Source organism: Microchirus variegatus (genome assembly GCF_963457635.1).
Source record: "Microchirus variegatus genome assembly, chromosome: 18".
In the NCBI taxonomy this organism is placed as follows: Eukaryota; Metazoa; Chordata; class Actinopteri; order Pleuronectiformes; family Soleidae; genus Microchirus; species Microchirus variegatus.
The window spans coordinates 19,902,557-20,046,735 of record NC_139819.1 but is presented as its reverse complement, the minus strand read 5'-3'; the positions used below and the strand labels follow the sequence as shown (position 1 = coordinate 20,046,735).

The 144,179-nt window shown below is 41.0% G+C and overlaps 2 protein-coding genes across 2 annotated transcripts in view; both read left to right on the top strand.

Moving 5' to 3' along the window:
• Positions 1-61,818: 61,818 nt before the first annotated feature.
• Positions 61,819-131,649, top strand: srrm4 (serine/arginine repetitive matrix 4; the record flags this gene model as incomplete). Its single annotated transcript, XM_083904654.1, has 13 exons — positions 61,819-62,012; positions 105,403-105,537; positions 118,262-118,345; positions 120,430-120,510; positions 120,600-120,626; positions 120,765-120,815; positions 122,459-122,542; positions 124,117-124,285; positions 127,400-127,722; positions 127,820-128,002; positions 129,452-129,547; positions 129,655-129,810; positions 131,334-131,649. 13 exons carry the CDS (start codon positions 61,819-61,821, stop codon positions 131,647-131,649), a joined length of 1,899 nt encoding a protein of 632 aa, XP_083760780.1.
• Positions 131,650-135,360: 3,711 nt separating this feature from the next.
• Positions 135,361-144,179, top strand: part of hspb8 (heat shock protein b8) — a 13,424-nt gene continuing 4,605 nt past the window's right edge. Inside the window, exons 1-2 of the mRNA XM_083904864.1 lie at positions 135,361-135,985; positions 139,243-139,306. Of these exons, the coding sequence (XP_083760990.1) occupies positions 135,529-135,985; positions 139,243-139,306 (521 nt within the window). The 5' untranslated portion in view covers positions 135,361-135,528. The remainder of the gene's footprint in view (positions 135,986-139,242; positions 139,307-144,179) is intronic.

The following is a 144,179-nucleotide window of genomic DNA, read 5'->3' as shown; positions in this document are numbered from 1 at the left end:
ACTTCTGGCTGATGCACATGTGGTCATCTGATTTTCTGTGATGTGGTCGGGCGATCTCCATGTGGCTTTGTGGATTTGTTTCACTGCATGAAAACCCAGATTATCGGCGCCGCGAACGCCCGATAAATGTTGATAACGAGCGGGGGGGGGGGGGGGGTCGCGAACCCCAGCTAGGTGCGAACGGCTCAAATTAGCGTTTCAATAGTCAGACCTGCCCTGACTGACACAAACAACCATTGGATGAAACCATAGACAGTTCAAAGTAAAATCCTCTATGACTGGACAGCAAATCCCTCACTCATTGGTCACCTTTGGAACATATGGCTATTTGCCCCTCCCATTTTTAATAATGATTATAATAATACAAATATTAATAATAACATTATTATTAATGATACTACTACTAATTACTTATTGCTATTATTATTTAGTGATAACTCCATGTCACAAAAGGGGATAAGAGACAAAGGAAAGTACATACAGAAAGTGAAGCTTTATTTACAAAACAAACCACAAATAACAAACATGCTTTATGAAAAAGCAGCTCTTGGCTTCTGTGGTGGGTTGCTCGGTACTCTGGGTCCCTCTCTAGTCTCTCTTGTAGTACAGAACACAGTTCTGACAGCTCCTGGCTCCTGAAGGATGGAGGCTGAACTATCCACCCAGCTTCTCCATCAGCTGAGCCATCAAATCAAATCAGATTTTATTTATATAGCCCACAATTACAAAACACACGTTGTCCTCCATCCTCCTCATCAGACATCAGGTCAATTGTGATGCACCTACAGAAGTCCTTGGCTAAAACAGCCCTGGAAACACAAGTAGTACAATTAGTGCTGCTCCATGTGTGTATATATACACACACGTATGTATGTATGTATGTGTTTGTCTAATTAACCATTGAGTTTAGTAAAATGTCACACTTTGTCACCAATTGACAGTTGAGTGGCACAGTTTTAATGTCTGTTTGAGTGGCTGTGTGGATAAAATGACCTTGGAATGGAAAATAGTAAAGATTAAAATAATATTACGGATCATACAAAAAAGACTGGCATTACCTTACTTGAATCTTCTTCATCATATTTACAGTAAGTTGTTCTCTACTCGAACAATACACGTCTTTAGCTTTAGCTGCATATCTCAAGTGTTTCAACATATGTAGGATAATAAACACACATTTCCTGCACGGCCTGCAATCAGCTCGTAGACTGAAGAACGTTATGCTTACCGGCGTAAGAGACACACATAGACGCAAATGAAACACGGGCAAACACGTCTAGCTTAGCACTTAGCCGCCTATCGCTAATGCTACACGACAGAACATATACACAAAGACAGTTTCATTGTTGGAAATACTTACAACTTGAGCTGCAGGTAATCCACCAGTTATTGTTGACACTGCTCCTTCGTTTAGATGAAGACATCTGCTAAGTCCAGCATGGTACTGCCCGAAGTTTGAATAACACTTCTCTGTGAAGCGGTTAGCACACACACAGTTTTTTGGGAATGTAGCAGTGGCATTCCCATCAAAAATAAAAGATGTCCTTTCTGCTTTTCTGTCCTCATCGACAGGAAGAATGTGGAGTGTCTGATGTTGGTTATTACAACCAAATACAGAGCAAACACTCGCTAATTTATTATGAGCCATGTTCTCAATCGATAAGCTCAGAAGCTCCAAAACCACTGCATTCAAACATGTCCTTGCTAAAGTTTCTTGGCTTCATCTCCATCCAGACAGTCATTTTTAATTACTGCCAGTAGAAGTTTGGAGTTTGCAGGGAACAGACACATCACACCCAGAATGGTTTCTCTCTGTAGAACACATTGCTGGAAGATGTGTTGTAAACAAATCCACTGTGCAGTTAAGCTGGAACTCTCTGGAAACCGCTGTAGTGTAGTGTAAGTGTAAACATTTAATTTTTTCATATGTAGAACCTTCTCTTCTTTTTTGAGGGCAGTTTATATAGATATTGTTACACAATATAAAACAATTCTTTTAAAGTAATTTTCTTGTGTTTTATCATCTTTCATAGTAAAGTTACCATGAACAGTTGAGAATCTATAGACAATGTTGATACATGGCATTGCTAAGTTTAAAGGTGTGGCGGTATAATCCAGTTTTTAACCACATAATACAATTAAATAATACTCCAATTGTCCAAAGAAATAATGGCTCTTCAAAATGTAAACTGAAATTCCTTCTACAGGGAAACAAACTAAGAACAAAACTTACATCCATTGAGCAAAACTCAATGGCTCCTGAGACTTGTCTATCTTTTCCGTGGAGACACACACTCTGGATTTGCATTTGAACAGATCAGAGCATGGTCATTTACATGTGAAAACCTTACCTCCTCCTAGGAGCTTGGGGGGGGGTGACTTTCTCACCTAGACTGCAAGTTTACGGCAATTCCTGGCAGTTATCGGCAACTGACTGAAACACCCAGTTGACTGGGAGTTTCACAGCAGTTCTCAGGGACGATAACTGCAGCAAATCCCACTTTTCATGCAGTGTTTGTGCATGAAGATGCTACCTCCTATCACCAGTTGGTTGAGTGAACACAGGTCTGTAAACCTTTCACCATTGTCGTTCATCTTACCTAGTGCTTCCCTTCCCATTACCTCCTTGTGGCCTGTGTTATCTGAACCTATCTTGGCATTGAGGTCGCCCATTAGTACAGTGATGTCCTTGTTTCTGCTCTTGTCCAAGACTGCTTGAAGAAGTCATCCTTCTTCTCTTCCTCAGCATCATTGGTAGGAGCATAGCACTGTATGACATTCAGGTTGATGTTACTTTTCTTTGTAGCAAACTTGGCAGTAATGATGCGTGAGCTGACTGGCTCCCACCCGATGAGTGCCCTCTGTGCTTCCTGTGTCAGCATCAAGGCGACTCCTTCTGTGTGGGGAGCTCCATCTTCTGTGTGCCCTGAATACAATAACATCTCTCCTGTTGCTAATCTAAGCTGTAGCCATCTTATTTCACTCAGCCCTAGTAAGGAGATTTTATAGTTCCTAATTTTCTTAGCTACCTGTGCAGTCCTCCCTGTTTCATACATTGTTCTCACATTCCATGGACCTATCTTTATGGTTGTCTTTGGTGTCAGAAGGGGAGTCGGCCTTGCAGCTTCCTTTCGGCTTTCACTGCCCTGCGTCATAAGCCTTCTGTGTGGAGGCCCTTCCTTTCCCATGACGGGTTTTTCTCGGATCATTATCATTGGTGCTTCTGAAACTGCTCTTTTTTTTCTAGGTAGGGTAGTTGACCCTACGCAAACCCTTTTTTCCTCCTCTTGGGTGATGTTGTCCACATTTTGTTTGGTCTCTACCCCTTGACCTGTCCAGCATGGGTGGCCCTACCAGGAGTGCTGAGGATGCTATGCACTCCCGCTGACATAGCTCTTGGGGTCATTGAGACACACAACCCCTCACACCACTACAAGGCGTGGACATTATGAGAGCAAGCAATGCATTCTAGTTTTGGCGCCTCCTCTGAGCCTTATTATCTTACTGCAGTTAGACATGTCTTTTCGGACATGAAATTTACAACAAAGACCTGCTGCTCTGCTCACCCCCTCCCTTCCCTGAGTGCTACGGTATCCGCAGCTGGTCAAATGTCGTCCTCGTCGTCTTTCTCCGTGTCAGCAGATGAGGATCGTGAGGTGAGGGAGAGGGCGAGCTACCGCGGCCGTAGCAGACGAAGCGGAGAGAGTGGAGGCGGGACTTCAGCTACAAGTAAAGAGACGCTTGATTTGTTCTCTCGCGTTTGTCCTTACAGGCTCCAGCAGAAACATGGCGTCTCACTGCTAACAGTGGCTATGCGACCGCGGCCCTAGACCATGTTATTTTAAATGACTTTTTGAAACACTACGAAAATGAAACAAAGAATATTATACAACGACTAGACAATGCAGGAGCACATAATATGTATACAAAAGTGGATTTTGGGTAATATAAACCCATAAATACTACATATTGTCCCTTTAAGTATGGCGATTCCTCAACTTGGAAAGCCAAGCCAATGAATCCCTGTGTTTTACCACTGGCCTTTTCATGCTTTCCTTATTTTCACTTCTCAGACTTGATGGCATTTCCGCATGTTTCCCTACAACAGGTGAGAATAAGGCAGGAAGATTAGCTAACACAAAAGGAAAGGAAGTCACAAACAGCCCAGTGACAACACGATTCACAAAGTAATAACTTGACGTGTTTTCCGTGTCACAAAGAGGAATATCCTGCCTGAGGCTTTTTGTTTTGTGTTTAGATTTGATGGCTGGCAGGCAACAAGCAACCCTAACTTTATACAGTGTATGTGTGTGTGTGTGTGTGTGTGTGTGTGTGTGTGTGTGTGAAAGAGAGAAAACAACAAAGGATTTTGTTTTTTTTATTTCCTGGGAGACTGCTCGATGAGTGAAAAAATATCCTTGCTGGCACCATGAAGGAGCAGATGCCTCTGATTAGCTGCCATTGCTATTGTGTGGTGTGTGTACAATGTCCTGTCTGTATGTTGAGTAACGTCAAAGAAGATTTTCTGTTACGACAGACAATAAAGTTTTTCTGATTCTGATTCTGATTCCTGCTTCCCCCCATGGGTGATTGGGTCCAACGCTATCTTCTCTGTGTGTGTGTGTGTGTGTGTGTGTGTGTGTGTGTGTGCGTGTGTGTGATAAACAGGGAGATGACAAGCAATATGTAACAATGAGATTGAGGAAGCATGGCAGAAAAGGAGGGAAAGAAGTATGTGCAAGGAAAGAGTGAAGAGGAATCCAAGCACAGGTCTTACACAGATTCAGGTTGGATGACATCATCAGATCCAGTCACTCAGACAGGATCTTCTCAACACCAGATTGAAGGCAGACAGTTAGTTGCTGTTGCTGGTTCTGATCTGTGGAGACTGGGTTGGAATGGGATGGAGAGCTGGAAGTCAAGCTTCTTCTCCCTGGATGTGTAAACTTTCAGTGGTTTGGACTGATAAGCAGCACTCATGCCCCTCAGAGCCTGATATCTTCTGCTACTGACCTGAACTCTGTTGTGGAAATTTTCTGCTGCTGGTGAAGAATGAAATAGAGAACTTCTGCCGACCGACAAGTTTTTATTTTCGTTGCAAGGAATCGTTGCAGTCAATATTCACATGAGTGATACTTGCTGGAGAAAGACCCTGAGCAAAGTGAGCCCTCCACATTTATACCTGTGGAGGAATGCAAATGAGCAACTCCCATTTTGCATTCCTCCAATAGGCAAGGAATCTACCTTTTCAGGGCATAGCTATGCAACTTCCCTTTTGCAATCCTCCAATAGACAAAGAGTCTACCTTTTCAGGGCATAGCTATGCAACTTCCCTTTTGCAATCCTCCAATAGACAAAGAGTCTGCCAGTTAAGGCGGCGTTTTCACACCTATTTGTCTACTGGAGGTATTGGGGAGCAGACTCCCTGCGGATGTTGTAGGAAGGTGTCAGTTCAGGCTAGACTCAATATACAATACACTATACACAGAGAATCTGGTATTCTGTACTATTAACACTAAGGTGCTAGTAACATAAATGGTTCTCAGATGAGGATGTGTCTGTGCTTCTAAAATATCAGTTGTTACATTTAGAAATGAGTCACCATGACTGACATGAATATATGACCCTATAAATCTCACTACAATGCGTCTTTATGTAGTCATACTTTAATTAAATCAGCATATTTCACTGCTGCTAACAAGGTTAAAGAATGCCTTCAAAGACAACATGCAGTGAAGGTCATCGACTGGATTTTATAGAATAGTGTATAGAAAATGTTTGCCCTATCATACTGAATCACCAGGACATCAATGAAGCGCACTATAGCCAGCAGAATCAATCAGTCTTTCTTTGTTAGCAGTGTTTGTTTGTGTGCTTCATCTCCTCACTGCTGATGATCTTGAGGGGTATTCAAGTCTGAGAAAATTAAGGCCATCAGCGCATGTGTCATGTAGAGTGGCTGATTGCAAATTCCCACATCAGGAAGCAAAGTCCATTATCATTAGTTTTTCTCAGCTACGTGCTTCTGAAAGTCGAGGATGATAGAATGAGGGGACGGTAAGGAAGGAGGAAGGAGACAGAGGGAGAGGAGAGGCAGCAAGGGAGGAAAGAATGCTGAGGGGAGAAAGTGAGAACAAGAGGGAGCTATTGATTTTTGCTTTTGCACCTGCCATAGTGAAAGAAAAAGCACCACACAAAATCAAATGTCATTATTTGGGAGGAGACTGCCAGGTTCCCTGACTCATCTCTGCGAAAGGCCACTCTGGCTGTCACCTGACATTCCCCCATACTTTCATCAGCATTCATCACCACTGCCCACAGTGAGATTCATGTGGAGAAAACACTGGACTGGAATGTGCAGGCATCAGAGGACTGTGTGTGTGTATATATATATATATATATATATATATATATATATATATATATATATATATATATATATATATATATATATATATATATATATATATATATATATATGACCTTCAAATGACCTTTGGTTGTTGATGGTGTTTTTGATGACGGGGTTTTCATTTCTGACAGTATTTTAACTGTAATTTAACCTGCAAAGCACAATTAAAGTCAGCCTAAATCTTAATATTGAGTCATATAATTATGTTGTTATTATAAAACAACAGTTTGATGAAGACTAAGTGATTCTCACAGGTAATGAAGCACATGAGACTCGATCCTCAAACTTTTAGTTTATTTAACAACCTGAGTTTAAGACTAAATCAATTGTTTGTCATCTTACCGATTTAAAAGTACTTATGGAGTGGTAAGATTTCAGTATTCAAGAACATCCTCTGCATAACACACAGCTTTTCATACTTCAACGTATGAACTAAAATGGTCGTCAACACATTTTTCAGATTAGACAAACATTTCTCATGCTACCTCTGCAGTTTATTAATCACATATTGTTTGTTCTGACAGTCCTATGTTTCTCACTCTTCTCCACGTGAAAAGATCTTTGGCTGGATTTCAAACTTTCCACTATTACTTTCAAGTGCCTCACAAAGATATTGAGAAGAAAACTGTCTTCATTTTCAGAACCAGTTCAAATGTCAATGTGTTTTCTCTGTAGGAAATCCAGTTTACATCTCCTACTGTTTTCTGGCTCCTATCATTGATAGGATTGAAGTGGTAACATTAGCATCATAGTTAATTTAATGAGGTGGAAAACAACTTGAAAAATCCAAATTTGCAATCTTCAGTTGTACATCAGGTATTAGACTGTGTCAATAGCTGGTCGATAAGAAAGAATAACCCCAAGTCCTGGCTCTTTCTTTATGAAGTGTTTGATCATCCAAGGTTCATCTCTGATTGTATCATCTCTTCTTCCTCCTCCATCATCACAGTATCATTTTATGCAAGATTTGGCTGAGAAAACTGGCTACATTTGGAATTCAAATGTTTCTTCAGACTTCCCTCCGAAGCTATATCTCCAGATTATAGGAACGCGCAACGAACACGGCAACAAATACGTTAAAAAGATCACAAATACATAAATTTAACATACCTGCCCACTTCTTTGCGATCATTTGTCACCGCCGTTTAAATGCAGCACTGATGTTGACTCTAGTCTTGATCGCTCTGCATCAGCCTTTTTATAGTCACTTTCCCAAAAACATCTTTCTTTTGCGAGCAACACCTGTTGTTAGCACCTTTTCTGCTCTAAACCAAGCGGGAACAAGTCGGCAAAGCGCAAAACGAGAAAAAACAGGAAAAACATTTTTTTTTTCAAAATTAGGGATTTACGTTGTATTCAAAATTACACAAGTTGAAGTTTTGAAGAAGCCACTACATGCTTCAAAACACAGTATTGTGGGTCTTAAAACTATAAACTTTGTGTTTGAATTAAGGTTGTTTTATCGCTGTGAATCACTCCTAGTTTGGGTGTGGCGATCTCACATTCCAGAGCCTTTGTTGCTTTTTCAGCCAATCAGCTGACGATCACGGAGAATACACATGGCTAATTAATATGCACGCACACACAGAGAGAGAGAGGGAGGGGAGGGGGAGAGATAGAGTGCCTGGGCTGCGCATATGTGTGCAGTGTGTGTGTGAGTGTGTGCAGTGCGAAATTAAAGCGTGATTGTCATCAAAGCAGTCATCATCAAAGCTTTGTTGAACAAAGTGGATTGGTTTTAGCGTGGAAGCAGACGGAGACGGTAAGTACTATTTCAAAACAAATATATTTATTTACAAAAATGATAAACAAAAAGCGACTTCCCGAAAACGAGGGAAGCGGTAGGGGATAGTGAAAGAGACAGGATGGCAGTGTTCCCGTGTGGAACGAACTCACAGTCGTGGCAGTAAAGATCCCAGGAGCATAGGGAAGCAGGAACAACCAAGGAGTTCGTGGAACAGCAGGAGACGTGACGACCTGGAGCGAAGACAGGCAGGTGAGTATCTCGAACAGGTAAGTACAGCGACCAGACTTGAGCATGACGTTACCAGTGTACGATAGAGAACGATCTGACGCCGGTGAGGAGAAATGACTCCGCCTTTATGCCCCGCTGATTGTTTATCCGGAGCAGGTGAGGCGGAGCCGCGCAGGTGTAGTGATCACCGGCGTCATGGAGGGAACTGGGTCAGCCACGCCCCCTGCAGAGTCAGAGTGGGGAAAGGAGAGCAGCAGCAACAAAACCAAAACACTAATAATAAAATTGAGGAGAAGGTGCAGGTGAAATCGTAACAGTACCTCCCCCTCAAGGAGCGCCTCCTGGCGCTAGTACAGGCTTCTCATGGTGGTCCCGGTGGAAATCCCGCAGCAGGCTCTTGTCCAGGATGAAGTGACGAGGAACCCACGACCTCTCCTCCGGACCATACCCCTCCCACGGTACTGGTGTCCCCGACCCCTGCGTCGACTGTCCAAAATACGCCTGGCGGTGTAGGCCTCCCCCCCGTCGATGAACCTGGGTGGAGGAGGAGGGTTGGAGGGAGGGACCAGATCTGATTCCTCCACCGGTTTCAGGAGAGACGTGGAATGTGGGATGAACCTTTAAGGACCTGGGAAGCTTCAGACGGGCGGCAGCAGGATTGACCATCCGGTCAATGACGAATGGTCCGATGTACCGGGGAGCCAACTTCCGGGACTCGACCTGTAGAGGGAGGTCTTTAGACGACAGCCATACCTTCTGGCCAGGCTGGTAGTCAGGAGCCGGGGTGCGGTGACGATTGGCCTGTCTCTGGCTCTGGAGGGATGATCGTTGCAGGGACGACCGGACCTGCCTCCACACTGCGTGGCACCGGCGTAGGTTTGCCTGGACGGATGGGACGGCGACCTCCTCCTCCTGGAAGTCAAAGAGAGGTGGTTGGTATCCCAGAGTCGCCATGAATGGAGAGATGCCCGTCGAAGCGGAGACCAGGGAGTTGTGCGCATATTCCACCCAGGAAAGCATGGAGCTCCAGGAGGCAGGGTGACGTGCAGCAACGCAGTGGAGGGCACTCTCCATGCTTTGGTTCGCCCTCTCCGTCTGGCCTTTAGACTGGGGGTGGTAGCCGGATGTGAGGCTGACGGACGCCCCCAACGCCGAGCAGAACGCCTTCCACACCTGGGAAGAGAACTGAGGACCCCTGTCAGAGACGATGTCCTGGGGGAACCCGTGGAGCCGGAAGACGTGGTCGACCAGATCCCCAATCTCGGTGGCAGTCGGCAGCATGGGTATCGGGATGTAATGAACTGACTTCGAGAACCGGTCAACCACCGTCAGGACCGTGGTGTTGAGGCGAGACGGCGGAAGACCGGTCACGAAGTCAACCGCTATGTGGGACCAGGGACGGCGAGGGATGGAGAGTGGTTTCAGGAGGCCGGCTTGAGGACGGTTGGAGGTCTTACCCCGAGCGCAGACGGGACAGGCTTGGATGAACTCTGACGTGTCCTCTGGCACCAAACCGTTGGCGGAGGAATCGGAGAGTGCGGTTGTTGCCAGGGTGACAAGTGAGCTTGGATCCGTGAGCCCACTGCAGAACCTCCGACCGTGCCGCGCCGGGCACAAAGAGCCGATTAGGTGGACCGTTCCCAGGGTCCGGTTCCTCCTGTTGGGCCCGACGAACCGCCTCCTCCACCGGCCAGGTAGCAGCCCCCACGATGCAGGTTGGAGACACAATCGGCTCAGGAGAAGGAGGGTCAGGTGAAAATTGCCTAGATAAGACGTCAGGTTTAACATTACGGGATCCTGGTCGGAAGGTGAGTGTGAAATCAAAGCGGCCCAGGAAAAGGGCCCAACGTGCCTGTCTAGAATTTAGACGTTTAGCGTCCAGTAAATATGACAAGTTCTTGTGATCAGTCCAGATGATAAAAGGAAAAGACGCACCTTCCAACCAATGTCTCCACTCCTGTAATGCCAGAATTACCCCCAGCAGTTCCCTGTTCCCCACGTCGTAATTAACCTCCGCCGGAGACAGGCGTCGGCTAAAAAAGGCGCAGGGGTGTAGCTCCTGGTCGACCGCTGAGCGTTGGGATAACGCCGCTCCCACTCCTGTGTCGGAGGCGTCGACCTCCATGATGAACTGTAGGGAGGGGTTAGGGTGGGAGAGAATAGGTGCGGATGTAAAAAGTACCTTTAATCTCTTGAAGGCGGTGTCGGCGTCGTTGGACCAGGTGAAGGGTTGCTGAGGAGAGGTAAGTCGAGTGAGGGGACCCGCCACTTTGCTATAATCCCTGATGAATCGTCTGTAGAAATTTGCGAATCCAAGGAACCGTTGCAACTGCTTACGAGTGGAGGGAGTGGGCCAGTCTCTCACCGCGCTGATCTTAGCTGGATCCGGTGACAGCTTTCCTTGGTCCACGATGAACCCAAGGAATGGAACAGATGAGGCATGGAACGTGCACTTTTCGGCTTTGGCGTAGAGTTTGTTCTCCAGCAGTCTTTGCAGCACCATATGGACATGCTGGACGTGTTCCTCCTCGGACTCAGAAAAAATGAGTATGTCGTCCAGATAAACGAACAGGAATTTGTCCAGCATGTCGCGTAAGACATCGTTCACCAGGTGCTGAAAGACTGCTGGAGCATTCAAAATGTCCAACGGGGGTGTTGAATGCAGTCTTCCATTCGTCCCCCTCTCTGATACGAACCAAATGGTAAGTGTTGCGTAGGTCAAGCTTTGAAAATATCGTAGCCTTGCAGAGCGGGCTGAACGCAGCATCCATGAGTGGAAGAGCGTATTTATTATGTACTGTGATCTCGTTGAGCCCCCGGTAGTCGATGCAGGGTCTCAGTGTACCGTCTTTTTTTTGAACAAAAAAAAACCCTGCACCGACTGGAGACGACGAGGGATGAATGAGTCCGGCGGCCAACGATTGGTTAATGTATTCCTCCATGCAGGAACGTTCAGTCTGTGAGAGGTTGTACATACGCCGAGAAGGTAAGGAGGCCCCAGGAAGAAGGTCGATCCCACAGTCATACGGCCGGTGGGGAGGAAGGGAGAGAGCCAGGTCCTTAGAAAACACCTCCCCGATGTCGTGGTAAACCTGTCCCCCGACCGTCGACAGGTCAGGAGGCTTGGGTACAGGAACCGGGTCGGCCGAGGGTGCGGGCAAGGCGGAGCGGAGACAGCGGGAGTGGCAAGGAACGCTCCAGCCGGAAAGTTGCCCCGACGACCAGTCGAAACGAGGGTTATGTAGAGCCAACCAGGGAAGACCCAGCACGACCGGGGAAGAAGACAACGGGATCAGGAAGAGCTGCAGCAGTTCGTGGTGATTCCCAGACAGCACCAGGGTGATGGGTAGGGTACGGTGAGTCACGGTGGCCAGGATTCTGCCGTCCAGGTCGTGGATCTCCTTCGGCTCCTCGAGGGGAACCGTGGGGATCCCAGCTTGGTTCGCCGTCTGCAGGTCCAGGAAACAATCGTCCGCCCCCGAATCGACCAGGCAGGAGAGAGGGATCGATCGCTGCGCCCAACGAAGCTGACCAGGGAGGACCACTCGCTTGTGGGCCGGACAGGATACGGCACCGCCCGCCAACACTCCTGCGTGTGTTGGCGGGCTCAGTCTTTTGGGCGAACTGGACAGTTGGAACGTTGGTGGCCCAGTTCGCCACAGTACAGGCATGCCCCGTTCTTCATCCTCACCGTCCGCTCCGCGGAACTGAGCCGAGTCCGCCCCAGCTGCATCGGTTCAGGCGAACCAGACGAAGTAGGAAGAGGAGAAAGAGGAAGAGGAGTGTGAACCGAAGTGAGTGGCCTGTGTGAGGGTGACTGAAAGTGACTAGCTGTGCGACGAACGTTCGCCGTTCTCTCCCAATTCCTTTCCTGTATGCGGTTGTCAAGCTGAATGCATAGAGCGATAAGTGAATCGAGATTGAAAGAATCGTTCCGCGTGGCTAGCTAATCTCGAATCTCCTGCCTCAGGTTCCTAATAAACATGGCTCGGAGCGCCGAATCGTTCCAATTACTCTCTGCTGCATGAATGCGAAACAGAATAGAAAAATCGGCGACCGATGAATTACCCTGTTCGGTGTTTATAAGTTTGGTGGAAATGTCGGACTCCTGAGGTGAATGATCGAAAACCTTACGTATGTTGGATGTGAAGGAAGCGTAACTAACAGATGCGGGAGTGGCGTTAGATAGCGTCGCCGTTGCCCACTGAGCGGCTCGTCCGGACAACAGATTTACCACAAACGCGATTTTAGCATTGTCACTGGGGTATGTAAGTAGTTGTAAACTAAATACCAAAGGACACTGGAACAAGAAACTAGCACACTTTCCCAATTCGCCGGAGAACCGCTCAGGAATGGGGACGAACGGCTCTCGTGGGGAACTAGCGGAAGTGGCTAACCTACCGCTACTAGAAGCAATGTCCCGCTCCGGGTTAGCGAAAGCGGAAGCGGCTGTGGCTACGGAAGGATTAGCCGACCTAGCGGAGTTAGCTGCTAATTCGCGGAGGGAGTGAGTGATTTCAGCGAGCATTTGACTATGACGCCCGATGAGTGCGCCCTGGGCAGAAATAGCCTGTTTAAAGGCGTCAACATCCGCCGGGTCCATGTTGGTCAGATCGTTATGTTAGGATTGGTTTTAGCGTGGACCCGGAAGCAGACGGAGACGGTAAGTACTATTTCAAAACAAATATATTTATTTACAAAAATGATAAACAAAAAGCGACTTCCCGAAAACGAGGGAAGCGGTAGGGGATAGTGAAAGAGACAGGAGGAATATTGTCCTTGCAGCTACTGCGGGGGTGGCTCGGCATGGTGGCAGTGTTCCCGTGTGGAACGAACTCACAGTCGTGGCAATGAAGATCCCAGGTGCATAGGGAAGCAGGAACAACCAAGGAGTTCTTGGAACAGCAGGAGACGTGACGACCTGGAGCGAAGACAGGCAGGTGAGTATCTCGAACAGGTAAGTACAGCGACCAGACTTTGAGCATGACGTTACCAGTGTACGATAGAGAACGATCTGACGCCGGTGAGGAGAAATGACTCCGGAGCCGCGCAGGTCTAGTGATCACCGGCGTCATGGAGGGAACTGGGTCAGCCACGCCCCCTGCAGAGTCAGAGTGGGGAAAGGAGAGCAGCAGCAACAACACCAAAACACTAATAATAAAATTGAGGGGAAGGTGCAGGTGAAATCGTAACACAAAGGAAGGCAAGGAGAACAGGACAATATCTGAACTGTGGCTGAACGTCTTCACATGGACAGAGAAAGCACAGAGACTGCTGGTGTGTGGACTGTTAGCATTTTAAGCTAGCGATCTTTATGCTAACGTGTTAGCAGACTTCATCGTCACAAATACAACAAACAGATGGATTATTCAGCGGCTGAAAGAGAGCAGGACAGACACAGTAGTTGTCTGAGATGATGACGTGACGCCAGCACCGCGCTATAGTTTTATGGGTGAGTTTTTATATACGTAATGTTAGTGTTCAGTCACATACAGGGACGTTTTTTCTTGTTATTGTTTCACTAGCTCTAGCACAAACATGTGCTGAAGTGCTTGAATCATGTGTGAATGACACAGCTTTGTGTGTGAAGTATTGACTGTGATGCTAATGATTTGAGTTGTGAGTTAGGACATTATCAGCTCATTCAGTAACAGACCACATTACACCACAGAGCCACTTCAATGTATTTCATTAGTGTCTGATTTGCTATTAGAAATATGTGTCTGTCTTTGATCCTTCTCTATTAAGTATATATAGTATATTTTGTTTTCATGTCACAACAAAAACAGATGAGGGAAATACAGTGGTATGCGTGGTATGGTCGTGGCACCCCTGTAAATGTTCATGATTTTCCTTTATAAATCATACATTTTCTTTGAATAATCCTTGCACACTTTCTGTAAATCATATAAACTTTATTTCACGTCTCAATTATCACTGTGTTTGTCTCCTATATGATATATTTGACTGAAATGTCTTTTTCAAACAACCAATGATTTATAAAGGAAAATCATGAAGATTTACAGGGTTTTGCATACCACTGTATGACTACACAAATGATAACAGAATAAGCTACCCCCCCCCCATTTTTTTTAGGTTATTTCATTTCAAATCTTAAGAGGACATTATATCCAGTTTTTTCATGAATTGTGTATACATATGTTTCTGTGTAGCAGTGTAGCTCACAACAATAGTATCTGTGCTCATACAGAGCAGGGTCTGGTGTCACTGACAGCTTAGACCAGGAAGGGGTTGTGCTATGTAAATGTGATGATTCTGTCTTTTGGCTCTCAGAAGATTGATTTTGTTTTACCACTGAAGGGCAAGGAATCCAAATACGGTAACTTTGTTTACTTTGGTTTTCTGCAAGACAATGGAAATTTTTGAAAATGTTGAAAACAGAAAAAAAGGTTATGGCCCCCAATAACACTCTAAAGTTGATTTTTTGAATTTCATAGTATTTCAATGAGTGCCCTATAAAGGGTTAAATCATGCTCCAGAAAATGATCTCCCACCCTCCCTTCAAATGTTGTCTATTCTGCTTTAATTAGATATTTGTTTGATTCTGTTCTTTTGACTGAGTCAAATGTCTTGGTTGCTGCTGTATTTGCTTCCTGCCTTCCTGTTGCGCAGGCTGGGTCTTGATACCTGCACAACACCATTATAATGTTAGCTTCTGTGGATCAATTGCCTCTTGACCTTAGATGGTAAGATTCACAGTGCAGCTGGAAGTAAAGGTGTGAGGGAATGCACTCTCAGTAAAACTGCCTTGACATCAGTGCAGGAGGGGCAGCATCCTTATAAATACTGAAGTGTTTCCAATGAGGGTGTCACATAACTGTCCTCTTCTTAGATCCAAAGGAAAAGGAGAAGCAGGGCGACTTCACAGGGTTATGTTAAGCAATATCTATTTTTGAATGAATTCCACACATCTTTTAAGGCCTAAAAATAATACACAATATACACAATACAAATTGTCCAATGTTGTTATAAAATAAAGTAGTGAGGTGGTATGCTTTATTAAAAAAAGTGAAGTGTCAGTGAAACTATGTATTTCCATATATGTTTGTTATAGTTGCAGTGCTACAGGCTGTTTACCACACTACCACACATTACCTGCTGTAATGTGTCTCATCTAATGTGATGTTTTTAAGACCCTATAAGCGCACTATACCCTATAATGTCAATTTGCTTGTAGTTTTCTTCATCTGTTCTTGTGTCTGGGGAAGAATATTTCAGCACTATATACTGCAGATTAACTTTTCTATTGACTAATGTAACCATTGAAATATTATTGCCAAATACACATTTACATTACTGTCAAATACAATTTCCTTTTTTCTTTGTACAATTTTACAATTATTTTTTATTTTCACACATGCAAAGTTTTGAATATAATTGTGTTTATGCATTTTAGCATAAACAGTCACAACCTCTAAATACTGAAAACAGAAAATATTAGTATATACAGGCTGTATTGTGAAGCCTTTTCCAAAAATATAAATGTACATACAACTTAAATTGATGTGTCTGGAACCTTTCACACCCCCATTTGAGAACCACTGCCTTAAATAGATTGGGTATATGTGTATGACATGTTGAACCGTCTTTTTGCAGTGTGAATACAGTGTTTCACTGTCGTCCTCTCACAGCAGATGTGAGCTGTCAGTCAAAGAACCAGAGGCTGAATGAAGGATCAAAAGGTCAGCGCCGGAGGTGATGGAGCTGGCTGACGCATGTCGATTCTTACTGCTGAAATTCAAAGAGACATGTCTACACTGCTGCGGCACACACTTTGAACTCTAATGTGTAATGTACATTTTTTACATGTATACACACTTACACACAGCGAACACACACAAACACATATACTGCTGCTTGTCATTCCTTCCTTTCAGGCTCACTCTGCATTGACATTCTCCCTTTTCCTTTCAGAACCTTTCCCTCCATCCTTTTAAAATGGAGATTTCATTGCCATACCTTTGCATTAATGTCCTCCTGTACGAGCAGTGTATGAGCAAGGCCAGAAAAATGTGTGAGTGACTTTCAAATGGAACATTAATCTGAACGTTTCCTGCAAAACCAGTCGGCAGAAACCTGAGTTTGTAAAATCACAAAAATTAAAATTATTGTGAATAAAGGAGAAAGACTTTGGCATTTAGAACCCAAACCAAAAAAGTTGTTGAAGTTGTGACGTGCCATGAAGAGAATCTGGTGAGATGAATTAACCCTTAAAACACAGAGCATTTCAGCTGCTTTTCCATCACTATGTACAGTTTATACAGAGGCTATACGAATGTGCAATATAGAGTGTCTTATATCCTTTTTTCAGCACAGCCTATAGGCAATCTCTAAAACTAACTATATAAACACACCTGAGAAATACCTACTTGCAATGTTTAAATTTGGAAATACGTCACATTTCAAAGTTCACTAAGCTCATTTTGTATGTACAAAAAAATGTTGTGACTTCTGCATAATTATTGCTACATTATATCACCACAAAATATGGGATATACAATGAATCATAACTTTGACTCAGCAACACATAATAAACCTGAATATGTGACCTGCACACACACACACTCAGGATATACTCCATATAAGGAGTTGAGTATTATTCCCACAGCAATTTACCAAGGATGCACCTGTGGCAGGGGTTAAATGAAGGACCACCAGGTGTCATAAGTGGAGGTGGTGTGAGGGGAGAGGGTGATCAAAGCGCTGCAGAGAGAGAATGAGAAAGTTTAACAGCTGATGAGTGATTTGCAGATGATAAAGCAGGAGCTGTGTTTGTGACACTATCCTCTAATCTAATGAGAATAAAAGTCATAAATCATCTTCTTTTTCTTTCTTATACTCACATATCGTTCTTTGTATCTTTCAGAAATTATCGTAGCTGATGCAGAAAGCAAAAAATCTAAATAAATTATGGGGCACAGGTGAAGTTCGCTTGTTAGCAACGTGCCACATTTCAAACCTTTACCTGTTTCCCTGCAACATATTTGATTCAGAATATATGAAAATGATCTATAGAAAGTGGAGATGGTTCTATTTCTACAGTCACATTTCACTGATTGTTCAATATTTAATTATTCTCCTTGTTTTTAAAGTGCTTTCATTGTAAATTGCTTTATTTTTCTACCAATTAAATCTGTAATGGACAAAAACTCCAGTGCAAATTCCTTGTATGAGAAAACCTTGCCAATCAACATGAATAAACATTTGATTGTCATTATTTGTGTATACATTACATGCACTGTATACATGGCAGACATGTATATGGTGAGGTCTATTTGCTTTAATCTGCAGTGTACTGATGAGCTGAGCTGAGCTGTGTATAGTAATTACATCGCAACCTCTTTTGAGGGTTTTTGTCATACTTTAAAGGATGGAAATTCAATGAATGGAAATCGCTGGGCTGGCAAATGGGACAAAACATCACACCAACAACATCTCCCCATGCAGCACCATGTCGACCCTGAGCATAAAACCGTGGACAGTGCTCCCATCGTGGTGTTATCCTGAACAATATACTCACTCCCAAGGCCATGGAGTGTTCGGCGGGGTGGAGCTCTGGTCAGCCATTTGTGAGAAAGCTCAGTGGCACAAAGCATAATGCCACTTGAAGATAAAATAAAAGGACTAAAAAGAAAGTGGAGGCTATAAAAAGAACAGGGATTTTTTTTTTGTAACTGGGTGACTCAGTCTCAGCAAAATCAAGGTTACACTTTTACAGACACTCTAACAGGATTAGTTTCACCACAGAGGATAATGCTGTTCTCAATGTCCTACAGTGTGTGGGTGTGTGTGTGTGTGTGTTTGATTTCTCACAGAAGGATTCGTCCCACACCTCTGTGTCTCCTGTCAGTTGCTTGTGATCCAACATTGACTTAAGAGAGGTGTGATGCTCAACTCCGGAGACTGTTACCAGAAGCCTTTCACAATTGGTCAAAGATATTAATGCATTGGGCGATTCCAAGAGCACAGATGAAGGGCACAATGAGACAGTAGAAAGGTGCAAAAGCTGCAGCGATAAGGAACCACCAAAAGAAAATGACACTCGAGGCACATTCATTGTGATGACATAAAAGAGTGGCTCTGTTGTCACATCAGGACTCTGAAACATATATTTAAGTTAATGAAAAGAGATCAAATACAAAACATTTAGATGGACAGTGAACCAGGCCAGGCGATTCTTTTTCTTCCTTTTCAAAGGTGTCTCTAGGCAGCCAGCAGTGCTAATTGAGATTCCACTCCAGTGGTATGGACGTCCTATAGGGGACAATGTAGTGGGAAGCACAGGACGCCTTATCTCCTCCTGACAAATACCGTCTGAAGACTCACTCCCACACACACACACAAGCCCAAAATCATTTAAAAAAAAAAATAATCTTTGGTTTTTCACTCCTGGGGTGATTCTTCTGCTTGGAAAACATGGCAGTGGAATTATAAGAAAAAGAAGATTCTCTCCCTGTTTGCAATAGCTAAAAACAGCAGAGGACACAGAGCCATGCTGAGCTCAAAGCACAAAGAACCCAAAGAACAAATCTGTGTCTGAGAGAAGACAAAAACACTAAATGTTTACAGTGTCTGTAATTTCACTGCAAAGTACCTGAACTCTAAGCTCTAATGAACAACTCATCACTAACTGACGACACAAGTTATTTCTGAGAACAAAACACAGGTATGAAAAGGAGGACAAAATAAGCAGTAGTGCTTCTCCTGTTCCTTCTCAAACACTTGTGTTGTTTTGAATGAGGACGGAGATTGTATGCTTTTGATGTATTGATTACTGTTTTGGTTTTTTTTACCATTTCAAAGCAGCTACTGTTAGGATTCTTGGTGAATATTAAGAGCTGGGATTATCCATCCATCCATCCATTATCTACCGCTTTATCCTCCACCAGAGGGTCACGGGGGGTGCTGTGCCTATCTCAGCAGACATTGGGCGATAGGCGGGGTACACCCTGGACAGTTCGCCAGTCCATCACAGGGCCACATATAGACAAACAACCATTCACTCACACTCTCACACCTACGGTCAATTTAGAGTGATCAATTCACCTAATCCCCATATCGCATGTTTTTGGACTGTGGGAGGAAGCCGGAGAACCCGGAGAAAACCCACGCACACACGGGGAGAACATGCAAACTCCTTGCAGAAAGGCCCTTGTTCCGGAGTTGTTCCAAACGGGGCTCGAACCCAGGAACCCGGGTCTTCTTGCTGCAAAGGCAAGAGTGCTAACCACTACACCAACCGTGGGCCCCGAGCTGGGATTATATAAAGCAAAAAGCAAATGTGATGCTAGGAAAAGTAGCAGTGGGAGAGAGAGGCTGTTGGTATTGTGAATGCAAATACTCAACGAGTCTGACTTTAAAAAAGGAGAATGTTTTGTTGAAATTCCAACTCAAAGCAGTTGAAATGCTGAATGCCAACTTAGAGCCAGCTGAGTGTGTTCACTCTTCATCTGCATATTTATTACGGTTTAACGTTCTGTAAAAGTTGTAACTCTTATTTCTTTAAAAACAAAACGGTTGTATTCCTCAGGAACTGTTGAGCTGAATCATTATTTGTGCTTTTTCAGTCAATAAAAGCCAAAAACCTCTAAAATGGCAGGAGGTCACCAAAACAATATTGTTAGCTACAAACCTTTTAGTGCTGGACGCTACATTGGATTTTAAAGTCAAAGTTAAAACTAGCATCAATATAGTTCATGAAAATCTTTTTTTCCAGCTGCTGTTCTTCCTTGGACAAACATGTACATGAGGGGAGAAGTGCAAATGTTTGTGTTCCATTAACAGGGATTTACAGTTGGACAACAATAAACTGCCTCTGTTAATGAAACAGGCAGCGAGCCAAGGAACATGTGATGATGATACAAAACAAGATTCCTCTTCAGGAGTAAAAGGAATAACATGTGGCATAAATAAAATACTTCAGACTTTAAGTGTTAAACGACAGAGAGATAGAATAGAGGACTCGGAAGCAGACAGGACACAGAAGGTAAGTAAAGCGTGTTTATTAGCCTATGGTGTACAGCGAGCTAATAGCGAACATAAGTATGTACTGGATGAGTGAGAAACGAACTGCAGCCGAGCCGGGGTGAGACAGCAGCTCCACAGTGGCAAAAGTTTGTGCTGGTGTTCCAGAGGAGCGGACTCACTCGGGTTGGTCAAAGACGAGAAACTCCTCAAAATCACCGCCTTCAGAAATCTCTCCACTGTCAAAGTCCTCCATGTTTGTGAGAAGTAATTTCAAAACAATGTCGCGAGGAACCCTTATACCCCCCGAAAATTGATCTATCCGCTTTTATAAAACGCACAGCCGCTCTCTCGGCTCTAACGCTAGAAATGCACCAATGCTTTCCCGGCGTCAATGGGTTAAATGGTGTCACATGTGTAAGGCATTTGCATTTATGGACTGAGCATTGGATTGTGCCCATTGAAAACTTGCCAAGATTTCTCTGCCAATGCCCATAGTATAAGATTTATTGCCAAGAAGCATTGTTACAACAAAGAAATAATAATCCACCAAACACAAATGTCCTTACTTCTGTGCTAAGTTCAGCTTTATCTGATTTATCCAATTAAACTGAATATCAGAAAGAAATGTAGCCTTAAATGTATGATACAAGTAGGCTACGTTTGTCCATGTTGAAAATGAAATCTGTCAGTGCTTTACAGTCACTCAAACAAAACTTTAACTTGTAATTTTAATTTTAATTTTAATTTTAAAAATACAGAAGGACAGACACTAACCATTAAGAACCACTTTGAAATGATGTCTTAATTGCAAAAACCTTAATATGTGAAGTACTTTTTTGATTTAGTTCAACAGTATATTGTTTCACAAAACATAAGGACACACAAGTAAAAGGACTGACTCGTTATTTCTTTGCCTTGCAGTGCAGGGACTTACAGTGCCACAATCATACACAAGGTGTGTGATGAATAGCAGATTATAGCAAGAGTTTCTTTTCTCTCCTCTTCCAAGGTTTTCCTTTTGTATTTACGGCTGGACTCAAAGAAACGGCCCCTGGATCCAAGATATTTTTGTATTCAGTATCTTAAGACACCATTCAGGCGACAAATCCTTTGTCTTTTAAATGTTTGTTTTTCCTCTCTGTGTGAGGTGGGAACAATTACTCGAAACCTTTCCAAAGCCATTTTGTGCATCACAGTGGGAGCTGATTGCAGGTAAGCACTACATAGCTCTAGCCGTACTATGTATAATACAAACACCATTAAAGTTTCCAATAAAGGCTCTGCACATTCTTTCACTTCGCTAGCTCAGTTCTGTGGGAAGGTGGGAACACAGCAGCCCCCTGCTTCCTCCGCAATATTAAGTTAGAGTCTGTTTATCTTGCAGTTGTTGCCCCTCTTGTCTGTAAGTAGAAACTGCTGAATTTATTCTCCAATTAAATACATACTGTATGACCTGCTGGCATGACAAACAATTCCTTATAACACTATCATTAGTTGTAACTAACTCATTAATGCTTTATACAATATGCTTTATGTATTATGAATGCTAGTCGTAATGCTTTATACAATAATACAATAATAATACTGTAAATAATGTAGGCACACTGGGAGCTGGTGAATTCCATCCTGTGATCTTACAGACACAAGACTGCTTCCTAAATGCTGCTAATCTTAATTATCAGTAGTTCAAGTCGTAAACTGAAACTCACTTGTAGTCTGTGTCAGAAGAAGGTTTAACGTTTTCTATTGATGACCTCCTGATTTCGACTGCAGATTAGAAAGAGAATAAAAGATGTATGCTGTAATAATGGTGGTTGGTGTTTGGAATGTGGTTGGAACATCGGTGTCACTACACGACCCATCCCAGCAACTCTACACTGTCGAAAATATCCAAGCGTGTTCCAGGTATGGATCTGGCACTGACAACAGGCTGTCTTTTTCTGCAATTTTGGAAATCAGCTGTCGAATTAGTCAGGCTTCCTTCTTCTTGAGAACAACAGGTGATGAGATGATGATGCAGAATGAGACTCATGACACTTTTCACCAAACAAAGAGATCCTTATTCTGTTACAAGTCAAGTGTCAATTCCGAGCACTGCAGTTCGCTTAGGTACGGTGGCCCAGAGGTGTCAGGCCAAATATAAACGCCACAACACAAACACAAAAGCCACAACAAAAATACAAAAGCCACAACACAAACACAAAAGCCACAAACACAAAAGCCACAACACGAATACAAATTGTGTTGTGGCTTTTGTATTTGTGTTGTGGCTTGTTGCCTTTCGATAAAAGGCAACAAGGGGATAAAAGCCAATCGAAAGTCGACCACAGCTGCTAAAAGACCTCACCGGAGCGGGTGGATACAAACAGAGACTTAAACCAAATGCCTGTCCGACAATTCTCCCACATAAGGAGCCTAAACGCCCGCGTGAAGCGAGTGAAATTCGCGTTAAAAAGCGCCAGAGACGAGACGCTGGATGCTCTCCTTAGCAGACAACCCGCTTCTGCAGTCGCTGCTTCACTGTATATCCTAATTATCTATAAAGCACACGACAGCTCTGGATGCTAATAATTTCCAAAATGATTGATATTGGAATAAGTTTCACACAATAGCTTACCGTGAACATCTGCTGACAAAAATTGGAGCTCTTGACAACAAACACTCTCCCTCTCGGTTACCATGGAGACGCAGTTGCCGCACGTACACCACAGGTTTTGTCCCACTCTCGCCTCATCCCGTCTTTCTTGCTCTTCATTTTGATGCTCGTTTTGTGAAACATTGTCAGTGCTGTCCTCCTCCTGTATGTTTCGCTCGGGTTCAAATTGAAAAGGCTGAACAGATGACATGTTTATGCTGAACAGTCACAACCGGGTCCCGAAGCCCCCAGTACAACCTTTTGACGTCACTACCCAGAGTGCATTGCGACGTTAACAACAATGGCGACCTATGAGTTAAACTATTTTTACAAATTTTATAAAAACGACGACATCAAGAAGGTTTTTTATATCAATTTATTATAACTGATACTAACATTTATCTTTTAAGAACTACAAGTCTTATAGCCGGCGTTCCTTTTAAGCATATTCAAAATATAATTTTGCTGTGTTCCTCTAATATACTTCACAGCCAATCAGAGGTTACAAATGCTATATAAGCGATATAAATACAACCCATGATGTCTGGGATTGTGCTTCCGCGTTTGTCTTGTTTATATGTTGCTATGCCAGTTACTGGAGGCACAAGTGCTGCCTGGCAGCACACAGCTGCATTGAATCTTGTGATTAGACTGATAGACACAAGGTTAAAAACCAGGAAGTAGTGGCTTGTACGTTTGCTATTTAGATATCCAGCCATGGGTAACAGACGGGAATCCTGGCGAGGTGAGCTAGCCGGCGTTTGTCAGTTTTGAGTATGGACATGCAGCACAAGTTATTACTTCACTGATTTGTGTTGAATGCTTTTATCTTAACACTGACTTTGTTGTAGATTTCTGATGTGACAGAGTGCTACGGGGTTGTGTGTATGCCTGTGTGTGCGCCATACTGCAGGTATGAGGCATGAACATATAGTAATGACACAGCAAATGGCATAAATTGTGTGTGTATCATGGTTTATGTGTGTGATGCTAATTGTGTGTGAATATTTGCAGTATATTTTGCCATTGCTGTTTTGTCTAAACATTTATTATTCTTTTTTACTATTCATCTTATTTAGTTGATTATGTTGTCTTGCTTCATTTTATATTTCTGATTTCTTAACTGGTGTCAGTAAAGTGCTTGATTGGGCAATATTGGCTATGTGGTTAGGTTTTGACCGTTTATTAATCTTGCCCCCTGGGTACTGGCTGTCTCGTTAGTCTGGGCAGTAGGCCCAAATGTTAACCATTTGTCTCCTTCTTTTTCCCAAACAGTGAACATGGTGCCGGTGTTCTGTGGGTTTTGGGTTCTTCCTTCTACACTGCATGAGTTGAGACGGTGTAAGGTTAATGAGCACGTTTCACTGTTTTATAGTTGCTGTGGATGCTTGGGTGTTTTCTGCCATTTTAGATATTGAAGCACTTGAAGTGGTTGCTGCGGTGAACTCCTTTCCCTCACTGTACTAGGTAAACCCCCTGGCCTGCACTAATTTTACTTGTCTCCAGACAACCCTATAGGACATCTGGTACCCTGCATGGCTGCTATTTGTTATTTTAACCGTACTTCATTATAATAACGTGTTTTTTATTGAATGTTCTTTTGATTTAATTGATTATTAATAGGGCTGTCAAAATTAACGCGTTAACGCAGGATGATTAATTTGTGGAATTAACGCGCTAATTTTTTTAACGCATTAATGGACTTTCTCACTTCCATCGCGATACGAGTAGACGTGCAGTTTATGAACAGGCAAGACAGGCAACTGCATGGGGCCCCGAGCCGATAGGGGGGCTCCCGACGCTCGGAGCCTAAATTCCCCAGTGAGCAGCCGCATCCCCGTCCCCCTTAAACAACAATGGTTGATTTGCAATGACATCTCTGTCGGAAACCCCCCTAACGGGGCCCCACATCACCTCACGCTAACCTGTGTGAAGTTATCGTTCTGCAAGTTGTAAATGAAGCTGAAGGAAAATGAAGAGGAGTCAATCAGGTAGTTAGAAGAGGAAGAAAAAAGAAAGACACACAGCTGTAAGTGGCGCAGATAATGATATAATCATAACATTAACAGTCATTGTCTAACTAACGGGGACACAGACAGCAGCTAACGTTAGCCTCAGAATACTAGCTGACGCTAACGCTAACTAGTAGAAGCAGTGCTTCAAAGGTGCTGATGGAATTTCCTGCTGTGGGTTTAGTAAAAAAACTATTTAACTTCTATACTTTATATTTTGTTTATAATGTGAGTTATTTACAGTGCAATGTGTAGTTTTTTTAAAAGTTTTTTCAAAGTTATTTACAGTATTTATATTTTTTCTATTTATTTATCTTGTCTTATAATGTGGGTTCTTTACAATGTAATGTTTATTTTTTACTAAGTTTGTATAGGTTTTACAAGTATTTTATTGTTCTTGACGTTTATATTTACGCATACTTTATTTATCTCTCCGTTCCTACAACAATATAAAGAGAAAATTAGAATTTTTCAGGCATTAACAAATGGTAATTAATTGTGATTAATCGTGATTAATCCACAGCTACCCTGTGATAAATCTGATTAAAAATGTTAATCTTTTGACAGTCCTAATTATTAAATAAACATTGCCCAGTCAACTGGAATACCTGTTTCTGTCTCACCTTTATATTGTAACGGATTTACACTTTGAGAGTGCTGATGGAGAAGAATAGAGAAGACCAGAAGGAGCTTATGATCAGATGCCAAAAGAGGAACTGTGGTACCATATGAGTAAGTCAGGAGTGACTGTGGTGCAGGATCTGTATGAGGACAGTGAGACAGAGGTGAGGTGTGCAGTAAGAGTGATGGATGGGTTCAAGGGGAAGGTGGTATTACATCAGCCCCTTCCATCTTCCTTTATTTTAGCTATTGTGACAAATGAATACCTGCTATTTTCTATATTTTACATTTCTGTGATTTATGTTTCCACTCTTTGTAAAGTTGACACTGCACACGTGACACCTACTGCACACCTGTCCATCCTGGGAGAACCATCCCTCCCCTGTGTCTCTTCCATAGGTTTCTCCCATTTTTCCTCATCTGTTCTGAAGGTCAAAGGTCAGAGGTTGTCACTTGTTGTCCAGACTGTAAAGCCCTTTCAGGTAAACTGTGATGATGGACTATATCAATAAATGGACTTGACTTTCTCAGGATCATAGTTTGGGATACAAGATAATAAGACTTACATATGTCCAGAGAATTGATTAGATGGTTGATATTTGGTAAAGATATCTTTGAGTTGTGTAAGTCGTAGCCTTGGAAAAGTTGCTGCACACATTCTGCAGTCGTTCCTCCACTGATCTATGAAATCTGCCCTATCATTTTGTCATGGTGGATGGATCTAAATACAACAGCATGAGCCTTGGGCACGGTTAATATGGAGCAGAAGGAGTTTAGAGCACAAAGATCCACTTTGATGTTTTATTTTTCCAAAAAGCACAGCACTATATAACTGATCAATTTTTTTCCTATGCCTTAAGTCAGGATTGAACTGTTGAAAAATGTGTGCTCCCTGAATATTAAATTATCAGTAATAATAATCAGTAACCCAGCGAAAATAGAGTGAGGCAGTAGAAGGGGGAACATTGACAGAAGCTGCAGACCACTCGATGCCTTAATACATCCCCAGCAAAAACTTACTGTACACCACAGACTTTTTGTTGCAGAGACTAGTATAATGTAACAGACATCTTCTTTTCTATGCGTTTTATTATGCTTTCACGTGAGAATGCTCTCTGTTAAACGTGTTGAAATCCCAATATAACAATATTTATCTGCCCCTGTTATCCATGACCAGAAACAGGCACCATTTGAGCTTTCTTCTCTGTGTTTGGACATCAAGTAGTGCAATTATACATGTGGATCAGAACCCTGGTGGATAAATGACTTTGCCTTTGTTTACCAGCACTAATGAATTTATGCCATGACTTATTAGTAAGTTACAATACCTAAACCTTCAGAGAGTGGTATCAGTTTCCCCTCTGGCATTGACTTTTACTACTGTGCTGACTTGTAAAGACTTAAGTAACCATGCTAACACTACCTTTGAAAAATGAATTTAATCATTTGTATGTAATTATAATACATTAATCAACAACCCTTGCAGCTGCAGTTACATCTGCATATCAACAGCACTAGACAATCTCACAGAACCATTTTCCTGGCTGTCATTTCTCAAGCACCCATAGCTACTGGATCTACCAAGCTATAAAGGAGAAAGACATCCCCATTAATCCCAATAATCATAATTTTTTTTATCATATGAAAACAAATTGACATCGTCAGCATCTTGACGTGATGTCATCTTTCTCTGTCATTAAAAATCTGCCATTCCTTGCCCCATCCTTCAACTCCCATCGCCCCAGTTCATTACCCGATACTGTTATGTGCTCAAAGCATGATGGATAGCAATCTCCTGTTTTGAACACATTTTGCACCTCAGTGTTGCAACACACAAATACAGTATAATAATCTAGTTTGGTTATGTTGGCTGTGCCAGCCTGAGTCCATGTGTAGTAAGTGATCTCAGTGATTTATGCTAAATGTTTTCAACCAGAGAAAACAAGCAGTAACCATAGTAACAGTTATGTGTCATGACAGAGTAACAAAGTCAGCACAGCTAATGCACAATAATGACATTGGGTTTTGATCATAGAAGCAGAATGGTCAGTACTTCCTCAGGATTGGGTCAGGTTCTAATATGAAAACACTTGTCTAGTTTATATGTGACACATGTGCATTGTCTTTTCCCCATTTCAAATCTTCAAAAACCCACACAGGCTCAGGTTGGTAACAGATAACAAATGCGATGGATTGGGGGAATAGAGTCATCATGGAAATATGCTTTGACAAACAATAGCCCGCTCTCCATATTGTGCTGACTGTAATATGTTATAACAGCAAGAGACTCAGCGACTCTGACAGTGCAGCATATCAACTTCCATAGCCAGAAGTCTGTGAGGAGCAGACTGTGTATATTAATAATTTGTGATATTACTTTGCTTGAAAGAAAGTGGCTTCTGTGTCATTATGAATCAAGATACATTAGTGACAATGTAACCACTGTTTGTTGTGTTTGCTGCAATGCTTTGCTATAAATTATATTTAAGAAGTGAGGCTTTGAATTCTAATGGCATGAGAGGCAGTTAACAACAAAGTGATCCATCAATAAAGAAAAACTCAGAAGCTCAGAAACACTCCAATTCCTTCATGCCTTCAGAGAACACAGGCAATCTAAAGCTAATTATAATGAACAGCATGCCACAATAGCATTACAGTGAGAGTCCCAGCATATCATTAATCCCATGGCAACCGATGCAGTGTCAATGTAAGACACAGCAGGTCCCCACTTGCATTTCTGAACTCATCACCACATTAGTTGAACGCAGGTGAATCCATATGCAGAACAACCAGCATGTACCATTCAAGGGGCTACTGCTTCTTCAGGACATTAAAACACCAGAGTTCCTTTTCCACCTATGGTCCCAGTTTAAGTTGCCATTGTCCATTACAATATAGTACCTCCTCAACGTGGGTGGAGAAACTGCCCTGACTTTGTTTACACGTGAAAAGAGGTGAAGAAACGTGTTCAAGCTGGTTGGAACGGGTGGAGAAACGCGTCAGGGGTAATGTGTGATTGAAGAGTATCAGTCTTCTTGTGTCGGACGTCACGCTCATGCCTCTTCCTCCTACGATGGCTCTATGACCAATCAGTAGCAGACAGTTTGGCGACGTCACGCATAGTATCGCCTCAGTTCGCTTGGAACCAGGTAACACAAAATAACTGTGCCGTGCCGAGACAAAGCGGGTCAAGTTGCGCTAGTGGAAACATTCCATAAGTTTAATTCAAGAAGTCATATGTATGACAATTAAAGTGAACTCACCAAATTTGTCTTATTTGTCTCATACACTTGGTGCAGCTTTGATAGACAGAGCATCAAGCAGAGACCTCAAGACATCAATACTGTTCTATATATTTACAAAGGTTTTCTTGGAATCTTGTTAGGATGAATGTTGCATATTGTTCCTTTAAGTAAAAATGTAACCTCTACATTTGTCACGATTCACACACCACATTCCACACATTTTCTGTTATTATTATCATTGCTGCTGCTCCGCTGTTTCTTTCTCTCTCACCCTGCAGGAGGCGTGGTTGACCTACTTCTAACATGACGTCAGAGATCACTTCCACCTTCGCAGTTCCAGCCCAGCTGCTCCTGATCAGTGATCAACCAGGCTTATAAGGCGGTGCTTCGTGGATCTCTGGCGTCAGTTCCTCGTTTTCGCTCAGCTGGTACAGTCTTACTTACTTGATATTAGAAACATTGACTCAAACACGTTAACTTACCCGAGCTTCCGATCTCAGGTCGCCACGTCTCCTGCACCTGGGGAAAGAACACAGAGCCTCCAGCGGATCTCAACTTCCTCCGAGATCGCTTCCTCCTGTCGTTCTTCTGCTCTGCCATCTTCTCCACGCCAGCGCCACAGCCGTCCTCCTCCTCGACTTCCGTAGGCTCTCACACGCCAACACGTGTGAGTCCGTTCCTTGGGGAACTCTGTCACAAACTCTGTTGCCACGAAGAGTTGCTGTGGATCTGGTCCAGTAGCATTCCGTTCTCGTTTTTGTTTGTGCGCAACATCTTACCTGCTAGCCTGTTAACCTGGTAGGGAATAAAAACTTGTTTTTTATATACTTACCTTGTCCTGTGTCTGCATCCGGGTCCTCCTCTTTAAAGGTCTTGATTCCCGTTAAAGGGAATCATAACAACATTCAAAGCTTCTATTTTGGATTGACCTGGCAGATTGGCGAATGAATGAGATATTTTTTTTGATGTGCAATGTCCACTCTTTTCTTCTTCACCTCATCCAACCATCCATCCATCCATCTTCTACCTAGCTTATCCGGGGTCAGGTCGCGGGGGTAGCAGATTGAGCAGAGAAGCCCAGACTTCCCTCTCCCCGGCCACTTCTTCCAGCTCTTCTGGGGGAATACCGAGGTATTGGAGGTGCTGATTCTCATCTCAGCCACTTAACACCCAGCTGCGAACTGGAGATCACAGCGCGATGAAGCAAACAGGACTACATCATCTGCAAAAAGCAGAGACCCATCCTGAGATCACCAAACCGGACTCCCTCAACGACCTGGCTGCGTCTAGAAATTCTGTCCATAAAGTTACAGAATCGGTGACAAAGGGCAACCTTGGTGGAGTCTCTGGCACCGGTCGTACAGGGACCGAATGGCCCTTACCAAGAGTTCCGGAACACCATACTCCCGGAGCACTTCCCACAGGAGTCCCAGAGGGACACAATAAAACGCCTTCCCCAAATCCACAAAGCCCATGCACCCTTCAGGACCCTGCGTAGAGCTGATCCACCGTTCCACGACCAGGATGAAAACCACACTGTTCCTCCTGAATGTGAAGTTCGACTGTTACGTCTTTCCAGGACCTCTCCTCGGGACCATACTCCTCCCAGTCCACCAGATACTGGAAGCCCCTGCCTTGGCGACGGATGTTGAGGATGCGGCTTTACAGTGTATGTGGTTCCTCCATCGATGACCGTGGGCGGAGGAGGGGGATCGGCTGGTGGGACCAGATCAGACTCTACGACAGGCTTCAGGAGTGACACATAGAAGGTGGGGTGTGTGTTGAGAGACTTTGGAAGTTTCAGGCAGACGGAGGTGGGGTTGATGATGCGGTCAACCGTGAATGGACCGATGAAGCGAGGAGCCGGTTTTCGGGATTCCACCTGGAGCGGGAGGTCCTTGAACGAGAGCCACAGTTTTTGTCCAGGTTGGTAGTCAGGTGCGGGGATCCGATGTCGGTTAGCTTGCTTCTTTGATATCTGATCATTGTTTAACCTGAAATGGTGAGAGCTGGGTGGTGTGTCACAAGTCACAAATGGCCTTTTGGTATGATGGGGGTAGGATGTGCATTCTTGGACCTCGTAAAATCTGGAGTTTTAAATAGCCCTCTGATTGGAGGAATAGGATTTGGGTTTTTGCATGCTGAATGAAGTGGAAAAGTACTGAGACTGCTTGAGGAAGGGGGTTTGGAGGTATATATATTGGATAGATGCAGAGAAGAGTTAGACTCCTCTCGGCTTAGGTGGCGAGTAGACATTCGGTCAAGCTCCCAGAGAGGGTCTCCAGATATATCTGTTTTTTATTATAATAAAAGTGTTAAACTAAGGGAACGTCTCCTAATCATCTCTACTCATCAACAAACTCGGGGAAGTCGGCGTACTTCAACACTTCTGAGACTGCACCGAGGCTCGCTGAAGGGAGGCCCACACCTGACGCCAGACCTCCTGACAGCGGCTGAGGTTCGCCTGAACAGAAGGCACAGTGATCTCGTCCTCTTGGAAGTCGAAAAGTAGGTGTTGGTAGCCGAGGGAAGCCATAAACGGGGAAACTCCAGTGGAAGCAGAGGTGAGCGAGTTGTGTGCGTACTCCACCCAGGGAAGGAAAGGGCTCCATTCGGATGAAGGGTTCACTCTGGTTCACTCTTTCCGTCTGGCCGTTCGACTGTGGATGGTAGCAGGAGAATAGAACTGGGGGCCTCGGTAAGAAATAATGTCAGTAGGGGAACCATGGAGTGGGAAAACATGGCTCACCAATAGTTCACCGGTCTCTGCAGCAGATGGCAGTTTAGGAAGGGGGATGAGGTGGACTGCCTTCGAGAACCGGTCAACCATGGTGATGACGGTGGTGTTGCCATGCGATGAGGAGGTAGGGAGAGGGCACCGTGCTTAGAAAACACCTCAGCGAGGTCGTGGTATTCGCTGGGTATCTCAGCGATGTTCGGGGGAAGGCACAGGCGTAGGATGGGCAGAGTGGAGACAGCGTGAATGACAGGATTCACCCCAACCAATGTGATGCGCCTTGGGGGTGAACAGGAAATGGCTCTGCTCACCAGCACTCCTGCGTGTGCTGGTGAGCTTAGTCTTTTCGGCGAATTGGGCAGTTGATGAGGAGATGGCCAAGTTGTCCACAGTAGATGCATGACCCAGACTTCAGGGGGCGTTGCCTCTCGATGGGAGTGAGACGAGCCCAGCCCAGCTGCATGGGTTCAGAACTAGAACTAGGTGTGAACTATGGTGAGGTCAATAATTGAATCGAGATTGGGAGATTCGTCGCGAGTGGCCAGCTCGTCTTTTAAATCTTCATTCAGGTTATGAAGGAAGATAGCTTCAGCCACTTTCGTCGGCGTGTATGCGGAACTCAATGGAATAATTGGCCACAGAGGAGCTAGCTTGATTTAGACTGATGAGTTTATTAGCCGCATCGTTCACTAGTAAACGATTCAAATGTGACAGGAGAAGGGGGTGGGCTGCTGAGTACCGCGGTTGCCCATAACGGGGCTCTACCATACAGTAAATTTACCAGGAAAGCGATCTTTACATTATCGGTAGGGTAAGTGTTTAGTTGTAAATTGAAAACCAGGGATCACTGAACATTTTCCTATGTCGCCTGAGTAACGCTCAGGTATAGTAACAAAAGGTTCGTGTGGAGAAAAAGTAGGTAGGCTATGGGAGCAGAAGTAGCCACCAAGCTAGGTGTTGTGTTAGCTATCGGTTGTGGTGAAGGAGATTGTTGCAGGAAAGAAGCGAGGTGAGTAGTGAGATCACGAATGGAAGTAGCAACTTCAGATAATAATGTTTCATGTCGGCCGATTGTTACGCCCTGGGCCCGACGACTGGGTAATAGGGTTGGGAAGATTCACCGATTTGCATTGGTATATCGATATGAACATATACAATGAAGGGAGGAGGATCTGAATGAACTCGCGATGTATTGTATCTAAAACATCTGCATCGATATAAACCGAATAATATCTATTATTATAAATGTATATAAACTATAAAAAACTGGTCTATTTCTGGTTTGAGTTCTCTCCGCAGCCCAAGGCGGCGAGTCAGGTCAGAGATGGTAGAGACATGGAGGAACAACCTGATGTGATAAACTCGCTGGTTGGCGTCAAGTGTGTGGAAAAGTTTGGGCATTTACAAGTGTGGTGGAGAGCTGGATAAATCAAATGCGATATGTAAATTGTGCCGTGTCGCTGTTAAATACACCGGCAGCACAACAAACTTAACTCCTCACCGGGGGCCTGTTTCACAAAGCAGGTTTAGTGAAAACTCTGTTAACCCTGAAATGAGGGAAACTCTGGTTTTTCGGTTTCAAAAAGAGTTCAGCTTAACTCTGAGTCAGTTACCCTGGCAACATACGCTGTGAACCTAACCTGCTCGCTGGCAGGTTTTCTTCAACTAACCTTGAGTTTCTCTCCGTCTCCGCCCTCTTTCAGACACACACGGTATTTGACTTCCTCATTCGTTCAGTCAGCAGGCGAGTTTTGGCGTAGTTCTGCGTCTACATTAGAAGTTATATTATGTGGAGACTATTTTAACTACCATGTCCTTTTGACAGTGATCCCGTGGATGAAGGTGCAGCATTACTGCGCAGAGAATTAAATATTCCTCGGGAGATGATTATCAGGCCGCGCATAGATTTCCAGACTTATCTTTTTGAGCGGTACAGTTTCACGTCACAGTTCATCATTTACATTCACGACCTAATCCCTAAAACCTGATCAAAATGAGGTAATCCCATGAGATTATACCGAGGTCTTACCTGTTTGAACAATGTTTTTATGTTTCATCTTAAACTGCTGCCAACTGCGCTTCTCCCCCGCAGGATTACACCTAAATAAATATATTAATAGTCTACAACTCAAGCAGTTTCCCCCTGTAATATTATTGTGATTGTGCAAAGGACGACATTTAAATCTCCCTCTCTATTGCTGCTGTGTTACACTTCCTTCTAAAAAGTTTCTCAAACTCACCGTATGAGCGCATTAATATTTCCAACTCCAGTGGGTGAAGAACGTCGCCCTCCGCTTCCCCGTTGCCATGGTGACGCGTCGAAACGGGGCTCCATTCATGCTGTCTTTTTATACTTGTGGTGCACGCGCTTAACTCGAGGTGAAACTACTCCGAGTTGAACAAACTAACTCAAATCAGCTGTTCTGAAACCGAAAAAACTCAGAGTTTCCTTTCTCAGAGTAGATCAACTCAGAGTTCAGGGTTAGACTGAGAGTTTGTTGAACCTGCTTTGTGAAACAGGCCCCTGAAGCGGCGACATGACTTGAATATTTCTCAAACCCCATTGAGACAGAGTTGTTGTTATGTTGCTCCTGTTTACGTCAATATGTAAACACTTTTACACACAGAGCTACACTGACACATTCACTCACTTCTTCAGTGCTTCTTTTATTGTAAACAAGAACGTATGCACTAGTTGCTTAGTGCCATCTACTGGTAGCAAACGGTGTAACACATTTCGAAACGGTGTAACACATACATCGTACTGTATCGCACTGTATCGTAATAGGTGGGAGAATCGTATCGTATCGTATCGCTTCGATGATGAAGATTCCCAACCCTACTGGGTAAGTATACGAGTAGCAAAGGTTTTCTTCTTTCAGGAGAGTCAAGACTGTGTCTTCACCAACGAGTGTAGTACAAAAATCTGACGATGGTGAGCAGGCGGCTCCAGCTTAAGAAGGCTTCTGATTGCAGATCAGGAGCCGCACAGGTGGAGCTGATCACCAGCGTCTTCACAGAAAGTAGGTCAGCCACGCCTCCTGCAGAGAGAGAGGGAGAGAGAATAATAAATAACGATGGAAGGTGTGGTGAACGAATGGAATCGTGTCATCGACTATCCGACAGACCCTCCTCTCCAGGACCCCTGAAAAGATCTTACCCAGTAGGCTGAGGAGTGTGATACCCCTGTAGTTGGCACACACCCTCGGGTCCCCCATCTTGAAGAGAGGGACCACCACTCCGGTCTGCCAATCCAGAGGCACTGTCCCCAACGTCCACGCAATGTTGCAGGGACGCATAGACAGTCCTACAACATCCAGAGGAAATCCACACCCGGGGCCCTGCCACTGAGGAGCTTTTTTAACCACCTCGGCCCCAGAGATAGGACAGCCCACCCCCAAGTCCGCAGAGTCTGCTTCCTCGTAGGAAGGCGTGTCAGTGGGATAGAGGAGGTCTTCAAAGTAATCCCGCCACCGACCAACAACATCCCGGGTCGAGGTCAGCAGCACCCCATCTCCACTGAACACAGTGTTGATGGTGCACTGCTTCCCCCTCCTGAGCCGTCGGCTGACCAGAAGCTCCTCTAGGCCGTCCAGAAAACGTTTTCCATGGCCTCACCAAACTCCTCCCACGCCCTGAGTTTCTGCCTTTGCGACCACTGAAGCTACGTTGCATTTGGACTCCTTCTTCAGCTTGATGGCATCCCTTACCACCGTGTCCACCAAAGGGTTTGGGGGTTGCCGCCACGACAGGCACCAACCACCATACGGCCACAGCTCCGGTCAGCCGCCTCAACAATCCCTAGGGATGTGGTCGAAGTTCTGCCGGAGGTGGGAGTTGAAACTCTCTCTGACAGGGGATTCTGCCAGATGTTCCCAACAGACTCTCACTACATGTTTAGGTCTGCCAGGCCTGACTGATGACGTGACTACAAAGTCGATCATTAACTTACAGCCTGGTGCCAAGTGCACATATGGACACCCTTATGTTTGAACATGGTGTTCGTTATGGACAATCCGTGACGAGCACAGAGGTCCAATAACAAAGCACCACTCGGGTTCAGATCGGGGGGGACATTCCTCCCAATCACACCCCACCAGGTCTCACTGTCATTGCCCACATGAGCATTGAAGTCCCCCAGCAGAAGGAGGGAGTCCCCAGCAGGGGCAAGGGTGGTTATTCTGAACAGTTTTTCGGTGCATAGGCACAAACAATAGTCAGAACCCGTCCCCCTATCTGAAGGCGGAGAAATGCTACCTTCTCATCTACCGGGGTGAACCCCAATGTACAGGCCCCAAGCCGGGGTTGGCAATGAGTATGCCCACACCCGCTCGGCACCTCTCACCAGTGGAAGAGAGTCCAACCCCTCTTGAGGAGACTGGTTCCAGAACCCAAGCTGCGTGTCGAGGTGAGCCTGACTATATCTAGTCGGAACCTCTTACCTGTAAGAGAGGTGACATTCCACGTCCCTGCGGCCAGCTTCTGCAGCCGAGGGTCGATTTGCCAAGGTCCTCGCCTTCGGCTACCACCCAAGTCACATTGCACCAGACCTCCATGGCCCCTCCCACAGGTGGTGAGCCCATGTGAAGGGGGACCCACATTGCCTCTTCGGACTGTGCCCAGCCGGGCCCCATGGGTGCAGGCCCGACCACCAGATGCCCGCCATCGTGCCCCTCCCCCAGTCCTGGCTCCAGAGGGGGGCCCTGGTGACCCGCTTCCGGGCGAGGGAACGTGATCCAATTATATTTTCCCCCATAGAGGTTTTTGAACCGCTCTTTGTCCGGTCCCTCACCTAGGATCTGTTTGCCTTGGGTGACCCTACCAGGGGCACGAAGCCCCCAACAACTGAGCTCCTAGGATCATTGGGAAACGCAAACCCCTCCACCATGGTAAGGTGGCGGCTGCTCGGAGGGGATGCCACCTTTGTTGCATCATTACAGCCTTCAACCTCACAATACGTGTCTCAACTAGCTTCCAAATAAATATAAGTGTTTGTTTGTCTCCCATAGCAGGTGAAAATCTCAAGTAGGAAAGAGAATAAAGTTCTATTAACCTGAGCTGCTGAGTCCAATGCTTCATAATTTTGAAGCTGTGAGTTGTGGTGGTTTTTAATTTTATTATTCAGGCTTTGTGAGACTTTCAAAGTACAGTTTGTTGTTTCATTTCCAAAAGAGTAAATTGGAATTAGCTCCAGTGTAACATTAACAGCTTTCAATTTTGTTTTTTTTGTTCTCATAATATTCAATATCATCTTATTGCCTTCTGAGAGAGGGTAGTAACCTAAAATAAAATGATACGGCATGCATATGTGAGTTTCTATTAAAAATAATGTGCTGGAACTCCAGGTACATAGAAGGTCGATCTCAAATGGGATGCTTCATTTACTGATTGTAAGATTTTCATGTCAGAAGTGATAAAGAAATGTTTAGCCCATTTAAAAAAAGCTTTATAGTCACTCTCTGAACAAACACTTCTACTATTTATTAGTCATTTACTGATGAAAAGAGAGGAAAGACAAGGGACAAGCTTAATAATATATGTATATATATATATATATAATAATTTATAAAAACTTTAAGAACAGTAAGTGATGTTTTTTTTTACTTTATAGCTGCAGTTTAATACAAAACAACAAAATAGTGAAGCATGCTGCAAATGTGATGTGATGAGAGTGCATACAGCTCTGTATCAGCAGATTTGGACCTTTAGTTTTTGATCAACAAAGAAAAACATTGGACAATTAGGGGGATGAATAAAACTATTTATGTTTTTCTATTCCCATGCAAAAGGCGAAGTTTGGACAAGTCTAAGAATGCTTTTGTTCATACATATCAAATGATATGATCATAGACACAGAGAAACCAATTAATCTATTTAAAGTAAAGTTTCTATCTAGGATTACAGAAAACATATTTAATACATTTGTTTTCTTTTAATCTGATGTATAAGCCAAACTGGTGGATTGTCTGTAATCTTACTTCTCTGTGTGAAGTAAAATTATACACAGCGTAATAATTGTTTTTGAAGTGACAAATACATTTTCCTCTTTTAACTTTTCGAAAATCTAATTGTGTTGAACATAAGACCAAATTAACTTTTAAATCTTGTTAAATAGCAGTCCATTACTGATGACTACAGCCAGTGAAAGACCCTTTGAGCAGATAAGGACAAAGCCTCTGGTCATCAGTGCTGATTTCTGAAGAGAAACCCCATTGAAAAGTGCTTTGCCTCAATATTATTTTCCTTGTGGGGCTATCTCCTATACGTGTGCTCATCCAGTGACCACTTGAATGAGCCACTTGGAGATTAGTCTGCATGGAATGACCACTTGAATGATGGACACACACATTTACACACTCCTGCCTCAGGCCAGAGGGTCCATCAATTAGAGTGGTTTCAGTCAAGCCATCATCATTGTCCTCTTTTCCTTTTTACTCCCTCACTGCACAGAAGTGGCACAACGGACTCTCAAGGCCTCTGAGCTCCTTATATCTGGAGCACTTGCACAGGAGTCTGATTTCCAGGCACGCAAGCAAGAATACAGCTTAGATTCCTGCAACTTTGGAAATGGATCTTGTGTTGCATCAACGAGGAAAGGTGTGGAACTCAGGAGGATATTTTGGGGAATGGATATTGGCGGAATGAAGCTCTGATGTTCACTGTCATGGATACAAATGCTCATGAGTGGTGTGTGTGTGTGTGTGTGTGTGTGTGTGTGCAGTCTAACCCTAAATGTAATGAAACCAAATTTAAAATCTTCGCCCTGAATTTATCCAGTTCCTTACAAATAGGTTTCTGGCATATAACACTCTTTTATAAAGGTTCCACCTGGAACCCTTAGTGTTACCAAGAACCCTTGAAAACCCCTTTTTTCAGGAAAGGGTTTTTCAGAAGCAAATGGTTCCAGGTAGAACCTCAGTCCTTGTAGAAGAACACTTTTGGAACCCTTATTTCTAAGAGTGTAGGGCTCGGGCTGGGAATCAGTATCAGTCAGTATTGGTATCGGTATTGGTCCCATATTGGTCAAAATCAAGGACATATCGATATAAATCAGCAGAAGCATTTTAGCTGAGTCATGTTTGGGCTGTTTATTTCTTCTGTTTGGGAGAATAGTATTTGTTGAGAATAGTGATATTCTTGTAAACAGCAGAATTCTTGTCTATATACAGCCACAGATATGATGGGGGTGAAAACCCTATAAATTGGTGACCAGGAAGTAGGTATAAAGTGTGCACAAAATACAAATTAGATAATTGCCATGAATTACATTTAGAGCTGTGCAAGAGGGCTGAAGCTGCACTATACAGAGATAGTGTTATTGAATTGTACTCTAGAGTTCCAAATACAGCATATTCTCAAAAGCTTGGTATTGCAAATAATCTTTATGACCAAATTGGCACACAAATTGATGTGTGGTGCACGTTATACTTATTTGTTGGCCACATTTCCCCGATGCCATGTCTGGGGCTCCTTACCAATGCACTGAAATTAGTGTTTCTGCTCTAAAACCTTTATTTGACTTGCTCCATGCTGTGCCCTTCCTGGTCAACCTGTTTTGTAAATGGAATGCACTGATGGATTTCTCTAGCACAGGGGTCAGAGCAGTGGCCATATTGATTTTGCTGTTTAGAAAGACAGTGGAAAAGAAACTGAACCTGAACGCCTGAAGGTCTCAGGCTGCCTCTCTGTTTACCCTAAGTGGGTCTTTTGGCACCTGTGTTCTCACCATCACGGTCACAGTTCTGTCTGTCTCTCTCCTTTCTTTTATGTCTTTTCTCTCTCTAGCATCATATATGATCCACACATACGCCTCTATATGGATGGCAATTTTAAATAGGAAGAACGCAAATAATGACTGTCTGCAAGCAGCAGTTAGGAAACCGAGCAGTTAGGAAACCGAGCTCCCCCAACCCCCCGTCATGGATTTTCGTCTGACAAGTTGTGAAGTAATGCAAATTAAATTGGCTGCATGCTGTAAAAAGGGATTGTTTTTCACAGCTAAAGCTCATTAAATTATATTTGTGCTTTTGGTGCATGTTTCATACTGAGAGGTTTAGTTAGCACAGATAAAACACTGTTGTGCCAAAAAAGAAATGGAATAAAATCGGACAACAGTTTAGGGAGGGTGTCTCTCCGTAATGCACTGAAATTCAGCGGCAATTCAATTATTTGGTCATGTGTGCATTAAAATGGAGACGCTCAAGTATCAGGTCAGAATTGTACCTGAGGGCGACTCTGCTGGTGCAAAAAGAAGTTGGAAAATGTTTATTTTAAATATTATTTGAAATTCCCCACTCAATATAAAAACAAGCAGGTAGTGCCACGGGGAAATGTGTCCTAAATTGAACTAGAAAGTTCTCTGAGAGCATATTTTACCTGTTCAAACTTAATGTTGAAATTGTCTTCTATTGTTTAAAATAAAATAGAAAAAGATCCCCAAATCCAAGCCCATCATCAGATCTGCCTTTGGTGTCCTCAACAGACTCACTCAGTCATCATGAAAATGTAGCAGAATAATGAAAATCTGAGGTCTTATTATAAGTGGCCAAACATTTGCACACATATCAGTACAATGATAAGTCTCATAAAATGTATTCATTTCAGTACATCCAATTTTTTTAAATTGGATGTACGTGATTTTGGCATGTCCCACACACTGCTCTGCTAACAACAGTGTGTGTGTAATAAGTGGTTAAATGATACTTAATCAAATTTTTTTTTTACATGGTTTTATTGTCCACAATACGTTACTTGATATAACAAGTCATTTTGATCCTGTATATTCTATTTTCATAATCATATTGAACATTTTGCATGTGTCCCTGAAATTGATGTCCACCCTGTCATTATGGGGTAACTGCCCCTTTATAAAACTCATAGATTTTTTAACTGACATCACTATGAGCATGTTGTCTTTCTTCAATGGAGGCTAAAGCAGTGGCTAGTTGCAGAGTAAGTATTTACACTTATGTTTCGTTATTTTCATCATATTATCATATTATTATTGACGGTCAAGCTTAACATGTCCACTCTGTCAAAGTGAAATATCAATTCATAGAAAAACCTATCAGAACTTTGAAATATATTTGTAAAACAGTACACAGTCAGCTAGCTAACTGTTGCATGTTGCTAAGTGAAGGTCCACCATGTGCTCATTAAATGCTAACATTAGCCAAAAATGTCCACCCTGTCATTGTCCACCCTGTCAGCAAGCCTTCCATGACAGGGTGGACATGGTGCATGACAGGAAGTACATGCACATAGTTTAGGCTACATGCTGATAATGTTACACATATTACAACAGCTATTACACACAATTTATAGCAGTACATGCTATACATAGTAAGAATGTACAATATGGACATTTTTTTGTTGATATCGGTCTCAGCAAGCCTAGTTTGATAAGGCAAGCCTAGTTTACAGGGACTGCCAATTAAAGTTTGAATCGTCTTCAGTCTATCAGTCTGACACCCGGCCAAATGAAATACAGAGACATTTCATGTCTGTGTAAAAGAGAGGAAGGTGTTTTGGACTGCCCCTGGTTAAACCTTCAAGAGGTCACTCTAGCTAATGTTCCTGTTTCATCTGACAAGTCCCCAGCATGTGGAAAGACACCAGATAATCCTAGAAGTCGTTCGAAAGTACGAATCATTTAAGTGAACGAACTGACTGGGATCACTTCATGAACTGATTTGTTCCTTTCTTAGTTCAATTGAGCTCAGCAGTGATCGTGGCAGCCAGGAGTGGAACTGCCGTGTTCTGTCACAATCACACAAAGTCGTTCGCCGACGCCGTCATTCACTCGTGAATCTTCGGCAAACGACGCCAGCCAACGTGCGCCGAGTGGGGAGGGAGTGACTAGTAAGAAGAACTGTGTCTGCCGTGCTGCTGTGATTCGTTCATGCTGTCAGTCACTGACTCAGTTATGATTCGCGAACAAACTGACACAGTCAGTGACACAGAGAACTGGTGAACTGTGGCTGAGGACATGAATCTCGTCCGCGCTCTCACACACCCAAGGACTGGCGCGAACGTACTGCACTCAGGGAGGAGGTGAGCCACGTAGCAGGGCACTGGGCTCCTGCTAAGCACTGAACGATTCGATGAACGAATCTTTTGAACAAATCATTTTAATGAACTGATTCAAGTGATTCAGTATACTCAAATGAACTGCCAATCCCATCACTATTGGAGAGTGGTGCGTCATTAATTATGACAATGAACCATACCCAGGTGTCATCATGGATGCAGAAGGGAACAGTGTGAATGTCAAGTGTATGCAACGCGTTGGCCAAGTCTTCGGGACGACATCTGTTGGTACCATGACTTGCAGGTACTTTGCCTAATACCAGAACCACAGGCTCTGAACAAGCGTTCTACAGATTGATGCGTCTGCATAGAAGTATGTGGAACAGCAGCTGCAGAACTGAGCCATGTCTCTGCAGCAAGGGAGAGACTGTTTGGAGATGTGTCCAAGTGATCTTTCTGTAATATTCAGTTTTTTCAAATCAACTGTTCTACACTCCAAATGTTTCTGCTTGTTCTAAAGTTGAATGTTTGACTTTCACTGTGCAGAATGATGTGCAGAGTTTAATGCTAGAAGGCCACATTATCTCATTTTGGTCATCAGTAATTAGTGGCTGCATGCAGGTTGAGTGGATCAAAACCAGTCTGTTCAACTGATAATTTCCCCTACATGGGAAAAGGCATTTTTTTTACATAATGTTCTTGCATTGTTCCTCACATTTATGAGGCTATTCAATGATATTTCACAATGTCCACCCTGTCATGGCCAGGGTCCACCCTGTCATGTCACTGGCCACCCTGTTATTTTCATGTTCTATGAACAACATTATTTTCACAAGTTAGCAACATCTTTGTGTGATTTCTTTATAAACAAATGAGGGCCAAATAGTAAATTTGATTTGAAAGTTTGACCAGATATCTTTGTTAGATTTTATTTAGAAAAGAAAGTGCAATTCTCACAGATTTTATAGAGAAACAAATAGTTAGCCATCATTTCATTATTATCCAAATACTTTTCCCATGAACTAAAATATATTGTTGAGAAAGTGACTCAATACCTTTCTAAAAATGTAAATTTTATAATCACTATGTAATTACAATGTATTTACTCTGCTTTGAAATTGTCGATGACAGGGTGGACATATTTTGCTGTTTGCTTGTAAATTGCCTTCTTGCAGTTAATTTATAAAAAGTGTGGGAGCTTGACCAATATGCATTTCTAACAGCATAACATGCAATGAATATGAAGTTCAATGGAAAATCTCAGTTTTTTGGGGGGGAAATGGGGAAGTCTCAAAGGCACCTTATGGTGATATTGACCTAGGTAATGATAAGATAAAAATTACTCTGGAGCAGTTTTTGTTTAGGATTGTGACTGCAAATGCAAATTACTATGGCCCATCTCAAAATAGAAATGATTACATCCTTAAATTCTGAGGGAGCCTGACAACATGTGTGCTCTCCTGTCTTCATGAAGAACGTGAGTTCTATTGCCCTGCATAACACTCACGATGGATGAGCATTATTCTGTGTCCTTAGTTTCCAGGAGAAGCATGTTTGATCCACAGTGTCGTCCCCGAAGCCCGCAGTCAGTTTATGCTGATGTGGACTGAGCATAAGATGGGAGTGTCCTCTCAACCTTTGCCCTCATGCAATTCATTGCCCTCAATGCAATGCATTTTTTTAAAAAACTGTGATACTGGAGGATTTGATATCTGCCTTTTAAAAATCCTTGTTATTGGAGTTGATGTTGTTGTTTTTATAACAATATCTTATACCCGTGATTCCCAAACTTTAGAAATGTTGCAGCCAATTTTAAATGTCAAAAATCTTCTGCAACTCAACAGAAGCTCAAATTACACTCCTAGAAATGAGGGTTCCAAAAGGGTACTTCTTCAAGGGCTGAGGTTCTCCCTGGAATAGGGTGACCACCTGCAAATAAGCCCAAGGGGGGACAAGGGGTATGTTTCTGAGGGACAATGTGGGACACTGCCTGGCGCGCCGGTGCCCCCACCTCACAGGCAGATTCACTAATAGTGGTTTACTCATTTCTAGCACATACCAGCTTACATGGTATATTACCACTTCTTACCTGACCCTCTTTTTGGAGTCCCTTTTCGAAAATGACATGCCCAAACTAAATAGAGTAAATCTATGCAGTTACAAGCTCTATGTGGATAATTTTGGTATCAAAATGAAGATAACACTTGTGAGATTTTACCAGAGGTGTAAGTTTCACTGTAGATGCCACTGTGTCAGAGTAAATGTACATGGAACACAGCATAACTGAATGATTTTTTTCTCTCACCTAAAAAAAATTGCATTTTAAAGCAAATATTACCTTTAAAATATGCAGTAGGAGCTTAAAAACACACGGAGGTCATGTAACAACATGTGGACATGAGCTGTGCAAAGTCTGATGCTGTTGAAATGAAGCAGAGTGAAATTACAGATGTTGTATTAAAGAGATGTCTGGGCGTTCTCACTTTTGGCACAGCTTGGCAACATCTGTGCCATTTGAGATTTCTCTGGTGCCAAATATTAAAAACCAATTTAATTTTATTTATATGTCACTACAGATCTCAAAGGAACTTGTTTTGAAAAAAAAGTATGATAACTCGCTGTAAATCGATGCTTCCTGCGGTGCGTAATAACAACTCTGTGCGTCTTCAGTTACGCAGCGCCATATGTCTGGCTTACCTTGGTCAATTAGGGTGATTGACAGCTCGTTTTAAACCTCTAAACCGGTAGAACGAGACCCCGGTCTCCAAATGCATGAGAATCACTTCATTAGCGAGTCAAAAGGACATAAATGCATATGACGCATTTGTGCGGACATTCGCCCTTCTCTAATCAGAACGATCTAATGTCGCACTGTTATGATCAATCAGACCGGGATTTGTTCCCAAAGCATGCTGGGAAGTGTGGTTCTTCATTAGAAGTGGTTTTGTTCCGGTGGAAATAACTTGTTTTGATAAACAGCAAAGGTAAGACAACATATCTGTTTGTATTTCTTGAAAGTCAGTTGTTGTTTTGCTCTTATTTTGGGGCTGAATCCGTGAATCTTGGTCGTAGATTGATAAAAATGGTACCGTTGGAATCTGTAGATACTCCGCTGTCCAGTCGACATGTGTTTTATTTTTTTACATAAACAAGCTGACACTCCGGTGCCGCTTTTCAATGAGTGCGCTGTGACAGTATTTTTCCACTCCTGCTGTTTGATCCATCTGTGTTTTAACTCTGTTTCGTGAACATAAGAATGGTTTATATGAGCTTTTAGCTGAGTTTCTGACCTTTCTGTGGGTATGTAGCATGTCTGTGTTTGTTAAAGTTAGATATGGTTTTATGACGCTTTTGTCGCTGCGTCTGATGCTGCACTGAACTGTCAAGTAATGTTCGTTTGGCTGCCTCGGGCTCAAGGATATAGAGCGACCAACTTTTTTTTGAGCAAGCATTGATTATGCGTGACACAGTCTCAATTTGCGGGACGCATGAATTGGGCTTCAAGCGTTGGGGGTAAGGGATGGGCGGAGACGGTTGATGCTGTGGAGATGGTAATAGGCTCAATAAGACTATTCTGTAGTGTTATTGATGTGGGTTTGGAATGGGAGAGTACTGTCAAGGACGACACCCAGACTCTTAACTTGTTGGGAGGGTCAAACAGAGGAGTTATCAATGGCGATGGCAAAACTTTGAGTGTTGGTGAAAGTGGATTTGGAACCTTTCAGGAAATTGGAAGAGAACCAGGTTTTGATTTCTTTACAGTTACAGAGGGAGGAGGGCGGGAAGATGGAGTTGGGTTTGGAAGAAAGGTAGAGCTGGGTGTCGTCTGCATAACAGTGGAAGTAGATATTGAATTTGTGGAAGATCTGACCAAGGGGGAGGAGATAGATAATGAACAGGATGGGGCCAAATACAGAGCCTTGGGGAACACCAGAGTAGAGGGATCAACTGGATGAACTGAGTGCGGCCAGAGAGATAAGATTCAAACCACTCCAGGGGTGTGTCGGAGATGCCAATAGATGCTAGTCTGTCGAGGTGGGTGGTATGGGAGATTGTGTCGAAGGCCGCACTCAGATCGAGGAGGATGAGGATGGATTATAGTCCGGAGTCAGCTGCCAACAGGAGGTCATTAGTAATTTTAAGGAGGGCTGTTTCTGTCCTGTGACGTGGGCAGAATCCAGACTGGAACTGTTCATAGGTTCAAAGGTTATTGTTATAGAGATGTGCATGTACCTGTGAAGCCACTGCTTTTTCCAGAATCTTGGAGAGAAATGGTAGGTCGTAGGTTAGGGAAGTCACTGGGGTCTAAACCGGGTTTCTTGAGTATAGGTGTAACAGCAGCAGATTTAAGAGTGGAAGGTACAGAACCAGAGGTGAGGGAGGAGTGAATGATGGCAGAGGTTGGAGGGCGTAGTGTGTTGTTGAGGACTGAGGACAGGGCTCGAGTATTCCCATTACCAGCACTGATTAAACCTGCATAATATTGTATTTAACTGAGGCGAGGGTGTCTTTATAGAGTAGGATGTGCGTATGATACATTTGTTAGTGAACAGAGAATCCGGTTTTCTTGAAGAGCCGCTCTAGTTGATGTCCCTTGGCTTTGAGTTGTCGTAGATGCGGTGTGAACAAGGGGGCTGAGGTGGTGAATGGCACAGTCTGAGTCCGAGGAGCAAGTGAATTCAGCAGGGAATGGAGGCCATGATTGTAATGGGTAACCAGTTGATCAGTAGTGGATAAATATCTGACACTGGGGAGGCCTGTGGTGAGATCTGCTAGATTAATATTTTTGATGTTTCGAAAAGAAATGAGCCGAGACTGCTTAACTTCCGATAATGTTAAGGTAGCGTTGAAAGATATTAACAAGTGATCAGAAATGGGAAGGTCATCAGCAGAACAGTTAAAAGGAGTAATGCCAGAGCAACAAACAACTGTTTAAAATCAAAACTATCCAGGCAGGATGTAAAATCCTTGGAGAGGGTTTGGTTGAGATTGTCCATATGGATGTTATAATCACCAATCAGAATTATAATGGAGGAGAGTGAGGTAAGGTGGGTGAAAAGCGCAGCAATGTCATCAATGAAATCCTTATTTGGCTGAGGTGGACGATAGACAGTGACTAAAACAGTTGGAGTTGGACCAGTCAGTTGAAGAGCCATGGATTCAAATCAAAATATGAGTCATACTACTACTCATGCAGCAGATGTCCTTTGCTTGTAAGAGAACGGATGTTAAGTGAACCTACTTTGATGTCACAACGGTCATTGGATGAGTTAACGTTAACCGCCGCTCTGGGAATGCAAGCTAACACACTGTGGTCCACTTTGCGGGCAGGGATTCTCGGTCGACGTCGGTTCGTAGACCAAATGGAGTTTATGGCAGTGGAGTCATCAATGTGGAAGCTTTGTCTGGAACCACGGTGGATGTATTTCCGACATGGCAGGCGAGCGATGTCCGGACGGAAGCACAGTATCGGTGGGGGATCAGGTGGATGAAACTGAAGCTGGAGGAGCTCAGCAGCGGTGTATTGGAGTAAGGCTGACAATGGATTTAATATGATGGACAGAGGAGAACAAAACTCACAGTCAGGTAAATCCTCATGATGAGCGAGTGAGAGGCACCAGAAGATAGCAGTCGGGAGGAGTGGGAGCACCACAGTCAGGTAAATAACGTCCATAAAGACACACACACACGGTACAAACAGCCAGATCTTTTCTGAAGAACCAGTGTAGACTATAAAACCAACATTTTTGTCTGAGTCAGGACGAAAACAGTGCAAATAACAGTTAAAATCACCAAAGGGGGTGAGCAGCGGCATCCAACCGCGCCAGCGTACGCTCAACATAAAAAACTTGATAAACAGACAGAACACAACATTTGCAGTGACAATGTGATTCATCTCTCTCTTTTTTTGATAATCTGCAAGTGAATTCTTATTTTTTTCCTTCCTGACTCAACCCTCTTGGCTTAGGACCAGCACTGGGAGTTCACTGATGTGCCAATTCACTCAATTAACCCAATCAATGGGAAGCAAAGGGGATTGAGCACCTGTGCTCAGGGCTACTGTAACCTTTGACCTGTCAGGATTGGGATGAGAAACCCTCCTGTTACCACCTCTTCTACTCAGCCAGTAATAAGTCAAATAAATAAATCTATTAGTCTTAAGTTTTATATATATAATAATAATATAAATAATAAATAAATAATAATATTTAAATTATTTATTACAATCAAGTTTGTTTCAGTTTGTTTGTGTATCTCTGTACCTTTTTCATTAAAACTTCTCAGAACCTATGATTGTTTTGTATATTAAAAAGTAAATTGGAATATTTTGTTTCTATTTGCCATCATAAATAAAGACCAGTTTCTTTTCAGCCTCTATTTTCCACAACCTTTGTTAACGTTCAGATTAAAACCTTGTACATGAAAAAAGCTTTAACATACATGTTTCTGATAAAGTCACTGTAGCAGAGTCACGTCAAGCATGAGGAATTTTCTATCATTTATCTCTGCAACTAGAGAAAGATAAAAGAGTAACGAGCTGCAGAATGATTGGTAGTTACAGCCAGAGAGTGACTGCTGAGATGCTTTTCTGTACATGAATCCATCCTTCTCTCTGTGACAGCGCTGATAGGCAGATGGAAATCCATTTATATTCTGAATAATGTGCTCATTGAAATATCCAGCAAAGGCAAGACATCCCACAACATTTCCAGTCAATCTTGTTTCAATGATAGTGTTCACTTTCACAAACAACACAAAAAAACAAGTGTATTGTGTAGCAGTATGTGTATATATATGTATATATATATATGTATATGTATGTATGTATATGTATTTTTTCCTTGTCACAAACTGTGTGCACTTTATGATTTTATTATAAGGTCATTTATAGATAAAATGTAGGATTCTTTTTATTAATATGAATTATGATTTTGAGTGTGTCGTGTTAGAGGTCAGTTTATCAAGTATATTAGCTTCTCTCACAGCTACGTACAAAATGCCTGAATATATCAAACATCTAATCCAAACGCTCATATGAAAAGACAATGAAGTGTTCAGTGATATTACCCATTCAGAGGAGGTGAACATGTAAAGCAGGTGCAGCTTGAGCTGAGGTGAGTTTGTATAAAGACAGGGTCACCCTATGGCTAAGCAGAGGGATGTTTACGTACGACACCCACGTTAACTACATCTCACATGGTTGAGTTGCCCTGCTCTTCTTGAGAATTCTGTGCTAAATCCACAACTGTTACATGTTATGTGGGTTTCTACTTGCTCCTGAGGTGACACCATCCTTCTCAGCCAACTGCACAGTCGCCGTCTCTGAAATCATCAGGCAGGGCATTAAAACTTAAGGCTTTTTACCAACACATTAGGCTTGTGTTGGTAATTTATGATTTTGGTTGAGTTGTATTTTGTAGTTAATTGGCTTCTCTCCATTTTTGAAGCTCACTTTTGTTGCCTCTGGAAATACAGACTTTTATAAATTCAGCTTCTCTAATTAACACTATTAATGCACAACTCCCATCCTGGGGTGTGTGTACACATATTCAGGATTTAAAAAATGCAGTTTTTTTCCTCTTCTTTGTTGTTGAGTTAAAGTTACAACTAACTTTATATAAATTTTTAGTAGAAGTTTAGTAGTGATATACAGTAGCAATTGTCACAAAAGTCAGAAAGTAGACTGTTTCTTCTTTTCCTTTTGTTCAAAAAAACGAGCCAAGCAATCTTTGAACAGCGACGTATTTCCAAATCACTTTTAAAGGGGATATATTATGCAAAATCAACTTTTTAATAATTTTAATACTTATATTTGGGACTCTGGAGGACATACCAGTCCCCAAAGTGTGAAAAACTAAGACTCAGTCATGTTTTAGTGGTCCCCCTTAGTGTAAGCATAGGCGATAAAACACACAATGTTTAAACCCCGCGCCCTGGAGTCCCAAGACTATACCTGGCAGGCATGCACTTCAATGTAAATACAGACCGTCCACAGGTAACAAACTCTGATAGTGAGCCACTGTTCAAGTGGAAGAAAGGAGAATGCACAGTAAAGCCAGTGAAAGAGCAGCCAACGTTCAGTAAGTTTTTTTTATTTTTTTTTTAACCTTTTTATTGTACGGAGCCCCTAAAAAAAAACAAAAAAAAAAACGTTTCGCGTGCTCACGTGATGATTTTTGAAACACTACGAAAATGAAACACAAACAATTATACAGCGACTAGACAATGCAGGAGCACATAATATGTATAAAAATGGGGATTTTGGGTAATATAAACCCATAAATACTACACAGTGTCCCTTTAACCCTCAGATGCGCCTTTAAAAAAGTTATGTTAAAACACCCAGAGCACCAAATGGTGCGCATGAAAGTACACAGCTATAAAAATAGTATACATCATCTTTTTTTTTCTGTATTTTGGAATTGGATTTTTTTTTTTTTTAGGTTTTAGACCAACATCTCCTCTTTCCATCCATATCAAATATTAATATATATTTTTTATTTTTAACCCTTAAATTTCCAGGTTTATTCATGATGCCCCTTGATTTTATGATCTAAAAAACACAAAAAAATTATTATTTTCAATATACTTCATGGAAACTGTGATTTTTTTGGTTTGGATTATTGCAGCCTGGTATATGTGAAAGATTACATACATATGTATTTTTTGCATTATTATTCTTTTTGTAATGTCAGATGGCCTAAAATACTCACGTTAACACACCTAGCACTCCAAATGGTGCTCATAAAGTACACAGCTATAAAAATAGTATACATCTGTATTTCTTTATTTTGTGCTGTAATGAAGAACTTCCATCCTTGGTATCCTCTCCTTTGCAGAGGTTATAATCAGAATGATCTGGGGCTTCTGGGCCTCTTTTTTTCCCCGTTGCTGATCTCCTGCTCCCGGTGTTTGTTGCTGAGCAGGAGGACATTCTTTTCCTACTTCAGAGTGTAGGACAGCAGGGTGTGAGTAAATGGAGAGATGGAGGAGCCTCTGGAGCTGAGGGGGAAGCTCTGGTCAGTTTTTACGCATAGTGCCAAAGATGGTGATCTTTTGTCGCAGCAGCTCCTCTGCCAGCCCAAATGAGGAAAATAAATGCTCAATAGTCACAGTCACCCTCCCAGCCCCTCCGCCATGTCCAACACGACCCTCTCTGTCCTTGGTTTCATTTCTGCAGCGCACCAGCTGATCAATAGACGCCAACAGAAGGAGTCCAAACTAAGCCCGCACTGTCCTTCTCCCATGCTGTTTGGTTCATTCCATGATAAGTTTTGTGATCTCTGTGATGAAAAATAAATAAAAAGTGTCAATCAGCTCACTAACAATGGCCACGGCATAGCAGGGAGGTTCTGGAGTTAGTCCTGAGTCTGGAGGCTTGAACTGTGTCGGTGTCCAAAGCTGATGGAACTCATTGCGCTCCGTGCGCTCATCTTCAATGACCATGTTTAGCGCCTCCGCGGTGCCGCTGTGGTGCTTCATTTTGTGTGGTTTGACATGCAAGGTCCAGCTATGCTCCTTAGCTCTGCACAGACACCTCATCACCTGTACACCTGTGATCATTGCAGCGCAGAGCACAGGTGCACAGATCGGGATTGTTTTGGCTCTAATTTTTGCTGTACATTTCATGTGCTGGGAAATCGCCTGCGTTATGGATATTTCAAAAGCTGTGGGGACCCACAAAAAAAATTAGATGATTCATGTTTTTTACTTTATATTTGAGCAGGATCAAAAAATTGTGATTTGAATGGGTTTCAATGAGCACATTTTGGTACAAAGGTGTGTTAACGTGAGTATTTTTGTCACAGTTGTTTAGAATGGACTAAATAAAAAATTCACATGAACTTTTTTTAAAGCACCCAAAAATACACAACCTGGCAAATTTCGAACAATATGCATGAAAAAATGAAAAAGATATGCTAAAAAGAAAAAGTCAAAAACACAAAAAGGTTTCTAGGTGTGTTAAAGGGTTAACAAGACACACACCAAAAAAAAACGTGTTTTCTTTTCATACATTCAATACCCAAGTTTTATTTTGAAAACCAAAAGTTTCTACACGCTGTAGTAAGCAATACAACGCGCTGACTTTCCCAGTTGTCTAAAAGTATTTGCCATAGTGTTAGCAGAAAAGGCGCACTCGAAATGTTGGAGTGGCTGGCGTTTGTAACTGTTCATGAATGAAATTAACTACACGATCCAAAGTGATGTATCCCTTGAGCCGAAACAGACTCCAAAGGCTTCAAAACACGTTTTAAATGTATTTCAGACACAAAGGCCCATAGTCTGCTCTGTAAATGTGACCTGCCACGGACCAAGTGGGAACAAGTTGGCAAAGTGCAAACAAAACAGGAAAAAGATAACATAGCATAAGACAGAACGTGTGTATATGCGTGTGTATCTCGGCAGCCTGTTTGTTTTTGGCAGGTAACAGTTGCTGTGGTCAAAAAACAAAACAAACAACAACAACAAAAAACACTGTTCCTGAGATCCATGATTCAACCGTCCACTGCAGCCGTAGATGGCCCCGGAAGAGAGAATCGCTCCGCGTATTCTTCTGCTTTTTTAGGGTCTGTGAAGGATGACTTTGAACCATTGTGTGTGACCAGGAGTCTTGCGGGGTAAAGTAAGCCATACCAGACGCCGGTGTTGTGATTCAACTTAGGTAATTGGTGGGAAAAGATTAACACAAATGATTAATTATTTTTAATAATTTAGGTTACCAAAAGTTACGTCACGTGAAAATGGCGTCACTCGCTGTTACCGTGAGGCGACGAGAGATGGCGCTTGTGCTCTGATTTCTTCACTCCGCTCTTCCGTCTATCACCAGCGGAAGCGCTGAGTAAAAGAGGAGAGTTGAAGGAGGAAATGAGGTCAGCAGTGACGTGGAAAATTTAAAGATAATGGCGGCAGGAAGTGGAATAGACAAAGGAACGAGTCTGAACTTCTGTAATCACACAGTTTATCCGGCTTGTCCGACTTAAATGGTGGTTCTTACAGATCACGGAAGTTTCCTCTCAATGAATGATCGCGGGCTGTGTTGAGGACTCAGGATCGCGATACACGAGGACAAATCACAGTACAAAAGGGGAGACACGTGAGGAGAAATAGAAACCGAATTCGACCACACAGATTAGCGAGAGTTTATCTCGTGAGCCTGTCTACTTACCGGTCAAATTAAGCTTCTATTACGATCGCTGCTGGCGCTGCGCGCAGAGCGAAAGGCACGAAGAATAATAACAATTGATCAGCTGGGCGCACGGCGCCGTTCCTGCTAAACGGTCCGCTAGCTTAGTTCACAGGTATTATTCTACACAAGTTACAGCCGTGTGTGAGACACACACGGTGACGAAAGAAAATAAAAGGTAATGAACAATAAAAACACAATGAAACTACGGGGTGCACTCCCGTGTTTATAATAAGCTCTGAATAGCTATTTTGCCCAGACACAATCGCTTACTATGAGTTGCCTTCCAACGAGTAAGGAGGAGTCCTGTGTCACGACAGGGACAGCTGGTCAACAGGGATTTAGGAGCACGGTCTCCTATTCTGCAGGAATAACGGGAATAACTCGCAGGGGGTTATTCACGGGGTCCTTGGATCAAAAATAAAAATAAAAACAAAAAGGGAAAACCAAAAATGGGGTAGGAATGGACGAAGAAGAATCTTCAAAGCTTGGCCAGCAAGGATGTAGATTTTCTTGATGTTTTCCCCTTCTTAAACACATATGTCCTATCTCGCTGAAAGCTATGGTGAAGAGACCGAACTCTGGGGGTTCGCATAGTTTTGTTAACTTTGCCTCGGGGGCAGGGCATCCTGTGGTGTCCACCAATGGGTGAACGGCTGACTGCCGTGGACGTCATGTGCCGCAGTGGGTTGTGGGGGATGAGTGCCTCACAGCTGGACGCCTTGGGGAGATAGATTCCTTCTCTTTGTTCTCCCCCATGTGGCTCCTGGGGTCTTTCAGACCGCCATTTTAGGTCCAGGCTGCATTCAGGCTTTCCCAAAGAGAACAGTGAGGCCTCACAGTCATGCTGGGCCCAACACCGGGCTTGTCCCGCAATAATTCCCTGGCGCGATTGAATAGAGCCCTTCGCTTAGCCACGGCCGGAGGATAGTCGGGGAATATCTGAATCCTCTTGCCTCTGAAGTAAAGCTGCTTCGCCGCACTGGATTTCCGTAGAATGTCCTCAAGCACATGATAATGATGAAGCCTCAGAATGAAGGGCCTGGGAGGCTCTCGAGGGTCGGGGTTTCTCCGGAGAGTCCGATGTACCCGGTCAATAAGTGGCTTCTCATCCAGAGTTAGCACATATTTTAGCAGGTCAGCTACTAAGTCGCGCGGCCTGGGTCCTTCTACCCCCTCAAGAACTTTGATGATTCTAATGTTGTGTCTCCTAGATCTGCCTTCTAAATCTTCACATTTTTCAGCCAGTTTCCCCACTTCGGAGTTCAGTCGTGTTACCTGGCGTTGGATAGCAGTAACATCGTCGAAGTGGCGTGAGTCCGACTTCTCCAGCTCTGAAATAGTTTTCCCGTGCGAGGCCGTGGCTCCTTCAAGTGTTGAAATTAATGTTTAAATTTCTTTTTTAGTAGTAGCCAGCTCCTCTCTCAGCTCAGTACAGACAGTTTGTATACGTGAATCTATGGAGGCACATACAGTTAGGCCCATAAATATTTGGACATCGACACAGTTCTCTTTATTTTGGCTCTATACACCACTACAATGGATTTTAAATGAAAGGAATATATGTGCTTTAACTAAACAAACTAAACAATCATAAATCAAACTTTCATTGTTTAATACTTGGTTACAAATCCTTTGCAGTCAATTCCAGCCTGAAGTCTGGAAGGCATAGACATCACCAGACACTGGGTTTCATCCCTGGTGATGCTCTGTCAGGCCTCTACTGACACACTCTTCAGTTCCTGTTTGTTCTTGGGGCATTTTCCCTTCAGTTTGGTCTCCAGCAAGTGAAATGCATGCTCAATCAGATTCAGGTCAGGTGATTGACTGATAACATTCCATATTTGCCTTAAAAAACTCTTTGGTTGCTTTTGCAGTTTGCTTTGGGTCATTGTCCATTAGCACTGTGAAGCTCCGTCCAATGAGTTCTGAAGCATTTGGCTGAATATGAGCAGATAATATTGTTGGAAACACTTCAGAATTAATCCTGCTGCTTTTGTTAGCAGTTACATAATCAATAAACACAAGGGAACCAGTTCCATTGGCAGCCATACATGCCCACACCATGACACTATCACCACCATGCTTCACTGATTAGGTGGTATGTTGTGGATCATGAGCAGTTCCTTTCCTTCTCCACACTCTTCTCTTCCATCACTGTGGTACAAGTTGATCTTGGTCTCATCTGTCCATAGGATGTTCTTCCAGAATTGTAACAGCTTTTTTAGGCAAATTCTAATCTTGTCTTCCTGTTTTTGAGGCTCACCAATGGTTTCCATCTTGTGGTGAACCCTCTGTATTCACTCTGGTGAAGTCTTCTTTTGATTGTTGACTTTGAAACACATACACCTACCTCCTGGAGAGTGTTTTTGATCTGGCCAACTGTTGTGAAGGGGTTTTTCTTCACCAGGCAAAGAATTCTTCTGTCATCCACCACAGTGATTTTTTGTGGTCTTCCAGGTCCTTTGGTGTTGCTGAGCTCACTGGTGCGTTCTTTCTTTTTAAGAATGTTCCAAACAGTTGATTTGGCCACACCTAATGTTTTTGCTATTTCTCTGATGGGTTTGTTTTGATTTTCAGCCTAATGATGGCTTGCTTCACTGACAGTGACAGCTCCTTGGATCTCATATAGAAAGTTAACAGCAACATATTCAAAATGCAAATGTCACTACTGGAATCAACTCCAGAACTTTTACCTGTGTCATTGAAGATGAAATAATGAGGGAATAGCCCACAATTGTCCATGAAATAGCTTTTCAGTCAATTGTCCAATTACTTTTGGTCCCCTAAAAAGTGGGAGGCACATATAGAAAGTGTTGTAATTCCTACACCGTTCACTTGATTTGGATGTAAATACTCTCAAATTAAAGCTGAAAGTGTGCAGTTAAAGCACATCTTGTTCGCTTCATTTCAAATCCATTGTAGTGGTGTATAGAGCCAAAATAAAGAGAACTGTGCCGATGTCCAAATATTTATGGGCCTAACTGTATATCGTCCTTGATCTGAGTGACTTCATTTCGTAGGATAGCGATAGCAGCTAGTATTGCACGGTTAGGTGGGTCCGCCTCATCACTCATATCGCCAGGTAGAGGTGTGTTACTCGGGCCCAAGGGCTGGTCGGGGCCTATTTCCTGTTGATCGTTTTTCCTAGTTTTCACCTTTTTTGACATACTTTCCTTACATTGGCCTCTGTAATGCACTTGTGTGTGTCTTCTTGCGTCGTTCCGAGGATCATAAGAGCGGATTTCTAAAAGTTTAGTGTTTTAATAGAGATAAAGTTATCAGAGCTCGCGTGAACACGTCTTACTCCTCCATCGCTCAACAGCGCCCCCCCCCCCCCCCCCCCCGTCAAGTATTTATTAACTGACCAAATATCAAGTGGATCAAGAGCTTTCACAACCTTTACCAGATACATAAAACAAACATAATATGTAATATAATAATGATTTTGACTGCACTATCTTGTCATATTATGACAAGATAGTGCAGTCAAAATCATTATTTAGATGTGTTGCTAAACGCATCTAACGCATACTTTCTTACACAAAACAGTCCGATTGTCTGATTTGTGTGAAGTTTAACCTGCAGTTAAACCCTGAGCGATACAAACATCAACAATGTTAGCAAACAAGCTAACGAACGTCACCTCAAATGACTACTGTCCACTGCTATGAGCAATAAACAGCTAACGTTTATGAAAGCATGAACTCCGTGACGCTGGTAAAAATATGTGTACTTATCAGGTAGTGCTGGGACCGATTAAACCAGCACAATCCTGACAAATGACAGATAATATGTCTAGAACACTGATAAAAACTACCTTTGCTGGCAGAGACGGCTGAAAGGAATATTAGTACTAAGAATCTTTGGAACTGGTTAGGAAAAAAAATTATCTTTCTCCTCTTAGTTGTTAGGGCATCGCCCAAATCGTCCCTATACACCGTCCACCCCTGCTGGAGAGTTTGTTGTGACTTCAGCCTTTTGATTCATGTTTTCTGGGTCTCCTGGAAAATTCTGGTTTTGAGTCAGAGTTGTTGGGTTGAGTTGAGTATTGAGTTAATAATTTTAGTGCTTTATTTCATTAAGGAAGCCTGTAGTGGCTCTGTGCAATGTCGTTGTTTTTTTTTCCCCTTTCCAATCTATCGCTATTGGGATTTCCTGACACTTCTCTGCAGTTGTTGGTGTGATCTATAGATTTGTTGTTGACATGTTGTTTTGTTTTTAATGTAAACGTTTTGACCTGACAGTGTGAACGTTTGTATAATATTAAAGTTAGATTTATATTAAAGTCACACTGTCATTGTATATGTATTTAAATATAATGGACACTATAATATTTAAATACATATATACACACACATTTTATTTTATTCTACACTGCTCTAATTTATCTATTTTCCACATGTTACTGTATAGTTTAATAAACATGAATTAATACATTCAGTTAATATTATTTAAAATGTGATAATAACAACAATGCATTTCTTAAAAGTATTTTATATTTACATTTCTTTTAGTTTTCATTCCGAATTAGCTGAACTTTGAAGTTTAAAAACTTCACACTGAACAAATGTCATTACCATGAAAAGTAAGCTTAGCTGCCCTGGGGTCCGTTTCACAAAGCAGGTTTAGTGAAAACTCTGAGTCTGTTAACCCTGAAATGAGGGAAACTCTGCAGGACTTATTCTTCCATGTTCTTTTTAACTTCAACAAGCTGTTGAAGACGAAAACGAAGTCTACACAGATTACTCGGTGTGATACACTTCATGAAATGGTTTTCTCGCCATGGTTTAATTACTTTTTCTTTTGTTTTTGTCCTTCAGCTTTAAATCCACATAAAACCACTGCAAGCGGAAGCACTTCAAAAAAAATACTCAGCCTGGAAGAAGTCGAATTGCCCCGACACAGGCCTCCAATAAAACCTCCACTTCATCTTCGAGCAGGAACAGCTCTTTGACATTCTCCACCATGAATAAAACATATATATATATATATATATATACATATACGTGAGTGTATATATATATATACTGGGATTCTGCCAACGCGCTTTCGATAGGTAGCAGTCCTATTTTTGCTGTTGCCGCTGCTGAACCGCGTAAATTTCAACAGAGCAGATCACACCAGACAGGATGTCCGACACAGACTCAAAGTAAAACACTTCCACCCCCCTTTCAAAATAAAACACAATACGCAGATCATATAGCTTATCACAACTTCACATGAACATTACGTCGTGACCGGTGCCACCAGGTCAACAGTCAATTAATCAGAGCGTCTCGGAGAGTCATAATGTACGACAAGAGACTGAGTGGAGAAACATAAAACATAAAATAATTTATGACACCAGATCAACAGTTCTTCCACGTCGGAGAATGAAAGAAGCTGTGTTGTTGTTGTTTCCCTTATACACACAGTATATCGCAGGATCTCGGGAACTTGCGTCCGTTCGACATTATCGCGTGTTCTTCCGTGAATACCACTGGCTCCCAAGGCACTGTGAAGCTGCTGTAATGCGCCCGGTGGGGATTGATGCTGGGCAGAGGTCAAAGCAGAATCGTGCCACTGACGTGCCGTGGCTGAAATCCGGGTAATGTTACTGTGTTACGTGTCCTGTCAGAGCCGAGCAGAGAAAAGAGGAGAGAAGTATCTGACGACAGAGAAAATGTAAAGCCCTCAGGGCAGGTTTGTGTCAGCCACATGCTCCGGCGGGTCCTCACAGAGCAAGGCCTTTTGTTATGCTGATTTACTTGGCCTTTGGCCTGGAGTGTGTGTGTGTGTGTGAGAAAGAGAGAGAGAGAGAGAGAGAGAGAGAAGAGAGAACAAGAGCAAGACAAATAACATGTTGCAGCCTAAGAACATGTCGAGCAATAACAATAACAATAATCACATAATCAGGTACACCAGAGAACATCTTACTGTATTTAGACCGTCTACAATATGTCAGTAAACAAAACTCTTTCATGAAGAAGATTTCTTCGGTGCTATCTTTTTCAAGATGTTTTGTGATTATTTTGTGCATTATACAACATGCTGTTTGTAAAATTTGCAGTTCTCCATCAATCAAACCTTCAGTGCAGGTGTAGATATAGACCTACACCAACCTACACTTTTAGAGAACCCAAGAATAAGATACTAACTGAAGGGGAGGAAATCAGCTTCCTGTTTTAACCAGACCTGAATAGTTATGTCACATAAATTAATCAATCAATCAATCAATCTTCATTTGTATAGCCCACAGTTTACAAAACATAGTTTGTCTCACGGGACTTCACAGGGTTGGTAACATCCTCTGTCCTTAGACCTTCGACCAGGGTAAGGAAAAACTACCAGGGAAAAAACCCTTATAACAGGGAAAAAAGGTAGAAATCTTAGGGAGAACCACAGGTGAGGGATCCACTCCCTGGACGGACAGACGTGCAGTAGATGTTACCCAAAACATACAATACATAATTACAAAGAATAAAAAGTAAAAAGTCTTTAAATGCCAGGATCCACTGGGTTTCTCGCAGCCTGTAGCGAAGACTGTTGTGGTCAGAGATTTGGGGATAACAGAGTCCTCTTTCCTGTCCTGAATTCATGCTGTTCACTGATGGCAGCAGAACTGTAAGAGATTAAAAATCACAGGGTATCCGCGGGGTCTTAAAAAGTCTTAACATTTTTTAAATCCAATAAGTTGAATTTAAGGCCTTAAAATGTCTTAAATTCTCCTAAAATCTCATAAAAGGTCTTAAAAACAATTGTGAAAGGTCTTAAAAATCTGCATAAAACATGCATAAACTTCAGTCACACTGAAATGTTTCTATTTTTGAGGATGCGATAACATAACTACAACACGGAACTAAAGTAGGCCGCCTGTGCTGCCCGGTCAGAATTTATCGAGCACCACTATCTGATGTGCTATGCGCGCTCGCCGAATTGCAAGTTCAACAATTTGTGGCTCCAATTTTCCTTCATGTCTTTTGTACTTTTTTGCCAGTATGGATTTGAAATGGGTCTTAAATTGTATTCATTATGGTCTTAAAAAAGTCTTAAAAAGTCTTAAATTTGACTTGTTGCAACCTGCAAACGCTCGCATGTCTGCACCAGCCGGCTATTGACAAAAGATCGTAAAATAAAAATAAATGTTACGCAACAATGACGTCAGTAATCCATAATATGGGCCTAAACTAAACTAAACGTTTTCATAATTTTTATATCTATTAACAAAGAAAACACTTAATTTGTATCGTACTCGCTTTGCTGCTTTCGACGCCATCTTTCTTATGTGAAAACACGCAATGCATTCTGGGTAGCCCTTGCTCCCAAGGGTGGTCTCGGAAAATCTAAATACTGAGGGCGATACAGCCCTTAAACTTGCCCCTCAACTTAATTCTTCTGAGAATCGGGACAGCACTTGGACTAGAGGGAGAGCATTTTTGAAATTGAGGGTTAAGATTGAGGGTTAAGCAAGGAATTGGAATTCAGACTGTCTGACTGAAAGCGGGAGTTGGTTCCACAGGAGAGGAGCCTGGTAGCTAAATATTCTACCACCGATTCTTCTTTTATTTATTTTCGTAATAACCAGTATACCTGAGTTCAGGGAGCGGAGCGGTCTATTGGGTTGATATAAAGTGATTAAGTCACAAATATAAATATAAATATAAGAAGTGTGAGTAGATGTATTTTAAATCTATTCTACTTTTCACTGGGAGCCAGTGAAGAGAAAGCAAGACAGGAGTTATATGATCACTTCTTCTGGTTCCAGTCAGTATACGTGCTGCTGCATTCTGGACCAGCTGAAGGCTTCTCAGGGACTTACGAGGACATGCTGACGAGGAGTTACAGTAATCAAGCCTAGAGGTTATAAAGGCGTGGATTAGTTTCTCAGAGTCTTGTCGCGATATAATATTTCTAATATATTAGAATATTTCTAATATTTTCTAATTGTCTTAATGTTGCGAAGGTGGTAAATACCGACCCCTTTCGAACACCATTGTTTTTTTTGTTCCACTACATCCAGTCAAGCATTGTTTTTGAAAAGAAATATATAATTTTTGGTGTATAAGTTACTCTATTACAATATAATTACAATATTAAATTTGCTTTAAAAAGTCAGTTAATCCAAAAATGCAGACACATTACAAATCCAATCATGTAAATACAGTGAAGAAGCTGGAATCAGTTCATTGGTTATCATTGTATCTCACAAGACACAACCGATGGAAAATTATAAGAAGCAAAGATACGTGAGCCGGTGTCGGCTGTGTGGGTCAAATAAGTGTAACAACACAGAGAACACAGAATAAGAGCAAGCGAGGATGACAGAAGGTGTCCCTCTCCAAACGTCCAGCCCCCAACTTTGACGTCACAGAGGCTGAGATACAAAACAAGCTGCTCTCTGCTAAGCTCCTCACTCCACTCCCACTCACACACACACACCCTCCAAAGCACACGCCACGACACTTGCCTCAGGACCTGCTCGGTTCTGTGCCACCGAGTGTGGGTGTGGTGGCACTCCTCAGGACTGAAAGATGCTTAGTTCGTCTGTTCCCCTGTGAGTGGTGCCTGATTCTGTGTGTGTGCAGCTGCCGGTAGGAGCAAAAGGAGCACTCAGACCCCCAACCACCTCAGCCCAGACCCCATCTCTAAGAGCAGCAGATGTGATAGAAGAGGAAAGACGGAGAAACACAATCTCCCCTGCCCCTCCTTCCTTCATCTGAGAGAACAATACCCAGCCTCCAGTTGGAGAGGGTCAGCTTTTGTCCCTCTCCCCACGCTCCCGCTCAAGAGTGAACGGCAGAAAGACGCGCTGACACACTGACCTGCTGCTGCTGCTGTGCGAGGAGACGACTGTGTTCAACACTGCACACTGCACCGCTTCATTCAGTACTTGGACAGCTCCTCAGCAACAACCAGAGGGACTGTGTTTTTCCATGAGTGACTAGATACTCCAGTGAGGGACTCAAGCCAATTTGGTTTGGAGACCAAGAACTACAAATGCAGCCCCCGTGTTCACTCCAGCTCAGACCCTCCCCGTCCTTGGGACCGCAGGTCAGCACGGCCAGTTTCCACCAGCTGGAGGAAAAGCAGCTCTTCGAGAAGTTTTGGAAGGGCACTTTCAAGGCGGTGGCCACCCCGAGACCAGAGAGTGTGATTGTGGCCAGCATCACTGCCCACAGGAGGGTGACCAAGTGAGTTCTGTAGCTTCTAATTTCAAAGAACACAGCTTTTTTTCTTTCTCCCTGATTGAAAATATATTTGAGATCCACGCTGCTTTAGTGGGGGTTGTCAAAGTCGGACACAAGAGGGTGAGGGGTCATGATGAGAGCAATGTAGTTTTATTGAGTCACTGACCCATGCTTATTTCTATACCAAAATCAAGAAAACATAATATGGTAATAGCACGATATTAAAGTGCATCAAAATGTCTTAGCTTGTGTTAGTTTGACTGAAATTTGGCTTTGAATTACTTTTGCTTGTATATGTTTATCTGGACTCAAACTGTCCTCAGCACACGTCACACAGTCCAACCCAAAAACTTTTTTTCTGCTTAAAGAATATCATTTTGAAGTTGATGGATGGTAAAAAACATTGAGCACAAAACAGAAAACACAATGGTGCTTGTCAGTATCTACTATAGTTGTTTTGGTCTGTCACATAATACGTTCACCAGAAAACACCTAATACTAGTTTAAATCAGCCGGTCATCAAAGATGTCCGCCTGAGCATGCACAAGATCTTTGACTGAACTAAATGTTAAACACACACACACACACACACACATACACAGCTTATATATCACTAGTTTACTACACAGTTTTCTCAATTCCTGGAACACAGTCCTGTGTGCTGCCACTTGTTGTGTGTTCATTTGTAATGCGATTGTGTTTTATTCACTACAGCAGTAACTCTTAGAGGACGTAGAACCTTTGTAAGCGACTTTTTGTTTGCATTATTGTAGGGTTTCCCACTACATATATATGTACTTGGTGTTAAAGATTACTTCAAATACACCATGTACCATCTTCCACCATCATTCACTATCTTAGGTAGAATATCAACACGCTTGTATATCAAATGTTGTAGCATGGTTGAGTGACCTTTGAATGGCTTTGACACCCACTATCAGCTTTCTCTTATGTGAAATTAGCTATGTTAATGAGGATTAGAATCGTCCATTTCATTCTACATTGGCACAGGCAGCAGAAAGACTGAACCAGATAATGTGTCTTTAATGGCTTCTATTACAGTGGGACTGCAAACGGTCTGGTTATTATGGCTTTTATTAGCTTGTCGGGTATGACAAAAAAACACTTTTTTGTTTCAGGAACTTGACCAGAGATACCCTAATTGTCCTGTCAGTCAACCATTCAAATTTGTTTGGGAAACCTGCAAAGAAAAACTGAAAAATAACAACAGATAAATGTGAAATAAAATGTGACTGTCTGCCATGAAATGGGCATTCTTTTTGAAGTCACTGGAAACTCTGGAGTAAATCCCAGCTGTCTCTTTAGTTTTGGCTTCTCTGGGAAGGAAGCTCTCTCCTCAAAGGCTTTACCTGTCCACTATGACCGTCCCTGTGACACTGATGATGATGATAATGATGATGATGGTAACATGGAAGACGCTGTGAGAACAAACGTCCCCAAAGAGCAGACATAATGTCGCCAATTTGCCCGGGTCTGTTTGTGAAAGATGACAGAAGCTTCCCTGTTGTCTTAATATTTTCCTGTTGCTCTGCTTCTGTGTGTATTCTGAGGAGGGAAAACTGCACAGGGACTTCTGGGGTGATACAGATTGTAAATAATGAGTTAAAACACAACAAACAAACATGACACCCTGCGGAGGATACAGATGCAGGAGCAGTTGCAGACATCCTCCCTCCCTCCTTGATGCGCTGTTGATTTTGCTTGAGCAGAGTGTAACTGCAGAACGCTTAGACCATCAGAATCTATGGCCTTAGGCTTGGTCCTTTGCCTCTTTCTCTTCAAGGAGAAACATCATTATTCACTGTGGATAACTGAGGGGTGATGAACAATTGCAGTGCAAGCGAGGGGGCATGATGTCCAACAAGCAGAGAGGGAAAGAAGTAAGGACACAGGAAGAGCCACAGGGAGATGTTTCATTTTCCTGTATGTGCCATCCTTGTTTCTTCCTTTCTATTCTCCTCCTTCTCCCTTTCGTCGCTTTCTGAAATAATAAATGTTGGCTGGGCCCGAGAGCCACAGAGGAGTAATTAGAGTTTGTTGTTCTCCCCCTGTCCTCCCTGTCTCCTCCTCTTCAGGCCAGTCACACAGAGGAGGGGAGGAGTTGACTGGCTCTTTGCAGTGGGGTTGGGCTTTGTTTGAAACCATTGAAACCATTATAACCCTGCAAGCTGTTTTGTTCAGCTTCGGGGGGGGGGAGGGCATGGGGGTCCTTATTAAAAATGCAGCCTGCTTCACTTTGGTTTCTGTATAGAGTGTGTTTGTGTGCATTCTTTTGTATCTGTACAGTTTTCCAGTCGTGTGTGTTATACCCTTTTATGGGTATCTTTATGTGTGAGTGAGGACATTTTGGCTGGTCCTCAAGTTACGTTTTTTATGGATTAAGGCTTGGTTTTAGTTTTAGTGTAAGAATTGAGTTAGGGTAAGACATTTCTATGTGGTTAAGGTTAGGGTAAGAGGCAAGGGAGTGCATTATGTCTATGAGTGTCTGTACACTCTTCGCAATAAAAGTGCTAAGTAGAACCATATAAGGTTCTTCGGCTTGTCCTCATCCCTTTTTGGCTCCAGGTATAACCTTTTTTAAAGGTTCCACCTGGAGCCAACTTTTGGAGGCTTCTACCAAGAATCATTTTAAAACCCTTTATTCAGGAAAGGGGTTTTAAAGGGTTCTCTGGATCAAAATGGTTCTTGCTGGAGCCATTAGTGTTACCAAGAACCCTTGAAAAACCCTTTCTTCGGGCCTTTTACAAGGACCCTTTTGGAACCCTTATTTCCAAGAGTGTACTACGACTGCTGCGCAAACACATATGTGCAGTCTGAGGAACTGGTTAAGTTTAGAGCTAACATTTGAATTGTGGTTAGGTTAAGATTAGGGTTTGGCATTAAGGGTTAGGGTTAATGCTTTGTTTTGACTGTCCAGATGAATGGAAATCAGTGCAGAGAGAATAGATGTGCAATCGTGTGTGTGTTGCTGCCATGTTAATGGGCTCTTGTCCAACTATGGCAGATGGCATGCTCCAGAGAGTGCAGAGAGCAAGGGAGGGTGGAGGGAAATTGTCTCGCTCTCTCTGTTGGTGTGTGGATGTGTGTCGTCTGTAAGGGATCGGAGGAGCTTGTTCAGCGACAACAGCAGTGGGTGCAGCAGGCTGGACTAAATAAAGGTAACACTTTTAGAATAGGATATAACACAGTTCAGCTGCAGCCTTGGAGTGCATGGTAAAGCTGAAACAATCAACTCATTCATGGATTGTCTTGTTATAAAATATAAAATAATGGTTGTCATTTTCCACCAAAAAGAATAAAATCAAGGAATTGTATCGTATAAACTATAAAGCAAATATATTCATGTTTGGGTGGTGAGTTGTAACTACATTTGCATAATGGAAATACAATTTAGCTTGTCTTTGAAACTTTGTTGCAAAATTTGGTCTTAGTGTAAGTGCAGTCTGGGTGTGGACACCTCCAACCTTCAAAAGCTGTGGCCAACATAGTTCAGTTTGCATGCACTATAGACCCAATGATCCAGAGTGATAACAATGAATAAACAAATGTATGTGATCTCGTAATAACATCTAAAGATTTTTCCTGGGGAGCTGTGTGGAGCAGCTCATTTAAAACAAGCTGCTAGACGTGTCTTCTCTGTCATCACGCCAGGAGTTTGTGATTGGTTCCCTGTTTAGAGGATTCTGAAGTTGGCCAAAATGGCGCTTTTACCATTTTTGCAGAGTGAAATTAAATCACTGGCAGACTTGGCACAAACAATATGACAAGACAACATCATCCAAGGCCTGTTTGATCTGACATCAGATACGACGGGACAATTGATATAAAAAATAAATCTATGTGCCGATTCAGATAGTTACATCAAATAGTGATTGTTGTGATTATTTATTGCGTTTAAATGTGCCTGGAACTGTGGAAACCTGCCTGTGAGGTTTTGGTGACGTTTGGTGACAGCCAAACTACCACTGTGCCGCCTGCGCTTCGTTATGCACTGAGAGTAGACCAGGTCGGAGCTGGACCTGTTAAGGAAAAACGGGGAACATATGACCCTTTTAAAAAGAAAAATCAAATAAAAAATAAGGTCATATGAACATAGGACCTTATTTTTTATACTAAATAAGAAATGAATGTGCGCCATCTGTGAACGTGTAGTTCACATGCTCTGGAAAAGCGTAATTTACTGATTTACAAAAAGTATTTTTGTTCATGGATTTAAACAGGGCTGCAGAAGTAACATCAGCCATTTGTGCGCACAGCTGTGCCAGTTAAGACGCAAAAATAGGCACCGCAATCCGTTTCAGGTTTCATAAATCACTTTGCACGTGCTAAAATAACATGTTTACATTGTCTTGTTTGCGTGTGAACGCCCCATATTGCATATGCATTAAGGCAAGACCGCTAAATGGGTTGCGAGTGCTATTTTGCCTGTCTGAGAGACACACTCCTCATTGCGCCCTGTTAGTAGATCAGCATCAACGCAAATGTGCGTGTGCAATCCAGTTTGCGCAGGTTTTTGCACACACCAAGCTTTAGTAAATCGGGCCCATAGTCTTGAAACATGAGCCCCTTTTGGGTTAGGTTTAGTGTTCTTTTGGCTACAATGAACTCGGCTCCAGTTCAAATGACAATAGACACATGTTTGTATCAGCTCCAGCTCTGATTGACAGTAATGCAAACAAGACACCTGAGAGAACATGGTAATTTTGCCAACTACCAATTTATTTTGTCAGTCTAGTTGTGCAGTCTGCACAAATTTGCATGTTTTACTGCAAGTAGAACCATATAAGGTTATTCGGCTTGCGCTCATAGGAGAACCCTTTTGGCTCCAGGTAGAACCTTTTTATAAAGGTTCCACCAAGAACCCTTTTATGACACTTTAGCCAGGAAATGGGGTTTTAAAGGGTTCTCAGGATTGTTATGTCCCTGTTAAGTCCAGGGGATGTGGGGAGGGCGTAACAAGGTACAAAATAAAAACCTTGGGATATTTTAAAAGGAGACAGGCTGAGGCAAACAAAAACGTAACCGTATATAAACAATTTATTTACAATATACAAACAAAAGGTAAACTTAAATTCGAGCTGCCCCAAAAGCTACAAGAGAGAGAAAAATACAGTTAAATAAAGGGCTAGAACGAACCAGACTTCTAACACTAAAGTAAAACTATTATCCTTTCTCCCTGGAGAAAGTATCCCACGTACCAGGTTGAATGGAGAAGTACATGGAGTACACACACTGCTCAGTGGCTCACAGGCTAACACCATGGCTTCAGAAAGAGAGCGAGACGTCCTAGCTTTTCCTCAGCTTTATGCCCTTCCACTTTATTGCTGAGTTGAGGCACCTGTGGAATAAGCAGAAATGGGCGGACCCACAAAGCACACAAAGAAACAGGATTCCTCACTCAGCACCTTGGCATGTAACAAGGATCAGCTAGTGTTACCAAGAACCTTTGAAAAACCCTTTCTTGCAGGTAGAACCTCAGACCTTGTAGAAGGACCCTTTTGGAACCCTTATTTCTGAGTGTGCATGACGTGATGATGTGCACAGTTCCATCAGCAGTCTAAAATCGTTTGAAAGTGCAGCTGAAGTGACTGATATAAATGTACGATGATAAGGCGACACTGTCAGTGCTCTCTTCTGTTGTATGTTGCCCTTCTGCTCTGCTGCCTTTACAGCGTGTTTGTATTGTCGAACATGACTCACTGGAGGAATTAAACCAGAGAGGCACACTCTACTACTGGCAACACAGAAGGAGTCAGTCACCTGTTTTAGCTGCATTACCTGTGTTTAAAAGACCACAGTTTACCCACTAATGACCTGTAATGCTAAGCTAAACACTGAGAATAAAATTCATCAACCTTGTGTGTTGGTTTGACGACAATTAAAAGCTCTTTTAATTTGCAGCTGCTCTGATTTTTCCTGTTCATTGGCTTCTTCTCCATTGCGTGTTTTGCTTTACACATCTTTGTAGTGGAAAACAAATACACATCAGGGACAATTTTAGTTATGTGTGATGACTGGGAAATAGCATCAATTGTCTCACCTTTGCATGTAAATCATGAATCATAAATACTGGATATAATGTAGTCTCAAAAACATCAAAGAACAGCAGTCAGAGCTCCCACTGAGACAACACACCTCTCTCTCTCTGAGAGAATGACGGGGGCTTTGTTAGCCATTATAGTCAACTGTCTCTGCCTCTCCGTACATCAGTGTCTCTCTCCTGTTTTCTCTCTTTGTCGTTTCTCAGTGTATGTTAACTCACACTCTCTGTGTCATGTTACTGCAGCTGCTGAAACATGCTGACAAGACAGTGAGGAGATAATACCGACTCTCTGTGCAGGACTTATCGCCAGAACGTGTTCACGTTTGATATTATTCCCACAGTCCATGCATTTGATTCGAACCGGTGACTGTGGCTTAACACTGTTCATGTGTTTAACAAGCATTGGAGTATAGAGGCGATGTTAAATTGTAGAGTGGATTTATATTTGATATTGATGATTACTGCACCAATCAAATCATTAACACCTAATAGCACTGTCACAAGTGCATTAGGAGCCATTTAAGAAGCCTAGGTTATAATGGAGTTTCCTGTTGCTTAAAGTGGCAAACCACTTTTTTTTACATCCACAGTAAAAAAACTACAACATCAATTCATGTTGTTTAATGACAGAGGTCACAAAATACGGGAGGCAAATGGCATTTTAACCAATAAGTGAATATAGATCTCTGGACATCACCTGACTGTGTTTACACCTCAATGGTGGCAGGAAAAGCTTCCACAAAAACCAAACAGCCTCATGGCCAGTTTCAAGCCGTCAGAGTTAACTACTTACTTTAGATCCACGGAAATAGAGCAATATATCTCAGAACTTGACAGACTGGATATATCTGATCCTTACAATTCCCCCGGGCGCTTTTCATTTTTCATTATTCCAGACCCTGCAATATCCTGACATCTTTAACTTTCTGATTCATTTTCTCTCGTCCTATTTCATTGTATGCTTACACATTGGAATAAAAAAGTATGTCAAAATAAAGAAGATATTGACGATAATTAGCTTGGATTTTTGAAGTGATACGAAGTGATCATTACACAAGCAGAATCTGTTGCCTGTGGGTTCCCATCGTTCAGTCTTCTGTGTCTGCTCTGAGTGTGTATTATCTTTTGGCATCAACGGCCACAACTGCTATCCTCTCTTTACTTTTGATCAATACATGATCATGAAGAGAGGAGTTGCCTGACATATTTCCTGTTATATATGCTGCCAGATATACTGTATGTGTCATTAGATTTTCAATGGCACAGGTTCCTGCCAAATGGCATAATTTAGGTTTGTGGCATGATGGGATTGTTTGACCACAGCTACCACAGCTCTATAGCTCAGTAGTCGTGGAATCATGAAATGTTTTCTTTTGTTGTTGGTCGTTTAGATGCTGACTGTGCACCTCAGCACATGCACAGTTTAATCAAGCAAAGGCGTTAGTTGGACTGAGTCTGAGTATACATGCGGAGGATCAAATGTATTGGCCGTGTACGTCTGACTCTGACTCTGCCCATGAGCTAGTGTGTATTGAATCAGTTTCCTGTTGACCTTTATGTCACAGAAAAACATACAGTGAACTGGCGAGATGGACGGTGATATGAGCTGTGCTGCAGTCTCTTCGTCAGTTCAAAAGTGGGTCTTCTTCATAGCTTCCGCTCTCGCCGACTGCATCGTATTGTTTGTTCTTTCCCAGCCACATTACACAGAATGTGGCATTCATTGCACAGAATACCACAGAAACCAGTTAAGCATATACATGTAATCAGACTATGATTCTCATTATCCAGGTATGGTAGTCCGACTAAGACTAGCTCGATTTTAGTCAGACTAATGTTTTGACATGACATTAAAGGTCCCCTATTGTGCAAAATCAACTTTTTAATCTTTTAGTACTTATATTTGGGACTCAGTGGGCCATACCAGTCCCCAAAATGCGAAAAAACAAGACTCAGTCATGTTTTAGTGGTTCCACTTTGTGTAAGTATAGGCGATAAAACGCGATGTTTTAACCTCCTGACCAAGTGACGACAGTGCGGACATTTCACCGTGAATGTTGGCACCCCGTACTTCACAGCTTCACCGTAGCTCCCCCTTCTCCCTGTGAAATACGAGAGTGCAGGCGAGGGAGGAAGAGTGGCTGCACAGCGGAGCACAGTGTTTTACACAAACTTCCAGCCGCAGAACCGCAGTAACACTGGTGCGTTAAGGGTCTTTTTCTATCATGGGAATTTACATACACGCCGCGTGGCGCGGCGCATTAATCGTTTTCCTTCGATTCTAATGTGACGCGAGAAGCCAAAATCGTGGTCACTCAATGCATTACGGTGAAACTCAGTAACAACGGGTAAACGGACATTACTATGGGGTATATGGAGCGGGGGTTGTGACGACGGTGCATGACAATAGGTGATAAGTGGTGACAGTATGGCTGTGGATAGTAAAGGCCACATTATACTTCTCCGACTGTGTAATGCGATATCAGACTGCGTCACCACGGAGACGCCTCGAGCCTTTATACTTCTGCGTCGTGGACGGACACGTGGACGGCAATTTCCCGCCCAATCAGTAGGGGTCGCTGCGCAAGGTTGTTGTGCTTCTGGCTACAGTGAGCAATGATGTCCGGGAGAGAAAGAGAGAGAAAGACTGTTGTTGTTGAAACAGTTGCTGTTTTTCTCTTTTCTGTGTGACGGAACGCAGTTTTAAGATAATTTGAGGCGAGAAATTGGCCATTTAGAGTCTAAACATGTGTGTTAAGATATGACGTATTTATAGTTTGGCAGCGGCGTTATCGGCGGGGATCAGCCCCGCGTCTGTGGACGCTAGGTGCGCATTGTGAGCCGTCACAGAGCAGCTTCGCTCGGCCTGTCCTGAGGACCAATCGCAGCTCTTGCTCTTGACGGACACTTAAAAAATATTTTGTGCAGTCGGAGACGACGCACAGGCTCTTCGACAGGCTCTATGTCGACGCAGAGTCTCTGCGTAACCTACGCAGAGCACTTTACGCAGAAGTATAAATTGGGCTTAAGTTGACACTCCCCTGGAAGCAGTGGATGTGTGTTTACCTGGGTCTCATTCACATGTAAATGACCAGGCACAAAACCGAGCGTTCTGAAAAAGGCTGTTTTGGCAGGGTTATTGAACTGCTATTGTGCTTCATCCTTATGACATTTTGACTAAAGCATGACACAGACATGTTCATTAGGGCACCAGGACCTAGTTTAACTTGAGTTAATAGGGTATAATATGGGACCTTTAAGAAAAATAAATCATTGTCTTAGGGCACTTTCACACCTATAGTTAGATTGCTTTGGTCCGCACCAGTCAGAAAATGTTACAATATAGCAAACATGACATGGAATCAGTTGGGTACGGTTTGCTTTCACATATGCATAGTTCTAAATGAACCACAATAGACTGCGAAGACCATCGCCATGGGCTCAGAGTCGCAGATTTATGAGATTAAAAGTGTCAAATATAAGAGAAAATAAAGTGGCAGATTTATGAGATTGAAAGTACTTTTCCATTTTATAAAATATATCGACCCACACCCTCAATTTCTCCTGCTGTTGGGGTTAGTGTGTTTTAAACATAGGAACATTGACCATGACTCACTCTACAATGCAATTGTAAAAAGAAGTCATTCACCTTTTTAAAGTGTTGACCTGCATTTAAAAGTCCCACGTATACCAACCCGTGTTGGTGTAAAAAGAGGCATAAACAGCTGTGTTCTAAGAGTTTGCAAACAGCAGGGAACAGTGAGAGGAGTTTCTTACTTCACTCAGAAGATGGAAGTGAGCAGCTTGTCACCTGCAGCTCTTCATCTAACACTCACTGTGGCTGCTCCATATTTCAAATTGATTGACTGTCAAAAAGGCCTGAAGACGACCGGTGTCTTCCTTTGTAGACACGTCTTTGATGAGTGATCGCTGTAAGAGCAAAGCCCTCAGTGACAAACACATTTGAAATTCCCATGAAATTGTCACAAGAAGAGTCAAGTTGTGTTTAATATAAAACTGAATGCAATATTCAGTTTGTGTTCTTCGTAACCTCATACACATTTCCCAGTGGTATAGTGTCTCTAAACACACCCAGTTCACACACGGCAAAGATCTTTTTTGTGAAAATCATGGTCTGCTTGCTTTTGCTGATACTGTAGATCTATTAGACCTGTTTATACTGAATCAACTTTTTTCATATCTTGTCCTAATGTATTAACTGTATCTATGCTGCTTTCCCCTAAATTAAGTAACGACTTCAAATCATCATACTCAATGTTAAATTAGAAAATATCTGTGTATTTTGATAATGTCCATTATAGCAATCGATGAGTCCGGATTTTCTTAATCTGAATCATCATTTTGTATTTGCAAAATTGAGTACTGGTAATTACTTATTTCAAAAATTAAATGGTCTCACTCTAACAGTGATGCATTTTTGTCAGACTGCTTGTACAGATCTATTTAGTAAGCCAGGTCTACGTTTCTGTGACGAATCAGAGGACAGACGTGCCCTGAATCCTTCTGTATGTACCCACATACATATCTACTCACATTACTGGGTTATATGTGACTGTATTCAGTGGCTGAATGCCTAAAAATCCTTAAAGGCATCATTGAGGCTTAACTCGTACAAATCTGCACTACAATTGCAGTTCTATATTGTTCATATCGTGTAGGAATCATAAGAACGAGTGCTTCAAATATAGCTTGGGAAATTTGACAGATTAAAAGGGGTCAATCACCGTCACAATGACAACGTATAATTTGTTCAGTGGGACATTTTGAAAAGTTGATTATGAAATGTCAGTTCAGAATCAAAACCACGGACATAAACCAGAATTAGAAGCATTTCATATTTATGCCTTTTATGCCTCTTTATCTATTTTATTTCATCAAACATATTTATTATCTCACTTAGCCTGAACATTGTCTAATAACCATAATAACAACACATGTTTAGAGAGTATTGAGCACATGTTTGAGGTTCTTCATTCACACTATATAGGAAGAAATACACACACACACACACACACACACACTCCTATGGCTGTCTATATGAGGAAAATGTGTGGACATACTGTGTATGAGCAAGGAAGCATATACAGCACATATGGAGACTGACAATACGCCATTGGGGGTTGACATGATAATTCCTCCAAAGCTGAACAGCAGCAGCAGCAGCAGCATTTTTAAAGATGAAAGCAAAGAGCTGAGAGTTAACCCTTTCCTTCCAAAGCTGTGAAAATTCCACTCAACCATCTCAGTTTCCAGCCTGTGGTCCATCTCTGTGAGGAAAATGCCACATGGAACACTCTCATGTTTCATGTTATGTAGTTTAGAATTTGCAGTTTGGGGCTAAGAGACTCTGATTAATTAAATTAAATTAAATTAAATTAAATTAAATTAAATTAAATTAAATTAAATTAAATTAAATTAAAGGTCAAGTGTGATGAGAGGGGAAGGGGCGTCTCTCGCTATGTTTGATTATGTTGATTTAAACTTATTATGTATATTATAAGTGTATATATTTAATTTAACATTTGACTTATCAGACCTTATGTAACCTGGTTATATTAGTATTCACAGCTGACACATTCTCACAGATATTTCTTCAAAGCACAGAAATAGTATGGCTACATATTCACATCAAGTGTGGAAAACAAATTCCAATCATTATTGTCACTAATTTACACATGAAAAGGTGGTAGGCAGAGATTTAAGGCATGATTGATCAATAACTGGTATAACCTCCAAGGAAATGTAAATAAAATATCATACAGAGAGAAATGAACTTGTCTATTCAGAATGTTGGGAGAAATTCACCATCCACGCTCCTCCTGATGCCTGACCTAGTCAACAGCTGCAATTAAAAACAAACCTTGGGGGGAAAGTTCACTGTAGACCATAAACACAATATAATGGAATAATATATCAACAGAGCTTTTCAGAGATGAAGAAATTGCCTCGGGTGTTTCTGTCTGCACAGAATAACTAAACTGTAGAATTAAACCTTCTGGGTATTAGAAAATAAAATATGCAACACATTTTTTTGTCATTTTTAAATGTAAAGTAATGCAAATGTTGTGTTTTCTTGAAGAAAAAAAAATTAAAAAGAAGTCTGTTGCCGATACAGTCTGAACTCCAGAGGCCCGTTGCACAAAACTACGATAAGGTATTAAGCCGGGCTATGTTGCTTATCCTGGCTTAATTTATCCGTGATCCGGTTGTTCAAAAGCAGGATAGGGGAAATCAGGATATGTTATGGCACAAGTTACCATGGAGATTTAATGAATTATCAATAATTATAATTTTTTACACACACGATAGAAAAATAAAAACACATCACAGAGTAACATGATGTTGCTTTATTGAATAAGGATGAAACAAAGCAAGTAAATCAGCTCCTTTCAAAACTGAAAAGCACAAATTCAAAGCATAAACTACTCACAAAAAGTCAGGGATGTTTGGCTTTTGGATTCAAATTCAGAATGCACCTAAAATGCACTCTAACCTTTACAGGTGAACTAAGTTAACCTTCTCTAAATGTCCAATTGTTCAGTGGTAGAATATCACTGTAGCATGAACTTTTCATACAGATGTTCTTGTCGAATATCCCTAGCTTTAGTAGTGTATTATAGAACATAAGAAGAAATGCACATTCAAAGGTCTGTATATAATATAGACTCACATGTCTGCACATTGAAATGAATGCAGGACAAATCCATACACAAATGAAAAGCAACAAGCTTGTATGCATACAGTATACAACACAAACATCATAAGAGGCCAAATATTAATGCATATTGCATATTAACTGAAATAGATGGCAGGATTGTCCCAGTCCATGTGTGATGGCACTCTGAATCCCTCTCCTTCCTCAGGCAGGACACATGGTGAAGGACAGCACAGATAATGTGTTTGTAGGCATCCTGTAAGGATGGTAAAATCATGTATGCTTGTGCATTGTTAAGTATTGTAGTGTCGTTGGTTTATTATCGTGGCCGTGTTTCATTTCTTTTTGATTTGGTCTTTCACTTCCTCGTACGCCACCATGAGGATTTCAGCCTCCGAGGAGGAAAAGAACGCCGCAGTTGTCATGGTGAATCTGAGAATCTGCGATCGACAGCGAGGTCTATTTGAGGAAGCTGTGTGCACGCACTGATCCAGGATTGGTTTCACCTGGCTTGATGAATCCTTGTCTGCTCATCCTGGCTCGGTCTTTGTGCAACCAACTTTTGGATTGGTAGAACCAGGCTCAGTCATTCATCCTGGATAACTGAATCCTACTTTTGTGCAACGGGCCCCCGATGACCTGAGAACCTTCACTAATATAAATGTAAAGTGTTTTTGCAGTGATATGTGGATGTTTTACTTATACTTAAGTGCTAAATAATTCTCATCTGAGCACTGACAATGAATACAAAAACAATTTTATTAAAACTGTAGAATATTAATCAGCATCAGCAAAACACAGGTCGAGACTCTCTCAGTGTGTTTATGCCTGAATTCAATGTCAATGTCACACTGTAAAGCATTTTCCTGTAAAAGTATTTATTGTTATTTAACAGTAATCATACTGTGAAATAATTGTTTTAAACTAACTTTCTTAATCAGAGAAATGCTAACTGTTCTTGAAGAGCAGTGGTCTGGACTGTACTGGAGCAGTGTCTGTTGGTTTTCACCTGGCTGCACTTACTTTGTGTAAAACAAAAATCAAGTGAAATGACATTTAAAAAGGACGGGTGGCATTTAGGTTCATTAACATAGTAAATTGAGCTGTTTGTTCACAGAAGGTGAGCTTGTGTGTGTGTGTGTGTGTGTGTGTGTGTGTGTGTGTGTGTGTGTGTGTGTGTGTGTGCGTGCGTGTGTTCATGGACTTGTCATTTTGCCAAATTCACTTTCTGCAAGAACGAATATAACAGGTAGAGACACAAAAAGGCTTAAATCATCTCTGAGATGTAAAGAAAGATTTCTCCAACGTAAAGTGACAGATTTTTTTAATCTTACAGACTAAAGCTCATTTTTTCCTTTACAGAAAAATGTCAAGGCCCACTGGCTGTACCTGCACTATTAGGGTTTCTCCTGAGCTTTGGTGTATCATGCTCTGGCCTCTCCAACTTTATTTGGGTTTGTGAGTAACACGTACAGACACATGCAACCTCCAATACACTGCCATTTTTCTTGACATTAAAGGTCACCTAGAGTGGTCCTGTTGCACATATATGTTAGTTATGGAGGTCTACTTACATATAATAACTTGTTTTTATGGTCAAAAACCTCCTAGTTGCTGTAAACCAGCCGATTGAAATCCTCTTTTCTGACACTGTTCGTCAGCCGCGATGTTTCAGAGTGAACTCGCACCCCCAGAAGACAGAGTCTTGTGATTGGCCAATACTATTCAGCACATCCGCTCTCAGAAGCGCAGCTCCCCCCTCTGGAACGGTGGATGCACTGCTCCTCATTATCAAAACAGACCCAGAGTCAGAAGACACTGTCGCTCGTGAAATACCTCCACAACGGACGTTATTCTTCTTCTGTGGTTCAATGTACGCAACTGGATGTGCCCGGACTAGTGCCCGGAGCAGGACGATCTGCTGTTCAGGAGAACCGCTGTTTACGTAACTAAAACGGGATTTTCAGAGATCTCGCTGAGCCCGAGATTACAATAAAACACAACGTTCTCAGCAATGGCTGAACTGTTTGTTTCGAAACTTCAGGGCTTCATAAACAAGGTAATGACGCAGATACACACTAAAAAAACGGCGTTAATCGGAACTTCCAGTCTAGGTCCACTTTAATATATAGCTAAAATTCACCTAAACCTTGTTTAAAGACAATATTGCACACTGTGATGACACTAGAGCTGGTTGAGTCATGATTCAACCGACTCTTTAACCCGTGTCTTTAAATTAAACCATGAGTCGCGAGTCACTAGCATCATTTACCCGGATCAGTTGAGTCATACTACAATTTAATTTAAACAGCGCCACACACAAACATCTTGCAACTCTCAAGTCCGAGATAGGAACCTCCTTCAGAGCCATAAACAGCCATGACTCACTCTAATCAGCCGGTTAAGTTGTCATGAGTGGATCGTTTCCTAGCTAACAGACGAGAGGTAGGCTATTTCACTTCTGAAAGTAGCATGTTTATAGGTTATTGGCCTAGGTTTGGTGTATAGATGTAGCATATAAAAATGATGTCGGTCGATTTGTTCAATTGCCTAGTAATAATAATAATAGGCTAATAATAATAATAATAATAATAATAATAATAATAATAATAATAATAATAATAGGCTAATGCTAGACAAACTTTTATATTGTTAACAAAACAACAACAAAGGATGACTTATTATAATATACCCTCTCTGTCCCCAAAGAGTAATTCATTCTAATAGGTTTCTTTAGGCTTACTTGACAACAGAAAACTCTGCTGTCATAATAAAGCCAGTAACATCGCAGATTCAAAAATACCAGATCTGAAATAGTGAGTCCACAGTTTCTACTATGTTAGTGGTTAGAGACAATGGGGCTAGGACTGTTTTCTTGGCGATTTAGCAATACTGACTCAAGTGACTCAAGTGACTCTCATAACCCAGATCATTTGAGTGAGTGACTCAGAATAACCCAGATCCTTAAAAAGAATCTAGTTTGCCAGGCCTACTTGACACTGAGGAGATTAAAGCTGACACCACTGACAGAAGCATATCCAGCAAGCAGATTTATACCACTGGCATCTGTATTTTGTGAAACAAATAGGGTGAAAGAGAGAGGAACAGGAAGAATAGTTATTATTATCAGTAGGTTGGAAAACAACAGCAGTGCAAGAATGACAACTGCAAGGAGGGAATGAAGGAAAGTAAGAAAGCAGAGACTGTGACATATTTAGATAGTCAACTTCAGGACATTGGAGCAGCCAAGGTTATTGCATTTTATTGAATTTCATATTCCAGCCCAGAATAAAAATCTCTTTTGTGTCTTTACTACAGGGGATTGAATTAGCCTATATGTAAGCATTGAATAAACTCATAATAGATAATGAGAGAGAAGGTGAATCTCCTTTGTCCTCTGCTGACTCTAGATGAAATGGACAGTGGTAAATCTGTCCTTTTCCTTTGATTCATGGTCTAAAAAAGAAGATAAAGCAGCGTAGATACTCCAGCGTGTGGCTATGGTTTGATTGACAGTGGCTGTCCAGCATGGCGCAGGTTCTTGAGCTCTCAGTAAGATCCACCACTTCCTCCTCAGGTCCATTGTCTTACCATACCTTTTCTGGTTTAAAAATGACAAAAAAAGAACATGGTGCTGTCCAAAATACAAAATCCCAAGGCTCAGTTCATCATCTGTTGAGAGATGTTACAGTTGGTTGCCACTTGTGTGCAGCTTGGTAGTGGGACAGTTCTCCAAGCTACCGGGCACTAGCTTGGCAAGCCAACTATCTGGGGCTAATAAGTAAGAAAGAGATACTCTGTACTATCAACACCAAAGCTAAATGCTTCCTTTACCGTGGAAACACACACTACAGCACTATTTTTGACACTCAAACTCTCTTAAAGGTCACACAGACAATAAAACTAGGACACCTGAATGCAGCATTTCCATTAAAGTGAACTGAGTTGTTGTTTAGAAAGCTTTCTCAAACCAAAGGCTGAGTGTCTACAATTAATTCTATTTTGTCTGATACATTGGTTTCTTTCAACCATGACCACGAACTTCCCTAACCTTGACCAAATAGCTTGTACCTACATGCAATTATACCTCGGCCATAAATCTGAAGGATCATATTTGAAGTGTTTCTGTGCCTGTCTTTACCTTGTTATTAACAACTTCCCACATTGTTCATGTTTACAAAGTGCTCTAAGTGTCACTATTAGCTACTTGAATGTGTTCCTTCCCTAAAAAACAAATTTCTTAAAATACCTATCTACGCACTTGCGGTGACTGTGAGTAACCACCTCAGTGTCAAAGATATTATGTGATGGCTTTTGAATATGTAGTGGCTGAAAAAGTCATAATCATAACAAGATTACTGGTGCTTTGGGGGATAGACAGATAGTTATTGCCACGTCTAAATGGAAAGTGCCATGAGGTAGTGCAATCACTCATAATGAGAATGGGCTGAAAACCTTCTCTGTCTTCTTCTCAGGCCTTATTAAATATGCATATATACCCTAGAGTTGACATATTGGAAAATCTGAAAAGTCCAACATAAAAGGCTGGAGTCATATACTATTGACAACAACATTAACTGACTGCAGTCATTGGAAAAAAAAATAAAAATAAAATAAAAATCTAATACTCAATCCTCACAAACACACAAAAGCTTTAGCCTCAGTTAACTCCTAATAGTGACTGTCAGCTTGGTGCGTATCAGCATTTTCCCCATTATTCTGCTAACTATGCTACATATTCGTAACTGGACCCCTCGAGCCATCATAGTGTTCATTATTTAAATGCAAGCTTCATGCAATGCAATCAAAGTCGACTCCCCATCACTCAAATTAAATAATTTCAAGGCTGAGTGCTTCCCACATCTCAACCTCCTCCTTCATTTTTCATTTTTGCCTCTTGCCCATCCTCATTTCAGGAAGACGATCTGCCATTCATGTGAAATTAGCCCATTTACATATCTGATGCAGAGTTAAGGGTGGAAAGTGTGACAGTGTTGATGTTGCAAATGCAATCGGAGATGGGAGTGGAGGAATTAATTGGCCCACGGCATTACTTCCTTCACTCTGCCTCGCGCTCACCTCAGCTGTAGCTTATTGACACGAAATGTCACACAATGACAAGTTATGCCAAAGTCATGACACCTCCACGCCTCACTCTGCAGGAGAGAGAGCTTCACTTTGTATTAAGTCCTGACTTAAGTTTCTGGTGAAGTTGCATCAGTGAACAGTGGCTTTGTTCAAAGATTACATTATCTTTTATCTGCTCTTTAATCAATGAATGGAAACATTTCCAGCAACCTTTAAATGTCTACATTAAGAATTTATGCACCTAAAACTCTTATGATTCCAAATAAACTAAATAAATAAAAATAAATAATTTAACTCCATTATATTATCATTCTCTGTTTTCAATAATTAATCCATTTTGTTGCCTTGTGCATTAATGTGCATTATAAGCCTGTCAGCGGTGCAGCTGTAGCTGCCCAGCAAAGGATACAGAGTGTCATGGGCAATGAAGCACCTTTCACAGTTTAACCAATTGATGCCGGGAAAACATTGCCGCATTTCTACCACTGACGCTGGATACGTCAATATTCGGGAGGTAATAAGGGTTCCTCGTGACATTGTTTTGAAATGTCTTTGAGCGAACATGGAAGACTTTGACAGCGAAGAGATTTCTGAAGGCAGTGATTTTGAGGAGCTTCTCGGCTTCGATGACATCATCGCTGATGACTTCGAACGCGATGAACCAATCGACCGGGATTTATGGTTAAGACATAATTATGCTTGAAGACGACGAGGTTGGCATTAACAACGATGAGTTTGGAGGTTTTGAAAGTGACGGAAGACAGAGAATTATCACCGCAATCGACGGAGTGTTTTTAACCGCACACCAGTGGTGAAAGTGGATTTACCTGCAGATGCCACAGCGCTGTAAGCACTATCACGATCACATGTGAAGCAGACTGTTACAGTCATTACATGCTGTTCTTATTCTTCACAGTCCATCAGGACTAATTGTGTTCCTATCTGCTACAGAGGCTGAGAAATCAATCATTAAGTAGGCATTGAAGCTCAGGTTTTAGAGGTCCTTTCTGAAATCACACATAAGTTTGACAGGTATTTTTTCCAGGCGTTTCAGGCCTTAATGGGTTAAAACTGTCAGAAATGGGACGTAAATATCTCAGATTTCACAAGATAAACCAGCCACACACACAAATCAAATGTCAGATAACCCTACCCCACTAGACAAAATATTGATCAGATATGCCGAGCAACAAGCGGACTCTAATCAGAGGAATCAAGTGCCATGTGAAAGGTAATGACGATGTAGCCAAATACAGAGCTGTGCAGAGCATAAAACCTCATCTTCCCACTGTGCTACTTCCCAGTGTGAGTTATATTCCCAGTGGCAGGAGCTTCTCACTGAAAACTGATTAGAGCAAACAGAGCTGACATGTTTGTTATTGTTCCTATAGTGAGAAGGAAGTAGAGAACAAATCTCCTCTTCATTAAGGCCAGAACACACAGAGAAGAAAACAGAGTGATCATCCTTTGTAGCTTGAATCACTTCTTTGAGACTAAACGCATCGCAGTCTCATAACGGTTCCAAATGACGACCAACAAACCTCTTTATCATTCATAAGTGGATGATCTCTCATATTTTAATGGCTTCAGCAAAGATATAGGTTGACCATGCAATTTTATATCTGCAGACTATGAGAAATCATTAAGGGAAGTTATTGTTTTTACATTACATCAGCATACTGGCAAAAATGTTTCTGTTGCTCTTGTTTCTAGAAAATGGCTCATTTCTTTCCTTAATTAAGTTTTGTAGCAGCCTTGTGAACTGCTCAGTCATTTGACATACAGTATGTTAAATTTGGTTGCTATGGATATTGTGGGTATGGAAAATGACTGCAGATACAGTTTTGGGAACGGCCTTTTCTCATTCATGCACCAAGGAGTAGTTTAGTTCAGTGATGAACTCGTCAGCCAGGAGTGTAAATGTTGTTTTCTACTACTGTTGTCTACACAACTGTCATGTTAAATTTGGTGGGAGAATTTCATGGGAAGGAATCGCCACATGGTAAACTCGCTCATCAGTCAAGGAGCCTAAAGGCCCTGGTCGACCCTGGTATACTCGCACGTCAGGGTCCTGTAGTATCTGACTTTACCATCGGGTGGCGGTACAAGTCTGGGTGCAGGGAATAGGACGCATTCCTACCAAAGAAGAAGAGAGCGATGATGTACAAATCACTGTATCGGACTCTGTATATTGGTAAATAAGAAAGCTTCTGATCGGATATGAAATAGATATATTGAGCTATTCCTAGCTTTTATGTTGAATACAAATGAAATGACATCAAAAGTTAGTATTGCCTGTTTATAGGATTAAGTGGAATACAACAAATAATATTGGTTATATTGGCTACAAATGTCAAAGGGTAAGCATGGTTTTCTTTGTTAGCTCAATTAGTTAATAATATGAAATTTGCCTGTAGAGCAAATGTAGTAGCCAAGACAATAACTTATGAGAGTAATGCCTTAGAACCAAGCATTTTGAATTTCTATCCAACCATTACACTGTGTAGTCTCAATATAACGCTTTCTCTGATGTAATTTTATATGTACAGTATGTTGTTCTTTGATCTCAACTATGTGAGACTATAAGTGCCCTCAATTTACCATAACATTGCTTATTTATCTTCACAATCCACAAATAATCAATTAATCAGAGTTTTGTGTCATTAACCAAACAAGTCTTCCCCAGTCCAATTTCGATTAAGCCTTCAAAGTCTGCACTATTTGTCATCCTAGAGAGGTGGTAATCTGTTATATATTCAGTGCTAGTAATTCATTATCTATAGGCAGCCTACATGAAATGAATCACAATCATGGTTCAAGTAGAAATACCCAGGCTGTGTTGGAGTGTTGTAATAAATATATGACTTGTTATTGATTAAAAATCACATTGATTCACGTATGAATCTCGGGCATTTGTAAAGAACTGGTCATTCCAGTCACTTTCAGCCTCAGATGATCCTTACAAACACACAGACTCTGCATGTGCATTTGGATTTGTCAACTAATTAAATCTGAGAGGGATCCGAGTGATCTGGGGATATTCTACCTAGTTATAAGAAATATAATTAATGTCCCAGGAATTTAAGCTAATTTTACTGGCTTCCTATATTTTTTTTCTCAGTTTGGCATCAATGAAAGAACTGGTTATCTTACTCTGCATGATTACTTTGGAAAACATGAAAGCCTCTGTGATAGCCACATAATTAAACTGTTATTTTGCAGCATTCAATTTAAACTTGGGCTCAGCAGTGTCCTTGCTGGAGAAATAGAACTGCTTTGTCTCAGCACTCTCTTTCACTCTGAAGACAGTTTAAGGAAATCTAGTGGCAATAAAACACCGGATCTGGAGACAACGGGAGGCTCAAAATTAATGATATGCCTTTGATCCGACCAGGGCGACACACGGGTGCCTTTTGTCCCCATCTAATGAGTGCCAAGCTCCACAGAAGACTACTAAATTATTTAAGAGTGTTCTAGAAGTGTATCTTTTTGATTTTTCTTTTCACTCTTGCGTTAAACCAAATGCAAAGAATTCACAGATCTGAACCATGATCTCATGCACTGGAGTTGCGGAAGATCTGCCTCATGTAATCAACTTCCACATTAACCTACATTGTTTGGATATTCAGAGCTTATTGCAGTAGAATACAGTGCAGTGTATTACACTGTGTGATGGGCACTGCGCTGCCAGCTATAATTTGAATATAGGACACCCTTATCCTGTTTGATATACTCAGCCAAGGTAGCAGGAAGGGGACGAGGAGGCAATGATTTGCGTAAACTAATAGAGGCTGGCTGGTGGCATAATTTTTCATGATGGCCCAAGGGCAAAGTTAATGCACTGAGACGTCGTCAAAGTCAAATACAGAGTTGGATTTTACTTGAATTTCTGCACATTTGTTACATTTTTCGCTCTGATGAAGAATGCAATTACTTTTTTGAAACAGGTGGTGCTCATAACACAAAATAGGAGAGGAAGAGAAACAGTTGGCTTGTTGGCCATCTTCTTCACTTCAAGAAAACCTCTAAGTGATTGGAGAGACTGATCGTCCTCCATCGGACACATTATCCTATCGAGAAATGGGCAGGAGATTTGGGGAATGATATGATATTGGAAAAGATGAATAAAAAGACACTATCTTTTTTCGGGCTTCAAGGCAAGTCAAGTTACATTATTTGTCCCCCAATGAGGCAATTTGTTGTGCAGCAACAGGTAAGAGGTTGCCTACATTGCAGGCATATTTAAAAAACAATAAAAATGAAATAAATAAAAAGCTCATCATATCCAAAAGTATGTGTGTGTGGGGGAGAAGGAAAAGGTGACAACTGACTCAACAAAGGACCTATAGAAAAGGGTCATCAACGTCAGTCCTCCCACCTCTGTGTCTGAATCGTGCATTGGTTGATTGACAGCAGCCAAGGTTGGGATGAGTCAGAGTGGAGAAGTCATTTTAAAAGCCAGTTGCAACAAAGCGTCTTAACCCTCAGGTCGTTATCGGGATGATGCCTGTGCTATCAGCACTAATCCTAACCTAAAGCAACCCATATCCCCATTCTCAGGATCAATATTGCTTGGGGACGTGAGATGGTTTTTCAGTACAAGTTTCAGGGAAATTGTTCTGCCTGTATTTCGCAGCAGTCAGAACACAACCTAACCTCTTAATTGTAATGAGAATGTAAGACCCAAGTTCTCAAATTAAAGTAAGAGAGTAAGCCACCTTGCACATCATCATCATCATCATCATCATCAAAGTGGCAGAAGAAAACACCATTAGTCATGGATGGTCCATGCAGTCTTTTTTTAAACTAAAACTGGCACTAAGAATAAAACAAAATCCCATCTTTAAACAGTCTGAGTCAATAAATGTTTATTTTTAAAGCTCTGACCCATTGTGGTGGTGTTGTGGCGAGCACTGTTGCCAGTCTGAATGAGGGCCTTTCTGCATGGAGTTTGCATGTTCTCCCCGTGTTTGCATTGGTTTTCCCCAATTTTTCTCCCACAGTCCAAAAACATTGAGCCATTGTACTGCTTAATGCACACATTCACACCCACGGTCAGTTAAGTTCAGTTAACCTCTGTATGTTTTCGGACTGTGGGTGGAGTTGGCTTTGTGCACTTAGGTTTCTTCTGACTTGTTTCTAGTGTGTATTTGCAACCTCACTCAAAATATAATAGATTAGTAACTGTTTGATAGTTTGGTTCAGATCCACCTTCACAGCAAAAGTCACTTGAGAATCAAGTTCCCCATTTTGTAAGGATTCTTAATTCACTGTTATAGCAGCAGTCCGGTCCAGTTGAAGATTTTGCATTTTCTCTTATTTTTCTGATGCAATAGAAAACAAAACACCATATGTCCAAAAACATTGAATACTCTTAATTAGATGTAGATGTGAATTCTTGTTTGTGTCTATATGTCTGGACTGGCGACCTGTCCAAGGTGTGACCCGGGTCTCACTCTGTCAGCTGGGATTAGCAGCATCAACCCTCGTGGGTAGGATAAACCGGTAGAAATAATGACACTTTTGTACAAACCTTATAGACTCTCCTTTCTTGTCCTATTACCATACCTTCAAATGAAGTTTTATAAAAAAAAAATCATCTGAAAAGCATTGTCTTCTATGATTAGAACTGTACATTATTAGATAGAAACAGACTCTTGGCCTTTCATTAAAATGTGGCCCCAAAACACTGTAATTATTGTCTTAAATCATTCTATTTGGTCCCAATGAAATGATTGGTTATATTAATTACAGGAGTGCGAGGGCTATAAACACAGCCCTCGCAATGTATCGATGGCTATCAAGACAAATGAGATAAAATGAGATTAAGACCAACCTTACTCTGCAGTGGCCTCCTGTCACTAAGATAATTTTGTCACAAATGTGTCATTATTTCCCTCTGCTCCTAACTTGGCCATTCCTCAGTCAACTTTTTGAATTGTGCCCTTCCCTTCCTGTTATTTCCTCTCTGAAAAAAAAAAGGTGTACAGGATTTATACAATAAAAGGGAGCAATTCGACTTCACATTCTGCTGCTCTTCAGTTCAATCCAAGAATGAAAGTGTTAGCCAGCAAGGTGACAAAAACAGGCTGTCAAGACACTGACATTCGAAGCAGATGACAGGCTTTGCACCAGATGCTTCATTCACGCCTTGAGGGATTATTTTATGAACCTATCTTATTTCCCAATATGTCCCACACATTTGAAAATGATGTGAAGAGCAAAATGTATAATATTACACCTGTTTACCTACGTTATTAAGAAGTGTTGCTTTTCATCGAGCTCTCAGAATAGATCGGTATGCAGCATGCTCAGTGTGTCCTGTAGTATTGATAGAATCTGTCTTCACCTTGAGAAGTTATTGCATTAGAACTGTCTGGCCTCATCTGGCAGCACTTTTGATCATTTACACACAGATTTATATTTTTTTGTCATCTCTATAGAAAATGCATTTAACACTGGGACCTTCAACAACTAAAATGAGATGACATGAAAACTTTATGCGAGTGTACAACTCGTCCTTCTGCAAGAAATGCTCGTTTGGGTGTTGTGAAGGTGCTGCATTTAATTGCTTTTGGGTAGATTTAGCTAATGTATTTATAATTTATAAATTTCAGATTATTTGGACCACTATGTTTTCACAATGGGTCTTTATAGCAGTTCACAAATCAGTAGTTGCTGCCATGACTGGTTGATGCTTCAGTTGCTCATTTTACTCCCTGCAGTGATTTGGTTTGGATTCTACAAATGTAACTAGTAAGCTTCATTAAATATGTGCATTATTATTATAAGTTTTGGCTACTCATTATATCCACATTACAGTACATGCAGCCAGAGTATACACAGCATGTCAAATCCTTCTCCCACCACCTTTGCTTTGAGGAGGATTATTCTTTAACAAGGTTTAAGCCAAATATTCAAGGACTCTAATGACGCCAATCATTTCAAGCCATGTGGCATCGATGCTTTTCACTTACATACAGTTTCGTATTTGTCTCCAGCCTACACTGAAAAAAGTGAATATAAGAATATGTAGTTGTAACATAATTAAGCCTGTGATAATAACAATAAAAAACACAGTTTGTGTCTTGACATGAATATATCAAGTTGTGAATTAGCCTACATTTGTTCAAAACACATGTCATTTAGATTTTTTCCCCTAAAAAGCTGCAAGTGGCACAACAAATCTTCTTATGCAGACTCAACACACAATTTGCTTGTTGTATTTACTTTGCTCCAACTGCGCCTCATGTGCCACATTCTGGGTACTTTGCATCAACCGTCTGACCACTGGCAAAAGAAGAAGTTCGGGAAAGTGGAGACTGAACTTTAAAATAAGAATTAAGTTAGTGTTTAGTGATATAGTTGGTTAAAAGGCTACGTGCACAATGGAACTTCCGCCTAGCAACCATGGCTTCCTGTGAGCTGGGCTGCTTCCGGTAGGTTGTGTTGTCGTTGTGATTTCCCGGAGACGCTAGTATAGTGCAAAGTCATAGAGTCAATTTTCTTCATAAAATTGACTCTATGATTTCGAATACAAGCGAGACGGTTATCGTATCACCTTTCTTAAACCTCATCAATTTCCCTGGCGTGACAACAAAATTGTCCTTTTTGAAATGCCGGCTGCAAAGTCGAATTTGTCTCTATATATATAAACTTTATTTCACTTCTCAAATATCACTGTGTTTGTCTCCTATATGATATATTTAACTGAAATTTCTTATCCAAACAACCAATGATTTATAAAGGAAAGTCATGAACATTTACATTTACTTTTTACTTCTACTTAAGTACATTTTCAGATGACTACTTTTACTTCTACTTGAGTAATAGTTCATCAAAGTATTGGTACTTTTACTTGAGTACAATATTTTAGTACTTTTTCCACCTCTGCTTATCTTATTCCTTATTTTCATTCAACAGTGAACACACACACACACACACCATCACTCTCATTCACTCATACACTCTCTCTCTCTCTCGCTCTTTCTCTGTACGAAAAAACAACAAAAGATCTGGAATGTGAGATCGTCACACCCAAACTAAGAATGATTCACAGCATCAAACAATCAAAAAATATTATTTCATGTTTTACTGATTTTGATTATTATTAATTAATTGATAATTAAAAATTATTTTTAAACATCTGTGAAGAATTGATTTAACTAAGCAATTAAACAACTAATAGTTGCAGCTCTATACAGTACACCCAGTTATTGCCCAGTTCAATGGCAGTACATGTATGACATGAGTTTGAAATTTTGTGGGAATTTGCAATAAAATATGTCAATTTTGGTGACTTATGACCTATTGATTGTGTTGAGCTATACACTCTAACAAATGATGTGCTGGCTCAACTTAAAAAATTGATGTAACAATTTGCATGGGTATTTTTATGTTATTTCAACTTAGCTAGTATTGAGTACATGCTACAAAACTTTTCTAGTTAGGCCAACTCAATTACTTCCTCTACAAACTTATTTAAGTTGAACCAACATAATTTTAATTGCGTTAAAATGACTCCTTTTAGTTATTCTAACTTATTTCTTTTTCTTTCATTCTACTCAGAAATGTCCATGCAAATTGTTACCTTCATTTTTTTAGTACAAGAACTTATTTATCTAAGTCAGAATAAATCACACATTGAAATTCCAGTTTTATGATCTGTTTATCCAAACACCAGTCAGCATCTTGGTTACAGTAACACTGAATGTATATTGACATTTAAATAGTAAACAAAAATGTAGCCTTCATAAAATAAATCAAATGTCTCTAACAATCGACTCAAGTTCACCCACAGTCCCAGGGAAGCCATGATGTAAGTCAAGAATTTCATGGTCCTGAAGAATGATCCTGGCCTGTTCTGTAAAGATTCTCTGTAAGAGAAAAAGACATTAGTTTGACTTACAGAATACATTCTGCTTAACATTATGTATCAGAGGGGAATATTGACATTGATAATTACCAGTGATATGCTAGAGACTTTTCATCAACTTTGCAATATTAACTTGTATGGGATAAGGAATTACACTGGTTATTATGTCTCTAATGATTAGCTTTCACATTTCATGTCATATACATTGTATTTCTTCTGTTTGTCAAAACTATACACCTGCAAATCTGAGCATCCATATATCTTTTTTTAGTTTGACTAAATGTTTGAATCCTTTATTTCTAACAAACAAAGTTAAACGAGTAAAAACGACTGAAAACCATGACTGAAAACCAGTGCCAAGTAAAACCTGCCACCTTAAAACAAAACTTAACAAACACTAATGTCCGAATTAGCATTACTGCTAGCTTACCCATTACCATTGCTGACCGAGAAAAAGCATCTTGTATTGTGTAAAACGATTTCTTGTACTGTCTGCTGATGCAGTTATTACCTGTTGTGAATAAAACAAGTCAAAATTGTAATCACCAAGCTGTAAAAGTCTGCAAACTGTGTTTCTCCGACTCAGTCGTGCCATCGAAACCTTATGCTTCCAACAGGCATGTCACATGGTCTGTTCGTGCCAAACATGTCCAAGCAGATCAGCCTTCTACTCTACTTTTAACAAACATGGACATGGATTTTTTACTCAATACACCTCTTTGTTAAGTTAAGGCAGAAATATCTGTTGAAAATTCAGGTTTTTTTGAGTTAAAACTATTTATTTTCATTTAGACCAACGTATTTAATTAAGTTATGAACTCATTATAATGTATACACATAACAAACTTGTTTTTTTATGCAGAAAAAGTTCTTGATTTTGAGCTATACTAACTAACCCCCTGAATCATTTCTTAGAGTGTATATGACTTTTCCTCTAGTGCAACTCTCGCACAATTTGCTGAGTGTATTTGCAGGGAATTCACCCTCTTAATTTTGTTATGTCATTTTTTTCTAGCACCATGAGGCAAAAATGTCAATTCTTATATTGGACAGATTGACCAACACATTTATAACATACTTGGCTTAAGTAGCTCACGGTGACAAAAATATATTGTGTTTTACTTCGAAAAAGCAAGACAACTTTTTGCATAATTTTATCATTTAGATCAAACAAGAGTTGTCTTTGTGTACAACATTAATTCTGCAAGTCATGTTAACTTACTTTTGCTATTAACTTTTGCAACTAAAGTCAAATTTACAAGTTAAGTCAAATTAATGCAATTGAGTTGACTGTTTGCAAAAGTAAGTTGACTTTACTTAAAAAATTAATGTTGTACAAACAAAGACTATTCTTGCTTGATCTATGGCATAAAATTATACAAAAAGTACCTTACTTTTTTGAAGTAGATCGAACCCCATATTTTTTAGTATATAACAATGTGTGTATTATTATTGTCCGTATCTATTTTATGGATGTAAAATTAATTAAACCATGCACGCAAAAGCATCAAATAGCTCAGTTGTCACTTTTTATTTACTCTAATTGCTTCCTCTTGAGAAACCGAGGTTACTCGGTCAACACCTTGACAGCTTTTACCTTCCCACACATTAAAGATAATGGAATAATTCACTTGCCCTTCAGTTCCCTCACCATACATCCATACAAAACCTTTAACTGGGTCGCCATCAAATTGGATGAACCTCCTTTCCATAAAGAGGTAATGGACTCCGTCTGATAGCCCTCCAAATAACACGGGTGGGAGGGGAGGTGATATGAACCAATTTATTATCTGACTTTGAAGAAGGTGTAGAAGGTCACTCACTCATTGATCACAGGTTCCCCCATAGGGAAAATTATAATTATGTGTACAAATATCGACAAAGGTCACCCCAGCTAGGAGAAGGTTCGAAACCCTGCAAGTAATCTGTCACAATATTTGTGATAGAAGATTATTTTTAAATGAAAAAAAATTGTGTTGTAACATTCATAATTTTACACAGCCGTGGGCCTAATCTAAAATCTAATTTAAACAAAGCAATGATTCCATTAAATTCGAGCAACTCGTCCAATACCCAAATGAGAGCACAAGCAAAATGTCTTGCTTTACTTGATTTTGCTGGCAACGCTGTCAGTTTTCTGAAGATGTAGAAAAGGACGCAAGAAAAGGTCAGATGTCAACACCACGCTTTCAATGAGTTTTTTGATTTCATAATCTGTCGAGTTGAGGAGAGACTTATATTAAAACAGAAATACCCATATCGCAGCCTCCCACTCCTCTGACTGTAGTATAGCTTAAAAGCTGCTCTGCTTATCTCCGACAAGCTAGGTTTTTAGGTTTCTCAAACTCATATCGAGTCTACCAGACTGCCAGCAGCACCTCTTCCCTTGATGCTAATCTAGAGAAGAGGTGAACAAAGGCAGGGGAAGTCAGCGGGCGTTTTGATTGCTCTCTCTAGTCAACACATTCTTTATGCCCTGCTCCATTTTTAAGAAGATTATTTTCACTGTGAATGCGAGCTAATAAAAGTCTCAGTTTTGGCACTGTTAAGAGCCTAAATCATGTAACGCTTGTAAGAGAAGCCTTCACATACTCCTACATACATTTATGTAAATGCACGGTAATGTAGAGTGGGTAGCATGGTAATTATTGTTCCACAAATCCCGTCAGCCGTGGAAGTGAGTGTTCTTCCCTGTTGGTGAGAAGTGGACATGATGGGGTGTTAGACATCGGCCAAGATTATGCAAAGGGTGCAGTGAGATTTCTGCTGCAGACATCATCTACAGATGTGGGCACTGGAGGGAGAATTACTACAGATATTGAAACAGTGTGAGGCAGAAAAAAAAGGTAATCCAGTGGAAAACTGAGAGATTACACAGAAGATTTGACAGCCATGCCCCACTAAACAGCCTACAAGTTGTAGCTGCAGATGTGGGATGAAGTCCTGACTTTATATCTGTTACGCTCCTATTAAGCAGCGGGTTAAATATTGTGTGGACCCGAAAATGCAGAGGAAACAGTGATGTAATTATAAACAATATTTATTAACATAACAAAGGATGGTGCGAGGCTAAGAGGGGAGTTAGCTTGGAGTTTGGGGAGGACGTCGATGCAGCTGAGCCGGAAGGGCTTAGATCTCGGGGCGAAAGTCAGTGTTCGAACTCACTGCTTATAGAGAGGACACTGAGGAATTCCAGGTGCAGAGTGAAGTGGTGGCAAGCCGTAGCTCTAGGTTGAAGCAGAGATGTTCGTAGCTCTCACGAGGCAGGAGACGTGGCAAACTGAGGCAGAACAGCATTGAGTCAGGAAGTCAGAGTAGATTAACTAGACACAGGAGAACCACTGGGACGTTACCACTGGAGTGTAGAAAACGATCTGGCGCTGGTGAACGGGCGGGCTCAGGCTTAAGAAACCTCCTGACTTCTGATCAGGAGCAGGTGGGGAGGAGCTGCCGCAGGTGTAGTGGATCACCAGCTTCCTCAGTGGCAGTAGGTCAACAACGCCTCCTGCAGAGAGAGAGCAGAACAGAAAAACCACACATGCCTAAATAATAGGGATAGGAAAGGAGGAGAGTGTTATTGCAACAGTCTGTCTTGGTGGTCCCGATGGAAGTCCAGCAGCAGGTTCTTGTCAAGAATGTAGTGTCGGGGAACCCACGACCTCTCCTCAGGCTCGTATCCCTCCCAGTCCATACGGGGGTACTGGTGGCCCCTTGCCACGGTGGCAACTGTCCAAGATGCGGCTGGCGGTGTAGGCGTTCCCCCCCGTCGATGACCCTGGGCGGAGGAGGGGGAATGGAGGGAGGGACCAGATTGGACTCTGTGACGGGTTTGAGCAGAGAGACGTGGAAGGTGGGGTGGACTTTAAGAGACCAGGGAAGCTTGAGATGGATGGCAGAGGAAGGTCCTTTGAGGACATCCACACCTTTTGACCATGTTGGTAGGGGGAGCAGCGATCCGGTGACGGTTAGCCTGTTTTTGAGTCTGTACGGAGGAGCGTTGAAGGGAAGCCCAAACCTGTCTTCACACAGAGTGGCAGCAGCGGAGGTTTGCCTGGACTGAGAAGACGGCAATTTCATCCTCTTGGAAGTCAAACAGAGGTGGTTGGTATCCAAGGGAGGCCATGAAGGGGGACATGCCGGTGGATGCAGACGTGAGAGAGTTATGGCCGTATTTAACCCAGGGTAAGAAGGTACTCCAAGCTGCAGGATGTCGTGCAGTGACGCAGGCCAAGGCGCTCTCCAGGCTCTGATTAGCCCTCTCCGTTTGGCCATAGGATTGTGGGTGGTACAGAATGATAGGCTTACAGATGCGCCCAGGGTTGTGCAAAAGGCTTTCCAAACTTGGGAGGTGAACTGAGGGCCCCGGTCGGAAACAATGTCCAGGGGAAAACCATGAAGGCGGAAAACATGGTTGACGAGGAGGTCACCTGTCCCGGGGGCAGAGGAATGGATAGGGGATTCAATAAACCAGCAGGGGGGGGTTGGTTGGAGGACTTGCCCCGGGCACAAACGGGCCAAGCAGAGACGACTGTTGTGACGTCCTGGACGAATAAGACCCTCTGCCAGGGACTCGTTGACTTGGTCCTCCATGGAGGCACAGGGGGCGGTTCGGGTTCCATGAACGAGCTGGGCAGGGCAGAGTGGAGGCATCGGGAATGACAGTGAATGCTCCAACCAGTGAGTTTGCCTGTAGTCCAGTCCAGACCAGCACTCCTGCGTGTGTTGGTGAGCTCAGTCTTTTGGCTGTAAGGGGCAAGTGCCGATGAGATGGTCAGGCTGACCACAATATACACAGGCCCCAGTCTTCAGCCTCCGTTGTCTCTTGGTTGGGGACAGGCGAGCCCGACCCAGCTGCAGGCAATTGTCTAACCGAATCGCCAGTTCAATGAGAAAATCTAAACTTATATAGGGATAGGAAAGGAGAGTGTGATTGTGACAATATCACCACAGACTGCAGGGGTTGAAGGACTGCAGAGCTCTACTTGCAAGACTCATCGTTTTAGATGAGGCTCAAATGGTGGTGGTTTTGCTGAGACTTTATTTATGATACACAATACAATGATATTACTGTGAACAGGAGAAACTGACATGAGGAAAACACACCATTATCTAGGAATCCAGATCTTTTTTTTTTAAATGTTTATTTAAGTCTCACCCACCCAGCACCAGACTATACACCAGGCATTTTTATTCATCTGAAAGACTGAAAAATCTGGGCAAGTTTGAGGGAACAACGTCGTCAAAGGCGAGGCTTTGTGAATAATTCACATTTTGCATCGGAAGACGGTGACAGAAAATAATAAAGTCGATGAAAATGAATAAGAGAAGGGAAGTTGGTGCAACAGAAGTACAAGTATATAACTGTTAATAATGCAACTTTTTATAGGTTTTTTGTACATTTTTATAGCCTTACATGTATGTCCTTAGCAGTCTAAGTACAAGTATGTTACCAGAAAATGATGGATTATTTTAAGTAAAAGTCTTAAAGTTTATGACATTTACTGTACTGTAAGTATCAAAAGTCATTTTCTGATAAAGAATGTACTCAAGTTTTAGAGGTAAAAGTACTAAAAACGTGAGGAGTTATTGAGCCATGGTGGCTCAGTGGTGGGGAAAGGTTGTGGATTCTATGCCTGGCTCTGCTCGTCTACATGATTCAAGAAACTGGGACCCTAACCCAAAAGCGTAGCACTATGACTCGATAAATAACAAAAAGCGTAGCACTATGGCTAGATAAAGAAAGAAACAACAAAAAGCGTAACACAATGGCTAGATAAAAAGAACAACAAAAGGCGTCACACTATGGCTGAATAAATAACATAAAGCGTAACACTATGGCTAGATAAAGGAAGAAACAACAAAAGGCGTAACACTATGGCTAGAATATTTTGACAGACTTGTCGTGATGGGCGTTTGGTTGACAGCATAAACAACGTACTGACACAGAGTGAGGGAACTGGGGACATTATATAGGGAAGGGGAATCAAGGGCAGGTGTGAGTGATTAAGTGTCACCAGGTGAAGTGCATGAGGGAATTAGGGTAGATGTGTCAAGGACGACGAGGTGACAACGTAACAGGAAGACATGAACATTACCAAAATAAAAGGGGAAGTGAAAATCAAACCCAACACAAAAAACATGAACATAACGTGACTCTAAAGCAACAAACAAACAGACTACACAAACAAAAAACACTAACATAACTGACGCCTCGTGACACACATCCAGATCTTGATGAAGTTCCCTGCTTTGGAGCTGCAGTGCTTTCGGCCTGTCAGGGCTGGCTGCAAATGTAACCCTACATTTTTCCCCTTACCCCTACATTTTGCGCGTTCACATGTAGGATGGAGCAAAGGGAAATGTGGTTTTGTCCTTATAATCAACCCTCAAAATGTAGTGAGCTCTAATGCAGGCTTATAAAGAAGTGGAAGATGAAATTACCCATGATGCTTTGCGAATTCAGCGAGCCAGCTGATATTTTTCAACAAAGATGGCGGCCACATCTGCCGAGGAACATTTTCGTTATAATATATTTTCGCAAATAAGCACGTTACAATGTCGAATTGTGTTGGAATATGTTGGTTTGATATACATCCAAAGGACTGTTGAGCTTTGAACACTAATGTCAGAAAATAAGTGACGATTTATGAAAGCAGCTAGCTAACTGAGAGAGAGAGCACACCCACCAAAAACGCTCTCCAAGCACCCGGCAAACAGCCGCCAGCCAGCTCTGCTAATTTGCATGTAGTGGTGTCGCAATACCACTTCCTTCAACAAGGGTCATTTACGGTGAGGGCAGTCAAAACCAAGGGGAAATTTTTTAAGGGAGGTATTGGGGACGAAGCCCAAATGTGTGTTTACAGACACTACAGGAAGCAACCTGTAGTGTCTGTAGAGTCTGTTTGTTAATCAAGGTGTGCTCATCTGGACACGTGAGTGGAAAAACCCTCAAGATAATGTCTTGAATTATTCCCACAGATACTACAAGGAAACTTGGTGGTTGGATAATTGGAGGCAGAAATGGTGAAAAGCAGCTCAGAAGGTCCTTAATACACTGAGCTCTGGCTGCTGGTCTGTCAAAGCACATTTTAAATTAGCTTCACTGTTACGGGAAAAAAGTTGTTTACAGTTTTCTGTGCAGTTACTTCTAAATAGTATGTGTATAATTGGCTGATTAGTTTCCTGCCAGATGGCAGTTTCATTTCCTCTTCTCTCTATTAATTGGGACAGATGTGCAGCTAAAATTGAATGGTAATATTTATTTAGTTTTGTCAAAGAAATATAGTTCTTGCAGGACAAAAGTCCACATTTATAATGCAGCACAGCTGACATTTGTAGTCTTGAATCCATCTGTCACTTAGCTGTTAGAAAATTAGATCTCATTGGGAAAAATAAATCCCTATTCACAGCATGTGGGGCCATTTCCCTAATCCAACTTTCCTCGACTTTTTGTTCAGTTGAAAGACTCTTTGTCCTTGTCTTTGGTCAACCTCGGGACAAACACCTTCTGCCAACCATCCAGATCTTTTTCTTCCTCAGCAGCTTCCTTCTGGCACCTTGTTCATCTCTGGTGTCATAGTTGTGCTAATTAAAGACGGAGTGCACAATGATTACTGCTGCACTCCACGGACATTAGCATCTGCACAAGGCTCTTCAGTAATCTCCTTCAGACAGGAAGAAGAGCAATGAGGAAATGTGCCTCACAAGCTGCTAATTAAACCATTCTATGCTCGCTTGCCTCCCTTTCCCATCACAAAAAACCTCTCTTATCACTTTTAACCCAATTTAGAAGCGAGTAATTGATGCAAACATTAGATTTATGATACATGAACGAGAGAAAAACCCACTGCCAGTTAACCAGTGTGTTGTAAGAGCAGCATAGAGTAGCATTTTGGATCTTGTCCACAAAGGTCATGATGATGATGATGATCATGACTAATAGTCAGGGGCGGACGGTGTATAGGGACGATTTGGGCGACGCCCTACAGACCAGGAGGAGAAGGATAATTTTTTTTCCTAACCAGTTCCAAAGATCCTTAGTACTAATATTCGTTTCATCCGTCAGTGTTCAAGACATATTATCTGTCATTGTCCAATCTGAATCATCAGATTCAAATCACGTTTTATGGTTCTGCCTCTTCTGGGGTGATTTGATTGACGTGGAGAATCGCCCAAAAATTCTGCTCTTTGACTCGCAAGATTTTTTTCGAAAAACATACCCTCCAATGCATTTTTAATGGGGATTTATGTGCATGCGAAGCTCACTGTTTTAAAAATACAGAGGTAAGTACACATAGTTTTACCAGTTCCACAGAGTTCACGCTTTCTGTGTTAGCTGTTTATGGCTCGTAGCAGCAGACAGCAGTCATTTGAAGCTATGTTCATTAGCTTGTTTTCTAACATTGTTGATGTTTGTATCGCTCAGGGTTTAACTTCAGGTTAAACTTCACGCGAATCAGGCAATCGGACTGTTTCGCGGAAGAAAGTATTCTAAGATGCACTTAGCAACACATCTAAATAATGGTTTTGACTGCACTATCTTGTCATATGTTTGTTGTATGTATCTGGTAAAGGTTGTGAAAGCTCTTGATCCTTGGTCAGTTAATAAATACTTGACTTAATATGCTGCTCCTGTCTTTATGTGGTTGCTGGACACATCTTGTGTCCTTTTTAGCTATTTTACATCATACAACATTAGAGTCATGTAAATAATTTTTCTTTTCTAACATGCTCTGGAAAAACGTAATATCCTGATTTACAAAAAGTATTTTTGTTTATGGATCTCTCAGAGGATTATGCTTCAGCATGGCTGTAGCCATTTGAGCGCATGGCTGTGCCAGTTAAGACCTGCCTTTCAAACGTGTTTATTATAGACGCACAAATAAGCACCGCAATCAGATTCAGGTTTGATAAATCACTTTGTGCGTGCTAAAATAACATATTTACATTTTCTCCTTCCAGCACACGCAAAATTGTGTGTAAACGCCCCATATTGCATATGCATTAAGACAAGACCGCTAAATGGATTGCGAGTGCTATTTTGCCCATTGCGCCCTGTTAGTAGATCAGCATCAACGCAAATTTGCGTGTGCAATCCAGTGCATGCGCAAAGCTTTAGTAAATCAGACCCATAGTTTGCAGAAGCATATAGTATTTCCTCTGTGTGTTTTTTTAGAATCATCTTCTGTCTCCTGTTCACAGGAAAGTGTTTATGACTGAACTCTGACACAAAATATTACCTTGCAGTAATAACTGTATTAGAAATGTCACTTGTGCAATAAGACGTTATCTTACACAAATCACACACTAAATGTGTGGTTCCCTTCCTCATTTTCTCAGCCAGTAAATGATCCTAAAACCACATAGCTATCAGCGCTGCCATTGTGAGTTGATTGGAATTATTATTTTTTTGCTCTCCAGTGACACATTCTGTCTTGTATCACTATGCTTTTTTTTACACTGACCAAGAATGGAGCAACTCTATAAGTAACAAATCATGATGTGAAAGAGGTTGTATTCAGTAAATGGACAATAGTCAGGTTGTAGGTGTCCATATACAGTAAGGGCCTGATTTACTAAAGCTTTTCGCTGATCTACTAACAGGGCGCAACGAGGAGTGCGTCCCTCAGACGGGCAAAATAGCACTTGCGTTTTTGCCTTAATGCATATGCAATGTGGGGCGTTTACACGCTATTTTGCGTGTGATGGGAGGAGAAAATGTAAATATATTATTTTAGCACGCGCAAAGTGATTTATCAAACCTGAAACTGATTGCGGTGCTTATTTTTGCGTATATTTAGCACGTTTGAAAGGCAGGTCTTAACTGGCACAGTGGTGCGCACACATGGCTGCGGTTATTTATAGTTATATTATATTTGTAAATCAGGAAATTACGCATTTCACTCAACTACACGTTCACAGATGACGCACATTCATTTCTTATTAAGTATATCTGAATAAATTAAATATAGATATCCATAGGAGAAATGTATGTTTGTACTGGTATGGGCTTTTGAATTATCTCACTTTTGTGTATATACTGTAGCCTTATGATTATTTTTTTGTTAGACACGATCATTTATTCCTGACCTTCCTGAAAATATTAATCTGTGGTCTTTGCCTCGTCTGCCAGTAAGTCTCTTTACACATTATAAAGGGCAAACTCCTGCACTCATGTAACTACACCATCAATTTTCTTTTATGTAGTCGTTGCTCTTAGAAGATCAACCTTGTAAATTCATCTTTGTGTACTGCTGAAGTGACTGGTGGTCATGGAGTGGTTCCTGTGTTATTATGCATTGATTTTGATGACAGCCTGACATTCACATAGTTTCCCTGCTGGTTTAAATTAGCCGACCATGTGCTTTAATCACTGCTTAAAGCAAAAACATTTATCCAGCTCCTACATTGTTGGTGCAGAAATTCTATTAATATGTTGGACATGTTCAGAGCTTTCTAATCAGACTAGTAACCTTTGCTTGGAGTTAACAGTTTTTAGATAAACACTTCTCTGACCTGAGGCGAAGGTCTCAGCCAATCCACTCATTTGTTCTGTTGTGATTTCTGCCGAGTGGCAACTGCTTTTATTTGATTGATGTGGTTCACCAAGCGATGGATTTGGTTGTAATTACTCTTTGCGCTCACTCTGATAAAGGAATTAATCAGGCCATTATGTTTTCCTCCTATTTTATCATGAGGACGCAGTAATTGAATAAACCAACCTCACTTGTCTTCATAGTCATTCTGTCTCACAGCATACTTTACTGCTACAAGAGTAATAGGGCTTGCTTTTGTTGATTAGCTGATCATGATGTGAGGATGTCAGGCTAATTTCATATTCAAAAAAAGGGGGGGGGGAGGTCATTCTGATTGGAGTAATCAGGGCCAGTTGTTCTCCAAGTGTAATCACAAAACCACATTATTAGTTACGCAGTGGGAGTACATTACATTCTTAGCATTAATCTCATTGATAGAAGGAAAGAAGTATTCAACTGCTTGATTTGACTCTTGCTGTCAATTATACTTTAATTAATTAAAATGTGTGTAATCCATAGTCTGACAGCGATCATAAATCTTCAGTGTTTGGTCACTGACACGGCTCTCTCAGGCTCAGTAGGAGAACCGTTTAGTTCACCAAGGTAACCAAGAATTAGCTGAAACAATGACGACAGCAGCTTCCATGTAAAATGAGGGAAACATAATAACAGATAATTGTCCTAGTAAAAACTAGGACCGGTCCAATACTGGTCAAAATCACTGGATCAGATATTGGACAGATACAACTGTAAAATCTGATACATTCCATTGCCTTTTAAATTGAGTGACTGATTTACGTTGTGTGGCTTTAATTGCTTTGCTTGTGTTCTTTGGGAGTTGATAAACGTGTTCTTGACTGGAGTCCAAAACTCGCTTAAACAATCTCTTTGTAAATGAAAGCAGTGTGCATTGGGACCACCCTGTTTGGGTTTTAATTGTGGTAGTAGATCATCTCTTTCCCTGATAATTACCTCAGCTATCATTACTCCTATAACAACAATCAATTGTTCCTGGTTGCTTTGACAGGGATAATGAAACCTTTATTATCCTCTCTGAACCTCTTGAGTAGCTTGGAAACTCTCAAATAAAGTCACTTTGCACAATCTACTGTGATTTACACTCAAACCTCCAGATCCCAGAGAAAATGAAAGCCAGGAAAATCCCTCATCAGTCTACATCATCAGCTTCAACTGATTAACATGTTTATAAGATGTTATCTTTGAACATTTATTAAATTAAATTACTTGTTTGAGTCATAAGTTGAGCTATATTTACAGCATGTCAACTTTAATGGGTTTTAAATCATTTGGGTTTTTCAAAGCTCCAAAGCAGACACTGAATAGTAGATTTGCTGGGATGTACAATCCAATAAGGGTGTTGTTTTCCTGTTGTTGCTGTAAGGTTAGCTGTATTGATTCCCTCCATGTCTCAGCTAATTTACCACTGTTTGTTATTCACTTGCTCTATAAGGAGTCTTCTTGGCACTCAGTAGGACAACAGGAGTAGCTCGGAGCACAACATGACAGGGAGCATGGAGCCCTTAAATATATTTTATAAATGGAGACACATGTTTAATTACCAAAAGAGTCATGATTCAAGACATCTTTTTGGTCTTGAGTCCTGGGACTTGGTCTGGTGTTTGTGATGCCACAGAGAGTCGTAATTTTAACTCGAGGAAGAAGGTCAGAAGATGATCTCAGGGTTCAGAAAGACAAGGATAAATATAAGGATTTCATTAATAGCTTGTCATCTTATGTTAAAACAACTGAAATGGGAAGAGTTAATACTGCTCGAGATCTGCTGGGGCCCGTTTCACAAAACTAGGATAAGGGATTAAGCCGGGCTATGTTGCTTAACCTGGCTTAATTTATCCGTGATCCGGTTTCTCAAAAGCAGGAGAGCAGGATATGTTATGACATAAGTTACCATGGAGATTTATCCTGTGGCGTTAGCCTGGTCTGGAGCAGGCTAAGTTCCAGGATTTATTAAATCTCATCCCTCATCTCAGCCAGCAGTCACTATAAATGGAAACTAATAGTTATTCCACTGCCCACTACACTATGTTTTCACATTGAACTATACCCACAATCATGATCTTAACATTTGTAATCATTGATTACAATAATTTATTGAAAATTATTAAGAATAATTGTATATTTATACACACAATAGAAATATAAAAACACATCAAAGAGTAGCACAATGTTATTAAGGATACATCAAAGCAAGTAAATCAGCTCCTTTCAAAACTGAACTCTGTCTCTACAGACAGAAAGCACCAATTCAAAGCATATTATAGAACAGAAGAATAAATGCACATTCAAAGGTCTGTATATAACACAGAGCCCACATGTCTGCACATTGGAATGAATGCAGGACAAATCCATACACAAATGAAAAGACAAATGAATGGATGTCTCGTAGCAAGCTTGTATGCATACAGTATACAACACAAACATCATAAGAGGCCAAATATTAATGCATATTACATATTAACTGAAATAGATGGCAGGATTGTCCCAGTCCATGTGTGATGGCACTCGATAGCCCTCTCCTTCCTCAGGCAGGACACACTGAAGGGCAGCACAGATAATGTGTGTGTAGGCATCCTGTAGGTAAAATAATGTATGCTTGTGCATTGTTAAGTATTAGTCAGGGCACATGTGAATTGTGCTACAACACTCAAATGCAACTGCTTTGTCCAGTGTAATTGTGATGTCCACATTAAGTACAATTAAAAAAGAAGAAAAATATCACCATTCTGCAGGATGTTCTTGTATTTAATTTTGACTTATACTGCCATGTCTGCTTTGGCCCAGTCATCTTTAATTACACATTACACATATTTACACATTTTCACTCACAATTTCAACTCATTATCAGAGTACAACTACGTTTTCGGAGATGTTAAATAACTTTTTGGATCGTAAATGTGACGGTTTCGGCGGAGGAATGAACTTGTATTTCCGCACTACTTACACACATTCAGTCGGTCGCCTTTTCTCGTTGGTTAATTATCGTGGCCGTGTTTCTTTTCTTTTTGATTTGGTCTTTCACTTCCTCGTACGCCTCCATGAGGATTTCAGCCTCCAAGGACGAAAAGAACGCCACAGTTGTCATGGTGAATCTGAGAATCTGCGATCGACAGCAAGGTCTATTTGAGGAAGCTGTGTAGACACACTTATCCAGGATTGGTTTCACCTGGCTTGATGAATCCGTGTCCGATCATCCTGGCTCGGTCTTTGTGTAACCAACTGAGCCTGGACGCCCGTGTTTTTGATTAGTTGAACCAGGCTCAGTCATTCATCCTGGATATCTGAATCCTACTTTAGTGAAACGGGCCCCTGATATCTAAAAAAGATCCAAAACATGTTTGTGTTGCAGTCAGGATGTGAGTTATAATGACAAGGCTTTAGGATGGAGATGTGAGAGTGATATTGAACTTCGCATCTATCAAAGAAATCAAATAACCATGTAAACTAACCAGGTTCACTACACTGTGTTGACTCTATCTCCAGAGCAGGAAATCAGTGTCTCATCACCTTATCGACTACGACCTGACTCTCAGTGAAGCCTTGGTAAATAAAAGGTTGGATTCACCTCCGCGTGCTGAAGCTAAATGTTTGGTACCTTTTCTCAAATGCTCTGAGTATAAACACTTGATTTGAAATAGTGAAAACACATCCAGCACAATGTAATTGAAAATTGTGTTAAGCGTGGTTTTGTTTTTGACACATTTTTTATTGCCACCACCGCAACAACTGTTTTGCTGCTCAGTTGATTGGCTGCCTGCATGGCTTTCACACACCTGTACGGTGTCAGCTGATGTGATTTTGAGCAGCTCCAATACAGAGTTGGTGTTCTGTAAAACAGCTGGCAGATTACAGTCAGTAGTATTGGCACAAACTGGAGCACTTTATCTCAGTTTTACATCATAAATGGAGTGTGGACAAGGAAACTGTACACAAACTCTGGCGTGAGTCAGAGCCGGAGGTACAACTTCTGCAGTCATGTGAGCAACGCTAGCAACTGAACATTCTCTTTACATATTGTAAACTAATAATTGCTTTCATTTTTTTTGGATTGGTCCAGTAATTATTTTCTCATCAATCCCTGGGTAAACAAACATAAAATGGCTGAAAAATGCTTATTACAATAGTCTAAAATAATCCTTTAATTGCTTGTTTTATGAGCAGCCAGACATTGTTTAACAAAAAGAGATCACAATTAAGCAACTGAAATGTTTGCCTTTATGAATCCGTTGTTAGAGCAGTTGGATGAAATGGCATGTTCTGTTGTCCAGTTTAACCATGTGTTTTTTTTATTTTTGTAATGTTTTTACAAAACGGCTCCATATTGCAGAGGAATAGACTCTATCGTGGTGTGTGTTTCACTTTCCTTATTTGCCAGCAAATTCCTGGACTCCTGAAGAAAGATTGAAATGACTTCATCCATCAAAATTGTTATTCATTCATTTTCCCTTGATTGACTATTGTTTTATTCCTAATTCTAGCAATCATAAGACGAGATCAGTCAATAGACATCCTATTGGTTATAACATTAATTTAGTTCAGCTCACACTGCAGTCAGATTTAGTTTGCATCCCCATCAACACATGGGAGACGTTCAGATGATTTCCAAAGGCTCACCTTCCCATCAACCTCCTTGATCAGACTAATTATCCTTCTGGTGTCTTTCTTTATCTCCCCATCACCTTTCAAACACTCAGTCATGTTGGAGTACCCAGTCTGCCATTTTAAATTATTAGTTACCTGCCAGGGGCGCTCGCACTTATGCAAATGAGCAGAACAAAATGAAAGGTGAGGAAGATATAAAGCAACGTCTCCTGTTAGCCCATCACTGAGGGAGGAGGAGGGGGAGGAACTTGATGGCCTAATCGTTGGCTCTGATTATCTTCTCATTACAATCAGACAGGAGCCACTCCAAGAAGAGGGGAATGGGTAATTATGCTCAAATCTCCCTTGACTAGAACAGAGGATATTAAGCAGGGCCGTGTGCTTGCATCCAATCCTTCTGTAGTCATCCGCTCTGCAGCCACTTTTCATTATGAATAGTTGAATTAGCAAACGACAAAACTCGAAGCTCATTGGTTACTGTTTGGTGACAAATGATCATCTTGTGGCAACAGCTAATATTTTGAAATAGTTTGTGGGTGTAGGCAGCAGATATCTGTGTTCTGTTCACCGTGTAGAATCAGATAACGAGCAACGTGAGAATTCAGAAACTCTACAAAACCTAGTTTATCCCATCTTTAATTATCTGCTCATGTAAAAGAAGCTGAATTCTGTTACATTTTGGTCAGAATGCTCTGCTTCCAGAGCTGAAACAATTACTTGATGAATCGATTATTAGTCAATTACTAAATTAATCATTAACTATTTTAGTAATAGATTAATCGGTTTGAAGCTTTTTTTTCATTATTAAAACAACATTTCTGATTGTTTTAGCTAATTAAATGTGAATATTATATATCTTCTTCGTTTCTTTGCTCCATAAAACAAAGAAATCATTCAAACTCCATCATTTTGGTTTGTGGACAAAACAATACATTCGAGTACATGATCATTTCCAGGTTTGACAAACACTAACGTTTTCTGATATTTCATGGACCAAACGATTACTTCATTAATCGTGAAAGTAATGGACCGAGCTCCGTTAGCTCCTTTTAGCGCTGTTAGCGTGCCTACAGTCGAACTGGAGCAGTTTCATTAAAGGAAAAGAGCAGCGCTACAAATAACCAGTGTACCTGTGTACTGCGTATGTGTGCCTCTGTTAACGTTACTTTAGCGACTCCTTTTAACAATCGGGAGTCACGTCAGGCGTGTCTTTTTCCGGTCAGTCGTCATGGAAACGCATCATGTGTTAACGTTGACACAGTTAAACGCTGTTAACGCGTTAACGTTTGACAGCACTAACAAAAACACAATTTTTCAAAATGTCAGAGCGACTGAAACACGTTAATGACTACATTTGAACTGACCTATAATTTTTTCCTGGCAAATGGCTGCCAGGGGGATATGGGGAATAAAACTACATATATGGTGGAAGCAAAAACTGTGTGGACGGCTAGAAAAAGCAGAAATCCCAAATGTTAAAGCAAAGTTTATAAAGTTTATTTTTTCTTTCCTCACAGCTCAGAAGCAACCGCCTGCCAACCACTTAAGACTGATGAGGGGAAAGCAGTCGACAGCAGGTTGGATGCAGTCAACAGAAATGGCTGCATGAAAGAAAAAGGACGCAAACACCACAGTCATCGCAGGGTCAGTCGGTGAGTCAGTCTAAATCACTTACCTTCAAAGATGCTGCATCGTAGGCAAGCCTTAAGCCCAATTTATACTCCTGCGTAAAGTGCTCTACGTAGGTTACGGAGACCCCTCTACATCACCGGAGAGCCTGTCGGAGAGCCTCTCTGTTGTCTCCGGCTGCACAAAATATTTTTTAAGTGTCCAACACTCATTCAAGGGACAACGGAGAAGGCAAGGGCTGCGATTGGTCCTCAGGACAGGCCGTATAATGTGGCCTTTTTTTTGTAGATTGTTTTGTAGATTATACAGCTGATGATAGAGTCATTTAACAGAAGATCTGAAGAAAAAAAAAATGATGAATGACTTGAATTCTTGTGTGACAAATGTAAACAGTCTTATCAGGTCAGGCCCGCTGGAGAAACACAAAGATGTTGTGGGGATTCCACACTGTGTAGCTCAGATCCTCTCAACTTGAATGAAAAGCTCTTTCATACTTTCATACACCATGGTTAGTTTGCAGTTGTCTTATTCTCAGATGGTGAAGAGAGATTTTCTTAAAGGTGAAGTAAGTAGTTTATAGTGCCATCTAGAGGAGAGGCTGAAATTTACAACAAAGAACTGCTCCTCTGCTCACCCCCTCCCTTCCCTGAGCGCTACGGTATACTCAGCCGGTCAAATGTCGTCCTCGTCGTCTTTCTCCGTGTCAGCAGATGAGGTTTGTGAGGCGAGGGAGAGGGCTCTTCCTGTCGTGCTGTCACTTCATCTGCCTTGACTCACCTACTCTAATTCCCTCATGCACTTCACTTGGTGATCATCAGTAATCACTCACACCTGCCCTTGATTCCCTCTTCCTCTATATAGTGTTCCCAGTCCCACAGTCATGTGCCAGTGTGTCTTTTAGCACCACCAAAGAAAACCTTGTGTCCAAGTCTGTCATGCTCAGTTAGCTCAAATACTTTCTTCTCAAGTATTTTCTACTTTGAGGATGAAGTGTCCCTGATATTTTATATGTAGATTATATAAAGAGTCTGGAACCTTCTGTATCGTCTCCGGTCTCTTGCATTTGGGTCCAAGCAGTGTAATCGCCTTCCCTAACATTGGGCCACTATTATGGTTTTGGTTCAATGCTAGATATAAAAATCAGTATTACGTACCAAAACAACAGTCTATATTCGTCAAACAGGAAGAGTGTGAATGAGTGAATGGTTTAAATTTGAGTGATAATAATAATTTAGAAAATATGTTATATAAATTCAGTTCATATTATCCAAGCAAACATTCAGATTTTAAGGGTGGAGTGGATGGATGGATGGATGGATGGACAGCCGTGGCAGGCAGATGGGCTTTCAAACAGGGAAAGCTCATTTCAGACCCACTTATTTATACATACACACTTTTATTAATGAAAAGTAAATAGGAAGCAGAGCTTCCCTTGCTTGCACCTCTGAGCAATCACCTCTGATATACAGACAACCCACACACAATCACATCTTAATGATGGACCATAGCTGTATATATAAAGTGCATCACAAATAAACACCATTCACTAGTACAACAAAAAGCAGACCTGTGTCTGGTAGTTTGTTCACATGCAATAGATGCCACCACAATGTTTATCATCACCTTTTACCACAAGATCAGCAGGGGTAAGAGGGTTTTACAGCAAATACATGAAATACAAGGAAGAAAAGAAGAGACGCATGAAAACAAAATGTTTTGGGTTTTTTTGTCCATTTAGTAAGAAATGATGGGAGTAACAACGTTTAAGTATAACGCCGTTATTTTTTCAGTAACGGAGTAATCTAATGAATTACTTTTCCTATCTTTACTGAGAATGTAAAGTGGTGCATTACTTGAGTTACTACATGAATGGGTTGAATGAAGCGCAGCGCTGTCAGGCTTTCTGACAGCCACACATCACGTCCTTTGTGCCCTTAAATGCAAAATGTGAATTTTATTTTCAATATTTATTTTTTATATATTTTTATTGCTATGCCTGTTGAAATCTATTCGAATAAGTTTAAGTTGAATTTTATACCAAATGTTCTAAAATACTATATATCATGTGTTTATTCTTCATTCAGTTATTATACACATCTTTGACATTATATAGGATGTAATAGCATTATAGAACATTAAAAAATAATGTCAATTACTTTGCTGAGTAAATTATTATTTTTACAATGTGGTAACTGAGTTACTAACTCAATTACTTTTTGGGAGAAGTCATTTGTAACTATAAATAATTACTTTTTTTAAAGTAAGATGCCCAACACTGCTTCTGAGATAGGATTATTTTCCTAATTCTTTGTTGCGAATACAAAGAAGTGCTCATAGTGCTGATAACTGAGAGAAATCTTCACTGTTTAGAAAGGCATTTGTTCTTGTAATAGTCTAACAGCAGCAGCAGCAGCACAGCCAACACTAATTTTACTTTGAAACCACATGGCACCTACACCTTTCAGCTATAAGAGCAGCTGATCAAACGTCGGGGGGCGATTTATGTTTTTGCTGGTGGGTTCTCATCCTCGTGCTTGCATGATTGTTGCTATTTTGACACGTGCACATTCGTCTCATAGTAAAAGACATTAGATCAATTAACAGCAGCGGCCGCAATGAACGCACGCACGCACACGGACGCGAGGTCTTTCACAAAAACAGTCTACACACTGGTGATGCATACGAGGATTGTAATGTTAACTATGCAACCCTAACGCAAAAGACTCAGATGAAGAAAAAAGAAAAAGGAAAAACAAAATCTACAACCCAACACTGCAGCCTGGCTTGAACAGCATAGCTACCGTAACGCCTATAAGTTTTTAGGTAATAACAGCCTACCAACTCAACAGGAACTTCACTCAATAATTAATCAAAAGCTGATATTAATGATATTGTCAGTGATCACAACTGGCTTTAATGACACAATGTAGGTTAAATCTAAAGTGTTACTAACTACACACAAGGAAATAAATAATCATAACCACCAAAACTACAGCAAAAAGGCTCAAATAAACACAAATCATGGACCAAATCCACAATTCAAAACCATTCCGACACATCCTTTAAAACATAGTACCACAGTAGGTAGTACTGTGGTACAGCCTTGGTCCATTGTGGACCGCAGATAGGTTTTCAGACATTACAATGCAACCTGTTGATAGGTAGTGGTCATTAACAAATCAATGACAAGCATAGGCTGGCACATGTGAGTACTCGACAATCTCCGTGGGTGCTCGGCAATATCCGGGAGCACCCGCGGAATCGGCGATATTTCTTTATTCTTAGACAAGGGATTCTCTTTCGTGATTGGTCATTTCTATGGACACGGAAGTGACGTCACCTACAATTCCATTTACGGCACATAGTACTGTCGTAATTCAGCTCTGAGAGTGACACTTCAGATTCAGTGCTACACTTCGCTGAAAGTGTGAGTAAGACGCTTGATAACTAACTTTTAAGTGCAACTTTCAGCGAATAATTTTTTTACTCATAAATCTACTCTTAGCAGTGTTCTTAGGAGTAATTCTAAGACGCTTGATAAATACGGGCCCAGGTGTAGGTAATAAGAACTGGCAAACACTGCCCACTTCCTATTTAAGAACTCCATCTGATCCTGATTGTACTAAAACTAATGCTGTGAAAACAAACAGAAGCCAGTGTTCAGGGTGACGTCACATGTACTTATTTATGGTATGCATGCATGATTGCAAAAGGGCGAGAAAAGTAAGACACTCTTGAAGAAAATAGGCTGTGTTCAGCTTTGTGTGTCTTCTCATCTGATCTGTCCCCGGATCCCTTTTCCATACCATTGTTGCACATCACCATTCCCAGAGAAACTGGCAATTGACTGCTCTTTCATCCTGCCTTTCATTCTTGCCACCTCATCAAAACACACTGTTTCTGCTGGCAAGAAAACCAAAATGCAAATGATTGCCTTGTGCTCTTTTTTTCTTTTTCTTTTTTTTTACAAAGCCGGAATGGCAGAGGTGTTAATGAGTGACAAAGCATTCTCATTACCAGCAGAGGGTACTTGGGCCTGGTCTGTCTCATCAGCCCTAATGCATTTCAGTTCTTAATGCTCCCAAACTGCCGACTACACAGAGCGGAGCCATTTGTTATACCGTGACAGTCCTCTGCATCCAAAGAAACAGGAGTCACCAGAGCTCTGCGGTCAGTTTGTCACTGTCTGGATCAGTTCTCATCACACTCACTTGTGCACATGACCGACTGCCTGTGCAACGTGGATCTACATTTCCTCCAATTTTACTCCTCTATTCGTATGAGAGTGGTTTTAAAAAGGGTCGTGTACTGTATGTCTGGTTTTTGGAAGAGCTCAGACAAATCTAAAATTATGATCCTGGATATTTAAAATATTGTTCAGAAAATCCGGCTAATCTTTAATGCTTAATTTCTGGTATTGTTGAAACCACGTCACACTCTGTTGTTTCTTAAGTTGTTTTCAGGCCTTTCAATTTGTATGTATGGAAAAGCAGCTGGAGATTGTCTGGCTCTGATATTATCGCCCAATAGTAGCCTGATTGCAGGTGATGTCTGTAAATTTCCATTTCTGGATCCCCGCACCACATCACACGCGCGAGTATAAAGAAGGTTTTAATCAACACAAGCTTATGAACCACGCCCGTTCCTGTCAAATTAAAACTCATGCACTGAATCAAAAATGTTTACAGCCTTAAACATATGGTAATTAACAGTGTTGTTGTTCCAATGTTAAAATGGTTAATGTACTGCAATTGACATTAAATATTTGTGTTGCAGTTAAATAAATCTTTTAAAGATGTATAACCAGACTCCAGACTTCTTTGACCAGAATTGTAAGTCCGGATGAGAACTGGGCCATAGATGGTAAGCACGTTACATTAACCTAAAACTTAACCTAATATAGACTTTAAGAGAATTAATCATTAAGCAAGTACTTTTAATACTTAAAGTACATTTAAAATCAGGTACTTTTTACTTTTACTTAACTAGGGTTGTCATTTTGGTACTTCTGCTTTTACTAAAGTAAATATTTCTATGGTTATTTGTACTTTTACTTAAGTATTGAGATTCAGTACTTCCTCCACCACTGATGGCAGCTCAAGTAATTCGCAATTAGCGTATTTTTGCATATTTCTTCTTCACGCTGCAACACCCTACATACTTGCTCACCCTTCTCGTGAATTTCAGTCAGCGTGCACTTGAAAGATAATTTCAGTCCATCTGTGGCCTGTGGCTGTTTAAAGGACTTCATCTCCTTTTTTTCCACATAAGTAATTTTCAAAGAGCAAATGAAGTGGACAGTAATGACGCTGGTCAAAATATTGGACTTTAGAAGTTTCTTTTCTCTATAAATAGAAACCCATGCTGTCAGAAGAGAACAGGCAAGAAAATCTGACTCTAGTGTTTTTGGCCTCTGATACCACAAGTATGTATGCAATATTTTTTTTGACCTCCATTTTTATTTTCATATAGATAATGATGTATCCTCTCATTTCTGTTCCTTTGCCTTGAGACGCGAGATCTGTTAGTGTTTTTCTTGTTTAGTCAGTTCTTGTTAGTTTATGTTTAAAATCACTTTAAGCTCATGTCACAGTTTGGTGTTGGGTTTGTTTTCACTTCCCCTTTTATTTTGGTAACGTTCATGTCTTCCTGACACGCTGGCACTTCATCTGCCTTGACACACCTCCCCTTAATTCCCTCACCTGGTGATCCTCAGTAATCACTCACACCTGCCCTTGATTCCCTCTTCCCTGACATCAATAGCAATATCTCATTAATTGACTTGCAATAAAGAATTCTTTAGTCAGTCCACAAATTCTGCTGTGTAACAAGAAAGAACTTTAAGTCTAATAAATTTCCTGATGTGCATTAACTGATTACCTTTGGCTTACAGGCTCTGACAATCCAGTCTTTTCACAATAAAACACCTATACTATAAAGTGTGTTTGAGCTTTAAAGATATCGAGGCATAAAGTCTCATCCAGCACAGATTTGAACAAAATGGAACCAAATCATGAATTTTAAAGGCAATCAGCTGCACACATGCATTACTGAAGGACTCTGTAACACTGGATGGGAAATAACACACATCTCCCTCTTTGAGTAAAGCCACATTTTGGTGAAAGCCACTGGCATGTGATCTACTTTGTGCGTTTTATCAGTCTGGATAGAATTTCGTCAGCCTGTTGTGATAGGATCATCTCATGTGGGACATTTGGTTCACAGATAATCTTACTTGTGATGGTTCTGAAAGGGAATCGGGATGCGTTTCTGTGCTGTTGAGCGGTGCCAGTGGTGAGTCATGTGGATTATTTGATTCCATCCTTTCTTTTAGGGTTATTTGTTTGTAAATTATTTTTGGGAGGAAATCAGTTCAGACCAGACCGGTCTTTTTAGCGTGAGTTTGACACTTAGAGGAAACCCAGTAAACAAGCTTCTTTCTCTCAATAACAGGAGGTGTGAAAACAGTCATTCTGAGCAATTTCTCACTCTGATGTTTATTTAACTTGTGGGCATTTTTAGTAATTTATGTCATTTATGTTTTATAACTTTAGTCATTTATGTGTTGCATTAAAGCGTTGATTTGGCCAATGTGTGTCAAGTTCATCAACACAGAATGGTTGATGACTGTTTTTTAACATTTAACTCTCAGGGGAACATGCTTGGCATTGGGCAGTTCTGGCTCTTGTTGCTGGAGGCGAAGCAGAGCAGAGTCTGCCATCAACAAATTCATACTACAAGTTGTTTAATTGATGGCACTGTGGTGTCCTGTGTTTTTGCTTGCACCCTGGCAAAAAAAAAAACACCAGCAACAGAAAGAAAGGTCTTTTCCGAGAGATCTGTTTTTAGCTAAATACATACATGTGTTTTGATTGGCTCGTGCCTGTGTTGGAATACTTGCATAACATGATTGGAGTGCCCGGCGCTCGCAATGGTCCCACAATGCAGTTCAGTGACGTTAGATGATGTGCCATTCAAAGTGAATGAAAAACATTGAATTTGTCTGCACCCAATACTAGTGTGAGTCCCCCCTTTAGATGTCCTAATTTGTCCGTCGGATGCTTTGGATACAACATATACAGAATGTACTACTACTACTACAAAATGTTTATCGAAATATAAATATTGATATACTTTAACCACACACGGAATCCAAATACAGAAAAATTTGGCAACTGTTATGATTTAGCTATTATGATAATAATAATAAAAATGTGAGGAAGGTGCAGGTGAGATCGTGACAGCAACTCTTGTATTGATTTGGTCATAGCAACCCTTGAGAGTCTAACTTTCTAATTCAAGGCTATTCAACTTAAGGCGGCCTATTACAATGAAGAGGAGGATGAAAGGACTGTGTTCACGAATGTCGGCTATTGCCCCAAAAATGCAGTCCCTTCACTGCCTCATACATCAGTCAACGACTTGCTGACATGCTGACGTTAGCTGACCACACTGACCTTCTTTCAGTCAGGCCAACTCAAAGGGTCTGTCATTTGAGAGATGAGATTATCACCTTGTTTGCACTAAGAGCCAACTATGGCAATCGTACCTGATTATTATTGGTACTGTTACTTATATTTTTGCAAAAATAGCCTATGGTTGCCATTGCAGCTTAATGTTGTTTATATTGTTACCTCTAATTTTGTAAGAGCCAATTGTGACTGTTATACCTAAATGTTGGTGGTTTTGTTACTTACCTTTTTAGTTACTTACTGTAACTGTAACCTTTGTGCAGGATACTCAAATTGTATTGTACCTGAATGTTGGTGGTTTTGTTACTTACCTTTTTAGCAAAAAACTAACAGCCATTTCAATAAATAAGTGCTAAATAATCAGTGACGTGCAGTCAGGGTAGTAAGGGTAGGGTAGGGGAATTTGAGGTTGAGTTCATGTAAGGTTTGATTATTTTTTTAAATGTGTATTTTTTTAATTTCAGATAATCTTACCACAGTTTTGAATTTCTGCATTTGGTGATTTTCATAGTCATAATAAAAGCGACTCAACAGCACTGTTTTCTGGCCAGGCAGCGGCTGCACAAGCCATTTGCCATAGCGTTCTATTACAGAGCAAAGACACAGACCTCCTCTGCCTTTCTGTCCCCTTTCTGTGTAGTTACAATTTACGTCAAAAAGGACATCTCTACGCTGTCTATTGACGTTACTGTACTATGTTTGTGCTGCATTTACGTTCGCATTGCTTTCGTGAATTGTCAACACACCGTCGCGCCCTCTCGCTGTTTAACTTCCAGCAATTTAGCGGGAGGTGTAATGATGGCTCTACCAGAGAGGCTTAAACATTTCTTAAGGCTGGTATTTGATGAAAAATGGTAGCTTTTATTAAAGGGAGACCCACGCCTGACCTACTGGACCTTCTCCAAAGGAAGGGACAGAAAATGATACGTACTTTTCAAAAGGAGTGGTATAAGAAAAAGGACAGAGAAACTGTAAACTCTGTAGACTCTGTAAACTGAAGGCCAAGTCAGGAGACTTTTATAACTCGACATCGACTTTGTGAAGGAGGAAAGACGCATGGACTTCATCTTCAAATGAACTAATAAGCAAGTTTTAACGCACTCACGCACACACACAGCAGGGCTTCCCCCAGAAAACGTGCTCAGCCCGGTTGTAGGACCTCTCGGGCAGCCCACCGGCGGCCCACGGCGTTATTGTAAGACATTTATTAACAACACTTAAACGCCAACTATAGAGTCTTTCAAAAAGACACACTCTTGAAATTAAATAAGTAATATACATTTTTTCACTTAAATACTAATTAAGTAATCAGCCAGTGAATCTTAAACCAAGCCATGCAATGGTTACATTTCAAAGTAAAATAAATCAACAAGGCTACCTTGAGTGTCATGAAATATAATGCATTATTATTATTATTATAAATAAAAAAGTGGTAGTGCCCCCTCATCTGCCTCATCTGGTGCAGACAACGGCCCTTTTATTTCTGCGCACCGCCCCTGCGCTGTTCTCTTCTCCCTCTCCTGCGCCGCTCGTCGCTCTGCGCTTCCGCGTCTCCAAGCGGTCTCTTCTGGATCATTTCTCTACGTGTTTTATCCCCACATAAAAATAATGATCTTTATGACGAGGATGGAGTACAGTCATGATGAAGTGCAGGTGATCTGAGTGAATCTGAGTAAAACATAGTGACAGACTCTGAAGAGCAGAGCACACGTTTTTGTTTTTACTCCGTGGTCTCAATATTTATGTAGAAAACGCTTTAGGGCTGTAATTAAGGGTAAAAAAGATGCATCAGATGAGCTGATGTCTTTAGTTAACTGCTCAAAAGAGAGAATGTTCTCTGCGGTGAAGTGAATATCGCGGGGAGTTCATAATCTGCGCCGTATGCAGCCAAGTTTCGCTTTTGCGCAGAGACTTTCCAGCGTTTAATAGGTGCTGTTCCACAGTTCTAGCTGTGTTTCAACCGCCGAATTATCGGTGCATCCCTAAATACAACATCTTTATTGACAAGAACAATGTAACCGTAATAATGACGCACTTGATAGTGTGACTTGGGTTTCAATCGGCACCTGGACAAGCGTGCGCTGCGCCGATTACATCCGATTGTTCCCCAGTATAGAAAAATCCGTGGTGTATTAAAAAAAATCTATTTAAACTAAATAAACAAGTAACGCTAAGCCTGGCGGGGGGGCAAGTAAAGCCTGGTGGCCTGCCAGGCTTATAATACACTGGGGGAAACCCTGCACAGTTTAGGTTTCTGTTATAATACAGTTCTACAATCTTGATATTCTCTTTTGCACTGTCTGCATGGTGCACTGTCTGCAACGTATGAAATACTAATTTAGTGTGTGTACGTCTTGGTCCTTGGACTGCCTGCCTACCCTACCCTAGAGCTCACCGCACATCAGAGGTGTCACTAGGTTTTAAGGACAGGGGAGGCTTAGCCCCCAAGAGATGCACAGGCGCCCAAGCACAATATTTCAGAAACAGCTGACAAAGACTGAGAAACTGATTAACATAGAGGCTAATGCCATGACTTTCCCTCACAACACAGTAATTGTTTGCTGTCACGGATTACATTTTGGGCACATATATAACTAAAATGGTTGCAATTTCAAGCCCTGAAAAATATTACTTAATTACTTAAATTAAAGTAATATTAAGATACTGTTATATTTGGGTCAGGCTAATTTGGCTTTTATATAAATATCTTGGTTTTCTCCACTTTATAATCATTACTCTTCTCAGTGAAAGCTCAAGTTAAATAAGTCTTTTATGGTGCACCTTGACTGAAATGTTTCATATTTCATATTGAGTTCCATAAAATTCCAAGACTGTCTGCATCACAAATGACTCTATTCTGTGAAATCCTTCAGACTCACTTTTCTAGTAGAGATCTCTCTCCTCTCACTCCCTGTGCTCCTCTGCCCTGACTCCTACAGGTCAATAGAGGTGGTGGAGTGTATTATTATTATTATTGTCCACTGAAGATAATCATACGTGAAGAGCTCAGCTCCTGATGCTCCGGAAGTTAGTCTATGGTAAAAAGAGTGCACTGCACACTTAACTCTATAAACAACCAGGGCCTTCACTCAGTCAGACTACCTAGCTAGCTAAGTAGCAGTGTTCTTTTAGAGCTGGAATGTAACTTTTGACCGCAAAACAACAAGCTAGGTTTTTATTTTTCAAACAGGGAGCACTTGGCTTCACATGGGACTTTCTGCTGTTAGCTGTTAGCTGGAGGCTGGAGCTAACTAACTGTTACTAGAAGCAGTGATGAATACTTACTTTCTTGAAAAATGTTCTGATGTCCATTCTTCATTCACGTCATTCTGCTAAGCTGCTGTATTCTTCTGTGTACTTCAAGGTGCACACACGCTGCAGGAGTGCAAGCAAGGTCGCAGGGAAAACGTGCACTGTATTTTCAGTGATGTGGGCATTCTCTATATGAACAAGTGGAATGGATTGGATAACTACGCACTGAAGGGGCTTTCTCTGCCTTACAGTATGAAGTGAAGGGAAATGGACAGATTTATGATCATATTTAAGTGAATAACGACAGATTATATCATTAGGTGCCTGCACCGCAATGCATTTAGGCCTGAACTCTAGCGTAACTAGAGTTGCATTTAGGTCATAGGATGGTCATTTTAAAACTGTCATTACTCGGTCAATTCTCACCCGTTTCTCACAAAATTAGATGTGGACGCTGCTCAAAGCCTTGTGACGCTCACAAACCAAGAATTTTGAGGTATGAAATATGACAACTTTAATAGGCGCTGTTTTCTCTGTTCTCAGAGGTTTTGACAGAAACACAGGTGCGTGAGGTTAGGGGAGGGGGGAGCGGGGGCTTGTCAGTCTCTCTCTATATCTAATTGAACTTCTCCACCAAAAATGTTGACGCTCAACTCCTCCCACAGTTTTGAGAAAAACCCCACACATCCTATATCAAAACGTGCGGTTTGATCGGGAATAGCCGGCTATGTTTTCGAGTAACCATGGCAACAAAAATTCCAAAAAACTGAGAATATTTTCCACACACACATGAATGGGAAACTGTTGAAAACATCAACAGAACCCAGTTCACTTCAGAACCTCACAGTGTCGTCATACTTTAACGTAGAGACCTCAAACTTTATGTGAGACCACGGACCATGGATGTATTATATGAACTGGATAGGGCTCCACCCCTTCGCTTCCATTCATTCCTATGAAGCTGCTCACCCAGCGCATATGCCAAAAAAGTTTTTGACTTCCGTGTTTATTTCCGGGCTATGGGGCCCATAGAACATGTGAAGTAGTGTCACTACAATATAAAGATATATAAAAGCCCGTGTCCATGTCTCGAGGTGTCCTGTGGACACTTTTATAGGCTTTTTTACTATTGCGGTCAATGGAAAAATTGCTTTTGGGCTCCATGGGGTTTTCTGTTGCAGTACCCACAGTGGCCACCATGTAAAAATTGTCTTCAAGGCAGAGGGGGCGGAGCTCTATCCAGTTCATATTATACATCCATGCCAGGGACCCATCCTGAACATGTCTACAGAATGTGACCTCCCAACAGGAAGTGCAACGACGCCCGAAACAGGAAGTTAAATATAACTTCGCCATACATTGACAGATCTGCACGAAACACAATATGTGAGACAAGGGACCTTGCCTGGACATTTGTAGGGACACGCCCTTGACCCAACAGGAAGTCGGCCATTTTAAACAGCAAGTGCCCACATATTTGCTGTACAACTTTACCAGCAAAGGTCCTGCACACAACGACACATGCCGAAGCTGCAGGCATCGGCATGTGTTACGCCGGCAGAATTTAGTTATTTATTTAAACTCAGAGTATGGCCATTTTATATAGAATTTGTCGGCACTTTTTTGTAAAAAAAATACAGCACTTAGCGAAAACATTATTTGGGGCCAGTTATTGTGGTTTATTTATTGAACACTTCATTTCTTGACAAATGACAAAATGAAAGTGGCTGTTAAATCTTGTTATATCAGAGGAGCTTTAAAACCATGTTTATGGTTTTGTCACTGCACCTTTAGATTTGCTCTTACATTTCCATTCTGCCAATGTTTTTTTTGGGGGGGGGGGCAGAAAAGGGCGGGCAGAACAAGACTTTGATTTTCACATTTATCAAATGGACAGTACATAAATAAATACAAAAGGGCATATTGTTATTCACAAGATGTGACCTTTTTGAGATTTTACATCTCAAATCATGTGATTTCAAATTATATGAAAGTGTCCTGTGTGCTCTGTGTCGACCCACAGATCCTCATACAACGAGGACCTCTACATTCGGCCCAAGGGGAAAAAGAAGAAGAGAAAGTCAGAACGCAAGACGAAAAGGAAAAGGTAACTGCAGTGAGGCTTATTATTACCAGTGACTGGAATAACGGTGTTATAAATATTCTCCTAATATGTCCTTGGTAACGGTGGGGGCACGAGACAATCGCAAAAGTGATGACGATTGGCTGAGGTTGAGTAAAACTCTATGGTAAGCCAATCAGAGGTGAAGTTGGGCGGGTGCTTAGTCTGCTTACTCACGCTATGCGAGCAAAGGTGCGCAGTAGAAACAGGAATGGCGAGCCCTGTGGCTTAAAACGATGCGGCTAATCTATAGATTTCTACGGGCTAACGGCTTCCACGGGCGCTCCCCGTGGAAGCACAAGAGCGAGACAGACAGGTGGAAGAGATAATGCGCAGAAGAAGACGCTAGTGCGAAGAGCAACTTTTGCTCAAGTCTGCCAGTGAATCCTGACAGTGTGGGGCAGTGTGAAAAAATCCACGGTCACCAGCGGGTTTGGAAAGGCTGGACTGCTGCGTGATGAAGAGAACGGCACACGAACAAATGACAGTGAGAGCGACAACGAAAGAGAGACTTTGAAAGTGTCTGACGAAGTCATTCTGAGGCTGTTCAAGTCCAAGCATAATTAAATTTTGCTTAGTTTTGGCCTGTTGAGGAGCAATAAATAAGTTAAACAAAACATATACATTGTGTTATTTTTAGGGCTGTCAAAAGATTACAATTTTTTTATCAGATTAATCACAGGGTAGCTGTGGATTAATCACGATTAATTACCATTTGTAAATATGCTAGAAAAATTCTAATTTTCTCTTTATATTGTTGTAGGAACGGAGAGATAAATAAAGTATGTGAAAATATAAATGTAAAGAACAATAAAATACTGTAAATAACTTGTAAAAACCTATACAAACTTAGTAAAAAAAGAAATATTACATTGTAAAGAACCCACATTATAAGACAATATAAATAAATAGAAAAAATAAAATACTGTAAATAACTTTGAAAAAACTACACATTGCACTGTAAATAACTTGCATTATAAACAAAATATAATATATTATATTATATATATTGAAGCACTGCTTCTGCTAGTTAGCGTTCGCGTCAGCTAGCATTCTGACGCTAATGTTAGCTGCTGTCTGTGTCCCCGATAGTTAGACAATGACTGTAAATGTTATGATTATATCATTATCTGCGCCAGTAGCTCCACTTAAAACTGTGCGTCTTTCTTTCTTTTTTCTTCATCCTCTTTTTTTCTTCCTCTTCTAACGACCTGATCGATAACTCCTCTTCATTTTCCTACAGCTTCATTTACAACTTGCAGAACGATAACTTCACACAGGTTAACGTGAGGTGACGTGGGGCCCCTTTAGGGAGTTTTCCTACTGAGATGTCACTGTTGTTTAAGGGGGACGGGGATGCGGCTGCTCACTGATGCATTTAGGCAACAGCCCTCAGGCTCTGAGTGTCGGGTCCCCCCCTATCGACTCGGGGCCCCAAGCAGTTGCCTGTCTTGCCTGTTCATAAACTGCACGTCTACTCGTAGCGCGATGAAAGTGAGAAAGTGCGTTAATGCGTTAAAAAAATGAACGCGTTAATTCCACAAATTAATCATCCTGCGTTAACCCATTAATTTTGACAGCCCTAGTTATTTTTATCAATCCACTCTATAAACATAATAATTATAATATCTACAATAATCCATCACATTTTATTGGATGATAGTCTCACTTTCCCACAGCAACGTTAAAATAGTCTAGATTTGTGGATTTCTGCTTGTATTGTATTGAGTGTCCAATTCATTATAGTATTCAGATTAATCATAAATATTTGAACACGCATACACGTTACATCAAAGAGGGGTGGAGATGGGGTCCAAATTATTTGACACATATGAGTATTTAAAAATGACTTTTAAGTATCGCAGAAGTAACGCAATACTTTCCGAAGTAACTAGTTACTTTTAGAATGTGTAACTACTTTAGTTACTTTATGAGAGAAGTAACTAGCACTGTAAGTATTTACTTTTTTAGAGTAACTTGCCCAGCACTGATAAATCTTTGTCATGTTTCCTGAAGTACAGGGGTGTTCAGAACAATTCTCACTATACTCTCTTGTTGTCCTGCTTCAGGTCTCCGTCCCGCAGCCTGTCGCCACTAAGGAAGAAGAAAAAGAAGAAGAAGAAGAGCTCCAAGAAAAGCAAGCGGCATAGGTAGTGCTTGTTTGCCTTCACATAAGAAACATTGGTGTAACATGTATTTTTTAGGTTACCCAACACATATTTCTTATCCAATCTTCCAGATATACCTCCAAGAAGTCAAAGCACAGGTATGTATGAGTACTCTCACACATGTCTCTGTAAAAGTTTTATTCAAAGGGAAACAGTTGTTACCTGGAAACATGTGATATCTGTGTCCATCTTAACACCTCCTCGCTCATGTTCCTTTTCTCTTTCATCTCAACCAGCTCTTCAAGTACAAGACATAAGAGGAAGGATGAGCGCAAGCACAAAAAAAGGTATGTGTGTTTGTTGCATCAGAATGATGTCGTCTCAAAATCTCTTCCCCTCCGCTGTCTTAAGCCCATTCAGCCTTTTCAGTGCAAGAGAGGATTGCTCCAATGTAAAAGGGCATGAGGGGTGAATTCAGCAACATGCAGCTTGTATTTATTTCTCGCTTCTTTTCTTTTTTTTTAGTAAAGCATGAAAAAACCCTTTCTTGGAGTAAAATGTTCTGAAAGCTCCAGAAATAGGAAAGAAAAAGGGGTGAAAGGGAAAGAGAAACCAATTTCATGCTGCGATCTTGCAACGTTTTTAAGATTCAACTTTGTAGTAGTTGGCAGTTGTTTGTGAACACAGGATCCAAGTTCAGTCGCGATGGTAGATTTCTCCTTTATTTTGATCCTTTGAGTCTTTGCTGCTGCGATACTCTCAGCTTCTCTCAGTGTGTTTGTTTTCCTCAAACACTCTTCCCATATTTCAGGATTCTGTCACATCATAAGTTGATGAGAACAAAGCCACAATGTCAGCTTCTTTTTCAAGAAGATTTTTTTTTTGACAGTTATGTGCTGCATATGCACTAACTTACTAATAAACTGCTATAGTTCATCCACATAATTTTAAATGACCATAAAATAAGGGACATGTCTATTTCACTTTACGTGTTAGTGCAGTTGCCCACAGAATCTCTCACAGTTGTGAAGCTTCACTTGTGTTCAAGAGACTCACTTTGTGATTTACCTTGATAAAAAAAAGTGGTTTCTACCACCTTTATTATTTATAATGTGTCTGAACCTATGACTACATTTCTTTGAATAACCACATTTCTACAACAATTTCCGCAGCATCAACACATTTTGTCCTATCAATTCAATTCAATTTTCTTTGTGCGTCTACTCACAGCATATAATATCTCTATATAGGAACATTTACACAATATTATGAAGAGAAGATAAACCCAACAGAAGAGAGGTGGGGAAGAAAGGGAAATAGGGGGATGAAGTAGAGACCAGGAGCAGTTGTATTGAATTGTAAGTTTAGACGGGATAGTTATGACATGTTTATAGTACTACAATGTAATGTTGACATGCAGTAGCATAGATTGCTGTTAAAAATATATAATACTACTGGATCCTGCAGCACAGGGGTCACCTCCAACATGCAGACAGAGAGAGAGAGAGAGGACAGGAAGGAAAAGGCAGGAACTGAACTATATTAGTTAAGAATTTACAAACAAATCAATCTGCAAATATGTATTTAGTTAAAAGTCGCATATTAGCTTTTCTACTCGGGTAACTTTTTTCAATGCAGTGGTCTACTAAATCATTTACTGTAACTACTACATATTTTGTTTCATACAAATAGTTAAGAATGCTGCAGATGCTGCATTTTCATATTAATGCAATGTACTGCAAGAACACACGTCTCTGTAAACACAGACAGCAGAAGCAATGACCATTAAAACTTAAAAATAGTAATTGCTCAAACTGCCAGAATTAGGCCTAACAAGTTGAAGAATAATACCGAACTGATTGTCAGAGTGAATGTGAAGGTTCTGCTGAAGAAACACTGGCATGCAAATATCTGTTACTGAACCAATCACAGTACCCATTGCTCCTTATCCACTTCTGCCCTCCCCCTCTCTCCTCATCACCTCCTGTAGTTCCCGTACTCACTCGCGGCGGAGACGTCGCTATCGGAGGTCAGAGTCGCACAGTTCTTCTTGCCACTCTTACACAGAGGACAGGTGAGAAACTCATCCCTCCTCCTCTGTTTATCTTATCAGTCCCAGGTGTCTGCTGAGTTCCTCGTCACGCCACAGTGATGACTGATAAGGTAGAGGTGACTTCCTGATCTGAGGCATTGGCCAGCTCTTATCAGTACTTCACAAGAAATGGCCCTGTAATTCAATTCACAGATCAATGCACTCAATTAATAAGATACAGTGCAAAATTCTGGACATGAGATTGAGCATTTCTTTATGACACTGGACAGCTGTGTTCCTTGACAAGCAGGCATGGACTGGCCATCAGGCGTCCCGGGCAATGCCCGGTGGGCCGACGCATGGTTTTGGGCTGGTCCGGGGCTGTCATAATTACATTAAAAAAGTATATTATTAGTGCTGGGCACGTTAACGGCGTTATAACGCATGACGCATTTCCATGGCGACTTACCGGAAAAAGACGTGCGTAACGTAATGTTTACGTTCCTCCCGATTGTTAAAATTAGTTTTTTGTGCCGCGTCACCAGATTCCAGGCACCGTTTACCAGTTAGCTCCGTTAGCTCCTTGAGTGTCGTTTAGCGTTAGCCTACAGTGGAACTGGAGCGGTCTGTTTATTAAAGGAAAAGAGCAGCGCTACAAATAACCAGCGTACCTGTGTACTGCGTATGTGTGCCTCTGTTTTTAAAGTTTAGCGTTACTTTAGAGACTCATCTTAACAATCGGGAGTTACGTAAACATGACGCCAAGTGCGTCTTTTTCCGGTCAGTTGCCATGGAAACGCGTCATGCATTAACGTTAACGCTGTATAGGGCCCAGCACTATATATTATAGATCATTTTTTATGATTTATTTTTGTTATCATGTAATATTCGTGAAACATTTAGGTAACCAGATGCGATTGTTCGAAATGATTTTTGACAGTTTCAAAATCAAAAAGTTATTGATATTGTTTGGGGGGTTTATTTCATGGGGACAGTTTTACTTTAATATACTGAAAGGCTTAATTGGTAGCTATGTAACTTGGTCACTGTAAGGGTTAAGCAAGTCAAGTGCAAAATATAAATAAAAGTATATATATATATATATATATTATTTGACCAATTTTAGTTTTACTAGATTTTCTTTCGGAAATCCACCTTGAAATCCCTTGTTGGGATCAAGGTAATCCTAGTTTTTTTGGATGAAAGTTATCCAAATCCTACTGAAAAGTTTTGAACAACACAAATTGAAGGTTTGATCCATTTCCAAACTAGGATTGGATTACATGATCTGATTCAATTTCAGAATCCTTCTTTCCCTTTTGAACAACCCATTTTCCAGATTTGATCCAATCCGATCAGATTACCTTTGAACAACTGGCCCAAGAAGATCAATCAAATCAATAATAACAATGTCGTAGTTTGTGTTATAAAAGCTCTCAATAAATCATTCTAATATACATTTCTGAATGGTTCAGAAGTACTGAGGTTAAGAGGTATCATTTTTAAATGATGCCCAAAGAAAACACATTAGAAGAAAATGTTACTCATGTAAATGCAGATGCCTCACTCACATTATTGTGACTAAGTGCTGCTACATGTAATTTTTCTTTTTATAGGAACTATCTGCAGAAATCAGTGGCACATCAGGATTTCAGAGACTCTGCAGCTGTAGGAGAGAAAACCAATGCAGTGCAAAGTCACGCGGACATGAAGTGGAGACCAGCAGCAACCAAATCAGTGTGTAAAATGGCTCCAAAATATGGCTCCATCCTGTCAACCAGCACCGTAAGTACTCCTCCATGACTCATCCATGACAATGCTACCACAGTAACATTAACAAATGCAAATATCTCATCTTGGCGCTTTGGTAATGAAATGAATGACAAATGACGTCTGAAGCCATTCGTTCTCATAGGGATTTATTTTTACAAAATGACTTCAAATGGTGTGATTTTGAGTTCATTTAAGGACTCCTTTGTTTTGCATTAATTTAGTTCATTCTCTTTTTTTTCTTTCTTTTTTTTATACAAACAGCTCCCAGCGCTTGGTTGTGTGTACTCCACATAATAATAACAACACATTGTTTCAATAACAGCAGTGTGAATACAAATGTGTTAAATCTTATTTCCCCATGTGTTGAAAATAACACCATCAACAACCTTTATTTTCCAGATCTGTTTCTTAGCACACATTTAGTTTCCACTCTTAATGGGTGATCAGTAATGTCGAGTGTTTTTAATTAAAACAATAGAATTATAATTATTTCATATAACTTCAAGATCAACAACAAGTTTATATGGCATGCACAATATAAGAAAAAACTGAAGATGAACAACATTTACTGAGTATTTATTATTGGATTTTGTTTGTACCTGAGGAGAAAAAAACATCTTTTTTTTTTCTTTTTCTTTTTTTTTACCTTTGTGTTTACAAAGGTAAATCATACTCGGGTGCACTGTTCATGTTACATTTTATATTATTCTGTCAGACGAACACAAAAAATATTTCCTTTTAAAATTCAAAGGTCTGGTCATTCAGAAACACAGATTGCAGAATTGATATGAAGCTGCACTTGTTTAATATGTGACTGACAACTTTTAAGTAACATCATTTTACAATTTTCTTTTAAAGCAGGTTGATTTTTCTTTTCTCCCCTTCGTGATGTTCTCCCAAAGACCCTCATAAACACAGGGATGGCTTTAAAATCACTGTCTCATGTTTATTGAAGCATAGAAAGTATTTAATTTCGCCCAATCAATCATTAAATTATGCTAATTGCGCAGACAGATGTTTTTAATTACACACCATGGGGTTTTAATTGAAATTCAATAAATTAATCTATATTTTGAATTATGCCTAACATTCAGCTTCCCAAAGACTTTCACTTAACGGTTGGTTACTGAGGGGGTCAGATTTACTGTATCAGCATTGTTCACTGGTGTTTGCATTTATTTAAATACTTTAATGGAGAATGATTTTTTTTTTGTCACGTTTCTTCCCCCCTAAAAATAAGCAAATAAAAATAGGTACAGGTAAGTATGATGACGGGGCAGAAAAAAACCCAATTCAGTTTAGTAATCAACATAAATGTGTGTGAGTTTTTAAAATGTTGACTTTTCGGAAAATGTTACATTTATTTTATGGTTGTAACAAAGGGTAAGGAAAGCGCACAGGAATCATTTGCACTGAACAGCTGAAATATTTATTTGAAGGCAGAGGCCAAATATCTTCAGGGCCCGGTTTTTCAAAAGGTTTAATCTGGACAAAACTGGTAATGCCTTAACAATATGAGAGCAGAACCACAGAAAGCATGCAACATAACCTTTGCCTGTATTGTCCTGCTCAACATCGCTGCCAAGCGCAATGTCCCTCTCTGTGCTGACAATGATGTAGATGATGCCCTTGGAGACCCTGACCAACCTCCTACTTTCTGCCAGAATGAGCAAACGGGACATGCAACAAGGGACACAATAGTTAGACACTATTTCTGATTTGGATTTTGGATTTCAAAACCACTGATGCCATTGCCATTGCTTTGGATGGATGGATGGATGAGCAAATCAAATTAAAACCCTATGAATGAATAGGATATCTTGTAGGCTATTCTGCATCATCCAAATATAGTATTATTTGATACAATTTTAAAGTTTCATTACATCCACCCTTCTGATGGGATTAATCCAGATTTTTTGGATCAAAGTGATCCCAATCCTACTACAGTTCTTGTTTTTTTTTTTAAACCCAATTTCAAGATTTGATCCAATCTGTTATCCAAAATCCAAGCGGATTACTTTTGAAAAACCAGGCCAAGGAGACTTTTACTCCTGAATAAACACAGATTATGGGCAGATGCAAACGTTCAGAGGAAAGTAGAAACACAAAGATGTGTTTAATTCCCCCCAGGGGTCGGTCCATCGTGTCGACCATTGAATAGTTGCTTCAAAGACAGACTGGATTAACCTCAGAGTGTATTATAATCAATCAGTCAAGAGATATGATAATTTCTTTAGATTTCTCTGCTGTATTCCTTAGAAAGTCCGTACCTTTAATCTTCTGAAGTGTTTCCAATTCCAGCGTGCAGTTGAATTCACACATATGACGTCCTCTTGCTCCCCCCAAAAAAACCCAAACCAATGCACCATAAAGGAAAGAAAAGGGAACATGCAAGTCTAAGTCTGGCTCTGGGTTTGAAGAGAGGGTTATTGTCTTTTTCTTTGCTATTTACAACTCTAATGATGCACTTATGTTGCCCGCTCTTCCCTTTTTCTTACACCTTACCTACTTAAGGAGGAAATCTTGATTGGTAAGTGGATGCTATCCGCAGATTTAGGGATTTACTTGTAGGTCGGTGCAGGCGAATTGTTTACTTTTCACAGGTCATCTGTCCTATACTGAGGGCTTTCTTAGTTAAACTGATGGGATCTCTCTTTGTCTGCAATCCTTTTCTTTTCTACATAATACCCATTTTGTGCTGTTTGTTCAATGTTCTTTAAATGAGGCTTTTTTCAATAGGGCTATTGTTTACTTTTTCTCTTCACTCCAAGTAGACCTGATTGGTAGATTTATCCTCATATAGTTTTTCCTTTCTTCTCTGCTCTTTTGTTGTTCAGATATTTTAGTGTAGACAAATAGATTTTTTGGATATGTTTCTTGTTGATTTCTTTGACTTTAGTTGACTTTCTTTTGAGGTTTTATCGCATGCTTTAAATTTGCATGATGTCTCTATCTTTCAAAGTTTTCTGTCCAGAGAAAAAAAAAAGAAAAGAAATCTCCTCTTTGTGTTTTCACAGAAATAAGCACCTTTGTACTAGAGTATTCACAGTGCATCAAAGCAGGTGACAGGGTGTAGTTGTAAGTACACACTTAGTTTTAAGCTGCAACCTGTTTGTCTTTTTGCAGATTTTGTTATCAAAACCTGGAAGAGAGCTCTTACATGAAAAAGGGTCTCAGCCTTTATCAATCCAGACTGATGGTCCACATGATTACGATTCTGGGAATGACACGTCATCTCCACCATCAAGCAAAACTGGTGTTTCTCAGGCGAGTGTCACTGACAACAAGAGAAACCTTTGTCAAGCTCTGGCCTTTCCAGAGAAGTTGAAGTTCACTGACAGAGACAATGCCTCAGATTCAGGAAACTCCTTGACCAGCTATATTTCCTTATGCAAACCTTACAAGGACGACAGCTTATCTGGGAGCATTTTCAGTAGAAACAGCAAAAGGTAATGTGCTTCCTTTTGAAATATTCATTTTATGAAGGCCAAGTGTTGCTGACAAACAGCCCTAGATACAGATCTGTTTTTTCTTTTTCTTTTACAGAGGTCAGAAAACTTTGGGCTGTCAGGTAGACGTCGTGAGACCCCCAAAGACCTCGAGCTGTTCTCAGAAGAGCGTGTCGTCTCTGCGGCGGCTGAAGGTCCGGTCGTTCAGCAGCAGGAGCCGGAGCAGATCCTCTGAGAGTTCCAGACGCTACTCTCGAAGCCTGTCACTTTCATCCTGCAGGTGGGTTTAATTAGGGACAATATACATATTAGACATTACTTATAAATAAGTCCTTAATATAACCTGAGGGAGCGCTAGATTCCTGCACCACCTATCGACGCTGTCTCCCCCCTTTGGGATATGCAATGGTAGAATTTGGTCAATCACAGCTCAGTTCAGAGTCAAGGAGGAGCTCCAATTATATTTTTTATAATCAATATTATATGTCCCCTTCAGTGGACAGGTCAAAAGTCCAACATTGAAAACAACACTGGCCCTCAAAACCAAGTGTTGAGGGTTATTTTGTCACTTAGAAATGGGACACCCCTTAAATTCAGATACGTCTTCAGACTGTAGGGGGCAGAATAACGAGAAAGCTGCGTCCAGTCTGTCAACTCCAAAAAAAGAAGAAGAAAAACACATTTACGTCACAATTATTTATTTATTATTTTATTTCAGTCAAGTTATTAGGTTGTCAGTTAGTTATAAGATGATACTCATACAAATACCACAACCACGGACATATTCAGCTGACAGTTACCACACACCACGGCTTATTGAAAAAGTAAAAGATAGCAAACGATCGCGTCTGCACCGGCCGGCTATTGACAAACGATCGAAAAATTAAAATAAATGTTACGCAACAATGACGTCAGTAATCCATAATATGGGCCTAAACTAAGATAATACAATGGTTTTCATCATTTTTATATCTCTATTAACAAAGAAAATACTTAATTTGTATCGCACTCGCTTCGCTGCTTTTGACGCCATCTTTCTTATGTGAAAACATGCAATGCATTCTGGGTAGCCCTTGCTCCCAAGGGTGGTCTCGGAAAATCTCAATATTGAGGGCGATACAGCCCTTAAACTTGCCCCTCAATTTAATTTTTCTGAGAATCGGGACAGCACTTGGACTAGAGGGAGTGCATTTTTGAGATTGAGGGTTAAGATTGAGGGTTAAGCAAGGAATTGGAATTCCCCCTTGAACTACCTGCGGATGGCACTCAACAAAATATCTTCAGTGATCCTGTACTTACCGACGCATAAGGCACCATATTCCATTACGCACAAAATTTAGTGCACCTATGTACAGCTGCTGGATGAAGAATCCAAGCATAATCTGATATGTAATATCCAATGTAGCAGTTAGTTGTGTACATAGAACAGCTGTTGTAAGGATGAGTGTCTTTCCCTTACACAGAGGAGAATCGTTGTACAAAGTGATGACAGCTGGCTGGAATCATTTCACTCCCTGTCAAAGCAACTTACTCCAAATGCTCCACTGCTTGAAATCAGGTCATGGCAAAGTTTATAAAGTGAAAATTATCACATTAACCACAACAAACTGCAGATGTAAAAGGACCTCAGGAAGTAGACTGCACTGTCCCTGTCTTAGCCTGTGTATGTTTCATTCTCTGCAGCGTTGCTCACAAACCCGTGAATAGTTGTCATTTCTTCTGTTTCCAGCTCGTACTCTCTGAGTTGTTCGGCTGACTTCAGGCGGCGAGGCAGTGTGGCCAGCCTGAGCTCCAGGGGAAGCCACTCCAGACACAGTACCGACAGGTGAACAGATGTTCCAGCTGCTCATGTCTCCAGCTTAGTGGCATAAAAGCACATACCCTAACCCACATATGTATTTACTCTGTGATTTGTTATTCTCTGCCTCCCAGACTACGAGAAAGAAAAAGAGCAGGGAGCTATAGAAAGACAGATGTGAAGTATGCGCGTAAGGTTAGTGGGAAGAGACAACGACGCAAGTCCTACTCCCCAATGAAGAAACGGAGGAGAGACTCACCAAGCCATCTGGAGGCACGTCGTATCACAAGGTGCAGTGTCCCTGATTATTTATAGTTATAATATATATTTTAATACCTGGAGGCAGAATGAATTCATTGCTGGTTCATTGCCACTCTCCACTTCGTCATTTGGACAGCTCTCTGGTGTGGAATCATTCCTTCATGTGAGGGAGGGAGGGGGAGATAATCATCAACTTTAAAACTACCACAGGTGCTGAAATCTAAAAATGGACAAAAAATGCACAGATCAGAACAGAAAACAGATCTTGTCTCGTGCAAACAATTGAGACACAGCAAGATGTCTACAGCAAAGAGCCAAGAAGCATTGGCAGTCAGTGCAGCATAAGGACTCATAAGGGACTGGGTTGTATTTTCCACATTGTGTGTCCACAGAGAGATACTAAATATTTCCACAGTCAAATACATGCCACTAGTTCCATTCACACTACCCACATATGCATACAAACCTGTTTTATCCCTTGGTTCAGTTCGTTTGCGTGTGAATGTAATCTGTACTTTTGTGCGCACCAAATCAACTGGTCCGAAACCTGCCTACCTGACAACTTCAAAACAAGCCTACGCCTCTCTGGATTCACATTAAAGATGAAAAAGGTGTGTCTAGGCTGTGTTGATAGACCGATGCAATACCTGATGGATCTGCAAGTAGATCGCCGGCTAATGATGGAATGATGATTCAGGAGGAGGGCACGTCTCTTCTCCCTGAAGTGAAGTGCAATGCGCAGCGGCGAGTCGTATAAATCATGAAGTTTGTTTGGAGTCGCAGCCGCGAATCATGTTCGAAATTAATTGTTTGGAGAGAATGACCTACACGTGCAATGTAACACTTGAGGATCTTCGTGGTCTATTTTGGTTAGTTTAGAACTATGCATATGTGAAAGCAAACCATACCCACGTCTGTTTGCTACATTGTAACATTTTTCTGACTGGTGCAGACCAAAGCAATCGAACTATAGGTGTGAAAGCACCCTAAATTGACCAAAGCAAGAGTGCGTCAACAACTGGACCTGAAAGTTTTGCGCTACAGGGAGCAAGAACAGTTGGCACGTATGATACACACGGACTCAAACTAGAGACAAAACTCTTATCATGTGGACCTTGCTGATCTGTACACACACAAATTTAGACCTGGACCTTAGATCACACATTTTCAGCCACAAACTCCCGGAAATATCTTGAAACTGGCACAGCAGGAGATCATGGGTCAGACATGTTGGCATCAGTAAAGAAACTTTCACAATATTCAGGTGGCACCTGTGTCAAACATGGAGGTCAGGTCACGTGATTACATGGCATGGGCTCAGTCACACACTTGAGAGAAAGAGGGCTGGCAAAAACAGATCGAGAAATGCCATGTTTTTGTCCTTCATTCAATTCAAAACTTCCTTTGTTCCCGGAAGGCAAGTCAAAGGCCCACAGAGCAGAAATAAAATGGACACTGTCAGAAAACAATCAGAAAACAATTCAGACATAGGAGTTTTAGTTTTTCTGCACTGCTGCTGTTGTTGTAACAGCACCTTTTTCTTTCTCCACAGTGCCAGGAAACGACCTATCCCTTATTTCCGACCCAGTCCCTCCACCAGCATGTCGTCCTGGAGCAGCCTGTTCACCCGCAGCCGGAGTCGCAGCCCAATCCATAGCATTAGCCGGAGCAAGAGCAGGAGTAGAAGCCGTAGCCGAAGTCGAAGCCGAAGCCGAAGCCGAAGCCGAAGCCGCAGCCGAAGCCGCAGCACCTGTTACTCGTCCTACAGAAGCTACAGCCGCAGTTCATCCTTTATTTCAATCTTTGGGACTCGGAGTCGCAGTCGGAGTTGTGGTTCATTGAACAAACGCAACAAAACCAGGCATTAGGTGTCCCAGAAAACATTAAGGGGCTGAAGCGCCGCTCAGTTTTCCACTTGAGAGCGAGGACATTAGCTGTTGAAGCGATCAGTGATGTGTGTCTCTGTGCTTTGCTTTGATGCTTGATGGGAAATGTCCCCAGCAGGGATCCAACCATTGCATTCATTTGGGCAATTGTATTGACTCTGCCCACACAGAGACAACTGGAGACTGAATGTGCTTTTGTTTTGTTCTTGTACTGCCTCCTCCTCCTCCTCAAACTGGCCTGTGACTGATCACCATCACGATTCACATCTTTGATCCCATTAAATTAATTGTTTAATTGGTTTGCGAAAAAGCATTAACTTTATATTTTGAATATAAACTAAAGAACATAAACTAAATGTTCATTAAAATGGTACATGGAGTGGTTTAATAGGCATCGAAGACTTTTAATGGCTTGCAGAAAAAAGATTGACTCGCTATTTGTGAATAATTAACATATGTGAGGTATTATTGTAATACCTGTGCCATTTACACCATATTTTGTTGTTATGGGGAATAAGGGAAATATTTATTTCTATAAATGTAATGAAAGGTAGGCTGACAGTAAGCACTGGAAATGGTGGAGTAGTCAGTCATAAATGGCGAGGGATCACAACAGAGGAGGTTTTCATTTTTATTGTCAGCATTTGGCAACAAAGAGGTAAACATAACGTACATTTAATTTCAAACATAAATGAACATCCTGGGCTGTAGTTACTGGACTGTGTGTATTTACTTGAAGTAAAGGCTACACCTTCTTTGGTTGTTCAACATGAGCCTTGAAATACTCACAGAATGATTCTCAGTTTGCTTGAATGGTGTTTTGTAGCTGAGACACCACAGCCAAACAATATCAAAAGGTCAAGTTTTGATATTTTATTTATGACTTATTTAATATTTATTGTTTTTGTTGTCCCTCTCAGTAGTGGTCAATCTTTCTATGCAACACTGTGAGAGTATAGTTATGACACTGCTGTCATTTATGTTTGACTTGTTGTAAATGATTCTCTTTGGCTCTAACCATTGAGTTTTAGATACTACCATTTTTGTTTCAGGGTTTTTCTTCAACAAAGTTTGACGTTTTCGGAAATGTTTTCTTTTGCTGCCTTGCCAACAGTTTAATATGATGACAAAAAAACACTTTAATGTCAAACAAATATTTAAATGTATATATATATATATATACAAATCCACCTTTGCTCTCTGAGAAACAATGAAACACAAAGGTTGTAGTTTTTCCTCTTAAATAATCTATAAAATGTGGTAAACCAATAAATCAGATTACGAGCTCCCACACTCTTTATTTGAGCTTTAACACCTTGGAGGTGATTATGAAATGGTTTTCCAGCAGGCGACACATTTCCATCGATGCATTTCAGTGTGGGCACTCGATGAGAAAAGAGCAACAGTGTCTTTGCACAAACTGCTGTGCAAAGGCTGTCAGCGCCCTTTGTTTTAATGTTTAGCTTTTGCTGTGATTTTTGTGCTCCTCTTTTGACTGTCCACCAGATCAAATAAGTATTTTCCCCAAAATGTCAGACCTATTTTTTATTCCGTTCATTTTGAGGCTGATTTGACTCCAGGGTTTGAATCTGCAAACAAGTTTGAAACTGCTTTTGCATATGATTAAGAAAGTCATATTTCTCAATCATAGTGTCTGTGTTATTGCTCCAGGCCTGACTGCTCTCTATGCACTCAATACTCTCATCTTATTTTCTGAATGTCAAGAAAATAGAACAAATGGAGGAAAGATGATTGTGGAGGAGGAGGAAGGGTGTCGGCACAAAAATCCTCCACAAATTATCAAGTTGAGTCTTTGTGCAAAATAACTTTTAAATATGTAATTACTATGGTGTAAATATGCAGATGCATTATAACAATGATGCACAAGATGTGATTATTTAATTTACAGAATGTGATCTGGAAAATGTGGGATGTTGAAATGTTTTTTTTTTATGGATACAGTACGTTGAAAACTGAGACAATGACTATGTTCACTTGGACATTAATGTTCTGTTTTTAACCTCATGAATACAAAACTGCTGTGTAAACAGGTTGCTGTTTTGGATTAATTTAATCTGAATAAGGTCATACTCAGAATAAGGAAAAATCTAATGATTCAGTCATGTTGATATGTACTATATTGTATTCAGATTATGATGTCCTGTTGGAGCAATTGGACCAGGTGAAGTAGAAGTAAATCATCATCAGACTATAATCTGTAACAGGTTAACATGATTATGAATGTAAACACAATGAATCAGATTACTAACAATATTCTGAATTAAAATAAAAATAAAAATAGATGATGTTTACATGATATTTCACCCATATTTGTGTTTAAACAGAGCATAGTGTTGTCATCATGACTTACATCCACATTACGGCTGCGGTTGATTGTTGAGTTTCAATCTCAGGTTTGTTGTGGAATCACAGCTAACTGTTCTGAGCTGCTCTCATGAGCTTGGCACAGAAAAACACATGTCTCATACACCACAGATGACTCCAGGAAATCTATCCATCTCTGAAACTCTCTGCCAAGTTGCAGTAATGGTCCATTTCTATTTCCAGTACCGATAGACACAGTGGAAATGAGGGGAGTGTCTGGTCTCTCTAAACTACAAATCCTCCATATCATAGCTTTATTTCAACAACATCCTTATCTGATTAAGACTTGTGGAGTATTTTTATAAATATAGTTTTCACAACAGTGGATGTCATGCAAATTGGAATATGGATGACATTATCCACTACCAACTCATTTACATATCATTTGAACCATCAGAATATGATCAATATTCCGATTATTGGTGTCCAGGTAACTGTAGTCATTATGCTCATTATAGGCATCAGTGGGTGGAATCTGTCTTTGTGTAGAAGACCTCTCTCTTCATTTAAATTAAAAATGTCATACAGCAATAGTGGTCCAGTGTTTTAGTGTTCAAATCTACCCCCCCCCCCCCTCTTTTTTTTCCATATGAAAGCATAACTTGCAGACATATGTTTTTTTTTTGAAGCTGTCACATTTTATCTTGTGTCAGTGTAACGTTGACTGTAATAATATGTCATATACCACTGATCCCCCTTCCACAACACTGCGTGTTCAGAATAAGTGAAATAAAATCCTGTTCTGAGTGAAACACCGGCCTGTGAAGTCTCTTTTACTGTGTGATCTGTAAACTGTTTGTTTCCTGGAGTAAACAGAGAGTATATTTGTGTTGTATCTGCACTGTGACATCAGTGAGTCTGCGTTATTTTCTATTAAAAAGCCAGTGAGTCATGAGGAGCAGGGAGCTCCAGCTGAGCATGAGTGACATAAACTCACTGACTTATTTTGGTCAAAGGGAGGCTGGTCTCAGGTCAGCTGCGGTGTCTACACTGTAAAACAAATCCACATCAGCAACAAATGTCATCTCTTTATTGAAGTTTTTTTTTTTAAGTGTTTTGATAAATAATATACAAATGATATATTCGGACAGAAAGCATGTTATTCTTTCACCATAGTTTATATAGAATAAATGTTTGAATATTCAGTTTGACTTTGGTAATATTTTACAGTGCGCGCGCGTCCCAGATCCTCCCAGCACTTTCCCAGAACACACACACACACACACACACACACACATACACACACAATATGGGAAGGTCCCAGTATAAAAACCCAGCGCAGGAAGGAAAGTCATCAGTTTACTTGAAGACTCACGAAACTTCACTCTGTAGCTCGCTGTCGGATCAACAAGTGATTGATTGCGTAACGGTGATGCGCGTCATCCAAAAGAGTTTATCAGACGTAGGGAATTACTGAGTTTAAGAGAAAGGAAAACTTTGGTTAACTTTGTAAAAGGAAGCAGAACTTTTCTGGACATGGCAGAGGGAGACTTTTACACCATGGGAAGCCGGCAGAGGTTTCCCAGAGATCCGTTTGGAGAGTCACCGTTCAGGGAGCAGTCTCCGTTCCGGGATCAGCTCGCGTCTCGGTTTATGGACGATGAGTTTGGGATGCCACCTTTCCCTGATGATCTGGCGATGGACTGGCCGGGCTGGGCTCGGCCGGGTCGGCTCAGCTCACGCCTCAGTCCGTCGCCTTTCAGCAGCACGTTACGCACAGGTTTCCCCCCGCGCCATTCCACGGGAGGCCCCGCGCTGTACACCAGCAGGTACGGGGAGCCTTCGTCCCGGAGCTCCCCCACCACCATCGCATCCAGCAGCGGCAGCAATTGCAGCGGCGGGGGAGAACCGTGGAAAGTTTGCGTGAACGTCCACAGTTTCAAACCAGAGGAATTAAACGTGAAAACACGGGACGGGTTTGTAGAAGTGTCAGGTGAGTTGTGATGAATCGGAAAAGTGACTTTATTATTCAGCAGGGAGCTGAGAAGGAAAAGTAAACTCTGATATGGATTAATGCAGTTCACAATCATATGGGAAATGATTCCGTTTTATTTATAGAACACATTCAAAAACAACACCTGATCTCTGCATAAAGCAGAGACACCAAGGTCAGCTCATGTCCTTAGATGAATATTCATATTTGGAGAATGTGAGGATGTACATCATGAAAACCTTACATTATAGTGAATTATTGATCATGATCTTTGAATATCTAAGCTTTATTCACACAATCATGAAGAGTACAGATAATGTAGAGTAAATCAAGGTGAAAGAGTCCTACATTAAATATTGTAGTTGTTTAGTTTAAGTATATCATTTAAATTCAGCCAAGTAATTCAATAATTACCAATGTTTACATTCTATCATTAGTTAAGTGCAATTTTTACGAAAGGAATTTAGACTCCTAGGATCTTTTTCTTTTAATTGACTGTTCATCAAATGTCTTTAGCAGCTGAGACAAGGATTCAGGATTTGAAGGACCACAGTTATCAGGTTCTACATACTAATGTAATCAATGAAATAGCCTCCCTGGAAACAGTGAATGAAGGCCTCTGTGGCGTAAAATGGTCGAGGTCGCACTAATAACGAGAGCGGGACAGATTTCAGGGACTGGGACATTGGCAGGCAGATCCTCAAGCTTAGACACCTGTTTCAAATTCCTGTAGATCCATTCCCTCAGCCACTCAGGAGCTGGATTTAGATTTGAGGCAAGGCCCGTGACAACAGTCTCTGTTTACATTAAGAGAAGTCACTCACTGGCCTTAAACACCAGAGAGAATGTTCTGGAAATAGGGCATCGCTTTGACCTAGTGGACCCTGTTCTTCTTCTGAGTCAGGATCATGTTCCAGCTCAGTCACTTTTTATGGGAGTAACATAAGAATTGCTTCCTCAGTTCACATTCCTCAATTCTTTAAAAGGCGAACATGGATTCCAGGGATAGCCGGTGTTGTGGAAGACACAGAGGGCAGCAGTAGTGTTTTATGAACACAATGCTGGTATGCCAGTTGTGTCATTCAGTCAGCGCCATTTTGGGCCTGCGTGTCTGCCACAGTCTAACTGTCTAACTGGTCTTTTAACAAGTCAGCTTTCACTGAGGTTCAGCGTGTTCATATTTGGTTAAAAATTCTACTGGAAGATTGTGAAATCAACAATGAGCATGATGTGGCAGCTCTGTTGAAGATGGTTTTTAATGGATTAACTCTCATACACATTTTCTGTGGGCCCTGAATGCTGAAATACAAATAAGGTCTTTAAGAATTTCAGTTTGTTTTAGTGTTTTTAATAACACGTAGAAGGCTTGTCACGACATTTACACTCCAAGCAAATTTCCAGTTGATCAGATGAACATAAACAGACAATTGGTGTGGGGGTATTTATAGTTTTTATTATCCAGAATAGAAACAGTTACACAAGACAGATGGACCAGCAAACTGAAATAATTTGTTCACGTTGTTCACCATCAAGAAAGTGACCAGATTAACAAAAGGAAAAAGATAGTTATGTGCGGCACCTCGTTTACATTTTCTGGTGAAAATGTTGACTCTTTTGTCTTATGACGTTAGGGTTAGTTGTTAGTCAGTATTGCATTCTGCAAACAAAACCACAAATCATCAAATTTAAGCTGAATGTTTTGACTCAGCAGTAAGTAATTCAAAGAATCTGAGCAGAGGTTTTACAGCACTGATTGGAAGGGAGGAGACAGTGCATGATTCAAACTAAGCTGCCTCGCCCATCTTCATTTGTGAAATATACAAGTCTGTCCTTGGTGAAAACTCATCCACAACTAAGTATAAGTCACCATCTGTCACGTCTCCTCCCAGAACATACAACATTACGTACAGCATCGGCTATTTGGCTTTCAAGTTGTGAGGGATCTGAAAAGAAGGACAGTCATGTCGGACCACTCTCCAACCAAACCTCTGTTATTCATCAAATATCTGTGGGATGGAATCAAGGGCCCAGTTTGACGTCTGAAGTCAAGACGAGGTTTTCATAATAGTCTCATGACTTCACCAGTGATCTCAGCTCACTTCCCTCTGGAGCCTCAAACTCTGGCACAGTCCAGCACTTAGGACTGGAGGAGATGTCACTGTGGGGGTATAAGGTAGCACATAGTCCAGCTGGCCATGCCGCTCGCAGTGGCGTTGACATTTTGCAGCTTCAGAGCAGCTGCTGGCAGGACTGACAGATAGAGCAATCATAAACAATCAAAAAAGCAGGAGGTGGGGGCTTTCCAGGCCGAGCTGTTCTCCCCAACTTCAGACCAGTGTGTGTCATAACATACATATAATAATAACTTCAGGGAATAAATGAGTGTTCATCATTTCAGCATGTCCATTGAAACCCACCCTAGAAGAGTCAAAGTAGAAATAAGCAACAGAGAAATGTTTTGCATCGAGACCCTTTTTCACGTCATATTGGGGCTGAACCATTTTGAATAAGTATGTAATTGTGATTATGTTGATGGAAACTGATTGCGATGTTTTGATATCAGAGGGAATGGTCATTTTTAAACCAGTATTCTTATTTTCATTTGAATAACTGATCTAAAATGATTGTTTGTGCAGATCTGTGAGAAACAAAGAAGTTTTCTCCACTCTGTAGAATATGATGTGTAAAGATCAAAATGGTAATTTGACCACATTTTGGCTTAAAAGGTGCCATATGTAAGAATGTGGCCAAAAACAGTAACTACATTCAAATTCAAAATACAGAGGTCTTTTAGGTTTCGTTTTTTGGCGTAACTGGCAACCCATGGTTGCGCGGCAGCTGAGACTCTACTGAATGCAATAATTGGTAGATGGCGGTAGGTGGCGCCACATGCCAAAACATGATTTCAAAACATAAACATGATTTGCAGTCTGCAAAATATTTTTTTTAATGCAAATATTTTGTCTGTACTGTTGTTGTTGGTGAGTTCAGTTTGTTATATGAACATTATTCCTGAGTCTCTGTGACATATTAGGAGGATTTTATGGCCAGTTGCTTTAGATTTATTACATAATGCACCTTTAAGATTTTCTATATAATTAAATATTGCGCCTCCTGTGTTTTGGTAACATGGCGTTAGATTCGATTAGATAAATTGTTCAGCCCTACGCCACATTCCTCCTAAATATGTTGGAAAGATTCAAGGGCAGCTTGAACTTGGCCTGACTTGATTCTTTGCTCATGTGTTTTCCAAACAGGGAAACATGAAGAGAAGCAGGAGGAAGGAGGAATAGTGACAAAGAATTTCACAAAGAAGATACAGTGAGTACAATTTCAAGTTCATTATCATAAGCACACACTATGTTTTCCCTGCTTAATGAAGCATATTTTATCATTTACTCATGACAACTGTTTGTTTCTATAGACAGATTATATACATGTGAATATGTAGAATGTGGAGGTTAGGGAGACAGATTTGGTTTCCGGTTTATCCTTCTAGTTTGACAATCATGTTTTAAGGAGGCTTTAGTTTGATTGATTTTATTTCCAATTTCATTTAGATTCTGTACATGGTGCACCATCCTCTGAGCCTTTTTATTGAGTAAGAAACATTTCCCAGCTTTTTAGTTTATCTGCATTCATACGCAGCTGGCTGTTTTTGGAGATTAGCTTTAATGTCACCAAGTCCTTTAATGTCACAAAAAAGTGTTTGTGTTTTTTGTGGAGAAACCTTAAAGTCTGCTGATAATTTCAAAGTCAGATTAGAACGTTGAAAAATGAGTCCTCAGGTCTCATGTTTGCATTTGTCAAGCAGATATTTGAAACAACGTTGCTGTCACGGTTCTAAACTGTTAACCGAGTACAAATGTGCTTATTGTGAAAAAATCTGCCCCTGGGTAATGTCTTTGACTCCAACTCAATCCCTGCCTCTCACTGTTAGCTGGGGTGTAAACAGTGTGTTTGGCCCATAAACCTGCTGTCTACACTGAAAGCACCAAATAGTGGCTGCCAATGTTCAGTTTTAGAGCTTATAGGTGATAGCTGAGATTTGTTATGGTGACAGCATTAAATTACATGGATAATTATGTATCGCTATTATAAAATATTTAACAACAATATTCTTGTTACCATCCAAGGAGTCAAGAAAACTGTTATTGGTAATAGTTGTATTATTTCACCATCTCAAGAAAAAAAAAAAAACGTATTGAAATAAAACAGTTCATGAAGGCAACAATACTCTTCAATTGTAGACACACAACAGTAAACTGTCAACTTAGCCAAAGTCTTGTTGTGTTTTTAAGCTAGCATATGTCATAATATATTCAGCCAAACAATGTATCATGTAACATGTTTCATCAGAGTTTGAATTTGTCTCGGATGGCATTTTTTTCCCTCATAGTTTTTTTGCACATTAAAAATATTTTTTCACATCTATATCCATTAGGGCTGTAACGATATGCGTATCGAAATCGCGATACTCGGATCCACGAACCTGTCTCGTGGCGTGAGAAAACAGAATCGCGAAACGCCCTTTCTAACTCCCAGTTATTTTTCCAGTCAGCCACATGATATGAGCTGTTAGTGCTTTTCACTTCTCACTTTTCAAATTACTAGTATTTTTATTAGTGGTGTCAGATCATCGCGTTAATTGTGATTAATTAATTACAGTCATCATTAACGCGTTATGTTTTTTAATCGTTAACCTCTTCTTTACTGATGTCCTCAGTACCGCGGGCAGCGTCAGACGCATCGACAAAAGCGTCATAAAACCATATCTAACTTTAACAAACACAGACATGCTGCATACCCACAGAAAGGTCAGAAACTCAACTAAAAGCTCATATAAACCATTCTTATGTTCACCAAACACAATTAAAATACAGATGGATCAAACCAGCAGGAGCGGAAAAAAACGTTACAGCGCACATGTTTAAAACCGACACCGGCGCGTCAGCGTGATTATGTAAACAGCAGAGAATCCACAGATTCCAGCAGTACTAGTATTTTTTAACAGTATTATTTTGTTACAGAAAAGAGAGAAATCTTTGGTTATTTATTTATTTATTCATGTTCAAATCTGTTCACAATGTTCCAAAATATTTGTTATTAAAGGTCACATAGAGTGGTCCTGTTGCACATATATGTGAGTTATGGAGGTCTACTTACATACATTAAGTTGTTTTTTGGTCAAAATCCTCCTAGTTGATGTAAACGAGCCGATTGAAATCTGTCCTTTTCGAAGCGCTTGTCAGTCACGCTATTTCAGCCATAAATCTCGCCCGAGAAGACAGAGTGTGTTGTGATTGGCCAGCCAGCGTAGAGCCTTCCCACCTGTGTTGTGATTGGCCAGGTATCTGGAAGTGACGTAATCTATCACGTCAGCTCTCAGAAGCGCAGCTCCCCCTCTGGAGCGGTGGATGCATTGCTACTCATTATCAAAACATTGTTTTAACAGTGTTTAAAAATAGCTTCATCACGACTCCCCGCCGCAGTCCCTTTATGACTTTAAACCGGAGTCAGACCCAGAGTCAGAAGACACTGTTGCTCGTGAAACACCTCCACAACGGACGTTATTCTTCTTCTGCGGTTCAATGTACGCAACCGGATGTGCCCGGACTACCGCCCGGAGCAGGACGATCGGTTGAACCGCTGCTTACGTAACTAGTACGGGATTTTCAGTGATCTCGTTGAGCCCCGAGATTACAATAAAACACAACGTTCTCAGCAATGGCTGAACTGTTTGTTTCGAACCGTCAGGCTTCATAAACAAGGTAATTACGCAGATACACACCAAAAAAAACAGCGATTATAGGAACTTCCGGTCTAGTTCCGCTTTAAATGTTACATTAAGTTGTTATATAAGTAAATGTTGTTTAAATAAAATGTTTTTTTAAATAAATAAAAAATCGTGGAATGTATCGAACCGTGGGTCAAAAAACGTGATACAAATCGAATTGTGAGTTTGTGTATCATTACAGCCCTAATATCCATCTATATTGATAACCCTAACCCTATCCAGTCAATGTGAGAAAAATGTGCACAGCTAGGACTGTTTGGTGAAATCTTAAAACAGTCATCATAGTCACCTGACGCAATGAAGTGATGAAGTTTTAGCCCCTGAACCAAACATCCTCTCTTCAATATTGCTTGTACACAGATATTTGTTTCTATTCCTTTTTCATTCAGTAAAATGACCGAGCACCAACTTATCATCCACAGATACTGACTCTGCCTGTTTCTTAATATTATTATTAATACTAATAATATTACTGTGAATAAATACCATAGAAATATACCTTTATTTGAAGCAAGTACATGTATTTATCTCTTAACAATGCAAAAAATATATTGTATCCACGTCTTTTACTGTAAAAAGTTTCATACCTGCTCTGAGTGGACAAACAATCCTCCAGTGAAAACCTATTAGCTGTAGTTAGCTGTAAACAGTTGCCACTGGTACTAAAGCAAACACAACACAAATAAGTTTGAAGCAGTTCTCCTTTTATAATAAAGCTGAGTCCAATGGGCTGAAGAAGTTTCCACGACCTGTCTGCCTCTCTGTTTTAATTGGGACAGTAGGAGGACTTCAAACAGCAGCTTTAATCGTTGGTGCGAATCGCCGTCTCACTGGTGCGTCACTCCACTTCTGCTAATTTCCTTCTGGGTAATTGAAGAAGCAGTTGCACTACAGGCCCCTACTGGTCACATCACAATCCTTTTAATTGGAAACCCCCCCAGATCAGACTTGTGCTCCCAAGCAAAGCAAAACTTACAACCATGGTGACAGGATAGGGTGGTGGAGGGAGGGGTGATGTGTAAATAACTGGCCCCAATACACAAATCAAAAATGAAAGAGAGAGCAGACAAAGCATTGCTTTGCATTGAAGAGATAAAATGACAAGTTTTAAAACAATTCCCTCTCAGTCAATTCACTTGGTACAACACGGTACCTATGGGATTTAACCTCCATTCACGCCTTACAGGCAAATACTGCAGTGACAATGTGAAGGTCACAGTCATTCATCAGATTGTTATCAATGATGTATTGAAGAGTATATCAAGCATTTTAATGTCATAGCTGATAGAAGCTGATAGAAGCATAACTGTAGTGGTGTAAACCGTCCAAATGCTTTACTCTGTAGTCACATTGAAGTATAAAATTACAAGTGACTCCAATGCAGTTAAATGTTCAGTATAACAGGGAGCCGAGAAAACAGCAAAGTATGTGAAGTGAAAACTGTTAAAGTGTTAACACAAATTAAACATTAATTCATCATCACCATGGATCATGTTGACAGAATCTTTTTTTTTCTGTTGAACTCTGATCCAAATCAGTGCGAAATGTGTAATTTATTAACTCTATGCTCTGACCTCAGGTCATGTGACACATCTGCAGTGGTTTAATATTCAGGAAGCTGATATTCTGCCTCTGTTTCTTCTCTCAAGAGATGTGTGATATTAATGCACCATGTTTGTGTGTGAGTGTGTAGGATGTAGGAAGGATCATAAAGTTCATCTACTAAATGTTAAACACTTTACAACACGATGCAATTACAATAACACTATGAACACAGCTTCCAGTCTTTTTTAAGGTAATTTGGCAACTGCCTAACCTCATGTTGTCTACCACTTCTCCACATGAGGAATCGCTGGAGTATCCTGAGAAAATCCAAAGACACATGGGGCGAGCAAACTCCATGCAGAAAAGCTGTTGTTCAGACCAGGTCCTGAAACCACGTTTCCTTTTTGCCTTTTTGCTGCAAGGCGAATTAATAATCACAACGCATTGTTCTAAGAACAATCAAACACAGACACACACAGTAGAAACACCAGGTCTGGCCTCATTGTCCTGTCGTTCTCTGCCTCACCATTTCTGCAAGGCAAAAATATATTGGACCGTGTTTTTTGTTGCCATAAAAAATTGATGTGTGAGATAAAATGTGAGCTTTGCGAAAGTTAAACAAACTCCCCAAGCTGCACAGATAAGGATTCTACTCCCATGTAATAGGGCGTCTGACTGATTTGACTTTGCAGGAATTGGCTCCCTGATAGATACTGATAGATACTAAAACTGTGTCTAAATGTGTAACTACAGCTCTCAGACACTCACACACTCACCGTTACTCTCGACTGAACACTGACCTGTAACAATCCTCTTTAGACCTTTTTACTACAATAATATTAATCTTTTAAT